The 142,185-nt window shown below is 48.0% G+C and overlaps 1 protein-coding gene across 1 annotated transcript; it reads right to left on the reverse strand.

The window, feature by feature from the left end:
• Positions 1-65,040: 65,040 nt before the first annotated feature.
• On the reverse strand, positions 65,041-121,686 carry PAPSS1 (3'-phosphoadenosine 5'-phosphosulfate synthase 1). Its single transcript, XM_055142755.1, has 12 exons — positions 121,510-121,686; positions 109,000-109,114; positions 105,234-105,469; positions 103,463-103,601; positions 101,399-101,517; positions 91,920-92,033; positions 89,654-89,765; positions 87,434-87,639; positions 86,734-86,869; positions 82,181-82,449; positions 74,317-74,546; positions 65,041-65,756 (listed from the first exon to the last, which is right to left on the reverse strand). The coding sequence occupies exons 1-12, from the start codon at positions 121,567-121,569 to the stop codon at positions 65,618-65,620; spliced, it is 1,875 nt and encodes a 624-aa protein (XP_054998730.1). The 5' UTR covers positions 121,570-121,686; the 3' UTR covers positions 65,041-65,617.
• Positions 121,687-142,185: the final 20,499 nt, after the last annotated feature.

Raw genomic sequence — 142,185 nt, forward strand, 5'->3', positions numbered from 1 at the left:
TATTATTTTTTGGTACTAATCTCTAAGAACAACAGGTAAGAGGGATAAACCAGGGGCAGAGCTTGTCACGCCTGAATAGAATGGCCAAGCTTAGAGCTTCAGTAGACAAAACTAAAAGCAACTCCAATTTCTAAAGGAAAATAAATCTATGAAACGTCTTTTGACTAGATGGAAATCCTTATATTTATGTAAATTAATAACACATCTAATGTGTTTTCATACTTAGCATACAGCTTCAAAAATAAAGTAAAAGTACATTTGGTCAAATATATTTTGAACATTATTGCGTTTAAACCTTCCTAAAATGGTTGAAGTTTACAATCATAATGATCATAGCAATGAAATGTACCATTGCTTACTTAAGCTTACTTTTCTTCTTCAAACTCTTCACACACACTGAGTCAACTTTTTTCTTCAACTTCTACAGAACCAATTTGGAAATCCATGAGTTGGAATGCAACGTAAGGAGTCATTGCTTAATCCCAAATTGGGTATTAATAACAAGTACTACTGTGATTTGGACTGGAGTGATAGCACAGCGGGTAAGGTGTTTGCCTTGCACTTGGCCGACCTGTGTTCAATTCCTCTGTTCCTCTCAGAGAGCCTGGCAAGCTACCGAGAGTATCCCATCCACACGGCAGAGCCTGGCAAGCTTCCCCGTGGCGTATTCAATATGCCAAAAACAGTAACAACAAGTCTCACAATGGAAGTTGTTACTGGTGCCCGCTTGAGCCAATCGATGAACAATGGGATGACAGTGCTACAGGGCTACTACGATTTGATGTGAAAAAGATTTTCCAGGAGCCTTGCTCCGTACAAAACCTCACTTGATCTAATTTTTTTTTGGCTTTTTGGGTCACACCCAACGATGCTCAGGGGTTATCCTGGCTCTGCACTCAAGAAATACTCCTGGCAGTGCTGGGGGGCCATATGGGATGCCAGGGATCGAACCCCTTGGCCAGACACATGCAAGGGAAACACCCTATCTGCTGTACTATCGCTCTGGCCCCTTGATCTGTTTTTTTAAGTAAATAGAAACCCCCCTAAAAATTACAGATACCCTATTTTCTGTGAAGTCAGCTAAGAGTCTACATTTCTAAAAGCCTCCTGCCCTTCTCAGATAAGCTACCACAGACTGGGAAATGTTTGCCAGTGTCCCCACACCCCCCACACCCCCCACACCCCCACCACTTCCGTGCTTTTATCCTGGCTGGCTCATGGCAGAAGAGTGTCAAAAGGAACCAACTGTCAAATTAGCACAGATTTTGCAGGTTTTCTTACTGACCCACGGTGAAATCTAAATAAAAAACATGTTCTCTGTGGTTAGACTGTGCTCAGGTGACCAGACAGCGTTGCTAGGAAGGCAGCTGCTCGTTCTTGCCCTGCAGCCTGAACAGCTCGAGAGCAGACTGAACTCTGGGGATCCAGCTAAGATTCCCCATTCCCAGCAAGTTTCTCCTGACATGACATGCAAACCAACTTCCAGTAAGGAGTAATTATGGTATTGGTTGAAAAAACTTGCTGAAAGGGCAAGGAAAGAGAAAAAAAGACCCAAGATAAGCGCTAAACCATATGAGAACTCTATAAAGTAAAAATAATGCTGGATTTGAGCACCAAAAAATAGAGTTTTGTGTTGAACTCCACCACTCATTCAACCAAGATCCATTTATAAGTACCCACCGTCACCAAAATTGAACTAGATTCTGGGGAAACAGCATCTTAGCATGACCTAAGATGCTCATAAGGCAGGCAATAAATAAATAAATGAACATATTAGCACTGTGGCACTGTATACACTGTTGTCCCATTGTTCATCGATTTGCTCAAGCAAATCCAGTCAGTAATGTCTCCATTGTGAGACTTCTTGTTATTGGTTTTGGCATATCAAATACGCCATGGGTAGCTTGCCAGGCTCTGCTGTGCAGGCGGGATACTCTCGGTAGCTTGCCAGGCTCTCTGAGAGGGACAGAGGAATAGAACCCGGGTCAGCCCGTGCAAGGCAAACGCCCTACCTGCTGTGCTATTGCTCCAGAACATAACTATTCATGTATATATTATATATTCTATTCATGTATATATTTATATATACATAATTATATATACTTGTGTATATATTATGTGAATATAGTTTATTTATATATTAATCATCATCACTGTCATCCCACTGCTCATCGATTTGCTCAAGTGGGCACTAGTAACATCTCCATTATGAGACTTGTTGTTACTGCTTTTGGTATATCGAATATGCCACGGTAGCTTGCTGGGCTCTGCCATGCAGGCAAGATACTCTAGGTAGCTTACAGGGCTCTCCGAGAGGGGTGGAGGAATCGAATCCGGTTGGTCTCGTGCAAGGCAAAAGCCCTACCCGCTTTGCTTTCACTCCAGCCCATATTATTAATATACATAAGGTCTCTCAGAAAAAGCAGAGATAAAGATAAATAAATAATGATCAGTGAAGGAAAAGAGGAGTAAACCCTGTGAGACTCTAAGACATGTGGCAGCCCATGGAAAACTGCAGTGAGGCTGTCTTATACACAAGGACCAGGGAAGTCGTCTGGGACGAGTGACTGAATATGTTTCAGCATGTTGCAACGGCTCCTACTCTCTATGTGCCACAAGCTTTATTTCTTCAACATCCATTTGTAGATGAAACTTAATTTCCTGTGCTCTGCAGAGTAGATTTGGTCTGTGAAGTTCTGATTCAATTTATAAATACAAGAGTGACTTGAGAAGGTTCCAAGTTTTTGCTGAAATGAATCAAGTAACATCAACATGGAATTAAGAACCATCCTACCATCTCTCCCAAGCAAATCTCCCTGTTGAAGAATACAGACAGGTAAGGCTGCTGTGTCTCCACAGCCATCGCCGGTAGCTTCTTCTCTTGATGTGCAGAGAGAACCCTGGAATCCTAGACATGGACATATGTTTAACTCTATTGATGAAATTAGTGAGGAACCAATAAGTTGGATGCCTCCTCGTGCATAGAACAATTGAGAGACGGAGTTGAAGGTGAGATGCTACAATGAAACATAGCGAAAAGAGCCTGAGATGTATTCACAAGATTCCCACCAATTCAGTCCCAAGCAGCTCCAGAGACAGCAGAGATAGGATGAGGGCAGCAAGCAGAACCACCTACAAATAGCAGATCCCATATGATTGATGAGACGCTCTTGAGTGGTCCTCACGATAAAAAAATAAAAAGAAGAAAATTCAAAAGTAACGTTCTCTTTTCTTCATGTTTCAAGCTGATAGCAATCCCCCAATGGATAATTTTACTAAAGATTAAATAAATCCCATTTCCAACTGGTGTTAGTGAATCTTTCTGGCACTCCATTCAGCTTCCTCTTAGATCACTAGTGTGTGTGTGTGTGTGTGTGTGTGTGTGTGTGTGTGTGTCTCTCTGTCTGTCTGTCTCTCTCTCTCTCTCTCTCTCTCTCTCTTTCTCTCCTCTTCAATGTTTTCACAGATCCACTATTCACTAATCTAACACCTTAACAAACACAGCTGGCTTCAGATTTTATTTGTATCAATTACTTTTAGACCATATATTTTTAATTGGAGGAGAAAAAAAGGCAACTCTCAGAAAGAATGCTGATTGGAGGCAATCTTGGTTTTAAAATGCAGTCAAAACAACAATGAAGGGTAATAAGAATAGATATAGGTATAATACTAAATAAAATCATTATTTTTCTAAAAGGAGATAACACTTCTGGGTATCATTCAAAGAAATATATGCAGACCATTATTCATTGTAGCACATAGTATAATAGCTAAGATATGGAATCAACTGACATGTCAATGACATGTCAAGTGGATCGCGAAGATGTGGTATATATACACAATGGAATACTATGGAGCTGTAAGAAATGATGAAGTCATACAATTCACTGCAACATGGATGGAACTGGGAGATAGCATGTTAAATAAAGTAAGCAAGAAGAATAAGGATAAACACAAGATGTTGTCACTTATGTGTGGGATCCAGAATAATTGAAGAAGGAAATGCAATGTTTTAAAGGGTGGGGGAGGATGCCTTGGCCCAAGAGTAATAGGGAGGGAAAGGACAGAGAATGAAAGAAATCAAGTGAGGGGAAAAGAGCTAGAGAGAAAGTAACAGGGAGCAGGACTCAAGGGGGTTCTGAACTTCTAGATCACATTCTATGAGCCACTCGTTCCAAATTTGGGTTTAACAATAGGGACACTTTTATAAATGACAATAAATGACATAAACTAAATGACAATGATAATAAGTGACAATAAACTAAATGACAATAAATGACAATAAACTACATGACAATAATAAGTCATTTCGTTGCCCTTGTCTTAGTACCGCTACAAAATAATTATCTCAAAGTTATGTCACTACTGGACTAGCTGAGTAATAATCCACCATTTTCACTAATTTTTGCACAACTATTAGAGTTTTTCTGAAGCCAAATTCTAAACATCCACTGCTTCATCAATCTGAAGTATGTAGTTAAAAATAGAGGACAATTATTTTTATTTCTTTCAGGAGACAGCAATTGTATTTAGAGCTCTGTGTCCGGGGGTCATTCCTGGTCCTGCAGTGCCTGGGATCCAACTAGGGCCTGCCCTAGACCAAACATGTGCTCACAGCCTGCTAGCCCAAAGCTCCATGGCCCCAAGCAACATATTTTAATCATTCCGCAGTCCTCTTTCCTTTTGATAATGATTTGCTCCAGAGTTCAGTCCTGTGATTCCTCTTTTTTTAACTATAGATTTCTTTGTGCCATTTCATCCATTTCCATCGCTGAAATCCCCATCTGAATGTTGATTATTCACAGGCCTATTTCCTGCCCAGACTCCTAAGTCTGGTGCCTACTACAAATATTCCACAAAGGACATAAACAGGAAAATAATGAACTTACATTCGTGGAACAGCTCGGAATTGGCTCACTCTCTCATCCACTGCCCCCTCCCCAAGCTCACCTCTTCTTAAATTCTTCGTGGCTGCCCAGTTCTGCCCTCTACCAACCTCAAAAAACAGAAACGGGAGACTTAACATAGCGTCCTTGCATGGACACACATTTAGGCAGCTACAAGACACCTTAGATTCTTCTCAAAAGCATTTTGGAATCTGGGCCTAAGGAGGTAGCTCTGGGGGGTAGGGCACCTGCCGAGGACCTAAGCTTGACCCCGGCCTGGCACAGTCTGGAAACAGCACTGAGCCCCAGCAGCAAAACCAGGGGTCCCCAGTCGTGCCATATCAGGCCCACACTGCCCGGCCGTGAGTGGGGAAGCCTTTATTTTAAATATCTGCATTTTGGACCCGATCCTTTCTCTGGATCTTCCTTTCCACACCATAGCTCAGGCCTGCCGCCTCCTGTGGGCCTCTGCGAAGACCGTCCACCTCCATCTCCCCTGCATTTGCCTTCAGCAAGGTTATCTAGATGGAGGCGGGAGAACACACAATTATGTCCCAATATTTAGAATATTTCAATGACTACAATCACCCTCAGGAATATTCCAACCCTGGTCCTTCTTGACACTTGACAGCACCAATACTAGCCTGTGTATTTTTCCATGCGTGTAATACTCAGAAGGCAGGGCCTGGGGACCTGTTTCTCTCCAGAACATTCTACCTTTCTTCCTCACCTCAGCCTGGCGACAGGCAGCAGCATCACACGGTGTAGCTTGACATGACCTGGAGTCGTCTCTGCCGACCTTTCAGACGCCAACTCCCTGAAACCAGCAACCAGGACTTTTGCCCCCATAGCTCCAGCACGGAAATGCCGGGAATATAACACATTCTCAGAAGAGTTTGGTCAAATGCCCCCCCAAAAAAGTCAAATTAGTGCCCCCCTCCCCAAGTATCTTTAACGCCCCCCGCAAGTCTATGGTGTGGGTGCCTTGACCTGACTAAGGAAGCAGCGGTGTGCGATTGCTGCTCAGTTCCTGCATCTTCCTCCCCGCGGTCGCCAGTCACTCATTTACACCTGAAGAATTTCCCCCATTTCTCCTTCCTACAAGCACGTTTCTGACTGAAAGACGAATCAAGCTAACTAGAATAGAGACTATGTACAAGAGGTGTCTTTTTTTTTTTTTTTTTTTTTTTTTTTTTACTAGAATAGCCAAAGGAGACTGAAATTAGAAGTACCTTTGGAAGGAATTCCACGCAACCAGCAGCAAAGCCAGACGAGCGCTTTATACTCTAGACCACACTGCCGCCCTGTGGGCGCTTTTCTAAGGCAAAGAAGGGCCTTAAAAATAAATTCAATAATGCACAATTACAGAGTAGTGGTATCTGGATTTTATGTCCTTTACACTGAAGTCCATTCCCCAGTTACAATTATGATAGGATCAGTGTGGTGATTTCCTAAAACTGATTTCTTTTATGATGCCCACTTTTGTGGATTTCAAGAGGTCTTTTTTCCATTTACAAGTAAACAGTCTAAGGACGGGAGACTAGGCTGAGTGCATGCCTTCATGCAGGAGACCCCAGGGTCAATTCCTACCACCACACGGTCCCCACAAAGCACTGCCAGAGAGAGAACCCCAAGCAAGCACCAAGAGTGACCCCATAAAGGAAAGTCCCCCAAAACTGGAGAGCAGAAATAAACAGACACTTCTTCAAAGACATACCAAAAATCAATATGTATATGAAAAAAGTGTTCATCATCACTTATTATCACAAAAATGAAATCAAAATGACAATGAGATCATGTCTCTGACGCACCGGAACGGTATGTAGCAAGAAGTCCAAAATCAGTGTTGGCTGGGAAGTGGTTAAAAAAGAACCCTCATCCACTGTTGAATGGACTGTAGTTTCATTTGGCTTTTGTAAAAAACAGTACAGAGACATCTCAAAAACACAATAATAGAACTATTGTATGACCCCATGATCTGACTCCTAGGTATCTACCCCAAGAATACAAAAATACTCTTTTATAAATGTCTGCACACCTATCACAATGGCCGTGACCTGGGAAAAATACAAGTGCCCAGCAACAGATGAGTGGATTTTTAAAAAATCATGGAATATACACACAATGTAATACTCCTCAGCTACGAGAAAAGGCAAAATCTTGCAATTTGTTTCAACTTGGATATATGAAGAATGGCAGAAAAATAGTGATACCCTGATGTGGGGGAGCAGCGTTATAAGTATTTAACAATATTACCATAATACCTCAAAAACGATAAAAAGAAATATAAGAAACAGAGTCCCCATTTTTGCCTAATAACCTTTTCATTTGTTATTTTATTAACTTATTTCAATGTTCAAATTATGTATAATTATGTATAATTGTCATCAAATTTTATAGAGACCTATTATGTACATGTCTCACATAATAAATATTTTTAGAGAGTTGGAGGTAATTCCTAAATAAGTAACCCAGGAAAGGTTATGGCTGGAATGGTAGCACAGTGGGTAGGGCGTTTGCCTTGCACGCAGCTGACCGGGGTTTGATTCCTCCACCCCTCTCAGAGTATCCCGCCTGCATGGCAGAGCCTGGCAAGCTACCTGTGGTGTATTCGATATGCCAAAAACAGTAACAAGTCTCATGATGGAGACGTTACTGGTGCCCGCTGGAGCAAATCGATGAGCAGTGATGACAATGATCAGTAATACAGAAAAGGTCACGCCATCTCAGGGGTCAAACATATGGCTTGAATGGCAGAGCATCTGCCTTGCCTGTTTGAAGTCTTGGATCCTATTCCTGGCACCCCATGAGCTCCAACCACCCGTACACTGGGTGTGTCCCCCACAATAATACATTCTTCTGAACTTTTGTTCTGTCTTGGGGCCACGCCTGGTGGTGTTCAGGGATAACTCCTGGATCAGCACTCAGAGATAATCCCGTTAAATTTGAGATAATCTCGGTAAGCTTTGGGGACCATAGAGGAAGCCTGGGATTGAACCCACGTAGGCCAGGGGCAAGACAAGCACCCCATTGCTTGTCCTATCCCTCCAACTCCTCTTTTAATTTTTCTTTAAAGTAAATATCCTGAAATGATTTTTTCAAATGACTGTACTATAGCACCGTATCACTGTCGTCCTATTGTTCATTGATTTGCTCAAGCGGGCACCAGTAGTGTCTCCATAGTGAGACTTGTTGTGCATTGAATAACTATAGAATAACTGATTTTTAGTTAGAATAACTATAAATAACTAGGCTTTACAGACTTGAATTATTTAATTTCCTTATGATGAAATTATGATAATAAGAGAAAATTGTAATCTTTCAAAAATTACAAAGGAGTGCAGTTTCATTCACTATTTGCCAAGCTTAGGATTTAATTACAATTATTAAAAATTCAATACAAATGAATGACTGTTTTCTGCCCATATAGTTCTCCTGAAATATATTTTGAAAGAATAAAAATACATGGCATAGGCACTATACATTTTTTATTTCAGGATTTATTTAAACATGTGCTATATTTCTGACAGTGTCCAGGCATCATCGGGTGGCAGGAAGTGGTCTTAGCCTTCCATTTCTACAAAAGATTTTGTGCAATAACTGCTCCCCATCTACCATAATGCAAGTATCTGAAAGCTCTGCTTTTGAAATTCTGGAATCTCAGAAGTATTCAGATTTGTATGTTCTCTATTTCCTGACTAGTTCCCTTTGAAGTGGTTTGGGGATCCATGGTATTATTTGAGATGCCTGATTGTCTATAAATAGTTGCTATTTCCTTGATGTCTGTGAAGCTGCTTTCTTCCTCCCGACCTTCACCTAGGAACCTCTCCACAAAGTCACATACGTGTGTACGTTTCTGAGCATGCTGGTCCATGCACACAGTCCTTGTTTACTGATTTATCATACTCACAATATCAATGCAGCTAAATATTCTATATTCTCCTAGGTCAAGTTGCTGTATTTTCTGCACCCGCACAAATAAAAGTTGGAGTAGCATTTCATTTTTAATGATGGGCAGTGGAAGTACATGTACCAGCCACATGAGAAGTACATGACTTCCACATTTCTGTACTAGAATTATAAAGTTAATGCCTTGGTGATGATAAAAATAATAGAGTGCATTAAAAGGAGAAGTGAGCCATGGACACCTGCCAGCACCTTTTCCAATAAGAAAGACATATGTCACAAATTTAAGCCCGGGGCGGGGTGGGTGCGGGGGGGGGGGGACAAATTGCTAGCATGAGGAAAACTTTGGAACAAGAAGTAAATCAAGAATACTTTCTATTTTCTCCCTTGTCCATCTGAAAAGATACAGATGAAAGATCATGCTATGAGTCAAAAAAACTGGACTTCGGGGCTGGAGTGATAGCACAGCGGGTAGGGCGTTTGCCTTGCACGCGGCCGACCCGGGTTCAAATCCCAGCATCCCATATGGTCCCCTGAGCACCGCCAGGGGTGATTCCTGAGTGCATGAGCCAGGAGTGACCCCTGTGCATCGCCAGGTGTGACCCAAAAAGCAAAAAAAAAAAAACTGGACTTCAACTAGAATTTGTCACTAATTATACAACTTCAGCCAAGTCAACACTCCTCATACTGTTTCTTCTGCTGAAAATAAATGTAGTACAATTTTGTATGCCTAAAACTCTCCACCTTAGATAATTCAAAGCATTGTCCAGTTTTCAGTTTTCATAAATCAGAAACATATTTGAGTACAGCTAAAAAAAAAAAAAAAAGACCACTAAGGATGATTCATGGGGACTGGGTTGAGTTGGAATCATAGCCAATATCCTTATTCGTCAGGTACTAAACACAATCTTCTCTCAGTGGTGTGATGAGGCACTGGGCCATGCCAGGCTGTGCTCAGCACTTACCCCTGGCTCGGTGCTCAGGGATCACTCCTGACAATGACTATCGACGCTGGGCTTGAAACGAAAGTCATCAACATGCAAGGCAAGTACTTGAACCCCTTGACTATAACTCCAGCATGATATTTATTTTTTAAGGGGAACACCAGACATTTCTGAAATAATTGGCCACTGTTTTTCATCAAGAATGGAGAAAAGGGGGGATAGAGAGATGCGCATGGGCAACCTGGATTGACCCCTAGTACCACATATGGTCCCACAGCACTGCTGTGAGTGATCCCTGAGCACAGAACCAGGAGTAAATCCTGAGCAAAGTCTGGTGTGCTCCCCCCCAACTATCAAAAAAAAAAAAAAAAAGGAATTGAGAAGAAAAGTGAATAAGGAAAAAAAAAGAAAGTAAAAGAATTAGCCCAGGATAGGAATAATTTGAGAAAGGTGTGAAATGAGAGGGCTGGAGCTTGGAGAGTGAAGATTAAGAAGCACTTACATCTCAATTTTCATGGTATATGAAGGTAGCAATAAGCTAAGTGTACTAAGATTAAAATACGACATGTACAGATCGACATGTACAGGGCAAAATCTTCTGCCCCCGTGCCAGGCTGTCTTCACCGGGGCCCCTTGGAGGGAGGCAAGTTGAGTTTCCCTCCCCGCCCCAAGCAGAACCCTGGCAGCCAAAAACCTCTGGAACCAAGCCACAGCCGTGCTCAAGGTCACTCTCCACATACTTGGACAAGCCTCATCCATGAAGGAACCTGCAAAGAAATCCAGGTGTGCAGGACCCGGGGCTGAGATCTCCAAGCCTGCTCGGATCGGAACTGGGCCTCCACCACCCAGACCCCCAGTTTTCCAGTAGCTTGGCAGTCACACCCACAAACTGCCCCTGGTGCCATGTAATCTCATCAATGGCCAAGATCCAGAGACTATAAAACAAAGCACCTGGAAGAGAGCGATGCAGAATCTCACACGGCAGAGCCTGGCAAGCTACCCATCATGGTGTATTCGGTATGCCAAAAACAGTAACAATAATGAGCCTCATTCCCCTGACCCTGAACGCGACAGGGACTAATGGAGATATTACTGGCGCCCACCCGAGCAAATCCATGAGCAACAGGATGACAGTGATACAGTGATGTACAGATCGAGAGATAAATGTGTTTTGTGCTTATGCACAGTAGCAAAGCACGTGTGTTGCATGTGTGGGGTGCTGGGTTGATCCCCAGCACAGTAACAACATAATATGAAGTTTGTAAAATCAGAATCAAATGGGGTGGGGGGCCTAGCACTGGGAGAAATGTTAAGGGCACAAACTTACGTTAGTTGTGGTCCAATGACAACAGAGTGATTAGAGCCAACAGAGCACCTCATAAACTTCAGAGTTGTGTAGGCGCGCGTGTGTGGTCTGGAGAGAGAAGCTCCACTCTCCTTCCTTCCGCTTCCCCTGTCGCTTCTCACCCTGGATCAGAACAGTCTCGCTTATATCCCACCCCTCACAGAGAATCGTGTCAGAGAACAAGATCCAAAAATAAAGAAAGAAAAAGAAGAAAAAGAAAACAAGATCCAGTTCTGTTACTGCTTCCAAATAATAAAGAAAATATTTGCATGATTAGCTATTGTCCTGACAGAATAACTGATTTTTTTCCTTCCAACAAACAACTGCATTATATAACATAAGAATTATTCCATCACATAGGAACCTGAATGTTGAGTGAAACACGGGCACACAGTAAGTCCCAGAGAAACCAGCAAGAGTCCACACCAACCTTTCCTTTCCCCATCCTCTCAAGGTTTCAGTAGCATAAGGCAACAGATTCCTTCCATTAATTAATCTAGATCAAGTTACTCTTTGTGGGCTGGAGTGATAGCACAGAGGTAGGGCGTTCGCCTTGCACGCACCCAACCCGGGTTCGATTCCTTCGCCCCTCTCAGAGAGCCCAACAAGCTACGGAGACCATCTCGCCCACACGAAGTCTCACAATGAGAGACGTTACTGGTTCCCGCTCGCGAAAATAGATGGAGCAACGGGACAACAGTGACAGTGACAGTGACCAGTTATTCTTTGTAATACTGTTCTGTTTGGGGGTCCCACCTGGCAGTGTTTAGGGATCACCCCTAGTTCTGTGCTTAGAGACCAATGCAGAGCCTGGGCTTGAACCGAAAGAGGCACCTTCACAGCAAGCGCTTTACACACTGGACCATCTCTCCAGTCCCTAATTCAGTTTATCCCTAATATACAATCCCTACCTTTGCTTCTTCCTTACTGAAAACACTCAATACAGACAGATATGAATTTCTTTCTCTCTTTCTTCTTTTTATCAAGAAAAGCCATCTAATAATCTCTAGGAATTAAAAAAAGAAGAAGGTGAAATCTAAAAGGCTACAAGAAATTACTCATGCCTGGGCCAAGAAGACCTTGAGAGCTTTGTGAGTGAATGGGGAGACGACAGGCCGATGTAACTCTGCAGCAGTGAACCCCCGCAGACACATTCCTGGGAGAAGAGCAGGGGTGAGGGTCCCAAGGCTCCCGCTATCCACAGTGCCAACAGATCAGGAATGGACTTCCCATTTTCTCTCATACGTATTATTTCTGTGTATTATTTCACCCAGTCTAAAAATGCTGAGGGCCAAGAATAGAACTCAGTGGTAAAGCATTTTCTTGCATATATAAAGTCCTGGGTTCAATCCCCAGCACCACAAAAATAAAGTGGAAACCCTTTAGCTTAATCCTGAAAACAGGCTTCCAGTTCACGTTCTTTCCATTACACCACAAAACACAGATGGGTGCCTTTCCCATTGGACAAAATTCATGAAATATGTCTCAATTTGAGGAATTAAAACAAAAGGAAAATACATGTTAAACCAAGAAGAATGTAAGGGGAAAAAAGGCAATCCTCAAACTCAACAAATAAGTTTCCCTTGCAACATTCTGGAGAGCATTACAGTAATCTTCTCAACTCAACATTCCCTTTAATCATACTTTGTCTAATGTGAGGTTCTCTGCTCATGTGAAAGTTGTTAAGTACATTCAAGGTAGAATCAGTCCAGGGTCCCAATGCTTCTCAATAGTCCAATTAGCATACACATAAGGCCATTCCAACATGAAATAAAACATAATGATGCCCTCCCTGTGAAGACAAAATTACTTCAAAGAATCGCTACCAGGGGATTGCACGCGCGCTCGCATGCACGCACACACACACACACACATACACACACACACACACAATACTGAACAGGATGTTTTAATCTGGCATCAGGATAATAGCACCTTATATAAAGACAAAGGATATAGAGAAGTTACGGAAACTGTGTTTAGCACATATATTAAAACCCAGAGGAAATTCTACTATTAAATCTGTTCTTGTTACTGAGAAATTACATTCTCTAGCTCTCAGAAACTATTGATTGTAAGGCAGATTCTTGAAGGATCACCCAGAAGAAAAATTTAAAGGGGTAAAAGTTTAAGAATATTTAGGGCTTTTTGTTCAAAAACACAAAAATGAGGGGCTGAAGCTATAGTACGGCAGATAGGGCATTAGATTCCTGGGACTGCACACGGTCCACCAAGCACTGCTATAGTACAGTGGGTAGGGCATTTGCCTTGCACGCAGCCAACTGGGGTTTGATCCCTGGCACCCCTTATACTCAGTAGTGCCAGGAGTAATTTATTAGTGAGGAGCCAGGAGTAACTCCTGAGCATCTCTGAGTGCAACCCAAAAACGAAGAAATAAGAAAATAATTAAACATTTCATACTTCAACATCACTTTTTAGATCACAAAATAACTGAGTATTAGTACTTTTACTCTTTATCATAAAATACACTTTTAACTATTTGACTGTTTGACTACTACTGTCTTACTTTGGGAAAGGTGCACTCCTATATTATACCTTGGGTGGGATATAAATCAGATTTATTTCTTTTAGGGTGTGATGCTACACCTGTAATCAAATTATGCTGAATGTATAAATTGGTTCACCGTAACAGGGTCTGCCATGTGGGCACAATACTCTCAGTAGCTTGCCAGGCTCTCCGAGAGGAGTGGAGGAATCGAACATGGGTCGGCCGCATGAAAGGCGAACGCCCTACCACTGCTATCGCTCCAGCCTGATACTTAATTTTTTTAATTTACAAATATGTCTCTGGGTCAAGACCAAACTATTTAAAAGGATTATTATTTTACATAGTTGTGATTACCCAGAGACTCACAAAAGACTCACTTTTCTAATATCAATAGCCAAAAATAGACTAGAAACAAACACTTTAGGGGGGAAAAAACTGTTACAAACCTGATTAAGAGTTGATGAGGAAACATTCTTCACTATCCATTAAATTTAACATTAGATGTTGCTTCATTTTTGTAGAACTTTCATTATACAAAACCTATGCACTCAAAATCATGTGACTTAAACATAAAGTTCTACACATTTACACCAGACAGATTTTCTAACCCTTGATACCCAGGAAAACACTTCTGGTAACCTTACTTTTAAGAACCAATAATCTCTAAAATATTAAGTAACTTGCTATCTTGGAAAGAAACAACTTTCCTGCATCTATATGGCCTTGTAGGGAGTCCCCAGACTTATGCAGAGGCACGGAAATCACCTAATATCAACCCCAGTGGCCTACAGAGGGAACCTTGGGAAGCTAGACTACTCCAGATTATAGTCTGAATAGATGATGTGTTCTCCCGAACTGATGAATCCACTAAAACCAGTATGTTTTTTTTCCTGACTGGCAGTGACCAACTTTACTAACCTCTGCAAAAGAACCTGTGTGTCTCACAAGAAGGTGACACGTGGAGGAGGGTGGAGGTGTGACTCAGTGGTAGCACATATGCCTCACATCTCTGAGGTCCTGGGCTTGATGCTCTGCACCAACTGTTTAAAAAAGATAGAGACAAAGGAATTATCAATTTCTAAAACTATCAACCCACAATTATGGTGGTATTTGCTGACTTAGTTGACCTTACTTGTAGAAAAGCCTAGATAGTTCCAAAAAATATTATCAAAATGTCTTGTCCCATATTATCAAAATGTCTTGTCCCATGGAAATAGCTTTTCTAGGAAACCTAAAATATAAAAATTTGGATTCTTCCTTTAGATCTAATAAGAGAAGCAATAGACTGATTAGTAAAGTCCTCAGAGAGAAAGAAAGAAAGAAAGAAAGAAAGAAAGAAAGAAAGAAAGAAAGAAAGAAAGAAAGAAAGAGAGAGAGAGAGAGAGAGAGAAAGGAAGGAAGGAAGGAAGGAAGGAAGGAAGAAAGAAAGAAAGAAAGAAAGAAAGAAAGAAAGAAAGAAAGAAAGAAAGAAAGAAAGAAAGAAAGAAAGAAAGAAAGAAAGAAAGAAAGAAAGAGGAGAGTGTGTTGTGTGTGTAGTCTAAGCTGCTAAACCAGTATAACTTAAATATATTCACATTCTAAGCCTATGATAACAAGGGGAAAAAGATGCTGTCTGATAAAGAAAAAGCATTAAAGAATTTATCCGATTTTCACAATCCTTCAGGAAGAAAGTTGGAAAAGCAGGGCTGGAACAACAGTATAGCAAGTAAGGCATTTGCCTTGCATGTGATCAACCCAAGTTCAATCCCCGGTTTCCCGTATGGTCCCCCAAGAACCGCCAGGAGTAATTCCTGACTGCAGAGCCACGAGTAACCCCTGAGAATTGTCAGGTGTGGCCCCAAAGGGGAAAAGAAGTTTGGAAAAATGTATCCCAAGGTCATTCATTGCTGTGTTGCTTGCAACAGAAAGCCTGTATTTGTTAAGGAAAAATACTGGTTATTGGAGCACATACTTTTTCACCCTTGATTTGTATTGTAAATCGCATCTGTAATTTTTTTAATGAAATAGTAACATTATAGAAATTAGCTAGAGTCTTTTGGTTTTGTTCTACATAGGCAAGAAGTATTTATTTTCTTCAAATGGAAGTAACTTCTATTTCCTATTCTTTTCCACTGTCCCACCACCGACCCAGAAAGGAGTGTAAAAAGGCTTGGCGCCTGGCTGAAGACCATGGCTTTCGGGGGACTGTTAGGCACTGATTATCACTCCGCAAAAGCAGCCCAGCAGATGTCACATTCTTCCTTGCCACTATGCTGAATATGTAGAGCAATGACAAGACCAGGTACTGCACAGGACAGGGGCTAGGACAAACCCCCAACTCTTGAAACCACCAAAGTTCTAGGTCCAATTCATGGGCCCCAGCCTTCCTTTCACTTGTCTGGGGGAGGGTCTCCCTCTTCTGACCTCTTCTCAGAGACTTTCTCTACCGCATCTCCATCCATGAAGACCCTTAATCTATCTCCTCGACAGACCCTGGATTTTAGAAGTCAGTCCTGGACAAAGGACCATCTCCTGTAAACAACTTTCCGTATTGCTACAACTTCCCAAGACAAAGAACTTCAGAGCTGCCAGTGCTCTAATAAAATGAGGATGGGAAGGAAAATTACATTTAAAAATAAGTCAAAAATATGAAAAGTCACAATATTTTGATAGGCTATTGCAGATTTTTCATAAAGGAGACTTATGTATAGTAGCATTTCATGCACCATCTTTGCACAGTTCTGATACTTTCACCACTTTAAAAAATATAGACCCATGACTATTTCTCTGCACTCAGTATAATTTAAATATAGTTATAACTCTAAATTTCTTTAGAGTATGCTAAAATGGGCAGGAGAGACGGCACAGTGGGTAGAGCACTTGTCTTGCATGCAGTCAGCCTGGGGTCAAAATCCTAAGCCACATGGTCTCTATGGCACCTGCAGGAGTGACCCCTGAGTACAGAGGCAGGAGTAAACCCAGAGCATCGCCAAGTATGAGCCCCCCAAACAACCAACAACAACAAATACGCTAAAATCAACCCACGAAATCATCTGAGCTAGGGGATGTTGAGTTCTGAGAACTTATCAGTATCCATGATAAATGTATTCATGACTGCTTTATCTCTTTCTGAACATTTTGACATATTTTCTTTTCCTTGAGATGTTCATGAATGCATATTTTTAAAACATATAAACAAACTCAAATAAATTGTCTTAATATTTTAATTTTTCTTTAGTTATCTTCCCCTTATACTGCTAATTTTACAAATTTATGCAAGGGAGTATTTTAAATAAAATTTAAAATAGTTTTTTAACTTTTAATACAGTTTTTTAAGCAAGGTAAATTTTATTGAAATTTATTTGGAAAGCTATGAGGGGAAAGTAAGGGAGAAGTGTGTGTTGGGAGAGAACTCGGGGAGCCAGAACGATAGTACAGTGGGTAGGGCACTTGCCTTGCACATGATCCTCGGCATCCCATAAGGCTCCCTGAGCACCACCAGGAGTGACTCTAAGGCCACACCTAGTGGTGCTGAGGGAATCATATGGTGTCAGGAAGCAAACCCAGGTCAGTACATGCTAGGTATGTGCCATAACTGCTGACTATCTCCTGGCCCCATATATCAGTTTCTTTTGTTTTTGTTTGTTTGTTTGTTTGTTTTGCTCTTGGGGGCCACACCCACACCCACTGGTACCCAGGGATCACTCCTGGTAGGGCTCCTGAGACCATATGCAGTCCTGGGAACAGAACCTGGTTGGCTGCAAGGCAAACGCCTTACCCGCTCACACTATCCCTCTGGCCCTAGCCCATATATCAGATTTTTATACCTTATACTTTCAAGAATGCACCATAAAATATTCATAGCTATGTAATTGTGGATAAATGGAATACAAAAAATGAATTTTCCCAAAACATTTAGAAAAAATATGTGTGTGCATGACATTTCTGACAAGGCTATTGTGACACAACGGTATGATGATGCAGCTGTTCCCATGTAGAGATTTTTAAATACAGTCTCAGAAACTATTAAATTTTCATCTGTTTCTGTTAACAAGTAATGTGTGAAACAGACATATTCTTCCCATTCTGACATCTTTCCGAAGCCTTGAACCCCACCCTGTTATAGATCCTCAACCCCTGGGGTAATGAGCAGGGATTAAGTGCGGGCCTGGATTGAGGCGGGGTCGAGAATGGGTTGAGGATGAGGGATGGAGGGAGGTTAGGCATCTTCTGGCAGACAAATTAGATGTGACCAGAAGTTCTATGTTTATCACACTTTTCATCTCACCGAGTTCCATCCGTCACTTGAGCAAAGTACTTGCTCATTCTCTGAGAATTCACTTATATCTTGAACAGTCTGCAAAATTTACAGTAGACAAACGCCTTTAAAATAATGAATAGAACTGTCTGAATAAAAATGCTGCTTCATCTGTTTTACATTTGAACATCCAAGGAACTCAACTTTGGATACCTTTAATTTTTAGAAATTTGCTAATTAAGTGCTTGATTAATTGGATATATATTACATATATATTGAAATGAGACATGTGGAATGCTTGAAGCCAAATATGAGTATTCATGGGAAATATTCTATTTCCCAGTGGTTACATTAATTACCAGTGATTTTTTTTCTACTTTCAAAGTAATTCTTACCTAAAATATTCTACAAAGAAGTTCCAATTACTAAGAAAATTCAGCCAGTAATCAAATTCCCAACACAAAAATTTCTGAAGTCAGAAAGTCTCAGAAGAGGATTCTACAAAACATTTTAAAAATGATTATTACCAATATTCAAACTCCCCAAAACGAAAGAAAGAATACTTTCAAATTCATTCCAAGAAGCTAGTATTACCCTGATACCATAATCAATCACTCCTGGTGGTTCTTGGGGGACCATATGGGAAGCCACGGATTGAACCCAGGTCGGCAGTGTGCAAGGCAAACTCCCTCCCTGCTGTGCTATCACACTGGCCCCCTGTGCTATCACTCAAGGGCTGGAGTGATAGCACAGCAGGTAGGGCGTTTGCCTTGCACGCAGCCGACCCGGGTTCGATCCCCAGCATCCCATATGGTCCCCTGAGCACTGCCAGGAGTAACTCCTGAGTGCAAAGCCAGGAGTAACCCCTGTGCATCGCCGGGTGAGACCCAAAAAGCAAAAAAAAAAAAAAAAGGTAACAAGTAACAATGGAGACGTTACTGGTGCCTGCTCGAGCAAATGGATGAGCAACAAGATGACAGTGATACAGTGATACTACAATCAAATATGGATGTCACAAGAAAAAGATAAATGCAAACCAGTAATCCTGATGAATATATATACAAAAATTATCAACAATATACTAACAAACCAAAATCCAGAATGCATCAAAATAATTATACACCATTATCAAGCTGGATTTACCTTAGGATACAGAAATAGTTCACTATATAGAAACCAATAAATTTAATAAACCACATCAATAAAAAATGAAAATCATATGATAATTTCAATAAATGCAGAAAAATCTTTTGAAAATATCATTTAATGATTTAAAAATGTCTTCAAGACTCTGGGGCTGGAGCGAAAGCACAGCGGGTAGGGTGTTTGCCTTGCATGCGGCCGACCTGGGTTCAATTCCCAGCATCCCATATGGTCCCCTGAGCAAAACCAGGGGTGATTCCTGAGTGCAGAGCCAGCTGTGACCCAAAAAGGAAAAAAAATCTTTAAGACTGAACAATCAAGGAGCATACATTAAGACTGAGTTATCAAGACAATATACAACAAAACCATTAGTATTTTCAAATGGAGATAAACCGAAAGTAATACTTCTAAGATCTGAAGGAGATCTTAGAACTGAAAGCAATACTTCTGGTATAACTCACGGTTTCCCATTCTTACCCCTATTCAATACAATCCTGGAAGTCTATAGCCAGAACAACTAGAGAAGACAATAAAATAAAGTACATCCAAATAGAAACACAAAACAAGGAAACAGCCAGTATAAAATTATGGCAAACCATTGGCCTTAGGTTATAGAACTCAAATTGCCAAGTCGTGTGAGGAAGGGGTTGGGAGAAATGAAGAGACAGACTACAGATGACAAAGGGACAGTGGTGGAGGGTCTTGGGCACTTCGATAGTGGTTGCATGCAGTAACTTTGTACATTGCAACCATAAATATTAACATTACTATATTACCTAAACTGCATTTTAGATTTTATTTTTTTTCTATCCAGATATGAATTTATTTGAAGCAAGTTTTATTAATAACCTTCTCAGGCAGTATTATAAATCTTACCTGGAGACTTAGAAAAGAAACAATAAGAACTATCTAGATAAACCATAGTGAAGATAATTAGAGTAAACACATCTTTTTAGTTTATTAATCTTGGATAGTATTTGAAGCTAACTGCATTTTAGATTTTAAAACAAAAATAAAATTTAATTTAAATAAATAAAAGGTATCCAAGTCAAGAAGGAAAACGCAAAGCTGTCATTATTTGCTAACGATATAATGTTATTTGTAGAAATCTCATTGACTAAATTATTGTAATTAATCAGTATTCACAAAAGTGACTGTCACTGTCGTCCCATCCTGTTGTTCATCAATTTGCTCGAGCGGGCACTAGTAACGTCTCCATTGTGTGACTTGTTGTTACTGTTTTTGGCATATCTAATACGCCACAGGGAGCTCGCAAAGCTCTGCCGTGCGGGCGGGATACTCTCGGTAGCTTGCCGGGCTCTCCGAGAGGGGCGGAGGGATTGAACCCAGGTCAGCCGAGTGCAAGGCAAATGCCCTACCCACTGTGCTACCGCTCCAGTGACAGGTTACAAAACCATGTACAGAAATCAGTGATATTCCTGTGCAATAATGACAGAAAATTAGGAAAAAGGTAAAAGTAATCCACTCACAATAGCTTTAAAAATAAATATTAGAGGGGCTGGAGTAATAGCACGGTGGGTAGGGCATTTGCCTTGCATGCAGCCAACCTGGATTCGATTCCCAGAATCCCATATGGTCCCCCGAGCACTGCCAGGAGTAATTCCTGAGTGCATGAGCCAGGAGTAAACCCTGTGCATCATTGGGTGTGATCCAAAAAGAAAAAAAAAAAAAGGTATTAGCTCTCTGCTCTCTGGGTGAAGAGAACTTCACTAGGGAGCAGGGGGTGGATTGAGTTTCCCTCCCCACCCCAAGCAGAGCCCTGAGAGCCAAAAACCTCTGGAACCCAGGCACAGCCATGCTCAAGGCCACTCTCCACATGCTCGGAAAAGCCTCACCCATGAAAGAACCGGCAGAGGAACCCAGTTGTGTGGCACCCATGGCTGAGCTCTCCAAGCCTGCTTGGATCAGGATTTGATTTCGGGATTGAGCCTCCTCCACCCAGCGCCCAGTTTTCCAGTAGCTTGGCAGTCACACCCACAAACTCCCTCTACCCCCTTGGCCATGTAATCTCATCAACGGCCAAGATCCAGAGACTATAAAACAAAGCTCCCAGAAAAGAGCGATGCAATTTTTCCTGGAGCTTTATTTTTTCTTTATTCTTATTTTATTTTATTTTTTAAATATTTTTATTTTTTTCTTTTATTTTTTTCTTTATTTATTTTTATTTTCTTTTTTCTTTTTTTTCTTTTTTTTTATTTCCTGCATGGCAGAGCCTGGCAAGCTACCCTTAACGTATTTGATATGTCAAAAACAGTAACAACAATGTGCTCTTCATGTTCCTGAAGTGAGCAGATGCCATTGAGCTACACTAGCACGTGACAGGGACAAATGAAGACATTAGTGGTGCCCGCTTGAGCAAATCAATGAACAATAGGATGACAGTGATACAGTGATACAGCTCTCTGGGAAGTGTCGAATTATTTAAATCAATTTGCATGTGGTCTATAAAATATATAAGGTAAAATTTAAACGAAGGAAGTCAAAATTCTGTAATTAAAAAATAGGAAAAAAATGCTGAAAATCATCAATGATATAAACAGATATAAAACCATCCATATTCATGTACCCAAACAATTTTGTTAAAATGGCATAAAGCCATCTACAGAGTCAACCCAATTCCCATCAAATACCACAGGAGTTCTTCAGAAAAATAAACAACCTTGAAATGTATGTGGAACCACAAAAGACCCTAAGTAGCACAAACAAACCGGAGAGGAAAGAGAGTCAAAAGTGTCACACTTACTGAATTTAAAACATATTACAAAACTGCCATAGTAAAACACTATGATATCTGCAAAAAATAAAAATAAAATGAAATAAAAATAGAACAATGAAACAGAAAAGAAAGCCCGCCCCACCCACTGCCCGGCAAAAAATAAAATAAAAACCTGTATATGGGTCAACTTATATTCAACAAGGGAGCCAAGAACATCCAATGAGAAAATGACAATTTTTTTCAACAAACAGAGCTAGGAAAATACATGCAAAATAATGAAAGTGGATCCCTATCTCATACCTGTCACAAAAATCAACTGTGAAATGAATGAAACATAAAAGACATGATTCTGCAAAATTCCTGGGGAGAAACCTAAGGAGATTGCTTGTTAATATGGTCTCAGCAGTCACCAGGTGTGACCCTGGGTGCCCCCGAGCACAGCAGGTCTGAGGATCACAGTATCCTGGGGCTCTAGTATTGAACTAGAGATAGTATTGAACTAAGAACTCCAGTTGGCCGGGAGTCGTCCCCAGACCTCCAGAACCCTGCTTAGAAAGCACCCCTCGCCCAGATTTTTCTTATCAGAAGGAAAAAAAATGTAACTATGTCTGGCGATGGGATTAACTATTTTTATTGTGGTTATCATTTCACAGTATGTACAAATATTTAATAGTTTGCATACCTAAAGCTGTACTCATACCTGAATTTTCTTTGTTGTTGTTGTTAGGTTTTGTTTTCATTTTTGGGCTACAGCAGCAATGGTTAGGACTTAGTCCGAGCTGGTTCAGGAGCCATATGGGAAACGGGATGAAGCCTGGATCAGCTGCATGCAAGGCAAGCACCCTACCCGCTGGCCTCGGATATCTGAATTTTCTTTTTTTCCAAATTTTATTTTATTAAAGTACCATGAGTTAAAAAGTTATTCATAGTTAGGTTTTGACAGACAGTGTTTCATCATTTTGGTTTTAAAGTTTGGGCCTTGTGATTTCAGTGCTGTTGACTCTGTGGTTTGGATATTTAGCTCCATCATTCTTTAACACCACTGACGGACCTGAGTCCCCTTGGCCCCTGCCCCCACTGCTTCTCTTCTATCTCTTCTCTCCTCCCCTTCACTCTATTTTTTTCCTTCTCCCTATACTCTGGGGCTAAGGATGATCTAGGCATCCCTCCTTTAAACCATTGCATTTCCTCATCCACTTACTCTACATATAAGTGATATCATTCTTGTTTGACAGCAAGTAAATCTCTTAGTGATATATATCACTAGGTTGATAAATATTGCTAAATCACTGTATTACTGTCACTGTCATCCCATTGCTCATTGATTTACTTGAGCGGGCACCAGTAACATCTCCATTGTGAGATTTGTTCTTACTGTGTTTGGCATATTGGATACGCCACAGGTAGCTTGCCAGGCTTTGCTGTGCGGGCGAGATACTCTTGGTAGCTTGCCGGGCTCTCCGAGAAGGGTGGAGGAATTGAACCTGCGTTGGCTGCATGCAAGGCAAATGCCCTACCGCTGTGCTATTGCTCCAGCCCATGTAGAGGTGAGTCTAATATTAATATTAGTTAATATTAATATATAATAATTAGAGATTAATATTTAGAAGCTACGTTAAAACCTGATAGGTTTACTTCATTTTGAGGGAAATTTTGCAGAGGAAACTCACAGAGATTTATGTAGCTGAGGAAAATCAGCAAACACCCTACCCGCTGTGCTATCACTCCACCCATCACTAGATATATATCAGAAAATACATCCATAAAAAGTTTTGGATCACTCCAGGGATGTTAAAACTTTTATGGATGTATTTTCTGATGTATATTTAGTGATGGGTGGAGTGATAGCACAGCGGGTTGGGCATTTGCCTTGCACGAGGCCAGCCCAGGTTCAATTCCTCCATCCCTCTTGGAGAACCTGGAAAGCTACCAAGAGTATCCCACCCATACGGCAGAGCCTGACAAGCCACCCATGGCGTATTTGATATGCCAAAAACAGTAACAGCAAGTCCCACAATGGAGACGTTACTGGTGCTCGCTCGAGCAAATCGATGAGCAATCGGATGACAGTGATACAGTGACAGTGAAATACATATACAGGCAATGTTTTTCTAACACAGTGCCAAAAACACAAACAAAAACCAAACAAAAAAGTGGAATTTCATCAAATTTGAAAGCTTCTGCACAGCAAATTACACAAGGTGAGTGATATTGTATCAGAGAAAACTTTTGCAAACTACACATCAGGTGAGATTTTATATGGAAGCTGAAGAGATAGTACAGCAGGTAAGGTGCTTGCTGCATGAAGCTGACTCAAGTTCCTCCCCCAGCATCCCATATGGTCCTGAGCCCCACCAGGAGAGATCCTAAGCATAACTCCTGAGCATTGCCAGGTGTGAAGCAAAAGTAAAACAAAAACAACCACAAAAAGATTTTATATACCTCCAAAACAAGTAACACTACAAAAATTTAAAATACAATCCAATGGGGAAAATTGAGCAGAAGATTGCAATAAAATATGCAGACAGTTTTTCCAAAGAAGTCATCAAAAGACCCAGGGCAAAAGAAAAGATGTTCATCACAATAATCGGGAAAGTACAAATTAAAAACCACAGACACAGGTGATAGTGAGGATATAATACAATGGGACACTTACTCCACTGTGCACTCTTGGTGGCAATATAAATTAATTCAACCATTATGGATGACTATATAAAATTATTTTTTAAAACCACATTAACAGATTTACCATATGATTCAAAAATTCCACCTCAGGTTATTAAATTTAAAATAGGAAATTAAAATAGGAGATTGATGAAATATATATACATATATATACGCATATATATATATATATATATATATATATATATATATACATACGGCAGAGAATCTCTTGCCCGAACGCCTGGCTGCCTTCCCCGGGGCTTCTCTCCCCACCCTGAGCAGAGCTCCTGGCGGCTGAAGACCACCCAAACCTGGCTACAGCCATGCCCGAGGCCCTTCTCCACACATTCGGACAGGCCTCACGCATGAAGGTATCGACAGAGGAACCCAGGTGTGTGTAATTCCATCAACAGCCAACATCCAGAGATTTAAAAGCAAGCTCCCAGAAGAGAGAGGCCACAAAGCGGCTCGCGGTATCTTTAGCCTTCTTCTCCCTCTGGGAGAAACTGGCAAGCTTCTGAGAGTTTCCTGCCCACATGGGACAGCCTTGCAAGCTTCCCATGGTGTATTCATATGCAAAATCCAGTAACAAGCTGGATCTCATTCCCCTGACCCTGAAAGAGTCTCCAGTGCAACATCCTTTGGAGGGCCAAGTCGAGAGAGACTTCTAAAATCTCAGAGAAAGGACAAATGGAGAGGTTACTGAGCCTGCTCAAGAAATCGACGATTAACGGGGATTTCATGATTCATGACATACATACATGCAAAACATTAGTTTCGACAGACAAAATTTTTAAATAGCCTAACAACATCTAAATAAAAAGGCATACAAAAACAATGGAGTACTTATTAGAAAGGATGAAATTTTGCACTGTGCTGCAATTGAATAGAGAACATTCTGCTAAGTGAAACAAGTTAGAATATAAAAGAAATACCAGATGATCTCACACACGAAATATAATGAAACAAGGAAAGGGATTATTCAATCCCCTATGCAAACAGCCCAGAGACAGGATCACTGAAACTGAGAACTGAGGAAGCTGAGGTGGTAAAGTGGCAATGTAAGATAGAATTCTGCATCATTATAAACTCAATACCTCAAACAAAACAATTTTAAGTAGCCCAAAAGTCCATCAATAGATTAACAGGTTACAAATATGTCCCACATATATTCACATTAGTCATGAGAAAGGAGGAAATTCTGCCATGTGCAGCAACATGGATAGACCTTGAGCACTTTACATCAAGTGATAGAAGTCAAAGATAAACACTGTGTCTGCTCATGTATGGAATCAAAAATGTTGACCTGTCACACTCCACAGTATCAGGGAGTAAAATAATGATTAACAGAGTATCGAGTTGGAAGGTAAGACAGAGTTTTTAAAGATAGAAACTTAACAAATAGTAAATAATCATAGAGATTTAATGCACAGTACAATGATTATCTTAATATGTGATAAAATTCCAGTGACAACCATTACAATACACAAATGCATAAACAGCTAACATTTACAAAAGGTAAAATTTATCAAGTCAAAATAAAAAAGACTTACATGTGGAAAAATAAACCAGTTTGGTTGACACATGAGTAGATGCAGAAAATCACTAAGAAAAACATCATGATTACGTGTGTTATTAGGTATCCATATTTGTGTATATTGCATATTTTAAATGATACCTTTCTTAAAGTGGGCTCCTAGTTCTTTAGAACAGAACTTCTTAAACATTTTTCATTTTCATTCCCTTTTCATGCATAAATGTTGACACAACTTACAGGTATACAGGGATATTAAATAGGTATACAAATCAAACAATTACTGATAATCATAAAGACATTTACCTTAAAACAAATTTTTAAGATTTTCCACAAGCCCCACATTTAGACTCCCATATGAGGTTGCAACCGTCTGTTTAAGAAGCTAGGATTTAAAACAACAGCAAAATCTACCTTTGAGCTACTATAAAAGTCAGTAAGTATATCCATAGTTCTGTATGGAAACTATTTCTCCTGAATGAAGGATTTGGTGATTTGCCTTCAGGGAGTTCTTTGTATATCATCTGTTTTCAATTTCTTCTTGGGTTTCATGCCCCAGTGAGTATATGTACGTGCTTGTGCTTGGGTAAAACACATTCCGAACTAACCCAAACATATCATTGCAAATTCATTTGAATATGAATATGCATCCACATTATTTCCAAATAAAACTGTTATATGGAAAAAAAGTAAAAGAATACTGAAAACTAAAGAGACCATCATAAAATATAGCTTAAATTTACAATTCAACATATTGGGTTTAAATTCATCACCGTAGAACTAAAAGAACTGAAATGCAAAAGTGTGTCCAATCTGTATAGAATTAGCATGAATCACTGGCATTTAACTTGGAGTACTTAGCATTACTTTACAAAACATCACTAAGTCTTCCTAAATGCCTGGCTCTATTCTGGCTGGTCGGTTCGGGAGAGAGTGATGTACAAAAGGGGCCAAGTGTTGGCCCTGAAGATTCTTGGCCCCGGAGCAAATAGACAAAGTGGGTCAATGAGTACATAAATTTAGATGATGATAATTTCCTTAAAGAAAAATAAATCTGGGGCTGGAGCAAGACAAATGTACAGTGTACCATTGTACAGTGGGTAGGGCATTTGCCTTGCATGTAGCCAACCCAGGTTCAATCCTCATTATCCCATATGGTCACCTAAGCACCTCCAGGAGTGATCCCTCAGCACAGAGCCAAGTGTAAGCCCTAAACACCACCCTGTGTGGGCTCCCTGACCCCCAAATAAAGGAGTCTGAGTGAGTAATTCCAATGAGATGGCACAGTAACAATACGTGAGCTGAGATCTGACTGAAGTGAAAGCTAGCCAGAGGGGGAAAGTATGCCAAATAGTAGAGGGGAACAAATAGACAGGTTCTGAAGGAGGAAAGCATACATGTCCAAGGGTCCACTAGGCCAATGTGGTTAGTGGAGAGAGAGAGGGGGTAAATAATGGTATCAGAGAATGAAGCAAGAACAGAATGATGCCTTCCTTAGAAAGAGGAAGAAGCAGCAAAGAAGCAGGAGTCAGAAAAATAGTTAAGCACCATGGAAGCCAAGAGAAGAATACCCAGAAGGAAGAATTGTTGCTAAGAGACTTACTAAACTGATGACCAGGTATTAGCCTGAAGATCTGTCAAGCCGGGAGCCAGAGAGTACAGTGAGCAGAGGGTTTGCCTTGCTGCAGCCAACCCAGGTGATTTCCTGGACCCCACCAGGAGTGATCTCTGAGCACAGAGCCAGGAGGAAGCCCTGAGAATCAAAATAGACTCTATTAAGTTTATTTCACTCAGCGCAATGCCCTCCAAACCACTGGCTAGACTCATGAGGAAAAAACAAAAGCGCTCAAATAAATCGGATCAGAAACAAAATGGGTGAAATTACAACAGAACCCCATGAAATCCAAATATCATGAGAACTTACTATGATCAACCAGAGAACCTAGTAAAAATGGACAGATTACTAGAAATATGGAATCTCCCAAAACTGAATGAGGAGGAAGATGTAGTAGACAGTCTGAACAGGCCAATCACAACTGAAACCAAGTAAGAATTTCTTTTTTTTTTTTTTTGCTTTTTTTGGGTCACACCCAGCGATGCTCAGGGGTTACTTCTGGCTTTGCACTCAGGAACTACTCCTGGCGGTGCTTGGGGGACCATATGGGATGCCGGGGATCGAACCCGGGTCAGCCGCGTGCAAGGCAAATGCCCTACCCGCTGTGCTATCGCTCCGGCCCCTTTTTTTTAATTTTTTTTCTTATTTTTTTTAATAATTTCTTATTCAACATTATATTAGAAGTTTTGACAAGGACAATAAGGTAAGAAAGGAATATCAAAGGGATACAAATTGGAAAAGAATAAGTCAAATTATCTCTAATTACAGATGACATGATGACATACATTGAAAACTCTAATGAGTCTACACAAAAGCCCCCAGAAACAATAAATTAATGCAGCAAAGTGGCCATCTACAAAGTCAGTACAAAAAAATGGTAGCACTCCTATGTAAAAAATAAATCAGAGGAGAGATCAAAGACCCTCGCCCATTTAAAATAGTGCTCAAAAACACCAAGTACCTAGGAATCAACTTAACAGAAGAGGTAAAGGATCTATAGCATGGACACTTTAAAACACTTCAAAAGACCTTAGGAAATGGAAAAACATTCCATGCTCATGGATTGGAAGAATCAACATTATCAAAATGACCATCTTACCTAAAATACTGTCAATTCAATGTAATTCCTATCCAAACTTAGACAACATTCTTCAAGGACTTAGAACAGTCAACTACCAAGCTTGTGTAAAATCATAAACAATCCCACATAGCCAAAACCATACTGAAAAACAAGAAACTCGGAGGCATCTCACTAATTGGAATCTATACTATAAAGCCACGGTAATCAAAACATCATGGTACTGGAATAAATAAAGACCCTCTGACAGATAGGTCACAATAGAATATCCACGGATAAGCCCCTATATCCATGCTCAGCTGATTTTTGACAACAGAGCCAAGAGCATGACACGGGATAAAGACAGCCTTTACAACTAATGGTATTGGAATTAGAATTAGAGAACCACATGCAAGAAATTAAAGCTGGATCCATATCTCACACAATATACAAATGTCAACTCAAAGTGGATCAAAGACCTTGAGATCAGACCTGAATCTATAAAGCACACTGAGGAAAAATTAGGCAGAATTCTACAACACCCAGACCTCAAAGGAGTCTTCAACAATATGCCATTGGCAAAGGCTGAGAATCAAAACTAAACAGATGGTATTACATCAAACATCAAAAAGTTTCTGTATGGCAAAAGAACTGGGCTAAAATTAAACAACAAAAAATAACTGAACAGGAGGAAATACTCACACTCAGCACATCAGATAAGGGTGGATGTCTAGGATCTATAAAGTACTCACAAAGATCAAGAAAAAAAAATATCTGAAAGCCCCATCAAAAAATGGGGAGAGGAGGGGCTGGAGGAATAGCACAGCGGGTAGGGCGTTTGCCTTGCATGCGGCCAACCCGGGGTTCGATTCCCAGCATCCCATATGGTCCCCTGAGCATCGCCAGGGATGATTCCTGAGTGCAGAGCCAGGAGTAACCCCTGTGCATCGCCGGGTGTGACCCAAAAAGCAAAAAAAAAAAAAAAAAAAAAAAAAAATGGGGAGAGGAAATGAACAGTCACTTCTCTGAGGAAGGCCAATGGATGGCCAAGAGGCATACGAAAATAAATACTCATCATCACTTATTATTAGGGAAATCCAAATCAAAACAATGAGATGTCATCTTACACCAATAAGAATGGCACATATCAAAAACAATGGGAACAGTTTCTGTTAGTGGGGATATGGTGAAAAAGGAACCCTCATCCACAGTTGATGAGAATGTTTTCTAGTACAACCCTTATGGAAAACAGTAGGGATATTATTCAGTAAATTCAAAATTCATCTCACAAATGAACCAGAAATCCCACTTTTGAGTATCTAATCCCCAAGAGAGAAAAACATTCATTCAGAAGAACATATGTAAACATTATTCACTGCAACGCAGTACAATAGCTAAGATTATGGATCAGAAAAATGTGGTATAAATACACAATAGAATACTCACAGCTATAAAAAATAACGAAATCATGCACTTTGCTTCAACATGGATGGAACTGGAAGAGACTATGTTAAATTAAATAAGCCAGAAGAAGAAGGATAAACACTGCATGACATGTCTTACATGTGGCATTTAGAATTACCAGATAAAGGAGTACAATGGCTTAAGGTGGGATACTCAGATTAACCTTGGTCCTAGAATATAAGGAAAGGAAGGAAAGAAAGAGTGGAGGGAACAGGGAGGATAGATGAGAGGCTATGGGGTCAGGTCAGGGAAGCCAGGTATAATGGTGATGTTTAAGAATGACACAGCAAAGTATCCAAAGAGATGTGCCAAGGGAAGATGACCAAAGGCTCCCAGTGAAAATAGACTCAACTAGAAAAACCCCAAGATACATTAGTCCTCAAAATGATGAAAGTTAAAGATAGAGGGGTCAGAGCAATAGTACAGCAGGTAGGGTCCTTACCCTGCTTGTGGCCCACCTGGATTGGGTCCCTGGTGATCCCCTGAGCACCTCTGGGTGTGGCCCCAAATAAATATCAAAAACAAAAGTCAAAGAGAGAGACAGAATATTGAAAGTAGCAAGGTCACAAGAACTTATATACAAAGGAAAGCCCCTAATATTTGCAACAGATTTAGCAAATGAGACTTTGTAAGCCTGAAGAGACTGCCTCCATAGCACAAAATCTCAACAAAATGGATACCTCACAAAGAAAATACTATCCAGCTCAATTTTCATTCATATTCAAAGGAATGGTACAGAGATCCATGAACAGCCAACAGCTTAGGGAATTAATAATCTTGAAGTCAGTTTTGTAAGAAACACTAGTAGAGTTCCTTTAAGGGACAGGACAAACTTCCCAACATGTGGCATTGAGAACGGCACTCACTAATGGTGCATATGGCTGCCCCCACTAAATTAAGGAAAGCTATGTTTACTCCTAGCTTGCTAAGGGGTTTTATACATTCTTAATAATAAATTAACATCTCATTTACATTGATTGTTCTATGTCTGATCAGTTCTTTTTTACACCCAGAGATTTTTATTGCAATCTTTTACTTATTGGTGGAGACACTTACACAGTATCTATAATATATTCTTGTATCAAACCAATTATTCCTTTCTCTTGATGAAACACTTTATACTTTTACAAGTCATATTTCCCATCTAAATTTTGTTAATTCTCTTTACTCTTACTAAATTTTACATTTTTATGTTTTTGACTGTTTCATAGAAACTGATACATTTGCATAGAATTTTTAAAAAGCTTTATTTATGAAAATATTATAACTACTGCAATAAGATACAAGTACAAAATAAAATTTAACACAACATATTTTGAAATAAAGATAACAATAATATTTATCAATTGTAGTCCTGTTGATCTTCGATTTGCTCGAGTGGGCGCCAGTAACATCTCCATTTGTCCCTGTCGTGAGCTAGTACAGCCCAGTGATATCTGCTTGCTCCAGGAACAGGAAGTGCCTCAAATCATTCATTCAGGGATTTGATGAAGAAATCTGACCATTTAGTTAGTGGGCGGCCACGAGGTCTTCTGACATCCCGTGGAATCCAGTCGGTAACAGCTCTAGTCCAGTGGCCGTTTCTGAATCGCATTACATGACTGGCCCATCTGATTTTTGATACCTTGGCAAATGAGACAGCATCCCTGATTTTTGACCGTCGACGGAGGTCAGAACTCCGGATTCCTTTTCTCACTTGAGTGAGACATGATATTCCTAGCATAGCTCTTTCAATTCCTCTTTGGGATACCCTAATAGCATTCTCATCCTTTTTGCGTCGGGCCCAGGTCTCTGAGGCATATGTTAGTGCAAGAAGAATGGTGGAATCGAAAAGATGTGCCTGGAGCCGGAGGTTCTTCGTTCTCTTAACCACCTCTTCGACGCTCTTGAATGCATTCCACGCTGCTCTCTTCCTCCTGCGCAGTTCTGGCACCAAGTCGTTCCTCATGTTGATTTCTCAACCCAGGTACACATAGCTGCTGCATTCGGAGATGTTCATTCCATTGAGAGCAAATGGAGCTTCAGGGACCATTTCGTTTTTCATGAACATCGTCTTGTTAAGATTCAGCTGCAATCCGACCTTTCCACACTCGTGGTTGAAGTCATCCAACATTTGTGCCGCTTGGCTAATGTTTGGTGTTATGAGAATGATGTCATCAGCGAAGCAGAGGTGGTGTAATTGCCAACCATCTATCTTCACTCCCATTCCTTCCCATTCCAGTAGGCGCATGATGTTCTCAAGGGCGGCACTGAAGAGTTTCGGTGAAATGGTATCACCCTGCTGCACCCCTCTCTTTACATCAATGATCACTTCCTTGTAGAATGGTGAGATCCTGGACAACTATTCGAGCAAGCCAGGTTCCAAAGGGGATTCAGCATGACAGACCATATCCACACAGTGACCAAACTCATTGAAGTTTCAAGAGAGTTCAGATGCCACTCTGTCTAATGTTCATCAACTTAAAGAAGGCCTTCGATTCTGTTGAGACTGAGGTGGTCATTGAAGCCCTAGCCAAACAGGGTGTTCAAACTCACTATATCAAAATCCTCCGAGGACTGTATTGTGGATTCACCACCAGGATCTCACCATTCTACAAGGAAGTGATCATTGATGTAATCTTTATTTTATAGTAAAAATATTTGGATGTGCTTAACACAACACCTTGGACATAGAGCATATAATAATTAAGTACTACCATTTTATAGGTGATACAATTGAGCTTAAAAAACTAACTTGCTCAAGATTAATTAGATGGTGACATGAGACATCAGACATGAGACATTAGTCATAATTTTCTCTCTAATGTACATTATATACTTGTTGGCTTATTTCTAATACCTGATCCTCCTTTCAATATTCCTATCATCCTGGGACATTAAAGGGACACCAGCCCAGTCAATGCAGTACACAGCAATAACACCCCAATCACATGCTATTTTCCACAGTCACTGGGAGAGGACTCTGCTTAGCCATGTGAATCCATTTCAGGAAACACACTACATCCAGGCCTGTCCCCTATAGTTCCTGATTTTCCTTAGCTACATAAATCTCTGTGAGTTTCCTCTGCAAAATTTTTCTCAAAATGAAGTAAACCTACCAGGTTTTAACATCATTTCTAAGTTAATCTCTGGATTAATATTAGACTTACCTCTACATGGGCTGGAGTGATAGCACAGCGGTAGGACATTTACCTTGCATGCAGCCAACCTAGTTTTGATTCCTTCGCCCCTCTCCTTGGAGAGCCCGGCAAGCTACCGAGAGTATCTCACCCACACGATGGAGCCTGGCAAGCTCCCCATGACATATCTGATATGCCAAACACAGTAACAACAAATCTCCCAGTGGAGAAGTTACTGGTGCCCGCTAGAACAAATTGATGAGCAACGGGATGACAGTGACAGCGACAATGACCTCTACATATGATTCACAGAAGGAAAATATCCTCTTACCGAGAAGGCTCAAAGTAGTTCAGGAACAGAGAAGTCTGAAGAAATCCAGAGCCTCTTGAATCCCAAGTATCTATTCACCTCATTCCTAGGGTACAAGTACTCAGAAATAGGGCAGTAGAATCTTTCCACTATACACTGACAATATTTATCTTATCACAAGAGACTTTACTTTTAATTTCCAGAACAACAGACTTTATTATTATTAACTGAAGTGCGACTTGAAACATGGAAGTAAAATTAAGAAGTTATTGTCTTTCATAAGACTTAACATATCCAGTGTGATTTAAAGTCCTTAAGTTCTAGCCCTATTTTAATATACCCTTATTATTATTATTATTTTAAGATAATAGAGTGGTATGACAGGGTTTGCAATATTAAACAAAGTGTGTTGTTCTATTTTTGAAAATACATGCTGGTGTTTTGAAAATAGACTTCTAAGTTTTCTAAATTTTCTAAATGAACTTAGCATTTCTAAATGAATTTCTAAATGAATCTGACATTTCTAAATGAATCTTCTAAATGAATTCAGTATCTGAAAACTTCTGAGTTGAGTATTACAGAGATGGTCCCAAAGCTCAATGAAGGTCTCAATGGCAGTGAACTTTAGCACATGTGCATGACACAAAAACTAAACTTTGCTCTCAAGATCTCAAAGATGATCACAATTGCTTTCTTCTGCATACCTCTAGAAATTAAATACTTTGTTTTCTAGATAGTCCTTCTCAAAGTCATACAAAGATTCAAATTTGAGACTTCATCTCAAGAAAACTTGCACGTTATTCCAGAGTGCCCTTATTTTTTCAGAATATTAAATGCTTCTGGTCAGTGCCAAAAGTTTACCACTTTGTGCCTCCATTAGAGAAAATTGTGGCTTAATAATAGGAAGTCCTCACTTAACCTCAATAGGTTCATGGAAACAGCAGCTTCAAGTGAAATTAAGTATAATGAAACCAATTTCACACTAATTGATATAAACAGGAGAGGTAAATTCCTGTGGCAGGTTTCCAGTTGCAAAAACATCACCAAACTTAAGTGAAGACCCAAATAATTCTAATATTCAATGGCCACTTGTATTCACTCATTTTCTGACTCACTGATTCCAGCTCAAGGTCACAGATAGAGAAGTGGAGAGAGTCACTGTGTGCACTGGGAGATGTGCAGGGTGGAAATCAGAATCCACGGAGAAAAATCAAAATGTGGGAAGAATACGTATGACCGCGCACATGCATGTACACACACACACACTCCACAGCCAGGAATTAATTCCTTTTTTTTTTTTTTTTTTTTTTTTTTTGCTTTTTGGGTCACACACGGCGATGCTCAGGTAATTCCTGAGTGCAGTAATTCCTCTGCACTCAGGAATTACTCCTGGTGGTGCTTGGGGGACCATATGGGATGCTGGGAATTGAACCCAGGTCGGCCATGTGTAAGGCAAATGCCCTACCCACGGTGCTATCACTCCAGCCCCAGGAATTAATTATTTATCAACATGATAACAACGAGATTGAACAAAATGGCTTGGTTCTAATACCTGATGTAAAAGTGAAATGGGTAGGCATGTCCTCAGCAAATAATAAATGTTGAACAAAGAGTTCGGTCTTCATTACTACCAACATTGTCAATATAGTCTTTTAAAAAATTAAAATTAAATTTCCATTAGAAACACACAAACCCCGTTGGCCAAATCTGAAAGTCAAAACTGGTACAAAGAAAATTTTCCAAGTTTTTGGAAGGTCATTATTAACAAAAGGACTTAACTATTTTTGGCACTATCCCTTGAAACAACTTGAAAGACAAAATAAGCAAAAATGTGACGCCTATAACTAAGGGTGCCCAGTCAGTCAGTTCATTGCCAAAATAATTCTGTTGCCTTTCATGTTTGAAGAATTTTCCTTTGATTAAACTCTCTTGAAGTATAGGGCTCTGTAGTGCTCTAAAGCCAAGACAGAACATGGGAGAACAAAAGGGTAGGGGGTTTCCACGGTCAGGGCTTCAGGAAGTGGTGGACAGACTTGCTCAATATAGAATTCATTTCTCAAGAAGCCCTAGAATCTAACAACCAAAATAAGTGGGCAATAACATAGTGAAAAGATCAATCTGGAAGACACCAATCAGATATTTCTTTTTCCTAGCACAAACAAGTGCATTACTTTATATTTTAATTCTCTGATTAACTCTCTGAATTTTCTGCTTGCTTATACACACAGTAAATTTTATCAACCTAAACAACTGACAAGTCAATCTCTTATCATTAATACTATGATAATAACTATTGGGGAGTTTAAAATTTACCTCCATCCACTAACACCCAAGAACTGTAGAAATAAGTACCAGGAGGTTGACTCCATGGCTTCGAGGCTGGCCTCACGTTCCGGGGAAAGGTCAACTCAGAGAAGCGATCACCAACTACATTGTAGTCAAAGGCCATGTGGGGGAAGGGAGTTGCGGGCTGAATGAGGGCTAGAGACTGAGCACAGCGGCCACTCAACACCTTTATTGCAAACCACAACAGCTAATTAGAGAGAGAAAACAGAAGGGAATGCCTTGCCACAGTGGCAGGGTGGGGTGGGGGGGAGATGGGATTGGGGAGGGTGGGAGGGACACTGGGTTTACGGGTGGTGGAGAATGGGCACTGGTGAAGGGATGGGTTCCCAAACTTTGTATGAGGGAAGTATAAGCACAAAAGTGTATAAATCTGTAACTGTACCCTCACGGTGATTCTCTAATTAAAAATAAATAAATTAAAAAAATAAAAAATAAAAAAAATAAAAATAAAAATAAAAAAATTTACCTCCATCCAGCAGGAACCACAGAGCTGAGAAAGCTTATGGGATATCTGTTTTTTAAAAAGTCAAAGAAAGAAAATTCTTTCATAAACTCATAGTTAAATAATCAAACTCTCAGGCAGCTTACATTGTAAACACACACTAAAGTCAGTCAGTGGGCCTGCCAGCTCATGATTCCAGTTCTTGAAGGGCAGGGGTAAGAAAGTGAGGAAGAAGAATATGAGATGGGGCCGGAGTGATAGTTCAGCAGGTAGGGCATTTGCCTTGCACACGGCCAACCGGGGTTGGATCCCCAGCATCCCATACGGTCCCCCAAGCACTGTCTGGAGTAATTCCTGAGTGCAGAGCCAGGAGTGAACATTGCCAGTGTGGCTGAAAAAAAAAATTGTGTGTATATATATATGTATACATATGAAAGTAAGATTTATTTCTGGAACCATACTAGCATCATTAATTTACAGAAAATTAAAATACATACCATGGACTGGAGTGATGGCACAGCGGGTAGGGCATTTGCCTTGCACGCGGCCGACATGGTTCGTGTCCTCCGTCCCTCTCGGAGAAACCAGCAAGCTACCAAGAGTATCATGCCTGCATGACAGAGCCTGGCAAGCTACAATGGCATATCGATATGCCAAAAACAGTAACAAGTCTCACAATGGAGGCATTACTGATGACCACGTGAACAAACTGATGAAAAATGGGATGACAGTGCTACAGTTCAGTGCTACGATGGCCTAAAGGAAGTTGGTGATGAGCAAAATACCTTCCTGATAAGCCTCTTTCTAAATAAAACCCTGTTTCTCTTTTTAAAGTACTGAAAATTCTCTCTCTCTTTCTCTCAACCTCACTCTCTCTCTAACACACACACACACACACACACACACACACACACACACACACACACACACACACACACCATTTTCTCAGTTAGCTGCAATCCTATTTAATAAAAAATAATCACTATCATCTATTGGTACCAGACTAAATTTTTCCCAAACTTTAATTCATTTCAGTCTCACAATATCCTCAAGAAGATAAATATTATTTCCTTCCTCCACAGATGACTTGAAAACTGAATTTAAAGAGGTTAAACAACTTACTCAGATTTGCCAGTAATTTGCAAAGGTGAGATTTAGATGCAGGTGTTTCTGGTCTCAAAGCCACTCCTAACTCTAAGTTAACATAAGGAACTATGCTCTCACAAACCGATGCTCTCTCATGTCTTATGCTTCTTTCTTTCATAATTTCTCATCATCCTAATTCCAAGTGGCCGAGTTTCAGAGGAAATAAAAAGATTATATCCATTTTAAAAAAAAAATTCTAAAGATTTGGGGCCGGAGCGATAGCACAGCGGGTAGGGTGTTTGCCTTGCACGCGGCCGACCCGGGTTCGATCCCCGGCATCCCATATGGTCCCCCAAGCACTGCCAGGAGTAATTTCTGAGTGCAAAGCCAGGAGTAACCCCTGAGCATTGCTGGGTGTGACCCAAAAAAAAAGCAAAAAAAAAAAAAATTCTAAAGATTTATCATGATACCTGAAATTTATTTAATACCTAATATAACTGCAATACAGATAACAAATGTAAACCAAAATGCAAATAACAGAACTCCTAGCCAGTCTAAAAACAAATCCTTAGAAAGTGGAAATCAGGTTCTTGGTCCTCAAATGGTCCTCAAACTTGAGTGCCTATCAGAATCGCTTTAAAAGGTTGCCAAACTCACTGCTGGATAATGCCCTGTTATAAAGTCAACATCTCTGCCATGGAGCTTTTACAGAAGGTTCCTAGATGTTGCTGATACAGCTGTCTTGGGTACACAGTTTAAGAATCACTACAGAGGGCCAGGAAGATAGCTCAGAGAGCTAGAGCATATGCTTTGCATGCAGGAGGCCCCAGTTCCATCCTTGGCACTTCAAGATCTCTGGAGTACTGAGAATTTTTGGCTCTGCCAAAAAAACAACAGCTAAAAGAACCACAGCTATAGAATATCGGAGGTAAACTCAAACAGGATATCTTTCCAGAAGCTGCTCATATAGTAGCTAAATACACTTTTAAGTACTAATTTGAAAAATAATAATCCTCATCTCAAAACATGTCATGCTCCACCAGGAGTTAAAGGGAGATAGGGGATGGTTCATTTAGTCAAGAATAAAAAGAACTAAAATCCAGAAGCTTGGATTTCTTTGGGCATGAGTGTGTTTTTGGTTGTACTGTGTTTACTCTTGGAAAAATGTGGCATCCCATTTTTACTCTCAAAGGGTTTTAAATGCTTATTAAAAGTGTCGTTTGAAATCAAATAGCTCTTTAAAGGCTGTATTTTCATGATTTGATTGTAAATGAATGAAAAGCATATGCATGAAGTCACACATGGTTTTAAAGAATTACAGGCAAAAGTGTCTAACAAGACACTCGAAGAGTTTACCAAATTCAATTGTTCGAAAGAAAAACTCACAAGAAAATGAAAAAACTGATGCTTTATTCTAGAGGGTCAACATACCTATATGCAAATAAATACATTAAAATTTATATTATGTATCTACTTTTGTCATTTCTGAGAGTTAATATATATATAATCCTTAGCAGTTTTCAAGTTTAAGCTAACCACTTCAATTCACGATTATAAAACAGAAATTGGATTCTGAAATAGCTTTAGACAAGATAAACAGTCATTTGTCTCCAACCATGGTTGAAATTCAGCCCCTAAGATAGCTATTGTATTACATTCGTGGCTTATTTACATATACAAATCACAGGTGGTGAAGAGTTATTCTAGATCTGAGCCAGTTATTTTTCTTCTGAGATTTGTTTTCCCCTGCCCGTAACCCACCCAAGCAGTATTCTAGAATACTTCCCTAAGTTTGGCATAGACGGCACTCAAAGGCATGATCCACTTGGCATTGTATTTCAAAAAAAAATAAAATTAAACACAAGAGAAAGAAAAAAGTTTAAGGCTAGCAGTTTCCAAAGGCATGGGAGGCAAATAGGAGGAAATGTAAATAGTAAAGAGAGTAACCACGCTTGACTTTCGAAGGAAAAGACCAGGACGGAAATGCAGACTGCTAGGAAGCAGCGCCAGCTTCTGGGCTACACCGGAATGGGAGACACACCCGCTCCATAACCAGGTCCTCGGCCTCCCATGCGGCAGGGAGGGAGGAACCTCTGCTGCCATTCTTCCACTACTCATCTATTCCTTCTGCTTATCCTTCATGTTGACTCTTTCCAAAAACCTGTCTGTTATTAAGGTTACTATCTTGTTAAAGTTTTCAAAAGAGCCCAATTTTACTGATAATCATGTCTTTAAGGTTTTGTTTGCTTTTACTTTTCTCTTATTTCCTATCATTTTTCCTTCTGTATTATTTTCCAGGCTTTATGATTTGAGTAACTAATACATTGTTAATTTTTTGTAATTTATGTTAATTTATTGATACATACTTGACCTAAATCTGCATTACTATTGCTTATATTCCAGCAGTCACATACATGGAATTTTATTAATTCTTTAACGAATGCATCTTGGGTTGGAGCGATAGCACAAAGGGTAAGGTGTTTGCCTTGCACGCGGCCGACCAAGTTTCGATTCCTCCGCCCCTCCCGGAGAGACCGGCAAGCTACTGAGAGTATCTCGCCCACACAGAAGAGCCTGGCAAGCTACCCATGGCGAATTCAATATGCCAAAAACAAGACGTTACTGGTGCATGATCAAGCAAATCGATGAGAAACAGGATGACAGTGATACAGTGAAGGAATGCATCTTAAACTATAAATCTGTCTCTGATCACTGCTATAACTGCATATCACTAATTTTCAAATGCACTAGTTTAATTATCATTTATCATTATTCCAATTTACATTTTTAACTTTTGTTTACTTAGAATTATTTCATAGGTTCCAAATGTTGTTCATTTCTTGATTATTAAAAATATTAATTTCAGGATTTGGGTTGAGTTTTTTTTTTATTTTTTTTGTTCTTTTTTTTTTTTTTTTTGAGCCATACCCGTTGCAACCATACCATTGAAGCGCAAAGATTACTCCTGTCTGTCCCTCTCCACTCAGGAATTACTCAGCCCTATGGGGTGCTGGGAATAGAACCAGGATCAGCCATGTGCAAGGCAAACACCCTACCTTCTGTACTATTGCTCCAGCCCTGATTTGCTAACAGAATTTTTAAAAAACATTTTACTGTACCGAATTGGAGCCCACACTTTGCACGGAGGTGCAGAAAGTGCTGGCTCAATCCCCAGCTCTGCATGTTCCTTTAGTCACCTGCAGGAGCAAGCCCCAAGCACTGAGCCAAAAGAATCCCCTGAGCATCACTGACAGCTAAAAGAGAAAAATTCTTAATCACTTTAATGTGTTACTCATATACTCTAAGCACATCATGGATAAGGAATATCTTGATTAAATCTTTATTAAACCAGCTGAACAATTTTTATATATGCTCCATGTTGTTTTTCTTGGATTAAAAAAAAAAATGTGATGCAGACAAAAGCTACAATATGTCAAAGACTGCCGATAACAGAGGCCTAACAACTGATCTCACATTTGTGGCCTCCGAACTATTGAACAATCAGTTATTAGTATTTTAGTATTAGTATTTTAATTTCAGTAATAGTATGAGCATTTAGGCACCAAGTTTGCAATGATTAGGTGGGAGGAGGCTAATCAAGCAGCACTCAGGGTACAAGAAGGCTGCTTCTAGTGGCATTTGTTTTGGTGAGTCTGTTGATATAGTACTGCTTGGACAGTACTGCTGGTGGTACTTGGGGCCAGCAGAACCACACCCGGTGGCCCCATGGGGAGGGCATGAAGTGGCAGGAATCAAACTTAGGTCCTTGCATATGGAAGGTATGTGCTGCTGACACCTCTCTAGCCCTTGCAGTAATTTGTGGCTTTTTAAAGAAATTTTATTAAATCACCATGAGATAAACAGTTACAAAGCTGCCCATGATTGGGTTTCAGTCATACAGTGTTCCAACGCCCTTCCCTTCACTGGTGTACATTTCCCACCACCAATGTCCCCAGTTTCCCTCCTTCCACACCCCACACCATCCCTAGTCCACCTCTATACCATTCTCTCCTCTCTCTCCTCTCTCTCCTCTCTCCTCTCTCCTCTCTCTCTCTCTCTCTCTCTCTCTCTCTCTCTCTCTCTCTCTCTCTCTCTCTCTCTCTCTTTTCTTGGTCATTATAGTTCAGAAAACAGTATGAGAATTCCCCAAAAAACTAGAAGTTGAGCTTCCATATGACCCAACAATATCAATTTTGGGAATATATTTCCGCTCCCCCCCCAAAAAAAAATACAGCAGAAAGGCCATCTGCACTTCTATGTTAATTGCAGCTTTATTCACAACAGGCAGAATCTGGAAACAACACGAGTGCCGAGAACAGACAACCAGATAAAGAAACTGGCATATCTACACAATGAATACCATATCTTTTTTTAATGCAGCACTCAAAATATAATTTGTCTAGAAAATAATCCTATATTATTTCCTTGAGTTTCTTGAAAATGTTGCCCAATTATACCTTGATTTAGTTTGACAAATCTGATGCATTTTAATTTTCCTGTGCTTTAAAATAGTTGAGAACCTGTAACTTTTTAAATTTTTTATTAGTGAATCACAGTGATGTAGTTACAGACTTACAAACTTTCATGCTTGTGCTTCAGTCATACAATGCTTGAGTAGCCATCCCTCCACCAGTGCCTATTCTCCACCACCGATGACCCCAGTATCTCTCCCGCCCTCCACCCCCCACCATGAGAACCTGTAGCTTTTTAAACTGAATCTAGAGCTAGTGATTTTACTTGAATAGGTCACAGGGTTTATCGCTTCAAATCAATTTTTACAGATTCATGGTGGTCTCTTTTAATATTCAGTTGTATCTCATTTCATTTTTCTTGAGTTAAAATTCTAAATATTAGTACTGCATTATTGTTATATTTCTTCCATTGTGTTTTAAACAGCTTTTACTATTTAAAAGCAATCTTGGCTGTTCTTTAAAATGCCTCTTGTTAAAATGTTATCTAAATCTCAGGAGAGAGAGAGGAGAGGAGGGAGCGGCTGAGTGTTTTTATTCAGGAGGCCTGCGTTTTGATCCCCTGAACCACATGGTCACCCAAAAGAAAATTCAAAAGAAATCTACTCTACATTAGGCACTGGTTAATCTTCATTCTTGAGATTGCATTAGTAAGGAAATTTGAAGGAAAAACAATCACCTCTCATTACATTTCCCACATTTTCACCATTTCAGATTGGACTTATTCTTACAGTTTTAAAAGCTTCAAACGCCTGATTTAAATTTAGTGTGGAGTACTTACTGCATTACAGTTACTGCTTATTGATTGCTTATTAAAGTATTGATTGGGGGATTTTCATCAGTTGATCATTCATATTGATCATATTCATCAACTGGAATATTTTGATTTTCATCTTTTCTTTACAGTGAAGCTAATTTTTCTGGTCATATTCTAGGATTTCTTGATCAAGATTGCCCTCTTCTGACAATGAAATGCAGTTTCTTTAAACAGATGACATTTCTTTTTTCATTTCTGTATTCAGTCCCCACTTCAGAATTGCTGACATGAACTAAGTCCTAGATCATCATTCAACATTTCAGTCTTCAGTATTGAGACTATTTCTGGTAAAAATTCAAAGTTGTGTATTTATACTCATCTGATTTTTGTTTTCCTCTCTCCCACCCTGGCCATATTCAGAGGGAATCCACTGGTAACGTGTTTAAATTTTCTATTAAAATGCTATAATTTCCATTTAAGGCAAATCTAAATTTGTGATATATCTCTTAGTATAGTGTACGTAAGGGTTATGTATTGTTTTTGTAGGTTACTTAGGTCAACTGGGTTTCAGCGGAGGTAGCAACCTGGTGAGACAGTGCTACTGACTTCCTGTTAACTCACCTCAGTCTCCTGAGGGAAGTGCCTGGGCATCAGGAAACAGTTTTTCCCCAACGTGCGCAGACACATTGCACACCAGGTCTGGGCAGACATGGGGCAAAGGATGACAGGCGAGTGGAGAAACCACTCTTGGAGACAGCTGATGGCTGCTCACTTTATTGCCAAGTACACACATATTTTGCAGAGGGTCTCTGCCTAAGAAGATGGTCCAATCACATAAAGTTTAGCACTACTGACCTATCTCACCTTTCCAACTCTGCTTTGCTCTGGCCCAATCCCAATTAGGGCTAGATGCTGCAGTTAGGAATGACTCACTAAGCACAGGTGACAATTCTTAGTAAAATGCCCATAGCTCCCTACTGGGTCACTATGCTTGTCAAATGCACCCAGACACTCCCTACTGGCTCACTATGCAGGGACAGGTCTATCTGCTCTGGCGTCTGTTGCCACGCTCCATAGAGGGGGTTGGACATTACCCAAAGTGTGGCCCAAGGACCTGACCAGCCTGGATACTAACATTCCACTGTGACTACAGAGGGCGGCCTGAGCTGCTCCTGAGCTCCTCCTGACCTGTAGGGCATGGGAGCGGGTCCCCACCACTTGCCTTTGTCATGGACTTTTACCTCAGCTGGACCTTCTTTCAAGAGGTCCAGCCATCTGGGCCGATGCTGGCAGTCTTCATTTCTGTCTATCATGTCTTTCGACTGGTGAAAGATCATTCCTTTAATCCATATTGTTACCTGCCTTCTGCATGTCTTCTTCAGTGCCTTACTGTTCTTGGTTCATTTTATAGTTATCAGATTAGGAAAGGCTTGTAGAGAGGTTAAGATTTGAGTAGGAGGTTGTCCATATGCTTGATCTAACTCAAAATTTCTATTATTTCTTTAAGTATTTCCTCCTCTTATTTCTCTTATCTCTCAGAATACATATTTTATGTGCATTAGACTCTTGGGTTCTCCTTAATTTTGGGTGTGGAGAAGAAGTTTGAGCAACACCCAGCACTGCTCAGGGAATCATGTGATGGGGGGAGAGGATCCAACTGGGATAAGTTACATTGGAGGCAAGTGCCTTAAACCCTTCACTATCTCTGGCTCTGCTTACTTTTTTATAGGGCCCTAGGGGCAACTCTCAATAACAATTTTCAGGTCTGTGCCAAGGTGCTTATCAGGTAGTTCTTTGATGCCATGCTCATACCTGGCAATGCTCAAAAACCATGCTATGTGCCAGAATTAAATTTAAGACCTCATACATTTCCATGCATGTGCTCCACATATTTGAGTAATATTCCTGGCCCCAATTACATTTATATAATTTTTCATTTATATTTCTTTACTATTTCTTGCCTTGTGTAGAGCCAACCCAAGTTCCATGTCTGGCACCAAATATGATCTCTAAGCACTGCCAGAAGTGCTATAGAGAGCTTGAGAGATATTACAAAGATTAAGGTGCTTTCTTTGCAAGCAGCTGACCCAGGTACAATCCCAGCATTGCATATGGTCTCCTAAACACTACCAGAGGTGATCCATGAGCACAGAGCCAGGAATAATCCCTGAGCACTTCTGAGTATGGCTAAAAAACCAAACATGAGAACATAGAGCCAGATATGGTCCAAACACCACCACCCCAAATAAAAGAGAACATTTAAAAAAAAAACACCAAATCAGTAATTTGTCATTCAACAGAAAATCTGAAGAAATACAAATGGCCACGGATATTTCCTGCATCTTTCCCATCGAGAATTAGAATACAGGATAATTCCTCTCACCCTGACAAGTTTTATGACTGACCGCTCTGATGAATGGATCAGAAATGTGATGCTGGGCCAGTTTCCAGGCCCAAAGCAAACAGAAGCTCCTACTTCCTGTCTATTTGAACACTGTGGGAGTAGCAGCACCACGTTAGCTTCAACTTCCTGATACTGGCATGTTGTGAGAAATCCAGGCTGTCATTTGAACAGCTCCATGAAGAGAGATGCCTGACTAGTTCCCTGCTATTCCCAACACCTAACATGGACAGAAAGTCACTAAGGACACCTATCCTGGTGAGTCACCTAATGAGGTGACTCCAGCCATAAATGAGACCTTATTTAAATACGTGAGAAACCCCATGTCAGAACTGACTACACAGCCCACTGAATAATGAGAGATAATTACCTAACTTGAAACTATAGTATAAAACTATAGTGAACAAAACAGCATGATACTGGAATAAAGACAGATTCTGTGATTAATGGATTAGATTTGAGTACCCCAAAACAAATTCCCATCTACAGTAAACAAAATTTTACAAATGGATCTATCTACTTAAAGTGGAGTAAAGATATCCTCTTCAGGGACTGGAGATAGTACTGTGGGCAGGGTGTTTTACAAAGGGTTGGCCTGGGTTCTATCCCCGGCATTCCATATGGTTCCCTGAGCAATGCCAAAAGTAAATCCTGAATGCAGAGCCAGGAGTAACCCTTGAGCATCCCCAAAACCAAAACAAACAAAAAGGAAAAGATAGCCCCTTCAATAAATGGAAAAGATGGATAACTACATAAAGGGGGGAGGGGGAGCAGCAGGATCCTTATCTCACATCTTACACAAAAGACAATTCAAAGTGGACCAAAAATCTTGAGATCAAACGAGAATCTATAAAGTACAATGAGAAAAAGAACATTTCAAGATTTGACCCTCAACAATCGTTTCAATTATGATTCCAATGACATAAACAACAGCAACAAAACTAAACAAATGGGACTGCATCAAAGTGAGAGTTTCTGCATGACAAAAGAAACACAGGTTAACAGTAAAAGACACCCAGTCAAATGTGAGAAAATATTTTCACTCAACAATCAGATAAAAGTTAAATATCCAAGATATAAACAACACCCCCCAAAAAAAAAAATCCCTGAAAACCCTATCCAAAAATGAGGGGAGGAGTAAATAGCAGACACTTCTCTGAAGACAAGTGACTAATAGGCACATGAAAAATTGCTCATCATTTATCAGGGAAATCTAAATTAATGCAACAATGGGATAGCATCACCAGTGATAATGGATAAAAAAATACAGTGAGTAGAGCATTTGCTTGGCACACAGTCAATCCAGGCTCAATCCCCAGCACCCATATGGTCCCCTGAACTTGACAGGAGTGATCCCTGAGTTCTGCACAAAGCCAGAACTAAGCCCTGAGCACACTGGGTGTGGCCCCACAAAAAAAAAAGCTGGAAATAATTGCATTGGTGGGGTTGTGGTAAAAATAGGCCCCTTATCCATTGCTAGTGAGAATGTTGGGCCTTTCAACTCTTGTGTAAAATACTATAGAGATTTCTCAGAAAAGAAAGACCAGAGTTGCCATATGACCCAGCAATTCCACTTTTTGTAATCTACTCACAAGACACAAAACTGATTATTCAAAAGTACATATTCATTGCAACACCTAGCATAAGAACTGGGATATAGAATCAACCTAGTTGTCCAATAATGGGTGAGTTATTAATGAAGGTATGGTACAAATACAAAATGGAATCCTATGCACCTGCAAGGAAGAATGAAAGCATGCAAATCTGCTGCAATCTGGATAAAACTGGAGGGTCTTATGTTAAGCAAAGACAAGAGAAGAGCAAATATTGGATAATCTCACTTATTTATGGTATACAGAATAACAGAGAAGAGAATGCAAGGTGAAAAAGGGGAGATACACTGATAACCCTGATCCCTAGACTAGAAGAGAAAAATATAGCCAAGGAGAAAAATCAAGGGGGGAAGAAAAGACTTATAGGAGGTAATAGGGAGGGCCTCCAATGTCGCGCGCCGCTTCGTCCAGCGAAGAAACACGCAACTCGGAGATCCTTTTGGCTGCGATTTATTTAGGAACTTTCTCATGCGTTAGAGAAGAAATCAGGAAAGGGGACGTGGAGTAAGGCGGAAAAAGGGACGCATGAGGGAGAACCCACTAGCTAGGTGACCTCCCCCCTTATATACCTCTCGCTGCCTGCTTATGCCCACGTGTCCGCATCTGATAGGTTAGTCACAGCTTATGGGCGTGGCAAGACATCCTGTTTCCTTATTAGGAGTTGTTTTCGAAGCACACAGGTGTTGATTACAAAGAGCGCTACAAAGCATGGTCCCATGGTGGCTCTCCACACTCCAACATATTGGTTGTGTAGAGCTGTTGTGTATCTATATATATGAAACACAGAACTTAAAAATTCAAAAGCACAAAATCCAAACTAAAACAAACAAATTTAAAACTGTGCCTGTCAAGAAGGCAAGCTGGTGGTGAGGGGGGGTGTGGAAGCTGATACTGGTGATAGGATTATTCTTGGTATCCCTGAAACTCAACTATAAATAACTCCATAACTGCAGTGTCTTAATGATTTAAAATATTTTTAAAACGTTATGTTTGGGATGTTTATTATAGTAAGCAACACAAATAGCATTTTTCTACAGTCTCTATGTAATTTTCAAGTCAATTTCTATAGACCTGCATTGTAGGAGTAGCCTTCACCACAGGCAACCTTTAAATATGAATAAGTTAATATTTCAAATTCAGTTTCTCATTCACACTAGTCACATTTTCAAGGTCTAACAGTCACAATTAGTGGTTACCGCACTATAGAGAGATTGCAGAACATTTTTACTATCACAGAAGTTCTGTCAAAGAAAGAGTGCTACTATTGAGCAACACAAAGCTCTGCCCAGCTGCAAAAGCATGTGCTTGAGAGGAAATACTTTGAAAATGTAGTCTGTCTGCTCATACATAAAACCAACTCAAAGCATAATTCTAGGATCTACATCTAACATAACTGAGGAAAGAAAAGGAAAATTATGCAAATATAGTGCAAACAAGCAAATCGAGATTGGTTTGACTTCTCCACACTTAATTTTTGAAGCATGAGTCTTTAAAAAAGAAAACTTGGGGTCTAGAGAGATAGTACAGCAGATAGAGTGCTTGCCTTGCATATGGCCAACCTGGGTTCAATCTGTGACACCAAATATGGTTACCTGAGTTGTACCAAGAGTGATCCCTGAGCACAGAGCCAGGAGTAAGCTCTGAATACCACTGGGTGTAGCCCAAACAAACTTGTTTACCAAACATATTCCTCCATAAGTAACTGGTCTAATTTTGTCACTGAATATAGAAGAAATTTTTAGAAAGAATAATCTCAAGCTTAAAAGTCACAAAGCCCAGACACGTATGTTACTATAACTGAGTAGGACATTATGCAGAATTCATAAAAGCGTTTGCTTGACATAGGATCATTAAGATAAATCAACTGGAAAAGAACAAGGTTCTTGTACCTTGGCATCGAGCCATTAAAAATGTTGCTTTTCATTATGAGACTCCCTCTGTTCCTTGTGGAAAATTCTGAATTTACATGAATGTATATGTCTACATGCAAGAACTACAGAGAAAGAATTCACAGTAAGGCACACAAACTAGTTATGAACATACATAGACAAGGGTATGTCTTTAGACAGAGGAACTTAAAATCTCATCTTCCTAAATGCTTTTGGAGAAATTTGAATAAATGTTTAGTTTTCTAAGTACAGATCACAATTTCAAGAGGTGATATTAAAGTCAAACAAGAGTGTAAGGTAAAAGGTATATTTCATTTAACTTTGTGTGAATCCAAAAGGAACTCCTGCCTGTTCACCAATTTTCCCCCCCTCAGGAATGTGTTCTCCAAACTCTGACAACAGCATCAAGTACCAAGGGGTGGAAATGAATGATGGTGAAGGATGAAAGCTAACTACAAGTGACTTAAGGACAACAATCACTTTGTGCACCAAAAGCACAAATATTAACACTATCTCAATAATACTGATATTTAATACTTATCTCTATCTACTAATTATCCTCAGCCACCAAATGGTTTTATAAGGGACTTGTGCTTTTTATTTTTATTTTGGGGGTGGGACACGCACTTTTAACTACATTTTAAAATATCCAGATAAAAACAATATTGCAAAAAAGTTTCAAATTTGGCACTGTGACTACCAGAACTAAAACTAAGAAATATTTCTCAGTATTAAAAAATTATGATACTCTGATGAGAAGCCACTTTCATTTCATAATTTATTTACTACGTGGGGCAGAAATGGGGAAAGGATACAATGGAGGCCTCAATTCCTTCTCTAAAAAGGCTCAGAGAAAGTCTAAAACTAATCTCTGAGTATTTTCGGTGTGGGGAGAGTGGCTGGAGTCACATGAGACAGTGCTCAGCAGTTACAACTGCCTCAGGAATTAAGGGATCATGTGGTACCAGGAACTAAACCTGAGCCCATTATGCAAACATGTGCTCAGCCCTTGAGCTATCTCCCTGCACTGGAAGAAACTATTCTCATTTACAAGCAGAGGAACAGTTCCTGCAGTGACCAAGGCATACCAGGTTACTGCGAGGAAATGAGCTGTGAAGAATAATTCTGTGTCTGTCGCTATAGGTCTTTTATAATTCTAGCTGAACATCAGACTCAAATACTCAGACCTTTTCCCATGTTTCTCTCTTGCCTACTGAAATAAGTATATGTGACAGCCAACAGAATTACCCAGAACTAAAAAATTCTCTGTGCTTGAGCTGTACATGGAAAAATTTCAGCCTAAAGGACAGAATTTGAACTAGCTGACTAAGCTGATGAAAACTAAAATTTTAAAGAAAACCACACTGTAAACACTGAATTAAAAACAATGAATTAAATGTGTGCTTATTTATACACATACAAGTTTCTGTTGTGTACATGTATTACTGTATGTTACAAATTTACGTAGATCAGAGAGGTCCGTATCTTAAAATACATCTACCAATAGTTTACAAAGTATCCCACAAAAGTTACTATCCTTTCCTACAGAAGATGCTGGGTGCAAGTCCGTGACAGTGAATTCGGATTTCACTATTTCAGATTTTGTGCTGTCCTCAGCAGTGCTTGGGGGTGCAGTCAGGTGCTCGGGGGTCCGCCCAGGACTGAGCCAGGGGCTCCACCCTTTGAGCGAGTCTTCTGGCCCACGGTAGTTTTCCCTCTGGACAAAGAAAAGCTCTTTCAGGAGCAGGGACTTCGCGCAAAGGGCTCCGGCGGACCCCCGGGGGGCCAGGGCAGCCCCGGACAGCCCCAGGTTTCCCAAGGCCGCGGGGAGGGCCGGTGGTCGCCAGCAGGAAGGGGCAGGAAAGAGAGAGAACGCAGAGGCGGGGGGAGGGGAAGAAAGCGAACAGCCCTTCCTCACACCGCAGAGACGCGCGGGCGGGCGGGCGGTGAGCCTGGGAACCGTCCGTGCGTGAACCGGCAACGCACCTGCCGGCGCAGCCCGCGGGGGAGCCCCCAGCAGGGGAGCCCCCAGCCCGGGCTCCGAGCGGGGCGAGACCCCGGGGGTGGGAGCGCGGGGTGGGGGGGAGGGGGCGCCTGCGCGCCGGCCCAGCGCCATTTGCATCGAATTTAGCGCGTTAGCGGGAACCACAGCCGGGCTAATGCTCCGTGACGCGCCAGTGTCATGAGCGCGGATTCCTGCCCCGCCGCGCCCCGGCCGCGTGACGCCGCTGACGCGCGTGTAATCGGCGCCGCGCGTGGAGAAGCCGCCGGCTGCGGCCTTATCGCTTCCCGGGGCGCGGCGCTGGCGGCCGGGCCAGGCGGCCTCTCCTCGGGGGCCTGGGCCGCAGGCACCGAGCCGAACCCGAACCCGAACCCGAACCGAACCCGATTCTCCCCCCTGAACCTGAGCAGCCCCCGGGGCAAGCGCCTGGCGGTGCGCGAGCCTCGGGCCAGAGCCGGCCTGACTGGGGGCCACGTCGGGGGCCCCATTTCCCCTCAGGATCGGAAGCCGGGGCCCAAAGGGCGCGAGTTTATGTCACGGGCACCCGAACTAACCTTCGAGAAGCCCAGCGGGCACCCGCCCAAGTCGCCAACACGGTCCGACGACGCCCCGAAACGCTGTCAGCAGCCTCCGCACGCTGCGCGGGCCGCCTTTATAGGGAGAGGTCACGTGGCGCGGTCACGTGGTGGCGGGAAGCCAGCACGTGGCCAACACGTGGGCGCGCTGGAGAGTCGCGTGCTGCCCGCGAGGCGCGCTAAGGAAGAGCGCGGGGACCCGTGTTGGCGGCCGCGGAACGGAGGGGCCGCGCGGGTGCCAGAGCACGGGGCCCAGGCACGCTCGGCGGGTCCCCGTCCCCTCCTGAGGCGGCGCAGGACGCTGCTCCCCGGGCCGCGTCACGCTGTGCCCGCCGGCCAGAGGCTGGAGAGAGGTGACGGGCTGGCAGAGACGCCCCCGCTGTGGGTGACACGGCCCGCCTGGGGCCGCCGGCGTGGGGTCCCCGGGGTCCACCGGGAGTGCTCCCTGAGCACCGCCAGATGTGTCCCCACCACCCCACCCCCGAAAAACCTGGACCCGATTGTTTGACGAGGCGTTACTCGACCTTCCGACCCGATCGAATAACGACCCTCGCCCCTAGGAAGGCTGCGGCAGCGGGGCTTTCCCCCGCCACCCTGCCCTGTGCGGCCACGGGACAGAGGGGGAGGCCGCCCCACCCCCGCCACCCTGACACGAGGAACACAATCAACACGCGCTGTCCTCGCCTAGGGCAGGTGAGAGGAATCCAAGGACTAGCGAGGACAGAGACAGAGAAGCGACCGGTAGCAGTGACACCCACCTGTCTGCTGTGTACGGTGTCCCCACACACGCTGTCAACACCCATCAGCCAACAGGGAATCAATGGCTATGCAGTCGCAACGGCTCTGTACAGTCATGGGCTGGAGCGAAGCACAGCCGTAGGGCGTTTGCCTTTCACGCCACCCACCCGTGTTCGACTCCATCGCCCCTCTCGGAGAGCCTGGCAAGCTACCCGTGGCGTATTGGATGTGCCAAAAACAGGAACAAATAAGTCTCACAATGGAGAGATGTTACTGGTGCCCGCTCGAACAAATCGATGAGCAATGGGATGACAGTCATACCTGACAGAACAATCTCTCAATTATGCTTGTGGTCGAATATTCTTGAACTTTCAGTAACTTTCATGTCTTTCAGTGCAACTTATTTTGGGGCTGATGTTTACACAGAAAGAGTTCTGTGAATAGCCCTAAACTGTATCGTAGTGAGGGAGGAGGAGAGAGAAAGAAAGATGTGAGGCCGAAGTGGAGCCATGACAGGTTCCACTTTAAGACTGAAACTCAGCAGGCCTAAGTCTCGGTTTCCCCTATCAGAAAGTCCCGGCTTCTCAGAAAACAGTATCACTCTGGGAAGGTAAACCGCCCTGTAGGAGCAGCCTATCAGAGTAGGGGGTCTGGGCAGTGGCGCTCAGGCAAGCAGAGAGGGCGAGGGAGTCGAGGACTGACAAGTCCAAGCTGACAAGGACCAGAATTGGAAACATATTGCCAGTTCCTAGAAAAAATAGTGTTTTGTAACCAAACCCTATATAAGCTGCTTAGAATTCGGAGTTGGATCCTTGTCAAGACTCCACTGGCTTGGATGAGACTCGGACCCTAGCTCGAGTTAACAATAAAGGGGTCTTGCATTTACGCGCTCTTGGGTCTGGTGTGGTCAATGTGTGAGCAAAACTCCCGTCGGGGAATGAGAGAAAGAGAGAGAGAGATGAAAAGTGCCTGCCATAGAGGCAGGGGGAGGGGAGGCAAGAAAGAAACTGGGGACAGTGCTAGTGGGAAATGTACTCTGGAGAAGGGACAGGTGTTAGAATATTATATGACTGAAATCCAACCATGTACAATTTTGTAACTATGTATCTCACTATGATTCAATAGTAAATAAATAAATAAAAGCCTCCTTATGTTAGTCAGGATTCTCCAGAGAAACAGAACCAATAGATAATATGTTAGGGGAGGTTTATTTTTTCTGGAACTTGACTTTGTTATTATGAAAAGTGAAAAGCCCTAGGATCTGCTGTCTGCAAAGTGGAGACCCAAAAAAGTTGGTGGGGATTCACTGATGTCAGCCCTCTTTTTTGTCTACCAATCTAAATGCCAATATCTTCCAGAGACATCTGATGGATACATCCAGAAATGTTTTACCAGCTAGGTGGAAACCCCTAGGTCTGATCAGGCTAACACATAAAAGTAAGCATCACACTCATTATATCATGTTAAATGCAATGATGTATAAGGAAGTTCTGCAATCCTAAATGAAATCGTTAAGATGTCAGACCCAAGGGGCCAGAGCAGTGATACAGCAGGTAGGGTGTTAGCCTTGTAGGTGGCTGGCCTGGACTTGATCCCCAGCATCCCATACCATACGGTCCCAGAGCACAGCCAGGAGTGATTCTTGAGTGTAGTAATCCCTGAGCATCTCCAGGTGTGGCCCCAAAACCAAACAAAATAAATTAATAAAATGTCAGACCTCTACACAGATTTCTTAAAAGTGAAGCATGCTGACAGGGGAAGTGCAGTGTGTTGTCGCGTGCAAAGGAGCTGTTACTTGCTGTTTTAAATTTTTTGAGTGATTAGGAATTAGGGTCAATCTTAAACATTTACAATCTGTTACTGTATAACATATATAGCTATAGATTTCACATATGTATGAATAATGATTTGCATTATATCCTAGCTTATCTTATATCTTATCGTATCATATAGGACTAGAGCTATAGCACAGGGACTGGAGTGATAGCACAGCGGGTAGGGCGTTTGCTTGCATGTAGCCGGCCCAGGTTCAATTCCTCCGTCCCTCTCAGAGAAACCGGCAAGCTACTGAGAATATCCTGCCTGCATGGCAGAGCCTGGCAAGCTCCCCGTGGTGTATTCTATATGCCAAAAACAGTAACAACAAGTCTCACAATGGAGATGTTACTGGTGCCCGCTCGAGCAAATCAATGAACGGGACGACAGTGCTACAGTGCTTATCATATACTATAGATTCACACAGTGGTTCATATGGTTCATATATGCAGGTTCTGCATCCACAGATTCAACTAACCACAGATAGTTGCACAACTCTTTCTTGCCATTACTTGTCACCACTCCTGTAAATAACACAGGGTAACGACTATTTACATTATATTGAATAATAGAAGCAATTTAGAGATCATTTGTACAGAGGATGCACATAGGTTGTAAACAAATATTATGCCATTTCATATGAGATATAAGTATCTGCAGGTTTGGGTATCCACAAGAGTCCTGGGACCAAATTCCCAGATACTGTGGGACAACTGTATTTGTTCTCTATTAATATCTTGTCATACAAAGCACCTGAGTTCAGAACTAAATTTTGGGTATTAAGAAGGAGAGTGTAATTTCATTTCAGCAATTCAAAGTAGCAGCCAAGACTGACTGAGGACCAGTTTTAAGAGAAAATAAAACTCCCACTTCCTGTCTTACAACCAGGAAGCTGGTGAGATTTCACTGCTCCCTCATTTGAGTCTTGATTTCATTGGGATCATGAGACTCAATGGATAAAGAAAGCTAGAAACTGTTTTCCTCTGTATGTCTGCCAATACTTCGGTGGCAAGAAGACCTTTGTTGGTAGGTAGGCCTCTATAGAGTTGTCAGAACTTCTAGGACGATGTGGGGGATGTGACAAATGTTTACGGGACTCAGCAGCCTCAACACTTCCAGTGTTCATGAGGTACTGAGATTGTGTCCGTTGCTTAAGCACAGGTGACACAGCCCTGAAAAAGGAAGACAGAGCTCACCTTCCCTAAAATAAAAATAAATGATCACAGTTATTACAAAACTAAATAACTTGTGTTGGCCAGGATGTGGAGTTAGGACTTTGATGCAGCGCTGGTGGGCATGGAAAAAAACGGGTACAAAAAATGTGAAAGCTGGATCATATTCTGTGTCTGACTTTTTGTGAGCCACTATATGGTTTTTTCCGTGCCCACCAGCGCTGCACCAGAGTCCTAACTCCACATCCTGACCAACACAAGTTATTTAGCTTTGTAATAAGTATGACCATTTATTTTTATTTATTGGTTTCTGAATCACACCTAGTCATGCTCAGCAATCACTCCTGGCAGTCATAAGGGGACTGGGCATCAGTTGAGATTGTGAGTCAGATGTGAGCCAGGCTCAGAACCAGGCTGGCACGTGCAAGTCAAGCACCTTAACTCCTGTACTATCTCTCCAACTTATTTTTGAATCTTATCTGTTTTATTAGAAGTCTTTATATGAAATTTTTATGAAGTCTAATTATGAAACTTAAAAGTAGAAATTATAAAGGTAATACAATCTGGTTTAAATTTTATTTATTACTATGTCTCAAAATATTGTGTACACTAAAGATTTAGCATTAATATTAATGATGTTAAGGAATACAGTGACTAAATATGCCCTGCAATATTTTTACTTCAACATGCTGCAATGTCACTGAGTTCTAGTGACTGTCATCTGTTTTTGCTTTAGGTCCACACCTGGCAGTGCTTGGGGGTCACTCCCTGTGGTGCTCAGAGGATGAGGCGGGTACCAAAGCGAGGGCACAGTGCAAAGCCCGCACTCAGCCGACTGAGCCATCTTTCTGGCCCAAGTGATGATCTTTTGAAAAGTTCCTTGAACAGATCCATATGGAAAAAACTATTGCATTGACTATAAAATTCTAGGGTGCATCTTTAAATTTCATCTACCATTTTTCTATTAAAGCACATGAAGTATATTTTCATCTTTCTGATATCAGTCTGTTTCCTGGAAACTGAATCAGAAGGTACTACTTTTTCTTATTATTACCAAATAGTTTCAAAACTCACTAAAACTTCCTGCAAGCAAGCATGAGAGTCCACTCGGCTCCCTTCCCGTTAAGGCATTTCTTAGCATCTCTCACCGCCCCTGCCTCTTGCTCTGCCTCTCAGTCTTAAAGAAGTTCCTGAGCATTGTGCGCTTGAATCTGAACCAGGTCCAGTTATGGATGGAGCACGGAGATCCACTAACAGGCCCCCTGAGAAACCTCTTGAAGCTTATTGTGCCCAAAGACCCCTCTTGCCTCCGAAAAGGACCAACACTGGGCTCTGAAAAGCTTCCTGAAACTTGCCAGACTCCTTCCTCCTGCTGTCCCACTTCCCATCATTTCCTGCCAACTTATTTCCCTAATCAGCTCTGTGCAAACCACTGACCTCAGCCTCAGAGCAAGACAAGTTTGTTTCTTCATTTGTTGGCTTTGAGACAAGGCTGCCATCTCCTCAGTTAATAGCTGAATGAACCTGTTTTATCATACCAACTCATCTATTGACTAGATGGGGCACCCAAACTTGGGTTCAGTATCAAGAGGATACTAAAATAAAGTTTAGTTCCCAATTTTTTAACAGTTTAAGAAAACCTGTACCTGATATCCTTTCATTGTTTTTTACAATTAAAAATAATCACACAACAAGGAAAACATCTCCAAAAATCCATTTTCCAAAGGCTTTGTTCAGAGTGGGGGGCTCCTTTTGAAAAGAAATGACTTTCTCTTTCATTGTTAAATGTCACTTCAAGTTAGGGGATTCATTAAGTGTGTTTGATTTTTTTCTAAATATCTGCTGGGTAGCATACTACTGACAGCCACTTGTCATCATAGCTAAGGATAACAAATTTGGAACATTTGTCCTTTTTTACTTTAAGTTGAACAACTCATGGATATTTTGCTATAAGAAGTGCAGTGAAATGTTTATGGTTACAAAAGATTTCCACGGTCTCATGTCATACAAAATCTATTTATTTCTTTTGTTTCCATAAAACTAAGGACCTCAGTATATTCTGTATCCTGGAAAAGACAGTAGGATTGGACTCGGGATAGGATTAACGCAGGATTAAATTAGCATTGTCAAACTGGTGGGAGTCACAGGAGTACTAACGCACGAATGTGAGCAAGTGTTCCTGCCCTTCCATCCTTCGAGATGGAACCTGAGATGTGACTTTGTGCTTCTGTCTATCACAAGGAGACAGATGTTTCCTGCTCTTGAGTCTGGACAGCCTTGTACCATGTCGTGGCCAGTGGGTCAGGAACTGCAGATACATGCAGATGTGCACACATACAGCTCAAGCCTCAGCCTCTAGATGCTGCCTGCTTCTGAGCCGGCCTTTGCAACGGAGCCACCAGGATTTCATAATCATACACGCCCCTGGGTCCTTCCCTGCAGAGATGCTGAACCACTAGGTCCAGGTACATTTGTATCAAGTGACAGGAGCAGTGCTAATTTGGGAGGTCCTCAGCTAACAGTTGGGGAAACCCCAAGAGTCTAGATGATTGAGAAGTCTCAACTTCCAGCCTCAGATAAGAATGAATCAAAGGGGCCAGAGCGATAATACAGTGGGGAGGGCTGACCCGGGTTCAATCCATGGCATCCCATATGCCATGGATTGAACATGCATGGAATCCAAGCACCACCAGGTGCATGGAATCCAAGCACCACCAGGAGTAATTCCTGAATGAAGAGCCAGAAGTAACCCCTCAGCATCGCTGGATGTGACCCAAAAAGAAAAAAAAAATGAATGAATTAGAAATTACTGATTAGCTAGTGTTCATTTATAGCCTAAAATGTGTGCCTCCTTTCCTGACTTCCAGACTTCCTGGGGGCTCCCAAGCAGTGCTCAGGGGGCCCGTACCGTACTGGTAAGTAGTCAGCCAACTTGGAGAGATTCTGACTTCTAACTCCCACGTCCTAAAACTCCCTTCAGGACTAGCAGGTGGGGAATTTTCCAGAAGCCAGACTCTTTGGTCAAAGGCTTGACAGGCTAGTAGGAGGAGATGCCCAGGGACTTGCATGGGTGCAAGATGGTCAAGCCCAGAGTACAGCATGGCCCCACTATACATGAGCCAAAGAAGAGAGATGTGAGCATCCAGGAGCTGTGATGGAGTGGCCGCACGGCCTCAGAGTGTGAAGGGAAGGGGGAGCATGGGGTCCCTGAAATCACAGTACTCAAGATTCTCTTAACTTGGTTTTATCTGTCCCTATGCCCTACACTGGCCTTATCTGTCCCTGTACCCTACACTGGCTTTCTCTGTCCCCTTACTGTACACTGGCCTTATCTGTCCCTGTACCCTACACTGGCTTTATCTGTCCCTGTACCCTACACTGGTCTTATCTGTCTGTCCCTGTACCCTAACACAATTTTTTTTTAACAAAGCGATTCCAAAGACCCATCCACTCCAGCTTTTATGCCACCATTATCAATGCATAACAATAACAAAAAGCACATTTTCAAAATACATTTCCTTGGCTTTCAACCCAGGGCTGAGGCCCCAGGTGACCTGAATACGGATGGGTCAAAGCCAGGGTTTGAACATCCTCTTCTCTAAACGTTTTTCCAAGCTAAAAGCCATCGATCATGTGTTGTCACAGAGCTTCTCAGGGGAGAGTTCTTAAGTCTGCCTACCAGACGGATGACAAGGGAATAAGTACGGAGGGGCCAGCTGTGTCTGCTCTTTTCGGGAGAAGGCAACGTCCTCAGCCCAGCAGAATTCCTCTGGGGTCTCCTTGGCCAGAATTGGTCCCATGACCAATGGCAGCCACATGGGAGGCTGGAAAAGCTGGGACAAGGCTGTCGTATCCAGTCAACACGCAACTCTGAGGGCTGGCACAACAGCAGCTTCAAAGTCAGGATCCCGTCTAGGAAACAAGGGCAGATGCACAGCTGAACCATTCACAGTGTCTACCTAGGCGGGGAAGGAAGCCAGCCAGTGCTGAGTGTCACTGGGGGAAAGTTCTAGAACAAGCGTTTCCATGTTTTAACAAAATCTCATTCAACATAAAAGCCCAAACTCCCCCGTAAACAAAGTTCTTTGCTTTCATTGTCTGCTCTCTGTACTCTAGATTTTTCCAGGGAAAGTCATGCCTGACCCTATTCTAAAGCAACTGCTTTTTAAACGTTTCCATTCAGCGTCGTTTTAATTGCTCAAAACTGAAGTCTTCAAGATTGTCTCAGAATGTATTCTAGCTTCTTTTACTTTTCTGAGGTCCTTTGTTCTCTTTAGCTTATTTCTGGCAGTCAGAGAAAAACAATTATGTAAATTTTGAGCATAATATTTTAATGCATTAGAGATATGAATGAAAGGAGCCAAATCCCTTTCTTTTTATTCTAAAGACTTTAGGATATTTTTTTAAATAACAGAAACAACAAAAGCCCACTTAAGACCCCTCCCCCCACACACACAATGCAGCTGTTATGTGGTATTTGGTGATTAGCCCTAGAGACTGGGGCATTAAGATTCTTTTTGTTCTCATTTTTAAAGGAAATTAAATGTGAAGAGGAATGTTAATACCATGCACAAGAGACAGCCTAGAGCACAGAGCTGGGGAGCTACCCTGTGGGGTGGGGTTTGGGGGGAATATCCACTCCATGCTTGGGGGCTCTCAGCTGATAAGCCGGAAGTGGTGACCACCAACCTCTGAGAACTGCCGTGACAGTCCTTAGAATCTGAGAAAGGGAAAACAAGAAACCTGCTATTGGAACCAGCTTTTATTCAGATCCGTTTGGCTCACTTGGTTGGTGGCCTACCTGTGCAGTGTCCTCTCCAACACTGAGCATGTGCAGTGTCCTCTCCAACACTGAGCACGTGCAGTGTCCTCTCCAACACAGCACCAGCCTCCTAGTCACTCTCATTCTCTGTATCGCCCCTGCTTGAAAAATAACGTATTGTTCCTTAGAAACACAAATTCCTACATGCCGTCGCCAGGAGAAACATCACTGGCTCAACGTGATGCTGAGCCTTCTCAGGTGTTCAGGAGAGTCTGGCCGACCTGGCCCCCAAGGCAGTGAACCTGGGCATCCTAAATGAGAGTTACTTGGACCGTCACTACCAGGAACAGCCGCCTCACTCCCACCCCACCGGTGGCGACCCAGCAGCTGAATCTTCTCCGTCTGTGCAGAAGGGGGCAGCAGGTGAGGATGGCATCCCACTCCTGCTCTCCCTCCACTGGGAACTCAGGTAAGGGAGCCCAGGGGCAGAAGTCAGGGGCGGTGCAAAGCCAGCCAGTCCGCAGGGTCAGGGGCAGGGGACAGTGCCTTGCAGGCCTTATCAGTGCCCTCTCTCCCCAGGGTTTACCCAAATGCTTAACCCAACACACCCCATTGATAAAAACAGAGAGCCAGGTTGTAGCTGGCCCCGCTGGGCTAGAGAGCACTGCTTCTCTGTCACTGCTTCTCCGTCCTTTTTCTTATGTTATCAAGGACATGCCACCGACCCTTGTGATACACAGAGACACGAATTTAATTAACCTCACTGGGTCTGTCTGGGTTTTCTTGTGAACAGAATAAACTTAGGGTGTCAGTAGACAGAGGACAGAATTACCCGTGTACTCTTCCCTTTTTCTTTTCCCTTTTTTTACCGCAAACACGCAGTTTATCACACACTCCACAGAATACGTGTTCCTGTCCCGGGAGTGATGAGTTTCCGTCAGAGGGCTCTCGTGTTCGGGGGACTCGGAGGTTAGAGAGTTTGGACTGTGCAGGGGTCTATGTCCCTCACCCCATGTGGCTTAGGAGGCAACTCTACCCTTGATTTTATCACTCGGCAGCTCAGCACTGTTTTCTACACATTCGCTGTTGCCTAAATCTGCTTTACTTCCTGCCACTATGATTTAGTGAATTCTACCATTTATCCTTCCATCATAAAGCACCCAGCTTCTGTTGTAGATGCCTCAATGTTTCATCACCTTCCTCGGCTTCCCCAGCCATCATCTGTGGATGAGCTCAGCTGTCAGCCGCCCGGAGTCGGTCACTGTTATCCAGCCAAGCCCCTGATAACACCCCACCTTACACCGAGTCCCCATTTTTCATGAGTCTTCGAGTCAATACTTAATGCTGGCTTCACTTTTATTTTCTTGCCTGTTCTTGATATTATTCTAAAAAAAATTTTTTTGTTTGATTTTGGTTTGGGGGGCCTTACCTTCTAGTGCTCCAGGGCTCCTCCCGAGTCTCTCTGTGCGTGGGGGTCACTCCTAACAGTGCTCAGGGCACCAGGGACTCCTGAATGCAAAGCACACAGTGCTCAGGGCACCAGGGACTCCTGAATGCAAAGCACACAGTGCTCAGCTCACGAGCTTTCTCCATCTCCCCTGAACTGCAATGTATTTTATTCAACCTCCTCCCCTCAAAAAATGCATCAGAGCCTTAACTATCTCACATATGACTTTAGGAAGACATTGTCATGTGACTGTCCTTTCGCTTTGACCCACATTATTGTTTAACTCTCGTCTTGAAATATTACTCTACAACTAATTTATATTTCAATGATCATTCTAAAACTTTTTTCTTCTCCTTTTGCAAATATTTCTCACCATACAAGTTACTGTTATAAGCATGTAACAAAATGGCACATGGAAAGTTCAAAGCACAAAGCCTGGCACATTAAGCAGGAGGCGCACCGTGATTGTTAGGTTTGGGTTGCGTGTTCAAGACCAACCTCATTCCCTCCCCTTTGCTCCTTACAACCAGCAGGTGCCCTGCTTGCATATCTGCTCGCCAGGGTCACACTTCTTTAGCTGTGTCATCACACTGCTTGCAGGAGCACATGCACTAGGACCCTCTCATGGAACTCAAAGCGCACACTTGCCCCTTGCTGGGTGCAGGACAGCCCAGCGCAGGGGGCCCACGGGCGAGACAGAACCGGGCCGGGGCTTCCCTTGGAACGCACAGGCCGCCGTCTTGGCTTGAGTTGCTGCCGTTGGCTCTGCACTCTGCCTACCATCCCCTGGGTGAGACGGGCAGCCAGCGCGGTTGGAAGGCAGAGTGAGGTCAGCGTTCCCCAGCGTGTCTGTGGACACGTTGCTTCTCCTCACAGAGGCAGATTGTCCAACCCTCTCAGCGCTGGCGCAGGGCCGAAATCAAGGTCCATGGTAAAATTTTCCGTGTTTCCTTCTTGAGTTCCTCGAACCCTAAGGCGGCTTCTGTGTTAACGCAGCCCTGTCAACCACAGCCCTTAGGACTTGTCTATAGGGAGGCCACCTTTCACTGGGGTCCACGCCTGGGAGTTAGGGGGGCAGGAGATGCTATAAAAAAAACTTAGATCCCAGATTATCAGAGCAAGGCTGAGTGGAGGAGGGATTAAGATCTAGCAGGAATATAACCAGAGGTTTCTGGGTGCTCTAAGAAATACAGCCCACACGTGAAAGAGGCCCAGTGGGCAAATACTTCTCTACTTTTCGAGCCAACCTACTCCTGGATACATATGTGCTAATAAAAATATACCATATGTGGAAAGCATGACTTCCGAATTTTCCCTGATAAAGCACTTGAACGCTGACTTCCAGGAGATAGACATAATTGCTCCCCTCTTGGATGGCAACAAAACTCAAGTATGTGGTCTTGATTATCACAGTGGAAGAGAGAACTGACAGATTTGAAACCTCCTACTTCTGCCAAGAGGATTGCACTTTTTCTTTCCCTCCTTCCATTAAAAAAATATCATTTTTTCCATTTGCTTTTCCAGCTGATGAAGAGATAAAAGTGGCACTGAGATTTCCAAGACCGCTTGGCAGGAGCGGTCTGGTGAAAGGGTTGGATATTCTGAAGATTGGTTTGGGCACATTTTTATGAAACAGGAAGAGGAAAAATAAAAGGACTGTGTCTATCGATTCACAGATTAGAGACACGTCCAACCTGCGGGCGTGTGGTGATCCCTGGGCACTTTGCTTCCTTCTCCATCTCTCCAGATCGGCCAGTGGGTGGCCAGTCCCAAAGGCCCAGACCATCGGGTCTCAGCCTGTCCCTGGAGAGGGGGCCGGGGGTCTAGATTCAGAAAAGACAAACCCATGCCAGAACGCAAAGGAACTGCTTGGATCACATTTTCACCACAGTGGTGTTAATCTTGATTCTCATCTTCACAGCCTCATCTTGATGGTATGTTTTTATGGTTTTGAAAGGACATATGTTTTCTCAGTGCCAAGTATGTTCAAATGCTGCTTTTCCAGAATACTCTATGGACATTAAAAACATCCAAGGTTTTTATGTAAAATGCATTTTTTCCACATGCCATGTTTTACAGTGAGGTCTCCTAGTAGCTAACAATGGAAACTCCAAGTTAATTTACCATCAAGGGAATTCATGGGGAAAGCTGCAGAAGGAAGCTTAGAAAGTGGTCATGAACGGAAGGACGGTCACAGAGGACTCTGCCAAGGTCAGAGCACTTGAATATTCTAGAGAAAACACTTCCTCTGCCCGGGAGACCCCCAAGAGCTACCTCTCCAGATACACGCCACTCCTGTCACCTCACGTCCGTTCACCGAGCAAGTACACATGTTTCTCTTCGAAACTTTGCTTCTCTCCCCACACACTCAGCATCCCAGTGGGAGTTTCTGAGTTTGTCAAGCTGAGGTGCCACATCACACCTGAGTTCTTTGGGGGTCAGAGACGGATATTCCAGATATTCGTTTTTCTCTTTTCTTTTTGGTTTTTGGGCCACAGCAGGTGTTGCCCAGGGCTCACTCCTGGCAGGCCCAGGAGCCCAGTGGAGGGCTAAGGATCAAATCCAGGTCAGGTGCATGCAAGGCAAGTGCCCACCTGCTGAACTACCACTCCAACACTCTGCTGCAGAGACATATTCTACGGTGCACTTCAACCTCCGTAGATGTAACAGAAAGGAACTGTCCCTAAAGAAAAAGTCAGTTCATGAGAAGCCAGCAATTCATATATGAACTACAACCTCTACTTTTTCCTGCCAACATAGCTATCCAAGTACCCTCACACCACCTGCTAAAGACATGCGTGTGTGGGGGGGAGGGGTGTGGTGAGAGAGGGGTGCCTGGGGCCATGTCTGGCATGCTTCCCCAGGCTTGTCCTGGAGTGAGGCTGGGTTTAAGGGGCCAAGTGGTGCTCAGGATCGAATCCAGACCTCCTGTTTGCAAAGCACAGGCTCAGTTTATGAAGCTCTCTCCTGCCCCCTAGAGATTTTTTTAAATTTCGCATCCATTAGTGAGTAAGCTCCCCACAAGTAAAATGGTAACGCACTCTCCATTTTCTTTTTTTTTTTTTGTGAGAAGTGGTAAGTATTCTTTATTTAATGTTATACGTACATCACATTAAAATACTTTTCAGTAAGTGAAAGGCAACATTTTTAGATACAGGGAATTTTTAATTAAATCGGCATAATTAAGTAAAAGATATAAGGTCACTGCCAATGAATCTTATCAGGCTAAGAAACACAACCTAAGAAGACAGTGATACCCTCAATCTTTAGATATTAATATAGCCAATTCTATGAATCTGAATAGAAAACTATTCTCCCAGATATCACTCTCCATTTTCTTCTTCTTAACTTTTCCCCAGGGGCTGAAGAAACAGTACAGCCCACAGGATACCTGCTGGCACACAGCCGACCCAAACTTCAAACAGAGTTTTCCCCTGGTTAGTTCCATCATCTATTTTAACTATTTTTGTGTCGAGTTTCTTCTGCTGTATTTCCACTTGCCTGACTGGTAAGATCTATATTTATCATGTACCATCTCTTTACAGTGCTGGATTTTCAAGGCCAGATGATGCAAGATTATTCATCATGTGTAGCCTGACTGCAGATCCGAAGTGCTGACCTCACCTCCAGAATCGTCTCACACGTCTCCTCTCGAATGTTCCCCTCAGGGAGCCTTGAGAGGCTCGAGATGTTACCTTGCCTCCATCTCATCCTCCAAAATGAGTAACTGCAGCTTCTATCATGTCCCTGTGACCAGCACCACCATGGTTGGTGGTTAAGAATACTACAGAGGTACTAGGAAAGATTTGAGTTTATGGGTGGACTAAGGATGCATTATTTTCCCACTGAAAAACTCACTAAGAAACACAGTTTAAGAATTATTAGGGTTCAGTCAGGAAAAAGGCCAGTGTTTTCTCTCCTCCATCACAATCATTGGACTGGAAGGGAAGAGTACTGGAAAACAAACCAATTAAGGATAAAAAGTAACCATCAACGGCCTGGGCTCAATCCTTATCAAGACGACAAACACGCGTATACACGGTGACACATAAATACGAAGACCAAAAAATTATTTTTATTGAATAAAGTTCATTCAGGGCTTAAACAGACCATCAGGATATTTTAGATTATAACAGCTGAGCGATCAATAGCTGGCTGCAAGAAAGAAGAGAGTTTGTAGTTCCAATGTAAAAAAACAAAATCTAATTGCTACAGATGTCCAGTTCCTGCCATCTCGCTATGTTTCTTGGTTAGTGGATTTAAGCCCTTTTTTTTGTTACCAAGGGGCGATAGAGAGACTCACTGTTTATACTGTTGATTATACTATACTACGAAAAAAGTTTGAAAAAATTATGAGACAGAAGCATAAATACAATATAAAAAAGACAAGATTTTAAAAGTGTGTTGTAGGAATAGTAACTACAGTAAGTGGAAAAGATACATTAAAACCAACAGAGTGTTACACTAGCTCCAAACAATTCATAAGGCAGACCAAACTGTGCTAGTTAAGGAAACGGGTCTGTTTTTTTGGGATGAGTGTACAGATAAGAGGCCACCACAGAGAGATGCCAATGGCAGCCCGTGGTCCTTCCGGGTCTTCAGTGACGTGTCAGCCGCCGGGGGTCCCGGCTTAGGCCTTCTCCAGAGACTTGTAGTATTCCACCAGCACCGTCCAGGCCTTGGGTGCCATGAAACCTTCTGGAGGTTTCTGCCCTTCTCGGGCGAGCTTGCGCATCCGTGTTCCAGAAATAAACTCAAAGTCTTCATGGCTGAGTGAGAAAAAAAAAAAATTAAATTATGTCACGATTTGAGGAAGTCAGAGTAAAGGGTCGGAGAGACAGTAGAAGGGCTGAAGGCACTTGGCGTGGTTGTGGCTGACCCCGGTTTGATCCCTGGTACCGTGTATGGTTCCCTGACCACCAGCTGGGTGTGGCTCCAAAACCAACAAAATGAATTTTAAAAAGTCTACGTTCCTTCTCTCCAAGGAAGACAAGGTAGACAAGCTAAACAGAAAAAAAAAAATTTTAGCAAGAATCTGGTTTGGTGGGAGGACACAGATGTAAATATCAACTTGGTTTCCGATGGTCACTGAGCAAAAAAAAGAAAACGAAAGTAACCACACTTGGAGAACTCTAGCTTTTTAGAAATGAGCATCATTGTAGTGGACCCTTGTAACTGTAATCCACACAGATCTGCACGCGGCTGTAAGAAATACCATCGACCAACCTGCCGGTGCCTTCCCCCTTCCCCGACGGCGCTGCCAACAGAGGCCGGTCTCACGGGCCCTCAGAGGCTGGGATCCAAGCCAGAGCTACACTTGCAGGCTCGTACTCGCTCACCCAAATCCCCTCCCTACCCCCCAGTAATGATGGCCCAGCACCCCCGATGGGGGCAGCCGGAGCGCACAGCACTGCCGCTCCACGGTTGGATCCACCGTTGAACACGCTGGTCCAGTTGGCCGAGCATCCCCAGGAGCTGCCCCTCAGGATGGGGCTCCCTCCCAGAACACGCGGCCCCCCGCCACACAGGGCCGAGGGCCAGCGCTGTGCCCTGAGGCCGGCACCGGGCCCGGCTGGCCAGAATGCCCAGGCCCGGCCCCCGAGGAATATTTAAAAGATGATGAGCCGCTCCTGGCAGTGTGCAGGGCCGACTGACTGCGCTGAGTCACTCCCGCCGGTGCTGAGGCTTGGGGGGACATCGGGGTGCAGGGGATGGACCCCCCAATGCTGCATACAAGGCAAGTATTATTGCTGGTATTATTGCTGTGCCCCTCCCCCCTCTCCATTTTTTTTAGAAGTAAAAGAAGCTCTGGACTCTACTTGCGAGCCCACGGGAAGCCGCCAGACGAGGGAAAGATCACTGCAGAGAGGATCTTGGGTTTCTACCTGCAAAGCAACGTGGAGGGGGTCGGCCAGTCACACCCAGCACACCCCAGTCTCCGCACACCTGAGGGAGACAGACATGTGTCTGCTGCCTTCCCTGCGTCCCCAAACAGTCATGGCTGATGGAGGCAGTGTCTGTTCTTCACACAGGGCAAGGTGGAGGGGGGTGGGGGGCAGCAACACAGCATGTGGCCGACTCTGGGGTCCTGTGAGGCCAGCACGCCACCCCGGCGGGCACGCGGACCCCATGTGGCTGCACTGACTCGCCGCAGAGGGCCGGGACACTTGGCCCCGTGCTGAGGCCGTTCCTTCTCCCCGCCCATCTGCCGAGTCAGGCCACACGTGGCCGTCAGAGGCCTGGCAGCAGCTGCCCAGGCGCGGAGCTGGGTCAGAGGGCCCTGCCCGCTGCCTTTTGAAGATTCGGATGCAATTAGACCCATTTCCAAAGAATGCTAGCAGGACGATAAGCAGAAACGCAAATGGTTTCTTCCCCCACGGCACTAAAAATAGTGGCAATTTAGAGGCAAGGCTAAGAAAACTATTTTGGGTCTAAATTAACTTGAGAAAGCTTATGTACTGCATAGCTTCACCAAAACGCAGAGTCCTTCGGAATGAGATTTAAAATCGTCTCTTCAAAATCAGTCACTTGTAGCTTTCTGCCAGCAGTAAAAAAAAAAAAAAAAAAAACCCGAACTGGCATATGTGAGAAAAGTTAACAATCATTTTGTTGAAACTAGTGCTCGACTGAAATACATGGAAAACCTCATTATCTAGCATCTGATGAACCCCAACCTGGATTCCTACTGTGTTCCTTCCCGCGCCCTGCTCTGATCAATACAAACGGCGGGAAAGCGACTAGCAGACACAGAAAGAATAAAGTTCCAGGGCTGCCCTTCAATGTCTTTTTAAAACAATTCTAAAGTTGTTTGATTGATTCCGTCCAGCATCTGAACCAACCCCACCACCATTAGCCCTGAAGGCTCTTTACAGACAGTCCCGTTGTCTTCACCCAGGAGGGTCTCGGAACGTATCACCTAGCTCAGGTGGGAAGATGGGTCCCTGCCGCGCGCAAGGGCCAGGCTTCAGATGCTCTATAAAGAACATGACACACAAAATTTGGGGTCTCCGACCTTGCCAGGGGCAGGGGGTCCCCGTGCCTCAGTGGGGGACAGCACATCACTGTCCATCTGCTTCTGGCGGAAGCCTCTTGCTAGCTAACTCCAGAGCAGACCCCGATTCTCAGGAAGCGAATCCCAGGAGCCCCGGGGCCCACCGTGCCTGGGACTCGCCCCCCACTCAGCCTAATACGAGGCGCACAGCAGGCTCCCGCCGCTCCATCCCTGTGGCCGGCCAGGGGTCCAGGGACGCAAGTGTGCGTTCCCGGGCGGGCAGGAAGCAGCAGCCCCCTGCGCCCTAGAACACGGCCAGGCAGAACCAGCGCCGGGAGCCACTGTCGCATCCCATGGGGCACCACTGCCGCAGGAAACGACTGCGTTCCGTGAGCCGCGAGCTCTCCGCTCCCGACTCTGCTCAAACACACGTGCCCTCATTTACCCAGAAACCAGGACTCTGGCGCCCCCACGCCCCAGCCCCAAACAGGAACGGAACAAGCTTCTGAAGTCATGTACAGAAAAAGAAAAACAGCCCGTTTTTGACTTTTTAATAATGAAATAATTTAAGGGACATCGATAAAAGTCTCCGAACAGGCCAGTGTTGCCACAAACCACTGAGGCTTCGCAGCAGAGGTGACTGTGCCCCCAGCGCGGGGACAAGCCCCAGGGGTCAAGGACAAGGTCAAGGGAAAAAAATGCTTGAATCAAGAAACTCTTGATCTTGTTATCGAAAGTCAATCTCCCTCCTACCCCCCACGGCCCCCAAGGGCAGGAGAAAGAAGCACAAGTGAAGAGCAAGACAGGGAGCAACACGCTCCTCACGGAAGCAGCTGCTGGAGGAAGAAGCCAAAAAACGAAACCAAAACAAATTCAGTGTTTTTCAGGAACAGGCGGGTGCCACCTGCCTCAGTTTACCGAAGAGACCGCATTGGGAGGGCAGGCTCTCCAGAACCAGAACCCACACAGGCGCTGTCAGAACCCAGTCACAGCCCAGACTGCCACACACAGAACCGACACGCACACAGCAGAAAGCGGAGAGCGATGGGACTCCAGTGCTCCCTCCATACTACTTCATATGTGTGCTCATACACACACTAGTCCATGCAGAGTTTTGAATGTTTGCTGAAACGAACGAGACAATGTGCCAGATGTTCAGTGAGGCCCTGGCAGACGGGAATACAGGAACTGCTCGAAGTGGCGCGGGTGCAGCCGGGCCCGGCCGGGGCGGAGAGGTGCCGGCCCTCGCTCCAGCGCCAGGGGCCCGCGTCACAAAACGGAACAACTCTCTAGCTTATTCGTCACAGTTTACATAACAGTCATGTTAACGTCCATGGGACACACACACACACACACACACACACACACACACACACACACACAGATCTTTTCTGTAGTCCTCACAAGATGCCTACACACCCCCCGTCCCCGCCACTGTCCCTCCGCCTCTCCCCGTCTGGTCTTCCTCCCCCCTCCCCACCCCCAACACTGTTTCATAGCTGGGGGTCTGTATTCCAATGCCAAGGGTTCGGACCCTCTTTTGAAAAACAATATGCAACGCCTAGAAACTAGAAGAGTCCTTGGGAATTTCAAACCCCTAACCAGGCTCATTAAGAAACCAACCAAAAGACACTTCTGCCGTCGAGCAACAGAAACACTTGTGCATTGCTCTGACCCTTAGAGAGGAAAACAAAGATTTTTTCCACAGAAATATTCTAGTGTGATGATGGGGCTTAGACGTCCTGGAAGAGAGCAGGAAAGTGATAAGAGACTTGAGTGTCGGCACAAAGGCAAAACAAGAAAAATCGGAATTCACGAGTCTTAGTACAGAAAGGGAACACTAGCTTCGGAACCTCAGGCGAGCGTTTCTTAACCTTTTCCTGCTTCTCTACGGCGCCTTTGTCTTACCAGCTTGCCCGCACGTTTCCTGCCCTGGTCGCCAATTGGCAATTTTCACGCGCTGCCCCCTGGAGTCTCCGGGCTCCTGGGTGGGTACGTCCCAGCCTAAACAGCCGTCGCACAAGGCTACTGACAGCAGAACCGTAAGATGCTCTCAAGACCTTTCTCCACGACTCCACACCATGATGCCGAAACAGGATGGCAGTTAATTCTTCAGGTATGACTGGGATTACTAATCAATGGCCCGGGATAGCGAACAACGATCTGAGTGGGCCTCATGTAAGCACCGGAGCCCTGATTTTATTCATTATTTGTCTGTTTGTTTGAGAGCTCTGGGGCCATATCCAAGAGTTGGCCAGACAGTACGAAACTTAAAGAAGCCTCGGGTAGGAGAGCGAGCACAGGGTGCCTTCTCTGGGTGACTCCCCCGATCACCAGCACCAGCTCCACCAGGGGAGGGGGGGGGTCCTGTTACCACTAGCTGGGGACAAAAGGGGGTAGGGAGGGAGGGAAAGAGAAGGAAGAGAGAGGGAGAGGGAGGAAGGGAAGAAGGGAGGGAGGGAGAGAGGAGAAAGAAAGGGAGGGAGGAAGGGAGGGAGAGAGAGAGGGAGGGAGGGATCGAGAGAGACAGAGAGGGGGGAAGAGGAAGGGAGGGGGAGGGAGGGAGGGAGGGAGGGAGAGGAAAGGAGGGAGGGAGAAAGGAGAAAGAAAGGGAGGGAGGAAGGGAGAGAGAGGGAGGGAGGGATAGAGAGAGACAGGGGGGAAGAGGAAGGGAGAGGGAGGGGAAGAGAGGGAGGGAGGAGAGGAAAGGAGGGAGGGAAGGAGAGAGGAGAAAGAGAGGGAGGAAGGGAGGGAGAGAGAGGGAGGGATGGAGAGGAGGGGAAGAGGAAGGGAGAGAGGGAGGGAGAGAGAGGGAGGGAGGGGGAGGAAAGGAGGGAGGGAGGGAGAGAGGAGAAAGAAAGGGAGGGAGGGAGGGAGAGAGAGGGAGGGAGGGAGGGAGGGAGGGAGAAAGAGGGAGGGAGGGATAGAGAGACGGGGGAAGAGGAAGGGAGAGGGAGGGGGAGAGAGGGAGGGAGGGAGAGAGAGGGAGGGATGGAGAGGAGGGGAAAAGGAAGGGAGAGAGGGAGGGAGAGAGGGAGGGAGGGAGAGGAAAGGAGGAAGGGAGGGAGAGAGGAAAAAGAAAGGGAGGGAGGGAGGGAGGGAGGGAGAGAGAGAGGGAGGGAGGGAGGGAGGGAGGGAGGGAGAAAGAGGGAGGGAGGGATAGAGAGACGGGGGAAGAGGAAGGGAGAGGGAGGGGGAGAGAGGGAGGGAGGGAGAGAGAGGGAGGGAGGAAGGGAGGGAGAGAGAGAGGGAGGGAGGGATAGAGAGAGAGACAGGGGGGAAGAGGAAGGGAGAGGGAGGGGGAGAGAGGGAGGGAGGAGAGGAAAGGAGGGAGGAAGGGAGGGAGAGAGAGGGAGGGATGGAGAGGAGGGGAAGAGGAAGGGAGAGAGGGAGGGAGAGAGAGGGAGGGAGGGAGAGGAAAGGAGGGAGGGAGGGAGGGAGGGAGGGAGGGAGGGAGGGAGGGAGGGAGGGAGGGAGGGAGGGAGGGAGGGAGAGAGGAGAAAGAGAGGGAGGGAGGAAGGGAGGAAGAGAGAGACAGAGAGACGGGTGTCTCCATCATCCAATGACAGGAGGCCGCACTCTGGGGGACGGCAGTGCCGCACGCACGCAGGCGCCAGGCAGCCTCCCTCCACCGGCTCCTGCACTATGTCCTCCGGTCAAGTGCTCTTTCAACCATCTGGATCTTAACGTGTATTTTTCTACTCAACTACAGAAGATCTACTGCAGGAAGAAAAATAAAATTACTAAGAGGATCACTGAGTTATCTCTCAAAGTTTGTAACATCTGAGGGAAAGGGCTTTAATCTTTTGGTTTTAGCTCTAAAACTAAATCTCCTTGAGTCACTATTATAGCTAAAATAAACTTAGCTTCCTAAGTGTAAGCAGATGATTTTTAATCATAATTCCTATCAATGATATCTTGCCTGAATCTTCCTGAAGTTTTCTTTTTCTCCCCAAGCCTTGTCTTACACTGGTATTTAATCAAATCAAAAGCTACAGAATCATTAATTACATAAAAGTTGGCATTGAGTAACGTCCATTAATCAAACACAAGACAGCCTCATGTGTACATAATTAATAACTGTGTTTTCTCACTACATCAAAGGCTATCGCCTTTCCACAAAATTTTAATCACCTTCCAACATACTCCCATCAACTTAATTGTATTTGAACAGAAATATGAAAAATTAAAAAAAAAAAAACGAGGCAGTTTTAAAGCTTCCCAAGTTACAATTTATTAAGATTTGGTAACTCAAAAAAAATTCCAAGAAAATGAGCTAGTCATGCAACTAATTCATCGTTGGAAAATCTTATGAGAACTGATGTAATTATTTAGCTTTGGAATGATTAAAAGAGAAACTCAGAGCAATACCGCGCAGATTTAACAAAACATGAAAGTTATCAAGGGCTCCCCAGCCCGTCCGTCAACTACATGCAGATGGGCCAGTCCTGCGTGACTCGGTCAGAGGGGCCTGCACACGGCCCTCGGGAACGGGGCAGATCGACACAGGAAGCAGGGCAGATCCATCAGCGTGGAAGGGCGCCCTGGGCTCGGGGCTCGGCCCAGGCTCTGAGGGACGCGCTGCCCCCCTCTCTGCCCGGTCAGGCCCGAGCGGCCCGTCCAGCGGAAAAGCAGAGAGGCTGATGGGGGGGTGGGAGGCCGAGGCAGCGGGCCAGCCTCCAGCTCTGCGGCTGCCGTTTCCAGGGGTGCGACGCGGGCAAGCCTCAGACCCCCACAGCAGGCCGACCTCTCGTCAACCCCAGGAGGACAGGTCTGAATCAGACGCCCTTTTACTCCCCTTACTACTGAATTTACGTTCTGGGTTTCCATGGCCTTTGGTGGCGTCCGAGTTCAAAGTACGCTGTAACTGCGTGTCTTTGCCCTCAAACTCTTTGATGCCTCTAAGGCAGCCCTTCGGTGGGACAGCGCCCACGACGGCACCCAGGGCTTGCTGGCATCGACACGACACTGCAACATGCGTAGGACTCTAAAGATGCACACACACTCGTGTTCACAAGCACACACGGATGTGCGTATACGCAGCGAGTTGGCCGCCTCAGACCCGGACTTGATACAAGGGTGAAAGGTCCTAGTCTGTCGCAAATTCTCCCCTTGATGTTTTTCAGAATCCACTGGAATCTGGGTCACATTTTGGATTTTCAAAAGAAAATAGAATTCTGGAAAATCCCTGTATTGAATCCATAGCTGGGCCCGGGGAACTGACTGCCTGTGAGGTCTGTCAGTCCGTCTGCTCCCCTCAGTTCTCCCTGGGTTTTAGCGACCATGACACACTCAGAAAAGCTATTGGCACCATCCTCCAAAACTCGTGCTTTCCCCAAAACCGTTTACGCCGGTGGGCTAGAGGACAACTACCCCTTGACTCTACCCTCAATAACGGTCGTTCTTCACACAGCGTCAGCCTGCATCGATGACCTGAGATGACCCTAAGCTTGATATTCCGTTTTCGGATGGGGAGGAGTCGGGAAAGGGTGTTGGGTCGCGCCACAGTGCTCAAGGTCTACTCAGAAATGTCCCACAGTGCTCTGGGGAGCACATGTGGTGCCCGGGACTCCAGCTGGGGTCAGCTGGGTGCACAGCAAGAGCTTTAACCCGACCCGTGAACTATCTCTCTGGCGCCAAATATTCTTTATTTTATTTACTTATTTGGGGGCCTGGGGGTCCTACGGAGTTGTGCTCAGAGATCGCTCCTGGCAAGGCTCGGGACCACCTGGGGACTGAACCAAGGCAAGCTGAGCACCCTACCCGGATGCTCTGATGGGTGGAGAGTTTCTCTTAGCTCTTGTCCTCGGCATCACAGAATGACACAGGACCAGGGTCACGGTCTTCCACAGAGACAAGAGCCCACGGGCATTTAAGTAAAGTCAGAACACAGGGGTCGCCGCCCGCCCTGCTGCCCTTCGGGGCTCTGCCAGTGTGTGCCCTGCTGGCTACTCCTCAATAAACCAAGACGGGGACAGTGCCCGCTGCGGACGGCTGCTGAGGGCAACCGTGATTGGACACCTGCAAGGCAGCAGCGCCTGACACGGCTCCATGGAGACTCAGCGGTCACTAAGCTCGCTCCAGGCCCCTGGGCTTCCACAGGCAACACCAACCGTCCTCGAACCCTTGGCCCCGGAGTTCCTCAAACCCCCAAACTCCATCCTCATCCCGCTCACTCTTGGCATGGCTGGGGAACTCAGCCCCTTGGCCGTAAAGCCTTCCTCTGAAGTGGGTGTCGCAAACCCCGCGCCACCCCTCTGGAGAAGCTCTCCCAGGAGGCCTAGGGGCAGAGCACGGGGCGGGGTGGCCCGGGACGTGGTGGAGAATGTCCCACTTACTGTTCCGAGTCATAGTAGTCCATGCGCTTCTTCTTCTTGTTGTAAGCCGCCACTCGGAAGGGAACGATCTCCAGCGTGATGAGGCCAGGGGCCATGGTCAGCACTTTGGCGCCGTGAGTGGGCTCATAGAGGTCCTTCCCGGTTTCCGGGTGAGGCACGCCAGCCGGATCCCGTCCAACTATGTAAAAATTGGCTCCTGCAACCATCCGCGCCCTACAGTGCCACTGGACCTAGAAGGGAAGCCGGCATGTTAGCGGGCCATGCTCCGGGGAGCCGTCCTGGCCAGCACTGACCGGCGGATACGGACGGCCAGTTCCCAGCAGCAGGAAATGTCCACGAGACGTGCGGCATCCTAGGGAAGCCAGAGCGGGAAAATGCAACCCCTCCCACGACTGCAGAAAACAGAACCAGTCGAAACCAGCAGATGCGGGTGCACGGCAACTTATGGTTTTCACTTCAAAAACGGTGTACACATGATCTGACACAATGATCAGAGATCACTTATGTACCGTTCAAAAATCTCGTCGATGCGAAGTGAAGCTAGTGACTGGTCCTTCGGGGTAAGCAGATGGGCGGGCTCCCAGGGGCTTCCACGGAAAGGGTGAAGCCTGTTTCCTTCAGTCCTGCCGAGTACGGCCAACAAAAGGAATCGCATAGACTTAAATCAATGGCTCTCTACGCGATACAGTGAAATGTCACCCACAATCCAGTTAACTAACACGTCCATCAACCCGGTGGGGTGTGACGACAGATCCCCGCTCCTGGCACACGTCAAGCACACAAGAAGTATTTGGGGGCTGGGGGAGGAGCAGAAGGGGGACAAGAGAGGCTGAGGCCGCCCCAGCTGTGCAGGGACTGACCACACGCAAGGCTGCCCTCTGTACCGCCCCTCTCTGGCCCGGAAGGATTCCTTTCCTTTCCTGGAGTCTGAGGCCACGGGCAGCTGTGTGACGCGTCTTCCCTGACGCACTCCCGTGTATGCTGAGTCCCGGGGGCGTTTCTGCTCCAGACCCACTTGTGATCACCCTCCGTGAACTCTGCAGAGCTGGATGGACACGTCGGCTCTATGTTCTTCCTGGGGTTATTCCTCAACGGGTCCAACAAAACTAGTGGGTGAAAATAATTTAACCCATGTGACTGCTTCAACCCGCTGGCACAGGAAACCCAGATGCCAGGCACCAACCAGCCACAGTGGCTGGTGAGAGAGAGGCAAGGTACTGGTTAGGACCAAACCCTGGTGCATCCAAGCAGTGACAACTGGTGAACACAAACATCAGTCTCACGACAATGCCAGGGTTCCCGGGAGCTCTGCAGGCACCTGGGACAGCACCTGGTCCTCAACCGCGGGCTGCCACCGGCGCCGCTGGCTTCCTCTGGGGAACAGCCCCTGACCGCCCAGCTGCAGCCATGGCGGCGCGGTCAAGGGTTCCGAAGGAGAATCTGTACACCCTGACAAGCAGGCGCGCTGCCGGGAGGAGGGGCGGCTTCCTACCCGGCAGGCTGAGGACAAGAGTGTTTTTACATCTTTATGCCAGTGGCTAGCACATCTGGAACACTCGCGCACACGGAAGACATACAGGAGGACACCTGCACATTTGTCACAGGCCTCTAAGAAACCTGTAAACGGCCGACCTTGCAACCAATGACTTACTTTCTGCTTTATTTAAATCTATGCGACAAGCAACAAATGGCCGTAGTGCTTCTTTTCTGACTATATCATTTGGGGCTGGAGCGACAGCACAGCGGGTAGGGCGTTTGCCTTGCACGCAGCCATCCCGGGTTCGATTCCCAGCATCCCATAGGGTCCCCCGAGCACCGCCAGGAGTCATTCCTGAGTGTAGAGCCAGGAGTAACTGGCTGGATCATGACTGTGCATCGCTGCATGTGACCCAAAAATTAAAAACAACAAACAAACAAAAACTGACTATATCATTTAATTCGTACTTGTCAGACACTGCTTTTGGCCTAACAACTCTTGGCCCCATCTCGGTAAGCATGGAAGACAGAAACCTCCTTCCAGGGGACGAAGATGCCCTTGTGTCCTTTGTCACAGACAGATAATACAGGCCTTGAGAAAAAGGCTGGCACTTTGTTCTGAGAGTGACTGCTGCTGGAAAACGGACTCCAGCAGAATTCTCACTTTGATTTCTCTAACACAGAATTCTTGCATTTTTCTGTTCCTGGGGAGGGGGGGAATGGTGCTGTGGGGAGAGCTAGCACCCGGCTTCAGGGCTAGAGCAATAGTCCTGCAGGGAGGGCATCTGCCTTGCACATGGCCTACCCAGGTCCAATCCCCAGCACCACATATGGTCCCCCGAGCACCATCAGGCGTGATCCCTGAGTGCAGAGCCAGGAGTAAGCCCTCAGCACCGCTGGGTGTGACCCCCATACTCCCCCCGCCCCCAAAAAAGGTGTATGTCCTGCACATGGTCAACCCTGGCTCAAATCCTGGCACCACACACCCTGCGCATCACTGGTACCCGAGGCCCCGAGCACTGCGGGGAGCACTGTAGCAGGGGCCGGCTGGGCAGCTCTGCATGTCCGCCCCAGTCCTGGCACTGAGCCTGCATCCACGATGACCAAGAACAACCCAGTGGGGCCCTCAAGCCCCCTGGTTATGGTTTAGGAGCCCCAGATCAATCAATAAAAGTTGTTGCTGCTGCGTTTTTCTCTTAAATATTAAGCCGCGGGGCCTGGGCAGCTGTACAACAGGCCGGGTACTTGCCTTTCAGGCAGCAGACCCAGGTTCGATCCCCAGCACCCCATACGGCCCCCCGAGACTGCCAAGAGTGACCCTGAGCCAGGACTCAGGCCTGAGCACCACGAGGTGTGGCCCAAAAACAAAACAAGGAACGTTCAGCCATTGCTGCGAGTTCGCACTGCTCTTGGGGAGTGATCTGCACACCCTCTGGATCCCTCGTGCTCCCTCCCCCTCCTCCCCGCCCCTCTGCTTCTAAGGTTCCTGCCCATCACCGAGTTCCAGCACACTGACCCCTTAATGTGCCTGAGGAACTGTCTTCGCCCCCACCCTCCGACGTCACTAGCTGGTAGGTTGATGGATTTCACCAATTTCAGAACATTTTCAACCATCATTTAAAAAATTTTTTTTGCTGTCTTTACTCTTCATACTTTCCCATTCCTTTCCCCTTGAATAACTCCAACTGTGTGTATGCTAGATGACTTGAACATCATCCATAAGTTACTGAGGTTTGGCTCATTTTTTCACCTCTACTTTTGTTCAAATAAATTCTATTGATCTTTTATTCAATTCACTGATCTTTTCTGCCAGCTCTAGTCAGCTTTTAAGTTAATCCAGTACATGTTTTCATTTCACATGTTTATTTTTTTGGTCCTTGGGTTTCCAGTTAACTCTTTAATTTCCAGTTTTTGAGATTTCCCCGTCCAAAAGAACCATACTGGGGGCGGAGAGGCAGTACAGTACTTAGGACGTTTGCCCTGCACATGGCTGACCCGGGTTCAATCCCCCGAACTCCATATAGTCCCAGGAGCACCACCAAGAGTGATCCCTGACCATACGTGGCTGTGACCCAACACAAAAAGCAGAAGAACCGTATTTTTTTATCAGGTAGCTTTAACTCACACCGGCATCATCTCATAACATCGGTTATGCTTCTAAGGATAATCTGTTTTTTTTTTTCCTTTTTCATTTTCTTTTTTTTGGGCCACACCCAGCAATGCTCAGGGGTTACTCTTGGCTCTGCACTCAGGAATTACTCCTGGCGGTGCTCAGGGGACCCTATGGGATGCCGGGATTCAAACCCGGATCGGTCAAGTGTGATGCAAACGCCCAATCCGATGTGTTCCAGCCCCTCTAAGGACAATCTTCCTTTTGGATTATAACTCACATTTTCCCGCCTCTCCAGTCTCCCCTCCATGATCCAGCCGGGCCACCGGAGGGAGCTGTCCCTGTGCGTGTCCCAGCCGGAGTCCTGTCTGCCGGGTCACCTGGCCGCCAGCAGAGAACCCGGCTGAGCGCGGGGCACCCCTGTGTTTCCCGTCTCCCCGGGGCTGTGGCCTGTTTGCCAAAGCTTCTGAACCGGTGTTTCACAGACTCGGTCAACTGCTTTCAACATGAGCGTCGCCCGGGTAGACCAATAAGGTTCCAGGAGCAGAGGGAAGCGCCCAGAGACGGAGGCGCATCACAGGGGCCTTTCCCCGCCTGGCCCCAGGAAGGGGCATCAGAGCAGAAAAGAAAGCGCCGGCTCCCGCTAAACTCGGGGGAAAGGGCACGGATCACCTAACTGTGGAGAAACCGGACACAAACAACGTCTGGCCTGACGCTGCTCCGTCCAAACCAGCGAGTAGGGTGAGCCGGAGCCTACGTGGAAGTCAGCGGGGAAAGGACGTCGCCTGAGACAGCATCCTGAGCACACACCAGGTCTGATCGATCAACCGTGTCTCAACTAGGGAGTCCAGTTCCCGAGACACGCAGAGCCAAGCCATAAGGAGCCCAGAAACTCCTTTCCAAATATATCAGTAGATTCTGAATGTTTGTGTGGTACAGTCGCACAACTGTGTATTGGAAATTTTAAAGCCAGGAGTACAAGGAAAGGAAAAAGGGGAGGGGAGGGGAGGGGAGGGGAGGGGAGGGGAGGGTTAGTTATTGCGTGATAAGAGTACACTGTTTAAGATGTACAATACCCTGCAAAATGACTAGCGCAGTAAGTTCAGTTAAAACACTCATCTGAGTTCCAAAAACCAGTTATCTTTGCTCATTTTTTGGCAATGACTGGTCAAAACTGGCACAAAATTATTTTGGCTTTTATTGATGCCATTTTGTGTGAAAAATCATTCATTATCTATAAAAATACCAACGAAGGTCCTTCATGTCTCAGGTCCTCCAGAAGAAAACAACCCCCAGAGAGTCTGGATGAGACTGTGACCCGAGGCCACAGCACCTCAGCACAACGGGGGGTGGGGGGGAGGGGAATATGACATCAGCTATGGGGCGACGCCTCATGGACGGAGCCATGGAAAAGAAAGGAGAAAGAGGGAAAGAGGGAGGGAGGGAAGGAAAGGGGAGGGGAATAAAGACAACACTTTTGAAGACTGCAAAGAAAGTCAGAGTTACAGGTAAGACCCGCTCAGGAGAGACGGCTGACCAAGTGGGGGGAGGGGCGCTTTGCCTCACACCTGGCTGACTCAGGGTTGGTCTGTGGCACCGAATACAGTCTCTAGCCTGCCAAGAGTGACCCCTGAGCACAGAGTGAGGGGTAAGCCCTGAGCACTGTTGGGTGAGACCCAAAATCAAAAAAGAAAAAAAAGACTCTGGAGTCAGTGCTCTATGAATCCTGAAATTCAACTCAGTCTCAACCTGAGAGGTTTCTCGGTGCGCTCTCTCCTCTCTCCTCTCCTCTCTCTCCTCTCCCCTCTCTTCTCCCCTTCCTCCCCTCTCGCCTCTCCTCTCAACTATCGTCTCTCCTCCTCTCTCTTCTCTCCTCACCTTACCTCTCTCCTCTTCTCTGCTCCTCTCTTCTCACCTCTCCTCTCTACTCACCTCTCCCCTCCTCACCTCACCTCTCCTCTCTCTTCTCTTCTCTCCTCACCTCACTTCTCTCATCTCTCACCTCTTTTCTCTCCTCTGAACTTCCCTCTCTCCCCTCTCCCTCTCTACTCCCCTCCCCTCCCCTCTCCATCCTCTCCTCTCCTCTCCTCCCATTTCTCTCCTTTCTCTCCTCACTCCTCTCTCTCCTCTCCCAATAAAATTATTTTACTTCAAAATATTCTTTAAAAAAAACCCCAAAACCCTTTTGCCTACACAGCCCGTGGGCACAGGCAACCCCCTGCGGGCAGGGGGCGAGTGACCTGCCTCCCGTGAGTCCACCCACGGCCCCCCCATTCCGAAAACGGAACTGAAGCATCAACCCCTGATGTCCTTAAGGCCGGGACATCGGGGCCCTCCTGCCGGTAACCAGCAGGCCCGACAGCTGCTCCCTGCTCTGAAGGGATCTGTCTGGGCCGAATCTGGTCCTAATGCCTTCTAAATGACCCACAGAAAATGATTAAAGGAAGGCTCACTGTTTTGGTTTTATTATTATTAGTTGGCACATAAGCCTCGCTGGCAGCCGTTCTCCTGATGTCACTGGAAAAGCTACAACCACAAGTGCCTTTTTAATCACAGAAAGATCCTTCACTTCAGGCCGTGGACAGCCAGGTCCGTCGCGCACAGGCGAGGCGCGGGGGCAGGAGAAACGGGTGGGCATCCCGAGCTGCGCCTGCAACGGTTCCCACCCGGCCCACTCACCGCCACCGCCACGGAGGCCGGCTAGCCCTGACCTGTGAGCCAGACAGAAGACGGGACGGCCGAGGAGGGCGGGTTCGCCAGCCCCGTGAAGATGTGCCGGCTCCACCCCAGGGGAGAGTCGAACGCTTGGATTTCTTCTGAAACTGTTTTCCCTCAAAAGAGGCCTCATGTGGTTGGAGGGATGGTTCGGGATGGGGGATGTGTGCTGACAGCAGGTAAAGGACCAGACGTGAGGGCCTCGCAGGATCTGTATTGCAGACCATAATCCCCAAAGGAGAGAGAGAGTGTGGGGGAAACTGTCTGCCATGGGGGCAGGGGGAGGGCTGGAAACGGGGGAGGGGACTGGGGACACTGGTGGTGGGGAATGGGCACTGGTGGAGGGATGGGTGTTCGGTCATTGTATGACTGAAACTCAAACATGAAAGTTTTGTAACTGTGTCTCACAGTGATTCAATTAAAAAAAAAAGAGAGACACTGTAGCTAAATTATTTAGATCCCTTGGAAAAGGGTTTGTCTCCCAGGGAAATCCAAGTCAATTCAAACGGGGATGAAAAAGAGCAAAAAGAGCAGAGTCGGAGCCCACGTTCTGTCCTTTATCTTCCAAAGGACACAAGAAGCTGCCTGGGAACTTCCCACACCCCCAGTTTCAGGCCCCTCACGGACTGACTCCCTCACCCGACAAAACAGCTTTTAAAGCCCACCCGCCTCCAAGCGGAAAGCCTAGCGGAGCCCTTTCCTTTTTACGGGGTCATAAATTTGGCCGCTAGACCGAGCTCCAGCGCAGCGCCATCTGCAGCAGAGAGAGATTCTCCTCCAGCACTGCACGCCAGCCGTCACCGTCACCGTCACCGCGCAGAGAAGCCTCCCGGTGCTGCCTTTCCGCCACCCACACACCCGTGGCCAACGCAAGCTCCAGCAGGAGCAAAGTCCAGACTCCTCTGGGCCTTGGGAAGAGAGCGGGGGGGCGTGGCAGGGGACGAGCGGCCCTTAGGGGGGTGGGGGAGGGGGAGCGGAGGGGGCTTCTCCTGCCCAGCCGTGTCCCAACCGACCTGCAGGGACAGTCCCTCCCTTCCCAGGACCAAGAAGCACAGGAAGAGCGTCAGAGCGGACGGCGCAGACGGGCTCGGGCCAAGCCCAGCCGGGGACAGAGACACAACCCCACCCAGGTAAGGGGGCGGCTCAGACAGAACCCCAACGAGAGAGGCTGGGGTGCACAGGGTGTGGGCCCCACCCCTCACGGCCCTGCAGGCGCAAGAAAAGCTTTGAGCTTCCCCGCCCCAGCAAGCAAGGACACCGGGGCAGGCGTCTGCGGGGGGCCGGCTCCAGAGTGACCTTCCCACAGCGACCGGAGCCCAGCCCGTCCCGTTCCGGAGCCTCCGGGCTCTGCTCTCGCCCCCTCCCTGCACCGGGGGCCCCTCCCCACCGCACACCCACGACATGCTTCTCTCCTGCCCCGCTGCCCCGTGAAGCCTGGCCTCGGCCCACCAGCCCAGAAGGAGCCTAGAGCACGTGGGGGGCCACGGGGGGCCGGTTTCCCTGCCGTCCCCACCACGAAACCTCTCCCACGCCCCCCGAACACGAGCCCGCGCGGGGGCCTACCTCGGTGGGCCCGGCGTACATCATGGGGGACGGGAAGATGGCCACCACGGTCGAGTCGGGGTCCAGGACGCCCTCGTCCAGCACGGCCGCGTGCTGCTTCATGCGCCACAGCAAGGGGACGTCGTCGTCCTTGGTCCAGCCCCCGAGCGGGTGCAGCAGCAGCACGGGCCGCCGGTAGCCGCGCTCCAGGAGCCGCCGCTGCGTGTCCTGCATGAGCAGCGCGTGCCCGTTGTGCACCGGGTTGCGGAGCTGGAAGGCGAACACGGCGTCTGCGAAGAGAAGGCCTCGGTCGGGCTCAGGGCCGAGGGCGCCCCCCGCAAGAGCGAGCCCGGAGCTGAGCCGACTAGGAAGCAAGGCACCTGCCTTGCACTGCCATCCCGGGTTCAGGCCCCAGCACCCCACCCCGTCTCCCGAGCGTCACCAGGGTGACCCCTGAGCACAGAGCCAGGAGTAAGCGCTGAGCACCACCCCGTGTGGCCCAAAATCCAAGAGGGGGAAAAAAAAGAAATTTCCCACCATGACAACTATGTTTCTGTGTGGGTGTTCTTGGGGGGGGCCCGGGTGGGGGCGGGGGGGACTCCTCCTCTCAGTGACACCGGGTCAACCAGGCAAGACGGGTCAACGCTGGAGGCCGACACCGGGGGAGACTCAGGCCCGGCAGGCTGAGCCCGGCCCAGGAGCCCCCCCTCCAGGGCCCATGGCTCGCTCAGAGCCCCCCCGCTCCAGGGCCCACGGCTCTCGCAGCTCTTCAGGTCACAGACCAGCCTCGGCGCGCCCACCCCCTCCCAGGCTCATGCCCACCGAATGGAGGCAACGGGGGCAGGCAGAGCAGCCAGAGTGAAGCTGTCGGGCCTCGCCGGGGCACGGGCAGCTGAGCAGACACACCCCGGGCCCGCCGCTGTTGCCCAGCAAGAGCCTGCGGCAAGGTCAGGCCGCAGACGGCGGCTCACGCACCTTCGACAGGCGCAAGCACGTGGCCAGGGGCACTGCAGGGGCGGACACGGCGGCAGAGAGCGCCGGTCTGGCCGACACAGGCTCCTGAGGGTCAGGGCCCGGGCGAGGCTCCGACGAGGGGGCTCGGGGGAGCCTGAACGCCGTGTTCAGAGGGTCCGAACGAGCTCCCAGGAAACCAGCCTGGACGCGGGGACCAGGGGACAAGAAGATGACAGAGAGGAGCCGCCGGACTCCTACAGGAAGGAGAACCAGCACCCGGCACCCACACCCCGCCGAGCGGGGCCCGCTGGGAGACAGGCCACCGAGCGAGGTCCCCGAGGGTGACGCACAGACCTGCCCCTTCGGACCGCAGAGCCCCCTGCGCCCCCCTCCTGGGCAACCAGCCTCCCCCAGCCTCTCACGCTCCTCGGCCCCCGGCCCCTTCCTTGGCAAAGCCACGCCCAGGAAACGCTGCTGAGCTGGGCCGGGGACACCCCACACTGCCCGGGACGGCTCCTGCCGGGTCTGTTTTCACTGACTCTCACCCGTTCTCCCCGGGCGTGTCTGTGTGTGAGGGAGGCTGGTGTCTGGCTCCCAGACACGTTAAACAACGCTGAGGTCCTCACTGCTTTAGGTAAGCCGGGGAAGTCAGAAACTGGGCGACACCCTGGCTCATAGAGGAGTATAAAGGAAACGTACTGTTGAAGTCTCGAGTGAGGAAGGAGCGTTCCCCTGACAAGACCCCTCTCCACGGTGCCAATTTCCCAATGTGAATTCCAGCTATGAATTCAAATCTTGGCAAAAAATGAAAGTAAGCGAAGTGGTCTCCACAAGTGCTCCAGTCCACGTGCTTGCTCCAAGAAAAAGGTAAATCCACACACCTTCAGATGCCGTCAAATGGTTCTGGATTCAAACTAAAGATCGAACCAAAGTGTCTTTGATAATTTAAGCCCTGAATAAGAAATCTCAATACGAAGGACTCCAGGGCTGGGTCAGAAACTCAAGCACGATAAGCTCCTCTGGGCGCCCAAGGACACAGGCAAACGTCGGGGCTTTGGGTTCAGGCAACGTGGATGCAGAGATGGTGCCCAGCCCAGATGTCACTGACGATGGTGTCACAGCCAGTTGTTCCTTTACAAACAGTGACGTGGGGCAGGGAGACTTTGAAAGGGCTGGAGCACACCTCTACACACAGTGGCCCTGGGCTCAGTGCCGCAACCTCAGGGTCCCTGAGAACCAAGGGGAGCACTCCTGAGCAGGCTGGGAGCAGCCCCAAGCACCAAAGGAAGTGGCACCGGGATAAACATAACAGCCTTCACAGGCGCCCAACTCTTCTCAGCCACAGAGCAACTTTGGACACAGAAAAGCTGAAAAAAGCAAAAAGGCAACACCGTATCTCAGGGCATACTTGGTGCTGTAAAGGGTGAATTTAATGTCCAACATGATTATGAATTCCTGGGCTGTTCACAAAGCCCTGCCAGACGCCAGGAACGGGTTCGACAGGATACTTTGAATCCGAGAGTGAGAAAAAGTGCTGAGGACACCGTGTAACCACATCACCTGTCATACCCACATGTGGAACAGTCCTGCTGAGAGACCCCCGTGACAGTCCCGCTGACTGACCCTGTGATAGTCCCGCTGAGAGACCCCTGTGACAGTCCCGCTGACTGACCCCCGTGACAGTCCCGCTGACTGACCCCCGTGACAGTCCCGCTGACTGACCCCCGTGACAGTCCCGCTGACTGACCCCGTGACAGTCCCGCTGACTGACCCGTGACAGTCCCGCTGAGCGACCCCTGTGACAGTCCCGCTGACTGACCCCTGACAGTCCCGCTGACTGACCCCTGTGACAGTCCCGCTGAGCGACCCCTGTGACAGTCCCGCTGACTGACCCCTGTGACAGTCCCGCTGACTGACCCCTGTGACAGTCCCGCTGAGCGACCCCTGTGACAGTCCCGCTGACTGACCCCTGTGACAGTCTCGCTGACTGACCCCTGTGACAGTCCCGCTGACTGACCCCTGTGACAGTCCCGCTGAATGACCCCCGGGACAGTCCCGCTGACTGACCCCTGTGACAGTCCCGCTGACTGACCCTGTGATTGCCCCACTGACTGACCCTGTGACACAGCCCCACTGACTGACCCTGTGACACAGCCCCACTGACTGACCCTAGGAGTCCCGCTGACTGACCCTAGGAGTCCCGCTGAAAGCCTCCCACCCTGGCGTACTGTAGACTTAGGGTTACAAACAGCACCTGTGCCCTCTCTCCCCACTGCCCCAGTCACCTGAGTCCTGGAACCGGGAATCACGCTGGACGCCTGCTGGCCACCCTCTGCTACTACTGAGTGCTCTCCCTCTGACACCGCCAGCGCCAGCTCCTGTCTCTGGCCCGGGGACCCTTGGCACGGGCACAGTCTAGACAAAGGAAGCGCAGGATGCACCTGGGGAGCGAATATCAAACCGCGACTACCCTGCGCTCTGGCACTACCTGCAGTGAATACTCCCTTCAGACGAGCCATCCTGGGGCACGAAGGAGAAAGCGGGTGTGAAGGGACTTGTCACGCGTGCAGCTAACCCGGTCCTGGCACCCCATAGAGTACCCTGAGCACAAAGCTAGGGGTGATCCCTGAGTACCAAGCCGGGAGTGATCTCTGAGCACTATGGGGTGTGGCCCCAAAACCCAAATCCCCCGATTAAAAGACATCCTGAGATCAAATGCACACAGAGGTGCGCGCACTCTTCAAATAACTTCTTTCCGAGTTCCATTCACTTTTCACATCTAAGCTTTAAAATAGACACAAGGAGGGGGCTGGAGCAATAGCACAGTGGGGAGGGCGTTTGCCTTGCACGCGGCCAACCCGGGTTCAAATCCCAGCATCCCATATGGTCCCCTGAGCACCGCCAGGAGTGATTCCTGAGTGCAGAGCCAGGAATGACCCTTGTGCATCGCCGGGTGTGACCCAAAAAGCAAAAAAAAATAAAATAAAATAAAATAGACACAAGGAAAGATCAATCTATTAAAGAGTCATCGTCCACAGTGCTCAGAGTAACGCTGGATCCAATCACACCGACAGCGGGCGGAAGGACGGTCAGTGGAGCAAGTGAAGGCAGGATGGCCAGGGCTGACCCCGGGAACATGTGTCCCCAGGCACCTCCAGGACAGGCATCGCGCACGGAGCCAGCAGCGGACCCCGGCAACCCCCAGCTGTGGCCCCAAATCAGAGCAAACAAAAACAAACGGCCTCCACATAACCCAACTACACAGGTTGCCTTAGAGCGACTTTCCCCTCAGAGGCCCCGGCTACACACCTCCCTCGGCATTCTCTGCGCCATCTTAGTCGAGGCAGAGGCGGGTGGGGAGGGGGGAGCAGAGCAGCGGTACTTTCCCGCCAAGCAGAGCTTCACGTCACTCCCAATTACAGAGGCCGGTCAGCATCTGGGTCGGAGCAACAGCACGGTGGGGAGGGCGTCTGCCTTTGCGTGGCCAACCCAGGGTTTGATCCCCAGGACCATGCACAGGCCCCCAGGCACTGCCAGGTGTAATTCCCAAGTGCAGAGCCCCGAGCAACCCCTGAGCACTGCCGGGCGTGGCCCCCAAACACGCAAAGCCCACATCTTACCAGCATTCATGTCCTTAAACTTCTGCTTCAGCTCCGTGGGGGTGAGGCGGTACTGGTCCAGACCGTCGTTCCAGTAAATCCGGTCCAAGACCTGAAGGTCTCCCCCAATCAGCCAGTCGCCTTGCTCCATGACCATCTAGGGGGGGAGAAGAAAACATCGCGAGCCCCGCCCCGGAGGACCGCGGGCCTCCCTTTCCTGCGGGCTCAGGACAGCGGGACACGACTTTCACCCACGGGTGGAGCAGCCCTCGACTCGGCTTCTCCTTCTCCACGCAGCGACACGCCTCTCCCATTCACACACACACACACACACACACACACACATACGCACGCACGCACGCACGCACGCACACACGCACGCACGCACGCACAACGCCAGCGTCAACTCGTGAAGCAACACACACATTCTCTCATTCCTTGGACGTGAGTTACCCAAAAAAATGTGTCGCCCCGGGCACGGTCCCTGCCCCGAGCACCCGTCGGACACGGGCACTTCCCGAACGCCTCCCGGCCCCTCCAGCTCCTGTCCCGTATCTGGGGGACCCTCCTTCCGGGCGCTCACACTGGCCTGGATGCTGCAGCCCCTCGCTAGCAGATCTGCCCCCACCCCGCCCCGGAGACGACATGCTTCGGACTGATCATCACACGGCTGCACACCGCCCCACGTCCCCGCGCCAAGACCGGCCCAGCCCGAGGAGACCTTGATGTAGGGGTGACTCTTGCAGGTGGTGCCCCACTGCCGGGCGCAGCGCTCCTCCTTCCGGTGCTCGAAGAACTCTGGGTTGCGGAGAATGGCCACACGGCGGCCTTCGTAGACCAGCGCGAAGGCCGTGCAGCCGTCCAGACGCTCTTTGTCTTCACAGGTGGCCGTGAGGACGATGGGCACCGACAGGTTAATGACGCCCCCTGCGAGGCACGGAGGGAAGCATGGCATGGCCGGAGCACTCTCCACCGAGCACCTCCCTGCAGAGGGCAGGCAGGCAGGCCCGCACCACGCACACAGGGGCCGCCGGGTGGGTACCCCGCTGGGAAAATCTCGGGGACAGCCCCAGGGGAGAACGGCACGATTACAGGGGGTCAACACTCGGCTGTCAGACTTGTCACCGAATCTCTTTGAGTAGGAAAAGAGGAATGAAGGAAGCCGTTTGACAAGAAATAGTCAGCTGGTTAAAACCTAGCAGCCCCCAAACAGACGCACCCCTCCACCAGATGAGGGCGGCGAGAGAGACGCCCAGGGACGGGGGGCGGAAACTGAAACCCTTACTGGAAACTGGATTTCCATTTCTGGAGGACAGATGGCAGAGAAAGCTCCGGTACAGTCAATCCTACAGATACAGAGGGTCCGACCAGCCCCCAAAGTGCTACGAAGTCGTGCTGGAAATGAAGGAATCTTTGGCTCTCCTCAAATCTGGGAAACAAAAACCCCAGAAAGGTCTTTTGTTCCTTAATGTCGTCTTGGTTCTTCCTCAGATGGGACCAAGGTCGAGACCACAGGGGGAGCAAACAGCCCCCACTTACCAAGACCCAGGGGTCCTTTCTCAGTTTTTATCTTTTGGGCTCAAAGTTCTCAGGTTTTTGTAAGCTGTGAACTCAGTGTTCACAGGTTGCAAAAACAAAATGCAGGGATTAAGGTGCCTGGAGCTCATCTGATCCTGGCACCAAATTTGGTCCTGTGAGTGCCACCAGGAGTGATCCCTGAATAGTCACAAGCAACGCTGAGCACTGCTGGGTGTGGCCCCCCCAGCCCCCGAAAGACTAACTAAAAATGCTAATTCCTGTGTGGGTCTTAGTTATATATCAAATAAAAAGATGTGTTGTCTTTTTTAAAATGAGATTGTAGTATGTCTTTACCGGACCTAACATGCCGATAGAAATCGATGGTGTTTGGCTGCTTTAACTATCGGGTCTAGTTTAAGAGCAAAAGTTAATGGGAAGATTGGCACCAAACCCAACCAAATCATTTTGAAGCAGGAAATCCAAGGAGCAATGACTAACAGTTCCAAGGAAGAAAGTAAAAAAAGCAGTATCTAACCCTGATGCTCCTGTGATAAAAATTTCCAGAGGAGAAAGATGAGAGATTCACTCTGCATGTGAAAGTCATCGCCTCTCAGCCAGTTGGCTAAGACCAAGGGCAGCATCTGGGAACACCAGGGCATCTGTAGGAGGAGGTGACTTTAAAAAGGAGAGAAGGAGAGAAAGAGAGAGAGAGAGAGAGAGAGAGAGAGAGAGAGAGAGAGAGAGAGAGAGAGAGAGCAGAAAAGCACCTGCCACAGAGGCAGGCAGGGGTTCGGAGGCGGGGGGGTGGGAGGGAAACTGGGGTCACTGCAGCTGGGAAATGTGCACTGGTGGAGGGACGGGTATTGGAACTGGATGACTGAAACCCAATCACGAACAGCCTTGTAATGGTCTCTCTCATGGTGATTCCATTACAAAAATGATTCCTTAAGCATGTTTTAACGTAGCAAACTAAACTCTCCAGCAAGCACACAGAATTCGAGGGAGCGGAAAGCCTTCACATCATCCTGAACACCATCTGAGTCGGCAATTAGGTTTGTTTCTCAGAAGCCACGGAAGAGCACCCTCAGGCCCGGCTGTCAGGCTCCTCGACACGGGCCACACCCCCAGGCGGGACGGCGAGTGCAGAGCAAACCTGGACTTTTCTAGAGGCTTCCAAGGAGACGAGACGAATGTGGCCTCAGGGAACTATTTGTTTTTTAAACCCATTTTCAACCCTGATCCCTAGATTCTCCTTCCCTGCCCCCCCTTGCCATGAACCACAACCCAGGAAACAAAGAAATGGGGAAAAGATCTCACGGTTCGCTCCCCATGCACAGGACGGGGTTTCGTTCCTGCACGGGACACCCTCAGGACAGGGGTTCTAGCCCACACACCACGAGTTACCGCAAGCAGCAGGTCTTACCGTCCAGGAGACAATCGAAATGAAGGCACTGCAAGTACTCCCGCTCCCTCATGAAGCCACTCAGCGGGGTGGCCCAACCTTCGGCCAGGACCTGGACCCACTGCATGTCCACCTGGGGCACGGGCGAGAAAGGGCGACACTCCACACCTGCCCTCCCCGGGGAAGGGCGACACCCCACACCTGCCCTCCCCAGGGAAGGGCGACACCCCACACCTGCCCTCCCCGGGGAAAGCAGCAATGCAGCAATGCGAAAACATGGAAACAAAAACCTCCCAGAATGCCCAGGGCTCAGGGGCCTCGAGTGAGGCGTGGGGTTACTGGACAAACGCACTGTCCTCCTCCCGTACTGGAGCAGGGTTCGAAGCAGCTCTCAGAAAGGGCTGCTCTGACAGTGGTTCTGACTTCAAAACCTGAGACCTGAAAACCTTCCTGAAATGAAGATCGTGCCACAACCGCAAGCTGAGGTGGTGATGGGTTTGTGTTTCCAGCAGAGACAATACACCGCGGTGACGGATGCCCTCAATCAAAGCAACGGGTACGTGGGAATATTTACGGGAAAAGTCATCGATGACACAGGTACACTCCCTTCAACTAAGGTGATGTGCCTTAGTTATTGTCTTTTGGGGTCACACCCAGGGGTGCTCAGGGCTTACTCCTGGCTCGGAGCCCAGGGATCCCTCCTGGGGGCTCAGGGACCACGAGGGTCAGCCCTGTGCAAAGCAAGTACACGAGTGCTGTACTATAGCTCCAGGACCCCTGAGTTCCTTCTCGTACCTTTGATGTGGATCAATGTGGATCAAGGCACAGAGAAATTATAGATCCAAACAATTATCATTCTCTGGTGAGAAAAGGCGGGGTACCCGGTCACGGGTAAGCAGGCACTTTTACCTCCCCTCTTACTCCCAAAGTTTGTGGCCAGTGTACCCGGAGAAAGCCAGCAGCCTCGGAATCCCCTCCTTAAAGTCACGGGGAAAATTATGTTCACACACCACATTCATTTCAAACTATCCTCTTATTTATTCTTTCTAGATTTTTTAAAAATTTTTTCTCGTGGTGCTGAGGCTAGAACCTGGGGCCTCATACACGTGAGGCGAATGCTCTGCCCGTGAGCTACTCACAGCTCATTCAATCCTTCCAACCCGAGACCTGTCTCCACTGGGATCTGTTAGGTCTGCGGTGGACAGAACGTGTGCGCCCCCTCAGATTCTGATCGTGCTTGGCTGTGCTGACGGGGTTTGTCGGGAGGTGAGGAAGGCTGGGAGAGGTCACGAGAGTGAGCATCCTCAGAGGAGGCCCCAGCACTCTGGATACACCCTGGGAGGACACAGTGATCAGATCACAGTGACCAGACCACCAGCTCCGCCATCTCGAGCAGAACTGTGAGGAAGGTTAGGGCACATTTATGTTATATATGTCTGTGTGTGCATATATATATGTATATATGTGTGTGTGTATATATAAGTATATATATGGATATATATGGGCTGGAACAATAGCACAATGGGTAGGGCATTTGCCTTGCATGTGACCAACCCGGGTTTGATTCCTCCGCCCCTCTCAGAGAGCCCAGCAAGCTACTGAGAGTATCTCGCTCGCACATCAGAGCCTGGCAAGCTCCTTGTGGCATATTCAATACGCCAAAAACAGTAACAAGTCTCACAATGGACACGTTACTGGTGCCTGCTTGAGCAAAATCGATGAATGACAACGCTACAGTGCTATATGCATGCAATTTTTTTTAATGTCATGGAAGGGACAAATAACTGCACTGAAAATGTCCGCATCTTTCTGCAATGTAGGATCTGACCACCGTGGATCCCAAACATTGGTTCGTGTGTGTGCGCGCACGCATGTGTACATGAGTATATTGTATGTATACGTGTGATGTGTATGTGACATGCACACAAATGAATGTGACATATGTGTATATACGTGCAGTACGCCTACAGGCACACAGTATGCAGTAACTGAGTGGCACATACGTGGTCTGTGGTTTGTGTGTTGCAATATGCGTATATGCGGTACGTATCCATGACACGTGCAGCTGTGTTCTTAGCTGGACTCTTTCCAACCCCCCCTTTCCCAGGGACGCCCACGTCTTGGCTCTGATCAAAGACCATCGCACCAAGTGCATCGGCTAATCTCTCCTTACGGGGGTCTGGACAGCTCTGCCTCTAAACCGGGAGCCTGGGGCGCGCTGTCTGTCCCTCTCCTTCCCCCCGGGGTGGCGCTGACCCCCTGGGAGGAGGAGCCGGGAAGCACTTACTTTATTAATGTTCAGCGCCGGTAAGGTCTCTGCGTCTGTCTTTGCCAAGTGAAGTTTGTTTTCTGGCACATACAGTTCCTTGACTTCGTAAGAGGCATCCACGGGCACAATATCCTAGACAACAAGAACAACTGGGGGTGAGCTCAGCCTACAGTGCTCCACCACCGTGAGACACTAATAAGGAAACCCACGCGGGTCCTGAGGGGCCAGAGAAACAGAGCGTGCAGCAGAGGACGAGGCCCCTGAGCACCACCAGACGGGGCCCCCGAGCAGTGATGGGACCATCCCCAGGGACGCCAGGTGGGAAGCAGAAACAGTGGGAGAAGCGGGGCGCAGGGAGCACGGAGCACCAGGCCGCCCCAACCAGCTCTCCCGCCGTCTGCAGGCTGGGAGGCAGCACACGTCCAAGGCCCCGCCAGCAAAACACCCCACTCTCTAGAGGAAAGGAGACGTTCCCGGGTGGCTGTCCGTGTGAACATCGGCCAACGGAGGGGGCAGGGCGACGGGAAGGGTGAGGGCAGGGCCAGGGTCAGCCCTCAACCCCAAGATAGTCCCCGGAGCCTGCTGGAATTATTCCTGAGCACAGAACCCCAAGTCTGAGTCCTCTGGGTGTGACCCCCCCAAAAAAAATTATCATGGACCCCAATATCCCTCCCAACCCCCATCCCATCCCCTCCACCCTGCCTCTGTGGTGGAGAATGGGCACTGGTGGAGGGCTGGGCACTCGAGCATTTTCTGAATGAAACACAAGCACAAAAGTCTGTAAGTCTGTAGCTGTACCTCATGGTGACTCACTAATAAAACATTTTTTAAAAAAAATTATCATGGGGCCTTTTCCACTCTGGAGAAGCCCATGCTTTCTCTTGAACACATACTTCCTTACTTCCTTTCTCTCCCTTCACGTCTTTCAAATTAAGTTACGTTCAATAAAACCATCTAGCGTCACTGAAAACTTAACACATACATTAAATCAGGCAACTGAGAAGAGGTGACCTCGAGGGAGTGGTAACGACGTGAGACTCCAAATACGCTCACTGCCGTCTCTAACGTGTCACAAAGCCGCTTTATTCCAGCCGCTACCTGCATGGTTATCATTCGTGTCACCCAAGCCACTGTCGGCTTTGTTGTTGCTGTTTTGTTTTTTAGGTACCCATGTTCACAACACAGTTAATAACCTGTCTTTCTGCAGAGAATGTTCCAGCGTCACCCAACTTTTTCGTTTCGCCACACAGGACACAGAACCACACCCGATTCCCTCTCACCTGCCGGGCCACGTAAAGGCACCTGTGGCCCCCCTAATAGGCACGTGTGGGAAGGGAGAGACCACTTGCCAATGCATAGGTGGAAAATGACTGGCACCTGAAATACGGGAGGCCTGGGAGGGCCGGGGGAGGGGAGCGTGAGGCATGAGGAGATTCCTGAAGGTCAGAGCGCGTCTCCTTCGAAGTTGTTGACGATACGTGTGTTTACATGCAGGCTTATTTATACACCCACACAGGTTGCAACTCAGTGCACAATCACCACAGATTTCATGTTATCATCACAGATTTATGCTGTTTTACACTTTTGCAAAAATGTGAGGCCTTTTCACTATGTGAAGCCTTTTTAACTCTGCTGAATTTACTTTAAAACAAGACGCAATGAAGATGTGGTGAAATACAGTTCACTACAGAGTTGCGGTGAAATTATGTAAGTTAGAATCCCTGAACTGCAAGGGTTAATGTTAACTGCACAGCGATTCCAGTATCTGCACGCTTCTAAGGGCTCTGGACGAGTCTGCTCATCGGCTCGTCATGCAATCCTGCCCATTTCCAGAGCGGGACAGTAAGACTCAGGAGAAGTCAGTCACAGGCCCTAAAGTCCCAGCTCTACGGCCTTTGATGCATTCACCATACAGTAAATAAACAATAAATCCCACTTAAGCGCGTTGCATTCTTTGCCCGGACTGCGCTAAGCACTCCACGTACATTAATTCGTAGGCCCCTCAGTACAGGCTGGAGGCAGGTCCTACTATTAAGTCCCATTTCACAGATGACGGGACTGAGGTCAGGAGACAGATGGCTTTCACGAGTGGGAGCGGCGCCCCCACGGGGCCCTCGTGCACTCCAAGCTGGCCAGCCTCGCTCCGAGTCTGGTTTTATGGCCCCGCTTCAAGATGAGCGTGCTTCAGTGTGGTGCACTGTTTATGCTTAAACTCAGAGGCTTTAGCAACTGTCTTTTCGGGAAAGAAGGAATTTTTTTTTCTTACTTTGAGTCAAAATACTTTTTCCATTATAAGCGCTTTATAAAACCCTTTCATAGTCAGCAATATTTTAAAATAAATGTAAAGTCTCCCGACTTGAGACAGATTTGCTCTGTCACCTAACCAGAGCCTGAGGAAAAGCCCAAGAGGTGGCTGCTGTTTTTCTCTTCTACACTGGCACCGACAGGGAGCACTGTGGGAGTGAGCACAGACATGACAGCATGCACCCAGGGGAACACGGACCCTTCTAAGCAGACTCCATGTGCAAAGAGAAGACGGCACAGATCAGGAACAAAAAGGATTTCAGAAATGCAGACACAGCCCATTTCTAGTATATTCTGGTGACAAATCCTTTCAGCTTCCAAAACCACCACGGAACAGCTGAAAGGAGCAAAACCACCTCAAAGTGAGGCAAGGCCTCTGGACAACAGACCGCCAAGGCCTGCCACATGGGTTCTCTATTCCGCTGGGGAGTCGAGAGGGTTTCCAGAGTCTGCGGGGAGAAAACAGTCTGTTCTTCTGTAACTTGCACACATAAAACCCTTGGTTGCAGGAAATTTCCTTTAAAACAAAAATAGATCCCAAGCCAGGCCAGGAGGGGCAGTCCCAGAGCTAAACCTCTCAGTCTTCCCCGCCCCAAAGTCACCCGCACTGAGCTAACGATGCACCTGACAGCGTGGGGATACACAAGTCGCATGTCACCACCAATGACACACACCGAGATACTTAACTCTGAGAAACGCTTAGGGGCAGGAGACACAGTACAGCAGGGAAGGTGCCCGCTCGCCTGGTTCAGTCCCTGGTACCTCCCATGGTCCCTCAGGCACCTCCGAGACTGATCCCTGAGCACAGTGTCAGGAGTGATCCCTGAGCACAGCTGGATGTGGCTCCCAGGACATAAACCGATCATTTTAAAGTAACTTGGGTACTCGAGACTTGTTATCTTGGGGCCGGAACGATGGTACAGCGGGGAGGGCATTTACTCTGCATGCAGCCGACCTGGGTTCAATCCCCGGCATCCCATATGGTCCCCCAAGCACCGCCAGGACTGATTCCTGAGTGCAAAGCCAGGGGTAACCCCTGAGCATCGCTGGGTGTGACCCAAAAAGCAGAAAAGAAAATAAAAGAGTTAAAATAAAGACTTTTTATCTTTTGCTTAACTGGAAGCATAATCTAAGACAGCAAACGTTCTCGCCATCCCTTTGCTCCAAGAAACTATATTCTCTGTGTTTCTCTGGACGCTGGCAGGAGAGCAGACGGCAGCTCTCTCTACCCGGCACAGTCCGCGCCTTCGCTATTCCGTCTCCCCGAAGAACTCTGCACATGTTAATACACAAAGGGATTCCACGTCTCACAGGCTTCCCTTTCAGTATTTTCTGCATTTTTTTCTGGAGCCAAATCTGCCCGACAGATTGGAACCCTCGCGCTTGTTCGTGTCCTCGTGTGACGGTTCCCCTCGTATCACCTAAACCCCTCGCGCCCGGCGAGGGCCACCGACAGGCGCGGCTCTGCGGGGCCCGCCCCGGCCCACCGTCAGATCCGCTCTGAACACGGAACCCCGTCTCCTAAGAAAGACAGACCCTGACTCATGTGCAGGACGAGTAAATCTGGAGTTCCCAAGGAGACTCAAAAACAGCCCTGGCAAGACCACGTGAGGTCGGAAGCCGCAGCCGGCGCGCACAGCCTGGCTCTGCCAGCTCGGCCGACGGCGGCGCCAGCAGGCCCTCTAGTGCCCGTTCGGGCGAGCAGGAAGGCGCGTGGGAAAAAGCCGCCCGCATTCTTCGCTGCCCTGGGCTCAAACACGGCAGCTGCAGCACATTAAGGAAGGAATGACGCTCTGACAGAATACGTGAGAAACACAGTGTTTCCACTCCGGACCCCCTCGCCTCCCCCCTCACCTATCCTGCCCGCGTCCAGGGGCCCGCTGGGAGGGGGGAGGGGGCTGCCACAGCCACCACGCTTCCCCGACACGGGGCATCCTGAACAGCCCCCGCCCAGCGCACGCCAAGCCGGTTCTTCTCACACAGGCAAGGCCGGTGCTGGGTAAAGAGCACTGCAGAGGAGACGAGGCAACTCCGAACACACACGTCACACCCAAACACACAATTCCAGCCACAAGATGAACGACAAAGTCAAAGGAGCCCCGCTGGTCACTTGCTGCCTACAAGCTGGGCGAGAGGAGGGGCGAGCGTCCAGCTGAAGCTGGGGAGCAACTGCAGGGGCCTTACGACGGCCACAGACATCCTCATTTTAGGGGAAACTGGCGCGAACGCAGCCTGCAGACGCAGATTCTAATCGGGCCGCTGGCCTGTGTGGCATTTCTGCCGACAGAGACGAGGAAGAAAGTCCAAACCACCACGGAAGGGGCCGCAACGTGCACCCAGCAAGGCGGTGGGCGTTCAAGGCAACCCCACAGTCCGCACCCAGCTCCCGGGGGTCTCCACACACCAGGGCCTCCCTGACGATTCACCAGAACCGTCTACAGATGCTGCTCCCTGCGGTTTCACACTCGCCCTGGTCTCAACGGAAACCAGCTGGTACCTGGCACGGGCACTTCCTTTTCTGGGACCGAACCACACTGTCCCAAGTCACCAAGAAGTAACACACAGGACAGTTGTCTTTCGAGTCCTCGAGCACAGGCGTGGCTGGTGGGCCTCTGGGCGCCGTCACGGGCCCCTCAGGGGCCCCCAGCACAGGGAGTGGCCCCCGAGCATCCCCTGATACAAACCTAGAACACAACCGCCAAAGAAGCAGGTGGAGAAGGAAGTCGGGAGCTGGGAGCCACCTGCTGTGTCTGCCCTGGGGTCACTCCATCAGTGTGATCTGACCCTGGGGTGCTGGGGGAGATGAGGAAGATGGGGAGCCAGGGCCTCTGTTAACACCACAGCCCAGGCCCTGGGGCGCATCAACAGTTAGGACAGGGGGAAAATGAAGAGTGACTTTGGTGAAATGACCTATTCTCTCTTAGGCCTTAGTGACTGACAACTACAAAGGCCTTAATGTTTTTTTTTTTCTTTTTGGGTCACACCTGGTGATGCACAGGGGTTACTCCTGGCTCTGCACTCAGGAATTAGCCCTGGCCGTGCTCAGGGGACCATGTGGAATGCTGGGAATAGAACCCGGGTTGGCCACGTGCAAGGCAAACGCCCTACCCGCTGCACTATGGCTCCAGCCCCCAAAGGCCTTAATTTTTTAAGTTTTATTCTTCAGGCCTTCTCCTCGAAGTCAGGAAAGGCGACCTCCCTGATTTCCTTTTTGTATGTTGTGTGTGTGTGTGGGGGGGGTGTGTTTCACACACGGCGATTCTCAGGGGTTACTCCTGGCTCTGCACTCAGGAACTACTCCTGGCAGTGCTCGGAGTCCCTATGGGATGCCGGGGATCAAACCGGGTAAGCAGTGCGCAAGGCAAACTCCCTCCCTGCTGTGCTGTTGCTCCGGCCCTGCTCCCTGTGTTCTGGGAGTGGGATGAGGGAATGAGGGACGAGCGTTTGGGAGAGGCGGGGCCTGGCCGGCCTCCCCCACCCCCCGTACTCCCAAAGCCCTGACTACCGCACAGCGGCCCGGCGCCGCAGCCACGCCTCTGCCGGAGGACTTTCCCGTTACAGACTCAAGATTCTCTGCTCACCTCCGAACTCCGGAACACTGGCCTCGGTGGGAGCACAGCGCACTGGAGGGGCCGACGGCAGGGGACAGCCAACCTCCACAGACACGCGCGCACAGAGGGCTGCCCGCGGCAGCTCCCCGAACCCTCGGGCAAGGACTTCCTGTCCCCATGGCGACACACAACACTTTTCGACACACAACACTTTTCAGAAATTTTCCTTGACGGAAATATTTTCATCATTCCATTAGCCATTTAGTGGTAACAAGCAATAGAAAATAAATGACTGTGGGCTGCTACGGGGTGGCTGGAAAAACGGGCACGACAGTGGAGGGACGGGGACAGGGGTGGTGGGGTTGGGGGGCGGAGCAGCGAATGCCTGGAACCCAGGACCTGCCGCCATCCAGGCAGAAGAGGCGCCTGCTTCTGTCCAGCAGAGCGGCGGGAGCAGCGGCCCAGGGCGCGTGGGGACGGCCACAGGGTGTCAGCAAGCAGGCGGGACCCTCCCAGGTCTAACGGAGTCTGAAGGAGCGGGAGCTGGCATCGCTTCTGAAGTACTGCTGAGACACGGGGTGATGACACACGTTGCCTGTTTACCGCTTACGTCAGGTTTGAGCACCGAGCAGAGCATAACTCACCCGGCAACAAGGTGCATGGATCACCTAGAAAGTTTCGGACATAACGGCAGCCCTGGGAGACGCCTCGGGCTGCCTCCAGACCATCTCGAGAGAGCAACAGGAAGATTCCCGAGGAGGTTCTGGCTCCCAGGGAAAACACATTCTAGCACATTCTAGCGAGGGCGCAAGGGGGCTGCGAAATGTACACACCTGGGTCCAAAAGGCTCTTTACAATCGCTAACCAGCACCTAAGCCGTTATCTCAGACAAGGCCGTGTCTGGAGCCGGAGCGATAGTCGGGGGGAGGGTGCTCGCCTGGCACGCCCCTGACCCAGGTCTGATCCCCGGCATCCCATATGGTCCCCCCAAGCACCGCTGGAGTTGACTCCTGGGTGCAGAGCCAGGAGGAACCCTGAGCCTCCTCAGGTGTGGCCTGTAAGCAAAACACGAAACAGGCGTGGCAAGCCGCCCGCCAGCACTCACTGTTCGCCAGGCTCGACCCATCACAATCACAAGTTGATAAAAGACACAAAACCTGCCTCCTCGTAACCGACTCTCCAGACGGCTTCCCACTGACCCTTTTTCAAACACTGCAATGGTGCAGCCTCAGATTTCCTCTCTCAGGCATAACACAGACCAGTATCGGTATCACACAAAAATAATTCACATCGTCACTGTCAGGAACAAATAAAACCGGAGCAAGGCATCCACTGAGGTCAAAGAGACGGAGGCAAACGGAGCAAAGCAAAGAGGCAAGAGCTCCAATGGGGTCCCCAAGGCCTCTGGAAAGAAAACAGGCCACGGGGAAGCAAACTGGGGAGCCCCTGGAACAAAAATCACCTTCATTCTCTAAAGCTAGGGCAAAATTAAGTGTTTTAGAGCAAAAAATCGGGAAAGAATTCAATCCACGGCAGAAACTTCCTCTGGTCTGTGAAAAAGTTGTTACTGCTGAATATATAATACACTGGTACCAGCCCGCTGCGGAGACGGGGATATAAATGCGGCTATGCAAATGCCCTTGGGATAAATGACAGCTTGTTTTTATTTCTGTCCACACCAAATTTCTATTTTCACTGGTCTACAGATATTTTAAAAAAGAAAAAAAAAACAAGGTTGAAAGCCACTGGACTCGAGTCCCTTTTGCATCTTTCTAAGCAACTTGAGAAAGACGCTTCTGTGGCAGTGGGGTGGAGTAATGGGACATAGATCGGGGTTTCTTAAACCTTTCAGCACTCGCGACCCGCTTCCGCCAGTGAGCTCTGCCAGGAGCGCCTCGGACTCAGTATTCATTTCTGCTTGTTGCATACTCAGAAATCTTTCCCGGCTGCCGAGTCTGTGCAGCCATGCGTGGGTGACGGAGCAGAAGCTCGGGCTAGCGGGTGTGAGGAAAGCCGGAAAGCAACAGCGGCCGTTTGCCCGAGACGTTTCGCCACCCCACCACGGGGGAGGGGGAGGGACGCAGAGCCCCGAGCACCACAGAGCAGGGGCGCAGCCGTCTTCCTGTCACGGAATCCCGCTTAGAACCCAGCTTAGGCCTGGACGCAGCGAGGAGTCCAGAACGGAACCCGAGAAGACCAAGAGCCGGAGCATGAGTGATCGGAATCCCGTCCCTGTCACCCGGCGGGCGGGTGGCGTGGCAGGAAAGCGGCCGTCTGCGCTCGGCGAGGCATCAGCCACGAGGAGGCCGGGCCGGCGGCTCTGTGCCGTTTCCAGCCTCACACAAGAGCTGCAGCTCCGATTCAGATTTTTACAGTCATCTGGCCCAATGCAGAATAGGAAGGTTCTGGAGGGAAAGTGTCAAACCCAAAGGACACTGCATCGGCAGGACCCCAAAGAGGCTCAGAAACAAAGGGGAGCAGAAGGGGTGCAGGGAGGCGGCTCAGTGCTACTGGGGGGAGCGGGGGCTTCACATCCCTCTCAGGCTCCACTGCAGGAATCACCCACAGCCCCACGATGGCTCCAGGGAGCCCCAAGCCCCAGCCTGAAGTCGGGGTGCATCTGTGTGCTTTTTCCCTCAGGTGCTGTCAAGTACCTAAGAATCAACCATGAAAAAAATAGGTAATACCCGCAGTTGGAAGCCCGTCTCATGAGCCGGGGAGAAGGCAGCTGGGATGGAGAAGGGATCACTAAGTCAATGACGGTTGGAGGGATTACTCGGGATGGGAGATGTGTGCTGAGAGTAGATAAAGGACCAAACGTGATAACCTCCCAGTATCTGTATTGCAAACCATAAAGCCCAAGAGTAGAGAGAGAGTATGGGGGAAATTGTCTGCCATGGGGGCAAGGGAAGGGTTGGAAAGGGGGGGATACTGGGGACACTGGTGGTGGAGAATGTGCACTGGTGGAGGGATGGGTGTTCGATCACTCTGTTACTAAAACCCAAACGTGAAAGTCTGTAACTTTAGCTCACGGTGCTTCAACAAAAATAAAAATAAAAAAAGAAAAGAGAGGGGAGGAAGGAAAAGTGATTTCTAAACTGAGACTGCAGTGTCGCATACGACACCAGGACACCGTCTGCCTGGAACTTTCTCGCAACAGCACAGCAACTCACAGTGCCTAGAAGCCAACCGGGCAGAGTCTGAGCCGGGAGCCGACGCCGAGGGGGGCTGCAGTGCCCGGCTCTGGACAGCGTCCAGTTACCGGACCCCAGGAAGCCCTTTCCTCCCCCAGGGCCGAGCGGAGAGAAACCAGCCGTCAGCCCGGGGGAGTCCAGGCCTGCTGACGTGCAGGAAAGCGGGTCACACACCACACGTGATGAAACCAGGCTCTGCCTCCGAGCCCAGACGACTCCTCTCCGGAAGGCAGACGGGAAAGTGACTGTGGGGACACGGGTCCCTTGGCGCCCGGCCCCAGCCGCTCACCCTCCGGCTCCTCGCACTCCCCACAGACACGGCGCCCCCCCCCCCCACCCGCACCCCCGAGTCTCCTGAAGGACACAGGACGCGTCACTGCGTCACTGCATCCTCGCCGCGCGCTGCCGGAGCCCGCCCCCCACGGGGTGCCTGACCCTCGGCGCTCACCCGCTCCTGCAGGAGCTCCACGACCTGCTGCACGCAGTCGTTCACGTCGCAGGAGTCGGTCTTCAGCACCAGCTCCGGGGCCTCGGGCTTCTCGTACTCAGAATCGATCCCGGTGAAGCCTAAGAGGGGCGCCAGGGAGAGAGGGGGCGCGGGTCAGAGCTAAGCTCCGTTCCCAGGGCCGGGAGGACGCGCCCATGGCGGGAAGCTACAGGACAGGGCGGCGGGCAGCGGGGGCGGAGGAGGGACCACCAGGACACTGGCAGTGAGGGCTGAGCGCTGGGGGGAGGAAAGGGTACACACGGCCTCTCAGCACCTGGAGCGGAAGCCTCGGGGCCCTAAAGGAGAGAGAGAGGAGGAAGAGAAGCGCTGGCCACGGGGCAGGAGGGAAACCCGGGCGGTGGGAAATGTGCACTGGTGAGGGGGCGGGTGTTGGAACATGACATGGCCGAAACCCGATCATGAGCAACTTTATAACTATGTATCTCACATCACTCAATAGAAAATCAATCAACGAGCTCTTAAAAATTGAAACAAAAACAAATACCCGCCCGGAGTGCGTTTCCTGGGTGCAAAGGCCAGCTGCTCGAAGCTCTGCCCTGCACTGCCCCTCCCCTCCCCCCCCCCCGGGGCCGCAGTGTGGGATGTCCTCCCTGGTGTCCCTAAACTCTGGTCTCCAAACGGGCAGGGCGGACCCCCGTTCTGCCCAGCAAGCGTTCGGTCGAGCTGGCCCACCGCTGAAGGAGCGGGACGGAGCCTCTGCCCCCACAGGAAACACGGGCCGAGCGTCACAGCAGTCTCCAGACGCAAGGCTTCTCCCTCCCCACCAGTTTTTGGGTTTTGTTTTGGGGTCACGCTCAGGGCTTACTCCTGGCTCTGCACTCAGGGCTCACCCTTGGCGGGGCTGGGGGACCACAGGGGGTGCCAGGACTGAACCCAGCTGAGTGCTAGTCAAGTGTCCACCCACTGTGCTACTGGGAAAAGGTCATTTCCAATGAATAAATGCGTAACTCTGCTTCCCGTGTCTCAATTTACGCACTCAACACAGCGTCAGCGCCGCGCTCGCACCCTTTCCCTTCCGCCTCTCCCTTCCTGGGCCGGGAGCAGAGTGCCCGAGGCTGTGAGTCACAGCGCCCTGGGGAGCCCTAGCCCAGCCCCCTGCCCCCGCCTCCGCCCTACCAGGATGACACAGCCGAGTCACGGACCCCAAGACAGCCCAACTGCGCCCCGTACCTACAGGTCGGTGCCCGCGTGGCCTCTGTGTCAACAGAGCAGGCCAAGCCAAAGGATGTTCAGAGGGGAGGAACGTGGCTGGCGTTAGGGCCCCTGGGGAGGAGCCCTAAGTGTCGACCTCTGCCCAAACGCGCCCCACGGGGGAGCAGGGAGCAGAGCTGGTGCCTTCTGCTGCGGCGGGCACGCTAACTCAGCAAGCACGCCCGGACGGAGAGGCCACCGTCCCAACCCCGCACAGTGACCCACGGGCACCCGGCAGGGCTCTGAGACTCGCCACCCCAGCACGCCCGCCCCCAGGACTCACTGCCCTGGCCCTGGGCGAGAAGAGGCAGCAGCCAACGCCCAGTTCCTGCCAGCCGCTTACGTGCAGGAAGTAGGGTCCTACCGAGCCCCGAAGTCCCAGCCCCCTAGGGGTCTGTCTGGCGAGAGGAGACCCCCAGCGGGGTGACAGTCGCTGAGCAGGAGGAGTCGGCACTGCCCAAGGCCCACTCTGAGGCCCGGCCGAGGGACAGACAGGGCAGTGAGCACTGCCCGAGGCCCACTCTGAGGCCCGGCCGAGGGACAGACAGGGCAGTGAGCACTGCCCGAGGCCCACTCTGAGGCCTGGCCGAGGGACCGACAGGGCAGTGAGCGCTTCCGGCCTCTCCGGAGGGTCTCACGGCAGGAGTGACAGCACTGCAGGTGGGGTGCTGGCCCGGCACACAGCCGACCCGAACCCCGTCACTGGCCCCAACAGGGCCCCTGCGCCCCCCAGGAGTGATCCCTGGGCACAGAACCAGAGGGAAAGGTGAAATATCTCCGCAAAGAGGGCCGGGAGAAACGGAGCGCCCTTACCTTTGATCTCCCCGGCCCGCGCCTTCTTGTAGAGCCCTTTGACGTCCCGCTGCTCACACACGTGCAGGGGGGCGTCCACAAACACTTCAAAAAAGGGCAAGCTTGCGCCCTCGTGGGTCTGCCGCGCGTTGTTGCGATCCTTCCAAGAGAAAGACGGGGACGGGAGCATCAGGACCGTGCGGCCAGGGCTGCTGCGTTACTATCAGGAACAGGGAGGGGCGTTTACGGGGGCCAGAGAGCAGCTCAGCAGGCTGGGCGCAAACGTCACGTGCAGGGGGCCGGGGTGACCCCCAGGAACGTGCGAGCCAAGCACGGCCAGGAGCGGCCCCCAAGCCCTCAGGACAAGCAGACACACAAAAAAGGGATTTTTAACAGAGTAAAAAAATCACGGATGAAATTCAATTTTTGCTTTTAAAATATAAGCAAAAGAAAGAAAGAGTCCGGGGGTTGAGGCACCTGTGCAGTGCCTGCGGTGGCCGCTCCAGCGGGGATTCCTAAGCACAGAGCCAGGAGCGAGCCCCGAGCACTTCTGGATACGGCCCCAAACAAAGCCACATCAAGCTGAACTTTCCAGCTGAGAAAGCTGCATGTTTCCACGGTCTGTGGAGGGGCCGGAAGAGGCCACAGAGACGGAGGCACAGCAGGGACGATTCCTGCTTTGCACTGCTGACCCGGGTCGGTCCCTGGCACCACGCAAGGGCCCCTGAGCTCACGCACAGGGGGACCACCTGAGGAGCTGAGCTCTGGGTACCACCGGGTAAGGTCCCAGAACCAAAAACATATGAATAATGATAAAATAAAGGCAAGTGCTTGTCCAGAGAAAATAAGTGGCAGGAAGTATGTGATGAAGCTGCAGGGGAAAAGCCTGCAGGGACACGAGTCTGTTAACGACTCGAACACTGGGCAAGAGAGATGGCGGGGGGGGTGAGAGCACAGGTCTCACGGGGGAACCTGGTTCAATGCCGCCACTTGTCCCCACGAACACAGCCAAGAATAACCCCTGAGCGCTGACAGGTATGGCCCAGAACCAAAACCAAAAAAAAAAAAAAGAACCCGAGAGTTTTCCTTACTATCTACTATACAGTGATAGCACAGCGGGTAGGGCGTTTGCCTTGCACGTGGCCGACCCGGGTTCGATTCCTCTGTCCCTCTTGGAGAGTCCAGCAAGCTACCAAGAGTATCTCGCCCGCACGGCAGAGCCTGGCAAGCTCCCCGTGGTGTATTCAATATGCCAAAAATAGTAACAACAAATCTCACAATGGAGACGTTACTGGTGCCCGCTCGAGCAAATCGATGAACAACGGGATGACAGTGACAGTGACAGTGATCTATTATATACTAAGTGTTCCCGATCAGCTACTTATTGAAAAGTCCGGGCTAAATGGGTTGGCCTCTGGCCTGAGAATGACTGTCAGGTGAGGCAGGAGGCAGGTCGTATACAAGCTGGATTTCCTCGGAGAGGCAGAGCACAGGACGCTGAGGCTGACCAGTGAACCTGGGCTTGTCCTTGGGGCACGTGTCTGAGCCCGGCTCTGCCTGTGGGCGCTGGCAGGAAGGGCGAGTGTGAATGAAAGCATCAGATCAAAAGCTACGGACCAGAGGGTGGGAAGGGGCGGGGCGGTGGGAGGGGTCCTGGGAACCCTGGCGGTGGAGAAAGGGCACGGGTGGAGGGGCGGGTACTCGATCAGGGTATGACTGGTTTCAGCATGCAAGTTTGTAAGTCTCTAACTGTATCTCACGGTGATGAAATAAGATAAGGGGAAGTGCCGACCTGCGCGTAGGGAGAAATGAAGCTCGTGATGCACACCAGGCCCGCGTCCGCAAACAGCTTGGCCACCTCGGCGATGCGGCGCACGTTCTCCTCCCTGTCCTCGGGACTGAAGCCGAGGTTCTTGTTGAGGCCCTGGCGGATGTTGTCGCCATCCAGGGTGTAGCAGGGGATGCCGTGGCACACCAGGTACTCCTCCAGGGCCATGCTCACCGTGGTCTTCCCCGCGCCAGACAGGCCTGCAACGGGACCGACCCAACAGAACCCAGGTCAGAGCCAGCAGGACGGCTGTCTAGCAACAAACCGTTTCCATCACGGGTGCACACGCATCCGAGATCGAAGAACACTCAGTAACATGCTTAAGCAACAGCCTAAGGTTCCCCTTTCAGCTAGAAAACACTCCGTAGTTTAAGCGTCTACGTATTAGTGACACTCGCCTATGCCCAAAGCTGTCCTTGAGGCCACTGAGCTCGGGAGCGTCCCATAGTGCCATCAGCCACACTGAGCCTCAGTCACCAATATTCTAACGCTGCAGACCGACTTCCAAAGTGCTCAGACCCAAATTAATTCTGCTGAGGGTAAAGAAAGGTTGCGTGGGGCTGGAGTGATGGCACAGCAGATAGGGTGTTTGCCTTGCACACGGCCGACCCGGGTTCGATTCCCAGCATCCCATATGGTCCCCTGAGCAACACCAGGGGTGATTCCTGAGTGCAAAGCCAGGAGTAACCCCATGCATCACCGGGTGTGACCCAAAAAAAAAAAAAAAAGAAAGGACGCGTATAAGTCAAATAAACACTAGGAAGTTACCTCTATGTATCAGGATCAACCGCCTCATAGAAACCACAATAAAAATATCTGGGGTTCATTTCTTACTGCCACTAACCTGGGAAGATTATCCCCAGCCGGACTCACCTTCTCCCACCAACACTGGTAATTCCCTCAACAATGAGAAATCGGGGAAAAAGAAAGGATCTATTTCTGCACTGATATCTGCCACCTTGGTACGTGCAAGATTACGAAACTCACAGCATAGGTAGTTATGTGGCAAAAGTTATGATTGGTCCTAGGGAGAGATTTGAAAAACTGAAGTCTAATGTACTCACAGTCTTGGTAGCGATCATATTAGTAGTAAGGTTAAGTGAAGGGGGGGAAAAAAACCAGCAAAGACGATGTGCTGTGAGGTTAGATACAATGGTTAAAATTAAACCTGTACTGGGAGTCAGGGAGACGGCTCAAACGGGCGGTGTGTCTGCCCTGAAAGCCGGGGGCCCGGGTTCCTGGCACCCCCTGGGCCCAGCACTCCCGTGGGATGACCTCCAACCAGGACGCAGGCAGTAATCCCTGAGCACCACCGGGCGTGGCCCCCAAACCAAAATCTAGTAATAAAACAAACAGCGGAAAGGATTTTCCACAGCTATCACGAGAACTTCCAGCCAGCGGGGGCTGCCCCGGCGGGCACGGCCGGGGGGAGGAGGAGGGTGAGTCACCTGCGCCTTGACTCAGGCTGCCCGGAGGCCCGGCCTGTGGCCAGAAGGGGGTGACACTGGGGGGGAGGGCTGCCAGGGCCGCTCAGGAAGGCTACGTGGCTCTCTCTGGACACGGCCGGGAGGAGCCAGCTAGCGAACAGCCACAGCCCACGGTCCCATGGGCAGCACGTCCATCACTCGGCCCCCGGATGACAAGCTGTGTCGAATGAGGGACCCGTCTCGGGCACCAAGATCGGCCCCCAGCAGCCGAGAGGGACCCAGGGGACGGGGCCCTGCCAAGCGCCCCGCAGCCCTGACCCACAAACGCCAAGTGAATTACAATGTGGTTTGACACCCCTGGGCTTTGGGGCCGGTCACAAGGCGACCAGAAGCAGAACAAAGCCGGCAACCGGGAGCCGGGGGCCGTGCGTGGGGGGGCGGCTGACCCGCTGCCAAGCCCTCGGTGACCGGGAACCCTGGGACCCGGACAGTTCCTATTCAACCGACACTCTGACTGTTTGGTGCCACGGCCGAGTGAGGAGTGGGGTGGTGGGGGACGCTCATGGTGGGGCTCAGGGGACCGTGTGGTGCTGGGGACGGAACACGAGACTCCAGTGTGTACACAGGTGCTCAGTCCTCAAGCAAAACCTGTCCCCAAAAAAGAGCGGAAAAAGCAAGTTGAGACTGCGGGAGATGGTGGTGCGGGGGTCTGAGTGCGCTGATCTCCAAACTTCTGAGGAAGAGAGCAGAGTGCGGGGAGCAGACGGACACCCGCGGGATCCCCTGGGGAGGGTCCCTGGCTCTGAAACACCCTGGGCGGGGCCTGAAGGAGAAAGGCAAGACTCTGAAAGAACAAATCAGTACTCAGGCGCTCAGGGGAAATACCAGATCTGCCTCACGTTTCTTCACAACATTTCAAACCTGAGGACCATGAAGTCATGATTTTAGATTCCAAGACAAGAGAAAGGAATCAGGGGGAGGAGAGAGAGTGAGAGAGCGAGACAGCAAGCGAGCTGAGAGGACGTCTCACAGGCAGGAAGCCCGGGCCTGATGGCCGGCACCTCTCAGTCCCCCGAACACTGAGCTGGGAAACAGCCCTGGGCACCCCCCAAGAACCAACCAACAGACTTCCAGGACTAGTGACCCCTGGGCAGAGCCAAGAGCTGTAAGCCCTGAGCACGCCCGCTGTGGTCTCAAACAGATGAACGAACGAAACAAGAATTCCAAGACAGCAAAGTCTAAATCAAGGGTCTCTCCTACACAACCAAGTTGTCATAAGAAAGTTAAAACAAGACAGGGCAGGAGTGACAGCACAAGGGGTCGGGCCAGCCCCCGTGTGGTCCCCTAAGGACCGCCTGGAGTAACCCTGAGCACAGGGCCGGGAGTAAGTTCTGAGCACCACTGGGTGTGACCCCTGCCCCAAAATGGGTAGACTTTCTCAAATAAGACCGAGGCAGTTCAGAAGCCAAGGAAAGACCAGCCAACAGAAGACTTAGCAATACATTTTATAGCAACAAAATAGACAATGAAAGCTGAGACGGGGAGAGTTCTGGGTGGTGCGCCGTGACGGGCAGACTGAACGGCAAGCTGGGTGGGCTTCTTCATGGGCCCCAAATCACACAATCACGGAAATTTAAAGATTTGAGAACAGAAGGAGTGTTATGCCCTGGGCAACAGTGCAGATTTAAGAACAAGGCAAGTGGAAAAATGCGGGAGTTCTGTTTCACACAGAAACACATAAACCTGCCTACGAATGGAACATAGCACTGTAGCACTGTCGTCCCATTGTTCATCGATTTACTGGAGCAGGCACCAGTAACGTCTCCACTGTGAGACTTGTTGAATACGCCATGGGGAGCCTGCCAGGCTCTGCCATGTGGGCGGGATACTCTCGGGAGCTTGCCAGTTCTCCAAGAGGGACCGAGGAATAGAACCTGGGTCGGGGTCATGCAGGCAAATGCGCTACCCACTGTCTATCGCTCCAGCCCAGTGGAACATAATCTTAAAAAAAAAAAAAAAAAGGCAGAAAATGGGAATTTGGGGGCCATTTTTTTTCCGCCCAAGAGGAATAACTGTGAGGGTCAGTAGTAATACTGACGTTGGCAAAGGCAAGATTTTAATTGTTGTGGCAGAAGCTTAAACCAAATATAAACTGTTAGTGGGTAATTTGGGGTGATGCCTCTGATTTTTAACACAATTTCTACATTTACAGCCTTCACGGTCCCCTTTCCGCAAGCTTCCCTCCGAGCCCGCGGCTATCCACGCGGTGACTTCTGGACGAGCCGGCTTCTCCCGTACCGTACCTGTCAGCCAGACGGTGCAGCCGCGGAAGCCGCCCCTCGTGCCCACCACCTGGCCGCGCTTGTTCCTGCTGACGTGGTGGGCCTGGTAGGTGACATTCGTGGCTCGCTGCATGCCCTGGGGAGAGAGAGAGCTGTGGTTCATGGGGGCCTCGCACAGGGAGCGCAGGTGCCCACTAGGACTCCGTCACACTGCCCAGCCCAACGCCCGAGGCCGGGGGAAGGAGTCAGGTGACAGCGTGTCCTCGACCTCAGAGCTACTGGCCTGGGGGCCAGCACATCACATACAAAATTAATCACCGCAGCCGCCCACGGATGCAGAAACGGTATCACCGTGCTGAGGTCGCGAGGACAAGCCTGAGGAGGGTCAGCAGCTCTCCCGAGCTGAGCAGGAACGAGGCCCCGGTCACTTACTCGCCCGTCCCTTCAGCCTGGACTTGCAGAGACCCTTTGGGGTGCATCAAACTCACAACCCGGGGGGCCACAGAGAGAGTGCAGGGTAAGGCACTTGCCTCGCATGCAGCTGACCAGGCCACTCTGACCCCCAAGACTGCAAATGGTCCCCCCCGAGCACCGCCAGGAGGGACTCCTGGGTGCAGGGAGCACCGCCAGCTGCGGCTCCAAACCAGAACCCCAAGTGACACCGCAGCTCCGGCCTCCCTGGAGCGCCAACGCCAGAGGGGCTCCGGCCAGGCCAGCTCAGGGCCGGCCCAGAGGGTGTCTGTCCACTGGGCTGCAGTCGCCCGGGCAGGCCAGAGTCCTGTGCAGTGACACGGCAGTGACCCCAGGCAGAGGTGGGGACGCTGGAGAGAAGGACGGAAGACATCCAGGGAGGGACGAACAGTGGGGTGGCGTGAGGGGAGCGGCCAGGTCATCCTGGTAAGACCCTCCGAGGTAGCGAAGACCCCCTGGACGTGGCTCCAGCTGGGCCTGGTCTGAGATGCTCTCTCCACTCCACGCCCACGGCCTCACGCCTCTCCCGGGAGACTCTGGGACCCTCGCAGGGGGAAGAGACCCTTCCCCTCGGGAACCCAACAGCTGTAAAAGAATTCCCCGGACCACAGCTACTGAATAAATGCCGGTGATGCTGTGTGTCGGACTCCCCCTCACGGCTTGGTTCCACTCTGGGTCACAGGTCAAGAAGGCCGCAGGAGAGCACAGAGCGGAGGGCGCTGGCCTCCCGTGCAGCCAGCCCGGGTTCGACCTCCAGAAGCATTGCATGTGGTTCCCTGAGCCCCACCAGGGGTGATTCCGAAGCAGAGTCGGGAGTAACCCCGGGCAGCGCCAGATGTGGTCCCTGAGAGCTGCCCAGCGGCAAGAGGGCTGGCTCATGTCCCCAGAGCCACCGGAAGGGCCCCAAGAAGGGTCTCGACGGGGAAAGGACAGGCCAGAGGTGAGCTGCGACCTGTGGGCCCCAGAACGAACCTGGGATGTCCCTGTGGCGAATCAGGAGGCCAGGGCCTTATCTACAGACGGGACAAAGGCAGGGCCGGGGGCGGGGAAGCTCTGACGGCTGGGCTCCGGGCAGGCAGCGTCTTGCCGGCCTGACACTCGCCAGGCTGGTCCGGGCTGCGCTGCTCTGGCCGGGGCTCACCGGATCCAATCAAACTGCAACTGCCCGCAACAAGCTCGAGTCGCCAAATGAAACCTGCCACGTCCTGTGGAGGCCCCAGTCTCACCTCCCGCAGCGCAGAGAAAGGTGTCCTCCCCCGGGGCAATGCCCCGAGGAGGACTCACTGCCCAGTGCCCCTGTGGGCTGCTCTGGCCGCTTGCCCCTAGAACGGCCTCTTCTCCTCTCTCCCCGCTTGGTCTCTCTCGCCTGCTCGCCCCAGGTCTGGACTTAGCCTTTCCCGCCAGGGCGACACCAGCATCTGGATGCCCATCTCTCTCTCTCTCTCTCTCTTTCTCTCTCTCTCTCTCCTTTCTGCGCCTTTCTGAAACAGCTTTGTTTGATAAAAGCCATCTTGAGGGAGGGAGGGAAGGAAAGAGGGAGGGAGGAAGGAGGAAAGGCAGGGTGAGAGGGAGGGAGGGAGGAAGGGAGGAAAGAAGAAAGGACGAACCTATTAAAACTTTGCAAGAACAAAGGGCTTACACTCCATTTCTCGGGTCCTAACTTGAAGCATGTAATTCCTTTTACTTTACGTGGTTCTCTTCTCTCTCGGGAGAAACCTGAGTCGTCTCTTAAATGTCTTTTTTTAACCACCCCCCTCCTTTTTTTTTTTTTTTTGCGTCACACCTGGAGATGCACAGGGGTTACTCCTGGCTCTGCACTCAGGAATTACCCCTGGAAGTGCTCAGGGGACCATATGGGATGCTGGGATTCGAACCCAGGCCGGCTGCGTGCAAGGCAAACGTCCAGCCCCCCTCCCTCCTTTTTAAAATAAAATTTCTTTGCTTTAGGATTTATCCTTTCCTGCAATTCCTCTCCGCAAGGACAGGCCAGGAACCTGGGAAACCAGGGCAGGCGTGGGGGGGAGGGGGGCTCCTCACCCTGCAAGCCAGAGGGCAAACAAACGACACCTCACTGCGTCCGTCCGTCCGTCCGTCAGCTTGTTACACCTTCACAACACAGGGCCAAGCTCCTCTTGTTCACTCTTCATCGCCCAGAATGCTGGAAGCCCGAGACAACATGGACAACATGCTTCCGGGGAACAAGCAAAGGCCCTGCGCTCCCAGCAGCGACAGGAGCCCCTGGCCCAGCCTCCTAGAGGTGGTGGTTCTAGAACAATCAGGCCCCTTCCAAGGCTGCAGTCAGGGGAAAACTGAGATCCAGCCTCAACCTTTTCCTACAGAGCCTCACTCTCTTCCCTTCTCCCCTGCCCCTCATAATCCGACCCCTCCCCCCTCCCCCTGCCTCCAGTCCGACCCCTGTGCCTCTCTTGGCCCTTCCCAGCAGGCACCCTGGGGGAAGGGGGCAATCTGCACGCTCACACCCTCCAAGAGATTCTGTTAGACTGAGTCAGTAGAACCGTGGGGGGGAGGAGACACCGAGATAAATAAGTGACTTCAGGCTGAAATTAGGATCAAAGAGGGGTCAGGGGATGGCAGGAGCCTGGAAGAACCCTCAGGGCAGGAAGGGGTGACTGGGGAAGGGGTCAGGGGAGGCTTCGGGTGGCCTAGAACAAAGCACCCTCCGGAACACGGCAGAGGAGCGTGGGCAGGGCAGAGCGGCCGCAGTCCACCAGCCCAAGAAGAACCGACAAGTGACCAGAAGCCCGGGGACCTCGGGCCTGACCCACAGCAGGGGTGGGGGCGGAAGTCCGCGGGGGGGGGGGGGGAGCAGACACACGCTGGGTTCTCAGCATGGCCTTCCTGAGGGCACAGACACCCACAGACGCTCACGTCCAGGGTGCCTGGCAGGAAGGGCCACGGAGAGGCGCAGTGGTCCGACTGGAGTGGGGGGGGAGGGGCTGGATTATGAGGGGCAGGGGAGAGAGTGAGGAGCGATAGGAAAAGGTCGAGGCTGGATCTCAGCTTTCTCTCCCCCCAGCTCTCTCCCCCCAGCTGTCTTCTCCACTTAGCCATCTCTACTCTGGGCCTGAACCCTTTTCAAAGTTAAATTTAAAAAAAAAAACAACAACAGAAGAAAGAAAGAAAGAAAGAAAGAAAGAAAGAAAGAAAGAAAGAAAGAAAGAAAGAAAGAAAGAAAGAAAGAAAGAAAGAAGGAGAGAGAAAAAAGAGAAAAGAAAAGAAAAGAAAAGAAAAGAAAAGAAAAGAAAAGAAAAGAAAAGAAAAGAAAAGAAAAGAAAAAGATCTGCCATAACCGCTATCACCCATCTTTTTTCAGAATAGAGGCGCCACCAGAACTCAAAGGTGGTGAGCACACGCCTGGTACCGAGCATCTCAATCAATTCACCATCTCCTCTTGCTCTTCCTTCTTTTCCCTCCTCCCCCTCTGGCCAACTGTCTCTACGATCCCCAAACAAGACAGCAGTGACTCACGGGGCCAAGCGCGGGTCATTTCTCTCAGACTGCCCTCCGAATTCCAAGTGTCCAGCAGGCCGGTTTCTGCCCCCAGGACTGGGAATTAGGCTGTTTCTCGCCGGCACCGGGAGGTATGCAGAAATACCAGTCTGTCTGGGGGCAGCACGGAGGGTCCCCGTGACTCGCCCGCAGCCCCTTCTCCACACCCAGGCGTCTCTGTGCATGGACACGGCTGACCCTTAGGGACGGCGGGAAGTTACAGGGTTCTGCTCCCCCAGGACACCCAGATCTCTGCTCGTGCTCGTGCCTATGCGAAACTTACTCAAAGTCAGGGGAAAAGTCAGACACAGGCATGATTCTGTCAAACGCAAGACTGCTCGGGTGCTGACATTTCTGTCTCGGTAGCACAGCTCCCTCCCGTCACCACCCCCCAACCGGGCGAGTATTCTTAAGCGAGGTCTGTTCTCTGTAGAAAGGGCCGGTGGAAGGTTGGCATGGGAAAATTTTAAGTCGAGGCTGAAGACAGAGCACGAGGGGTAAGGCACTTGCCTTGCACCCCGGCTCAATGCCCGGTCCTCCAGGCAACGCCAGGGGTGACTCCTGAGCACAGAGCTAGGTACAGGCCCGGAGTCCTGACGGTGTGGCCCAAACAGCCCCAAATTGTAAAAAATTAAAGATCCTAAGTCTAGCAAAAGCTAGACCATGTTATTTCAGGAGAACGCGCCCCGTTTCCACAGCTGGGACTGGGCACCAGCACTCCTATCACCACTGGCATCACCCGCCCTGAGACGTGTAGCGTGTGTGCTAACACACTCCACAGACGCACCCGCCCACCCAGGGGCGTCGGGTCCTTCCTGGCCTCCTTGGATTTCACGTGGCTGCCTTGTTTCACCCACTTCCCTAGGGGGCAACATGACTTCTCCCAGAGTGCCACGGAGGTGCGGCACTACGAGTAAGAGGCCGAAGAGACATACAGGGTCACGTGCAGCTAACCGAGGCCCGATCCCAGCTGTACACGGCACTCGTCACCGCCCGCAGCCACCCCTGAGCACTGCCCGCAGAGGTGTCCCCAAAAGAAAACACTGATTTTATTTTTTGACTGATTTTATAAGTAAGTGCAGCACCCAGGGACAAACGTCAAATATCAAGTGTATTTCCCACCCCACAGCCCACCGGGGGCGTCTAAAGAGTCGCTCACACGGTGCCCAGCACATTTCTTCTATGTCCTCAAGACTCGGAAGGAGAGAGACAGTGCGGGCGGGTCGAAGGGACGGCTCTGCGCCGTGAGAAGAAATCCTTAGGTCTCAGCAGGACTGGAAACTTAGTTCAGCTGCTGAACAGTGAAACCGGGCTCCGGATCACCAACAAGCCAGGACACACCACGGAAGCGATTCAACTCCTAAACGGGAGCGTCAAGACAACCCACCCGAGTCTTGCTTATTATGCAGGGGGGCGGGGTGTGGGTGGGGGAGGGGGGACACGGCTCGAAAAGACACTTGGAAGCTCCGAGCAGCAAGCCTGTCGCAGCAAGCAGGAAAGGCCTGCGGGGTCAGGGGGCGCATCTCGGGCCCCCTCCTCAGGCCACAGGACCCGGCCTGCCTCCCTACGGCCACTCACTGTCCAGACCTCAGCTCGCCAGCTGCTCTGTCTTAAAGGTGAAAGACATTCAAGCACTGACGTCGTGAGTGAAGGCGCCTGGGGGACCCCCGGGGGGCAGCCCTGGGCCAAGTGACAAACGTCAGAACCGAGTGGGAGACTTCCTATTCACTCATGACGTTCGTGTTGATGGATCCTTCCAGAGCCTGGGATGAAACGGCAGAAAAGCCTTTCGGAGACAAACCCTAAACAGGGGAAGAAATCAACAGGCAGGGGACGAACCGGCCCCACCGTGGCTAAAATGGGGCGTTCCCTGCCCACATGAAGGGGACGCAGGGGGCTGCGCAGCTGGAGACGCCACCAGCTGCCCCAGAAGTTGAACTAATGATGGAGAAACTGAGACGACGGACACAAAAACCTGCACTGGAACGTTCACAGCAGCGCAGCCCGTAATAGTCAAAGCACTCGAACGTCCATCGGTTGATGAACAGATAGTCAAAATGTGGCGTGTGATCATAAAAATGGGAATGCCACTCGACTCCTTAAAGAAACGAAGACTGATAAATGCCCCAACATTTAAGACATTTACCTGACCTGAGAACACGCCAAGTTAAAGAAAACCGACAGGAACACTGTATGCCGCAGACCCTGTCTGTGAGCGAGCTGAAAGGTCAATCCGGACGCAGCCAGAGCTAGAGCTCGGTGGGGAGCACCTGCCTTGCACGGGGCCCGGGTTCGATCCCCAGCACCGCAAAGAAAGAACAAACGGAATAGGAAAACCCAGAACACAGTACTGGTTGTCGGGTCAGAGAGAAGGGAAGGGGGAACAGGAAATGACTGCAAGTGAGTACAGGGCTCACTTCTGGGGCGACGGAATTCTAAGATCCCAGGATTAGGGAGCGGAGTGACAGGACAGCGTCCAGGGCGCTTCCCTGGCACACAGCCGACCTGTGTTTGACTCCCATATGGTCCCCGACGCCCACCAGGAGTAAGCCCTAAGCAGTGCCGGGTGTGGTCCCCCAAAACCAGATCAGGTCATAGGGGCATCTTCCCAACTCAACACGTATGCAAGAAACGGTGAATAGTGCACTTAAAACACGCAAGACAGAGACGCGGGCAACCAGGAAGCTAGTGAGGAGAGTAAGAAAGAGGCATTCTAGCCGACTGGTTCGGCCTTTTTTGGAAAACAATATGGGCATTCCTCAAAAACTAAAAATTGAGCTTCTATTCAACACAGCAATGCCACTTCTGGGAATGTATCCCAGAGGTCCAAAAACACAGCAGAAAAGCCACCTGCACTTCTATGTTTATCACAGCACTATACAGCCAGAATCTGGAAACAATCGAGTGCCCAAGGACGGATAATTGGTTAAAGAAACTACAGTACATCTACACAATGGAATACTACACAGCTGTTAGGAAAAATGAAGTCATGAAATTCGCTTATAAGTGGGTGGACGCTGGAAGCTGCCTCCTGAGCTGGGGAGAAGGCAGCTGGGATAGAGAAGGGGCCACTGTGACAAAGAGAGAGGGAAATGATCACTCTGGATAAGAACGGCGTGCTGAAAACAGGTAAAGGAATGAACATGATCACCTCTCAGTGTCCATACTGCAACCATAATGCTCAAAGGTGAGGGAAGGGTGGGGGGGAGAGAGAGAGAGAGAGAGAGAGAGAGAGAGAGGGAGAGAGAGAGGGGAGGGAGAGAGAGAGAGAGAGAGAGAGAGAGAGAGAGAGAGAGAGAGAGAGAGAGAGAGAGAGAGAAAGAGAGAAGAGAGAGGAGAAAGAGAAGGAAAGTGCTTGACAAAGAGATAGGCCGGTGCGGGTAGGGGTGGGAGAAAACTGGGTACGTTGGTGGTGGGAAATGTACGGAAGAGGAAACCGTCTCCACGCCCCACTCCACGGGACCTGAACTGTCCAGCCCAACCTGCTGAAACGACACGAACGCTCCACACAGCACTGCCCAGTGGAATGTGGCCGGTGCAAGTACAGAGAGGATTTTCCGTTTTATTGGTGTAAATGCAGGGTCCCGGGTGGCCACGGGCTCCTGGAGTCGACGCCAGTATCTGACCCCAGCTGCCACTCGTCCTCCTTCCCGGCCACAAGTACCGAGACTGTTCCTGGTGGAGCAGGCAGGGGCGGTGCGGAGGGAAGCGGGGTCACTCTGTGAGGTGCAGGGCACCGTGCCACCGTGCCAGCTTCTCCCAGAACCTCACTCCGAGGACCACGCGGCCGGGGGCCACATGTCCTCTCGGCAGGCGGGTCAACAGCCGCCCCAGCAGTGGCCGCCTCGTGTGTGGCTTCTCGAGCTCATTCCCGTGTGACTTGTTCACTTCTGTGCCCGACCCGGCCAGAGGGGCCACAGCCTTCCACAGAGGCATCCACAGGGGCTGGAGACAGACAGTGGGGAGGGTGCCGGCGCAATCCCAGCACCCCGCGAGCTCTCTACAGCCCTCCCTGAGCACAGAGCCAGGAGTCAACCCTGAGCACCACCGAGTGTGGCCGAAAAACAAAATAAAACATCGTGATGATGCCCAGCTATCACTGTCCTACTGGCCTCTTCGCCATCTCACCCACCCTGAGCCCCACACACACTGGTGGTCAGCTGCAACCACTGACCAGCCCTCCTGGCCCCTGCTGTCCCGGGCCGTGGGTATCAGTCCTCCGAGAGCCGGGAAGGGTCATGATGGACAAGATCTGAGGGTTAAAAGTAGGTAAAGGAGGGGCTGGAGCAATAGCACAGCGGGGAGGGCATTTGCCTTGCATGCAGCATCCCAGGTTCAATTCCCAGCATCCCCTAGGGTTCCCTGAGCACCGCCAGGAGTAATTCCTGAGTTCAGAGCCAGAAGTAACCCCTGAGCATCGCCGGGTGAGAGAGAGAAGAGAGGAGAGGTGGCTGCCATCAAGACAAGCAGGGGGTGGGGGCGGGGTGATGGGAGGGACCTGGGGACTCTGTCTGGCACTGTGCACTGCTGGAGGGGGGGACGGGTGTTGGAACACTGTGTGACTGAGCTGCCACCATGAACAGCTTTGTAAGGGTCTATCTCACAGTGACTCGATTAAAAAGTTTTAAAAAATAAAGAAAATTTTAAAAATTGTTAAAAAAAAATTAAGGGCACCTAATAGTGTCAGGAAGTGGGACGGCAACACTCCGCTCATCTAGCCGTTCCTCCATGAACTGCCTCTCTCCTCGGCTGACCGGAACGGCCAGAACAGACTCGTCTTCTTTTTTACCACCTCCTGCCAGGCACCTGGACCAAAGACACCTACAAAGCAGGTGATAAGTATATGATGAATAAACAGTGACAAGAACCCTCAGGGGCATTCCTGGGCCAAGCACACAAGTGATTCAAACCTATTTCTTGGACTACAACCCGATCCAATGTGCAGTTATCCCCACGGTAAGGGAGCCTGTGGAGGCACCCTTATTCAAGACACCCTTATTCACCAACACCGAGACACAGAAGGGTCTGAGGACGTGCCCAGGGTCATAGAGACAGGGACACATCTGCAGTCGGAATCCTGCACCCAGGAAATGGGGTGGCTCAAGCTCAGCTCCCGGTGATCTGAAGCAATCCCGCTGATCTCACCTCCACTCCAGGCCCTGCTGCGGGGAGTCTGGGGTCCCCAGACCACGCCATCTGCACGGGCAGTATGATCACATGAGACTTGATAACACGGGGTACACATGCAGGTACACACCCACAAAAGGGCCACATGGCTGGGGGCGAGCAGCCCATCCGGTCCGCTGGAGCCAAAAAGCTCCACTTTCCTACTGTCTCCATCTCACACAAATTCCCCTCCTGCTCTGTTCCGTTCTGTTCTGTTTTCACGGGTTCCACCACAGGAGACATTACCCAAAGCTTAAAATTCAGGAATCTGGCTCTCATTTTTCTCTTGTAATATTCTCTCACTCAGACATAAACATCTTTTTCTTCCAGCCTCAACCTGACTCTTCCCTGCAGCTGCGCCGGCCACGTGTCTCGGGAGCAGGTCAAGTGCTGCCCATCTGAACTGCAGTGTGAGCGAAACGTAAACACGCATGTCCCTGGGTAAAGTAACGACGCTATACTGACTTTAATGGCTTTGAACAAATAGTTATTGTGAAACATGGTTGGTTGGTTTGTTTGTTTTTATTTGGCTTCTTGGGTCACCAGCAATTCTCAGAAGCTATTCCTGTCTCTGCCATCAGGAATTACTCCTGGGGGTACTCACGGGACCCTAGGGGATGCCGGTGATCGAACTCGGGTCAGCCGAGTGTTAGGCAAACATCCTACCCGCTGCACTATTACTCTGGCCCCTTATCAGCTTTTCTGGAGCTATCAAGCTGGGAATATTCTGGCTGGGCTGAGGCCATCAGGTTTGATCTCCTCAAGTCCACTCAAATGCTTTGACCCGTCCCACCCAAAATACCGAAAGTATATTTCGACCTGTGACCTGTTTAATGTGAACTCTAGAGAATTTTACGTTACGGCTGTGGCTCACGTTCGATGCCGTTTGGCCAGGCTGCTCTGTGGTCGATCCCCACTGGACGGTCCCTCCCTCGCAGCGTGCAGAGCAGAGGCCGCCACGAAGGAGTCTCGGGACATCTCTGGGCCACCACTTCCGGGAAAGGGGAGGCTGATTCTCTCTGGACAGGTGCAACCTGAGGCCACAGGGGCTGCACTCACGCCGCGCCACCCACTGAGCTGAGCATTTTCCTAGCTTCCGATTTCACGTTTCTCTGGGAGCAGTCCCATTTCACAGATGGAATAAGGGCAATAAGCAGAACTTCTTAAATGGCCATCATGCCCCCCAAAATGGGGCGTGAAGGGCTTGCCCTGTAGGCACTGAACCCAGTTCAGTCCCTGGCAACCCTCAGGTTCCCAAGCCCCACCACGAGTGAGTCCCGGAGTGCAGGGCCAGGAATAAGCCCTGAGCACCGCCGGGTGTAGCACAAAAACCAAAAGGCCCCCCAAATAAATAAATCTGTAAGAAGAAAATCAGACTTTTTCCCAGTAGCAGAAAATAGAGTCCACAAGATCAAATATTTTTAATCCTGTTTAATGCACTGTCGCACTGTCGTCCTGTTGCTCATCAATTTGCTTGAGCGGGCACCAATAACGTCTCTATTGTGAGACTTGTTGTTACTGTTTTTGGCATATTGAATATGCCACGAGGAGCTTGTCGGGCTCTGCCATGTGGGCGGGATATTCTCGGTAGCTTGTCAGGTTCTCCGAGAGGGACGGAGGAATCGAACCCAGGTCAGCCGCGTGCAAGGCAAATGCCCTACCCACTGTGCTATCTAGTCCATACTGTTTTTAAAAAAAAAAAAACCGAGGGCTAACAGAGCAGGCAAATGAACAAGCGCATAACTCAAACCTGTCCTGCTTAATTTTATCTCCACTCCTGAACCAAAAATGGTGAAACAGGCGTTCATTGTTCCTGGAGTGAAAATACTTCCTCAGTTCTGATTGCCAGCCGTTCCTCAAACAGCGACCCTCTGCTCGAAAACCCGAGCATCCCTCCTTCCTTCCGCCCTCCCGCACACAGGCCACCCTCTCTCCTCCAGGCTGCCAAAGCTCTTGCATCTCTCACCTCTCACTGTGGCTGTCAAGGCCATATTCATCGTGTGGCAAATGCCACCAACACCCCCAACTTGGCCATGAGCAAGTGGAGGCCCTCCCCTCCCTCCCTCTCCTCCGTGGGTGGCACAGGTCTCTACAGAGAATGTGTGCGAGTTTGGCAGATGGGATAAAAACGAGAAACTGAATGAGACGGAGTGAATGAAATTACCCATCAACAACATTCATCACTTGTTTTGCTTTGCTTTGGCCTTTGTTTTTTGAGCCACACCTGGCAGGGGTGCTCCAAGCCATGCTGGGAAGAAGCCGGGCACCCCTGCAAAAACAGCTGGCCAAGCTCCAGCCCCGGGGTGGCCCCAGGACCCTAGTTAGTCAATCCTGTCCTCCCCACCCGGCGAGTCCTCATGGTGGCAGGAAAATACAACAGGCTCATTGCACTTCGCAATTCATTCTCTGCTCAACTTCTCAAGACAACCGGGAGAAGTTACAGTGTTATCACAGCCTGGACTCGGCAAAGACGCGGAGAACACACACACAGCTACCGAGTGGCAAAGTCGGAACCAGAGAGGCGGGGAGCCGGGGGTGCTTCTCCCAGCGCCCTAACTCGCCTGGTCTTGCTGGCCCCTCTCCTGGCCCAAGGAGGAGTCCCATGCCAGCTGAGAGGCGGGAGGGGCTGGGGGTGGGGTTCTCGGTAGGACCAACCGGGCAAATGGGTGACGGCAGCTCTGCCTCTCCTTTGACTCGCCCAGGGAAATGACTTACAAGGCTGCATGCAAACCCCATCATGTTGCACTGAAATTAAAATAAAAGAAAAGTTCATCTACATTCAAACCCAGTGTCTCGGCTGACCCCGAACCAGAACATCCCCTCCCCCCCCAGCCCTGCGCTCTGCACCCGCAAACTGCCCTCTGGGGCTGCTGCTCGGCAAGGCAAGAGGGAGCAAGTCACCTTGTGACGGACCCCGGCGGCCTTCATGCCCACTCGCCTGCCCACACCTCTGCAGCCTCCAACTTCGCAGGGAGCCACAAAGGGCCTCAGTTCTGGGCGGTCTCGGCGCATGAATGGCCACATTGTTGGGGGCGCGGGGGGGGGGATGGGGGTCTCTCCCGTCAACCCTGAAGCGCAGGGGCAGCAAGGCCGGGTCCCCAGCCCGTGCCCACGGCGCTGACAGGGCCTGGGAAGGGCCGGGCACGTCCAGGGCCCCCGCCCCGCCCCCACCCGCCTCCGCCGCTTCCGCAACGCCGCGGGGGCCAGCGCGGGGATGCGCGCGGGCAGCCCCGCCTCGGGGTGCAGCTGTCCCGGGCTGGGCTCCCGGGGCGACCCCCGCACCCAGCCCGCAGCCCGCCCCAGCTGCAGGCGCCGCGGCCTCGGGGGGGACCCCCGCCCCCGAGCTGGGCGGAGGATGCGCGCAGCCGCTGCGCCCCGGCTCACCCAGTTCTGCGCGCTGTTGCCCAGCTTGACCTTCTTGCACAGGCTCCCCGGAACCTCCATGGTGCGGAGCGCGCGGCTGTCGGGGCCCGGAGCCCGCGGGGGCTGCAGCGGCGGCGGGAGCAGGAGCAGGAGCAGCAGCGGCAGCGGCAGCGGGAGGGGAGGTGGCAGGGGGGCGGGGCGGGGCGGCGGGGGCGGGGCCCGTCGCGTGACGTCAGCGCGCGCTCGTGCCCGCCGCTGCCGCCCCGCCCTCGAATCGGGGCCACGTGGGACGAGCCGCCGCCGCGGGCGCGCACGACGCCCCGCCCCCTCGGCGCGGAGGAAGGGGCGGGGCCGGAGCCTGTTGCCGTGGAAACCGCGCGTGCGCAGAGGAGGGGCGTGCGGACTAGGGAGCCCCGGTTCTGGCCGCTGCCCTTCCCCCCGCCCGTCCCCGAATGTGTCCGTTCTAAAACCGAATTGTGTGTCAGTTCCAAGCTTTCATGTCTGATCTGAGTTTCATCCCTTTATTATGCAGCTGTTAGGAGAGATGAAGTCACGGAATTTGCTCATGAGTGGGTGGACATGGAGAGTCTGATGCTAAGTGACGTCAGAGAGGGGCAGACAGAAGGTCTGCACTGTTTGTGCAACGTAACGTAACACGAGGCTGACACGCAAGGATGGTGTCGGGATTCTTAAGGTCCAGGAGCAACTGGAATTCTGACTGGAGAGGGCCCCGTGTGCCCGACAGGGTGCCGCGCCACACTCTCTGGGCCCCGGGAAAAGTGCTGTTTAGGGACTTGTATTAGGCTCCTAAGGGAACCTGATGTGGTGGGCACAGGGGGGAGACGGGCACGTCCCCTGTGCTGGGCTCTGCCCTCCCTATCATTGCTCAGGGGGGCATACGCTGCTGAGGACCTAACCCGGGCTCCTGCACGTAGGGCTCCAGCCCTTTGAGGGGCGCCGCCGCGCCCTGCGAGGCCGCAGCCTGGCCGTGGCTGGGCTTGTTCCTGGCTCTGCTCTCCAGGGTAACTCCTGGTGGGGCCTGGGGACCATTTGGAGTGCTGGGGTCAGACCTGGTCCGGCTTTGTGCAAGGCAGGCGCCCTACCCCCTGTACTATCTCTAGGGCCTGATGTTTTGGGGTGTGTGTGTGTGTGTGTGTGTGTGTGTGTGTGTGTGTGTGTGTGTGTGTGTGTGTGTGTGTGTGTGTGTGTGTGTGTGTGTGTGTGTGTGTGTGTGTGTGTGTGTGTGTGTGTGTGTGTGTGTGTGTGTGTGTGTGTGTGTCTGTGTGTGTGTGTGTCTGTGTGTGTGTGTGTCTGTGTGTGTCTGTGTGTGTCTGTGTCTGTGTGTCTGTGTCTGTGTGTGTGTGTGTGTTTGCCACACCTGGCAGTGTTCAGGGCTTGCCCCTGAATCTGAACTCAGGAATTACCCCTGGTGGGCTCTGGATGGACAATATGGGATGCACGGAATCAAACACAGGTGGCCTGCAAGGAAAGTGTCCTGCCCGCTGTACTATTTTTCAGGCCTCGGAAGATGGTTTTAAGGTAAAATATAAAAAGGGAGCTAAGGGAACTTCTCAGATGATAAAAATATATATATGCACATATATAATGGATGACCCTTGCAGAAGACCCTTGGAAGCATGTGTTTAGGCAGATGAAACTGACAAAGCAACTGATGGTAGTGACCACACTGAAAATGATTCAAACAACTGCACATAGATTTATGGGTTAAATAAGTGATATCTGCTCAGAAAACTAAACCATCACAAAGGACACAATGCAGCACCCTTTCTGTAATATTTCAAGGGTAATCAAATAGTTGACGAGGGAAAGTTCTTAATAATAGAATTTTTAGCTATTCATGAGATATTAACATTTTTTAAATAGCCACTTTAGGACCTGAAAAGATAGTGCAGGGGTTATGGCGCATGCCTTGCATGCACTTGACCTGGGTTAGATCTCTGGCACCACATGAACCCCAAGCATCACTAGATGCAACCCAGGAGGCCTCTGAGCACTGCCTACCAGGGTGACCAGGGAAATTCCTGACACTGCAGGGCCTGAACCACCAGCTGGTTGGCAGAGAATTGCTGAGAGTCACACTTAGGTTTCTCTGAGCACCCTTCTTCAAAAGAAAAAGAAAAAACCACCACTAAGTGTGCTTTGCTTTGCATGCCAGAGGTCTAGATTTGATCCCTGGCACTGTGTGGTCCCCTAAGCACCTCGTGGAATGATCCTTGAACACCAAATCAAGAGTAGTCCCTGAGCACAGTTGAATATGCCCAAGCCCCCTGCCAGTTAAGTAATATGCATTTTTAAAACCTGATGAGATAATTTACATAACTGACCGCTGAAAGTGTTAGATGAGAGGAGTATGGTGGTTAATTTTATCTGTCAGCTTGACAACCACAATATGCCCAGATATTAAACACTAGACTAGGTTTATCTGTGAAGATGTTTCTGAATGAGTATGAATTAAGATTTCCCTTTCTAATGTGGAAGAGTATGCAATCAGTTGAATGTCTTAATAGAACAAAAAAAGATGATTCTTCTGAAGGTAAGAGATAACTCCTTCTTATTTATTGATCTAAGACTTTGATCTTTTCTTTCATTCAGAACTGAACTGAAACACCAACTGAGTCCTGAGCCTGCTCTTTCAAACTGGAACCTACATCATAAGCTCTACTGATTCTCAGACTTTTGGGCTTTGACTCAAACTGTACCATCAACCGTCCTTGATGACTGCAGATCTTAGGACATCTCAGCCTCCAAAACCAGGTAAGCCAAATTTAAAACACTATATCTTTCTATGGTATTGGTTACTTCTTCGTAGAACCCTAATAGAGGTAAGAATGAGAATTTTATAATGAAGGAATCCGGCTGAAACCACCAGCATTCACCAATCAATCTTAGCATCTCTACAACTAGGACTCCTGGTATCATGTACTTTAAAATGTGCTAGAAGAAATGTTTAGCGCTGTCTTAAATGAGGTTGTTCAAGAAGCAGATGTGAAGAGAAGGATTCTAGTGTAAGTAATTTATTTGGGAGGTAATTTCTGGAAACACTGTTAGTGTTACAAGAAAGTGATACAGGTACAATCACTGTCATCCCGTTGCTCATCGATTTGTTCGAGCGGGCACCAGTAATGTCTCTCATTGTGAGACATGTTGTTACTGTTTTTGGCATATCCAATACACCATGGGTAGCTTGCCAGGCTCTGCAGTGCGGGCGGGATACTCTTGGTAGCTTGCCGGGCTCTCCGAGAGGGGCGGAGGAATTGAACACGGGTCAGCCGCGTGAAAGGCGAACGCCCTATCACTGTGCTATCGCTCCAGCCCGATACAGGTACAATAAGGAAATTAATAATTAGTGTGTTCTCCAGCAGCCAGTGTTCATAGCTGGAGATAACCCCCAATGGGGAACTCTGAGAAACTGTGTTGAACATTTACTGCCTCACAGAATATTACCAGGGGGAGAGAACTCACTTCAGTCATCACTTAAGTACTACTCTAGTACTTTTCCCCTTTCCCTTCACTTTTTTGTGGTGGTGGCAGTGGTGCACCGGGGTCACGTCTTGTCTGTGACATGCTTGATTGGAGGGTGCAAGGTTGTTGTGGGGCAATGAATTCTGCCACCTGTTCCATTTATATAACACCTGGTCTGCCTCAAGGAGTGAGTTGCATGTGAGTCAAACAACCCAAAGGAGGGCCCCCCCAAACACACGCCACTGGGGATTTGACTTTATTTCGGCAGCATTACATCCACTCTGTCTCAGTTGCTTTTAATTGGAATGCCAAAAAAAAGATGGAGCTAGAGATGGAAGTCACACACACACACACACACACACACACACACACACACACACACACACACACACACACACACCACCCTAGTATGGCTGAGGGGCTACTATCATTTAAGAAGACGTCAGCCTTCTCTTTCAGGGTATAGTTCTAATTTTTTTCTCTGTTATGTAAGGAAGTGCTTTTTTTTTTTTTCTTTTTGGGTCACACCTGGCAATGCACAGGGGTTACTCCTGGCTTTGCACTCAGGAGTTACTCCTGGCGGCGCTCAGGGGACCATATGGGATGCTGGGAATCGAACCTGGGTCGACCGCGTGCAAGGCAAACGCCCTACCCGCTGTGCTATTGCTCCAGCCCAGGAAGTGCTCTTTTAAAATTAATTTTTTGGACCATACCAGCAGTGCTCAGAGGCCGCCACCCTGGCTCTGTGCTCAAGGGCCACTCCAGGCTCTGTTCTCCTGACACCATGCAAAATGGTGTCACAGCCACAGCCCTATACCAAGCAAGTGCCTTGACCTTTGTACTAGCTCTCATTCGAAAGTACATCCTTTCTTTTGGGGTGGGTTTTTTGTTTTGTTTTGTTTTATTGGTAGGGGTGTGTGTGTGGGGGGGGGGTCACACCTGACAGTGCTCAGGGCTTGCTCCTGGATCTGCATTCAGGAATTACCCCCTGAGGCCTTGGGCGGACCGTATGGAATACTGGGAACTGAACCCAGGTCGGCAGCATGCAGGAGCACTCTTGGTGGGCTCTGGGGCTACATGAGTGCAGGGAATTAACCCCGGGTCAGCTGTGTGCGAAGCAAGTGCCTGCACACTCTGCTCTCTCCAGCCTCCAAAATACTTTAAAAAAAAAATTATTGAATCACCATGAGATACAGTTATGTTCCACCGCCCACCCCTCCACCAGTGTACGTTTCCCACCGCCAACGTCCCAGTATTCCTCCCGCCACCCACCCCCCTGCCCCACCCTCATCCCCAGCCTGCCTCTGAGGTGAGCACTCCAACAGCACTTTTCAAGAGGGGGGGAAAAAAAATAAAGAGAACCACATGTATAAAAAATCCTCAAAAGAAAACTAGCATGCCCTAAATAAATAAATAAACCAAGTGATTGAGCATGTGAGAACAACTTCTTAAGATATTTGCTTTTTCTGGATATGACTCCTAAATTTTTGAAAAATGATAGTGACCTGAAAAGTGTAAAATATTCAAAATGCAAAACTTCTTAAAAAATAGAAAAATTAGGGGCTGGAGTGATAGCACAGCGGGTAGGGCGTTTGCCTTGCACGCGGCCGACCCGGGTTCAAATCCCAGCATCCCATATGGTCCCCTGAGCACCGCCAGGGGTGATTCCTGAGTGCATGAGCCATGAGTGACCCCTGTGCATTTCTGGGTGTGACCCCAAAAGCAAAAAAAAAAAAAAAAGAAAGAAAAATTAGATAAAAACATTGTTGGTGGGGGGGAATGATACTTGGTTTAGGGCTACAGAGACCACTCTGGAGGCGAGAGCACAGGGAAGAGGCCCAGGTTGGACCCTTTAGTGTCACGTATGGTCCCCTGAGCATTGTCAGGAGCAAACCCTGAACCTCAAGCCAGGAGTAGCCCCGAGCAGTGCCAGGTGTGACCTCCAAAAACTAAATGTCCTTGCCTGAGAAGTTTATGATTTGGAAACAGGCAAGGACATTGGATTTCCACATGGAAATCATCTCTGTGTATTTAGGAAAATTGTCTTCCTCCCGTTCACTTCAAATCCAGGATTTGCCAGAAGCTTTCTTAATTAGCCTGTGTGAAATAGCTTTTAGTCAAGGCAACTGCATTTCCTTCCCATTTTGTATATGGAGAAGCTCTATGAAGAGATGAAAATACCTTGTCTCCTCACCAAGAGGTTACACTGAATAAGGAACAAACAGGAAATAAAGGACTAAAAGAATTCTTGAGGTATCACAGAGAAGTTTATCTGTAGCATTTTCTCGTGATTAACATTGCCATAGAAAAGAGCCCTGAATAAAAATGAAGGGAGGAAAATTGGAGTCAGCTTTCCCCCACAAAATGAAAACCCCTCAAATAGTGAGTTTCATAAAAACAGTTACTAAAAATATATATATTTTTATATTTGCTTTGGTGCCACACTAGTGATATTCATGGGTTTGTTGAGGGTGTTGCTTGTGGTAAAAGTGGTGCTTGGATTGAACCTGGACCTGACATGCAAAACTTGCATCCTAATCCTTTGAGCTGTCTCCCTGGCTTTAAAACATATGTTTGTAAGCTAAGGTTAATTCAGAGAAGATCTTTCATGAGTGGATATAACTTACTATAATTCTAAGATTGTACTAATTATATAGCAGCAAAATACTTTTGCACAATATGGAATTAAGAACAAATTGGATTAAATATGAAATATACATTAATTTATAAACAGGCAAACTAATTAAAAGCACATCTGCAAAAAAAGCACATCTGTTTATTTAGATTGCAGTGATTTTCAACAGCAATTAATAAATTATAAATTCCTAACATGAAAGCAAGCTCCTATTTCAGTGAGGGAACGCTATCCTGCTATTTACAAACACGGGGTTAGTAATTATCACCTCATACAAGTTCAACTTCTAGAGTAAAACATAAATTATGTTGTAAAGTGAGTAACTGTTCCCATTTTAAAAGTTTCTCCCCTTTGTGAGTTGAGCAGAATAGCCATTTAAGATGCGCTGAATGGATCCTAAACCACAGCATTTCTCTTTTTCTATAAAAGATGTATTCTTGGTAGTTTTATTAGTTAAACTTCCAAATAGTCACATGTAAATTAGACCATTTAGAATTTTTATCAATGAAATTTTCTAAAGCAAGTGCTATAGAGTAAGAATTTAAATATTTGGAATCACAATGTACAAATATACAAATGAAATTTATAGTATTAAGGGCCTAATAAAGATTAGGAAAATGGAAGAAAAGGGATATGACCTTTTAAAAGCAATGTAGATGTCCCTGGGAGGCAGTGTCTCCTTGAGTTAATCTCCCCGAGAGAATTTCCTCTGCCAGATGTTTATCTCTGTAAATGACCAATCACACCTATGTCCTTGCCTCAAGCTCCTCAGAGGTTCTGTAAGTCTGCTAGTAGCTCCTCATTAAATGGGCCATTTTCACCATCACCAAAAGGCTTTAGTCCCCTTTCTCCCTGTCTCTCTGTCTCTCTTCTGGGGAGGCCTGGGGGCCTGGGGAGGCGGCTCAGGGCCACCGAACGTGTCACAGCAGCAGCAGCAGCAGAACCCCTTCGTGTATTTTGTGAACTCACAACCTTTAATGAAAAAAGAATCAATACATAGATATGTAAACATAGATAATAGAATTAGCAAACAAGAACATTTAAACAGTTGTATTTATTCAGACAGGCAAGGGATAGATAGTACAGCAGGTAGGGCGCGTGCCTTGCACGTAGTGGACCCTGTTTGATCCCCAGCACCCCATCTGGTCACTTGAGCATCATGGCTAGGAGTTATTCATGAGTGCATAGCCCGGAGTAACCACTGAGCACTTCCAGGTGTGGCCCCAAAACAAACAAACAAAATAGGTAAGGGAAAGATTGCTTGTGTTAAATGGAGACATGGCAAATATATATTTTAAATATATATTTTGAGCTTTTAAAGTGTTTGGGATGGAATATAAATAGACTTACCAAGCCTCAGTAATTCAAGTAAATTTTAATTTTAGTATTATAGAAACACATGTCAAAATAATATGAAAAGACACAGTAGTAATTACATCAAGTAAAACACAAAGTTTTTTAAAAAAAAAATCTTAGAATAAAGACCTTGGGGACTGTCAAAGATAAAGCTTCTTTTTAATGATTTGTATTCTTGCTCTTGACTGCAAACAAAAAGCAATTATTTTACCAACAAAAAGGCCATTTGGAAAGTGCAGTGTCAGAATGAGATGCATGTGCACTTCCTCCCTCCGAGGCCAGCATCCCGTTAGATAGCTTTTGGAAGGAGTCTTGGATGCAGAAGCCTCCTTTTCCTCTCAGGTGGGGAAGCAACATCACTTCCTGTCTAAGATGCAAGTCATGGTCACTATTGTAATTTGCTGATTGCTCGTGGGAGGACACTCTCTTCTAGCATCCTTGTCTCGTTTAAGTAGTGTATGTGTATTAATTGGGCTGGAGCAATAGCACAGCGGGTAGGGCATTTGCCTTGCACGAGGCCAACCCGGGTTCAATTCCTCCGTCCCTCTTGGAGAGCCTGGCAAGCTACCCAGAGTATCCGGGACAACAGTGCTACAGTGCCACACTGCATGTATATTAATTAATCATATTGCTACGTACTAGAAGTTTGTGTCTGAGTTCTCCACTGACCTTTATCAATTCATATACTAACTCTTAACCCCTAGTGGTAATGTATTAGGAGGTATAGCCTCTGGAAGGCGACAAGATCATAAGGGTTAAAACCCTAATGAGTGGGGTTAATGCCTTACAAAAGACATCCCACAGAGTTTCCTAGCCCCTTCCACAGTGTGAGCACTGTAGGGACAGAATGGGCTGTGAATGAGAAAGAGCACCCTTATGGAATTCAACTGTGCTATACCTTAGTCTTCCTAGATTTGTGAGATATGGGGCTGGAGCAATAACACAGCGGGTAGGGCATTTGCCTTGCACGTGGGTGACCTGGGTTCAATCCCCGGCATCCCATATGTTTCCCCCAAGCATCACCAGGACTAATTCCTGAGTGCAGAGCCAGGAATAATCCCTGAGCATCACCAGGTGTGACCTAAAAAGAAAAGAAAAAGATTTGTAAGATATAAATGTCTATTGTCTATAAGCCATCCATCCAGTCTGCAATATTTTATTGCAGCAGCTTGTCAACAGTTTCTTCAGGAGACCCATTTATATTTCCTTTCGTAATATATGATGAAACACAACTCAAGACAACAATTCAAGAACTAAATCCCGGGTATATACTATTTCCTCTAAAATGCATTCAGATTTCATTGAGTTACAGTGATCTGTGTCCTTTGCTACAACCACAGCTGTTGGGAATTAGATTACTGGCATCAGCTTGTGATTGGACGACAAAAGACACTTAAAACTGGGCACTGCAAGCTACAGATGATAGAAATAAGGTAGGTACTATTATTTCTTGTTTAAACTCATAAATTCTTATTTTGTTTGTTTTGGGGGCACACACTGGCAATGCTCAGGGCTCCGAGCTCAGGGATAGCTCCTGGCAGACTCAGGAGAGTATATGGAGAACCGGGATGGAGCTTAAGTGAGCCTTGCCACAAGCAAGACAAACCCTACCTGCTGTACTATTACTCTGGTCCCTTACTAGATATTTTTTATTACTTAATTCCCTGCCCAGTACATTTCAATAACCAATTTCACTGTTTTTCTACTATTTCCGAGATTTGGCCAGCAACCTTCTCCCTGATTTTTGTTTTTTCTACAGGGTCCTACTGCAGTTGCCCTTCTCTTTGCCATGAATTTGTCTTTGTTCATTGCTGTCCCCATACGTATGTGCACAAAGATATGTGCAACCTCCACTGTTAATTTCTGAAAGCTTTTCAGTGATTTTTGGAATTTCTTCCTTGATTTCAGATTCCAATTTCAAAGTCATAACTTCAGTTTGAAATTATCTGCTAGGATTGCATTTATTTTGTGTTGCCAATTCTCAAGATGAACATTAGGTGGCAACACTTCTAAGTTGTGTTGTTTTCCTAAGATGGTTTCTGATATGGGAAATGCTGGAAATCTCAAACTGCAAAGGTATGATGCTTAATTTCCTTTTATGGGAGTTGTTTTCATCATATAAGCCTTTGGATGTCACCATACAGAAATACTGTATTTCTCATTCTTGGAAATAAAGTATTCTTTGTTATGACCTGCATGATAATTAATCTTATTCTTTCACAAATTAAAAAATAATGCTTTGGGCTGGAGATAGTACTGCAGATAAGGTACTTATCTTGCTTGCACCCGATCAGGGTTTGATCCCCAGCATCACATATAGTCCCCCTGAGCTTCCTGAACACAGAGCGAGGAGTAAGCCCTGAGCACTGCTGGATGTGGCCCCAACCCCCCCCCCGCCCCCGCCAACAACACCACCAGGTTTTAAAAATATTTTTTATTAAACTAATACAAGTAGAGCTGGAGCGATACTAAGGGGTTAATGCATTTGCCTGCCTCCCACAAACTTTGATACCAATCCCCAGGACCACCAGTGGTCCCCCTGAGACCACGAGCAGTCAGTCACTCCTAAGCAGAGTCAGGAGTACCCCTGAGCACTACCATATAGCGACCACCCCACTGGTTTTGATTCACAGCACTACGAAAAGTAACAATATTTTAAAAAAATATAATGGAGAGGCCAGAGGGTGAAGGTGCTTACACTATGTTCCACTGAACTGGGATCTCCTCCTGGTCAACAGTCCAAGAGTAATTCCTGAGTGCAAAGCTAGGAGGTAACCCCTGTGCATTGCTGGGTGTGACCCAAAAAGAAAAAAAAAAAACAACAACAAAAACCAAAACAAAACAAAACAAAATCAGAAAGCTCTAGGTTTGCTCTTCGAGCCTGTGTTCTCCCTTGAACATGTATCTTGCTTGCTTGTCTGTTTCTTTGCTCACCTACTTCCTCTCAGAGAAGTCTGTAATCTCTCTTAAACACATGCATCTCTCTTCCTCTCCCCTCACATCTTTCCAAATAAGTTTCAATAAAATCTATCTTGCTTCACCAAAATAAATAAAATAAAAATAGAAAGCCCTGATTTATAGATTTACTGGTCAAAATGAACAAATCTACAGCACGATGGAGGTCTTAGTAACCACACATTTTATTTAATAAATGTTTCTAAGTGCCTGCTTGTGACTCATTGATAACATAGCTTGTGAGAAAAATCTAAAACCCCTCAACCTTGTGACATCTACATTATAATGGGAGAGAGGAAAACAAACAAACAATACAGTAGATCCCTAGAATACACCAAGATACTATGAATTCTGGCACTCGAGGAGGAAATATTTGCTCCCCTTCATCAGCCATCACACAGAAGAAGCAGAAGGAGGAAGACAGACAGATTTCTTTCCTTCCTAGATCAGGGAGACCAAGGCCCAGAGAGAATGGGGAAGCCTTGCTCAGAAACCACGTAAAACCCAGAGAAGTTGCAGAGTTTGCATCCCAAAAGCTCCGTGAACTCCCAACTGGATGGTCCCAGAATGGGCCCCCAAAACTGGCGTCTCTTGCCAAGAACTTACTGCAACCTCATTTCCTGAGGCCTGCTGAGCTTCAGACCCTGGGGCTTCCCTCACTCGGTAAACTGGTGTCAGAAATCACCGCTAGGTGGTGCCAGATAGTCGCGGGCATCTGGCTGGGGTGACCCCACAGCCCCAGGACCTGCGGACGTCCTCATTTCACTAACCACGTACAGAAAGGCAAGAGAAAATAAATCCAAGACAGAAGTTTGGGGGGAAAGACAAGATATTACAAAGTATATGATAGTTTATATAAATAAAAATCAAAATGGAAGTAATGAAAATGTGCCATTAAGATCAATAGGCAAACTTCAACTGCACTCCTGTGAAATCTAACAAATATTCAGTAAATATTTCTAAAGCAGCATGCCCTAGGAAACGTTTAAAAGAAGGTTTTGAACCAGCCAACTCTAGTTCAAAAACCCAGGCTCTGCATATGGTTCCCTGATTACTATCAGGAGTGATCCCTGAGCAGAGGCAGGAGTAAGCCATGAGCATTACTGGGTGTGACCCCCCCCCCAACACACACACACACACACACACGCATACACACACAAAACCCCCAACAAATTAGAAAAATGAAACAAAAAGCAGAAAAGAATTCTCTTTCCACACTCTGTTCTCTCCTGAGTATCTATTAAAATAATAACAATAATAATTTAATATATAGGTATACAAGACCAAAACAAGTGGGCAAAGAGGCAGTGATGGGAGATATGAACATGTCAGGAAGGGTTAAAGGCAGATGACTCATGGGAGTAGAGGACGTGGAAAAGAAAGAAGGAAAGCCAGCTGCAAGGATGCAAGAACTAGTTTTGCAGAGAAGGGGTTTGAAGCAAAGATTGAAATTAAGAAAATCATTTGAAAATTATCATGAGAGGTGGTTTGACATGAAAGAGGCTTGTTGATTTCCCTGCCAAATTCTCAGGTTTGAGATTGATTCTTGGACTGGAGCAATAGCACAATAGGTAGGGCGCTTGCCTTGCATGCAGCTGACCCGGGTTCAATTCCTCCGTCCCTCTCAGAGAGCCTGGCAAGCTTCCGAGAGTATCCCGCCCGCACGGCAGAGCCTGGCAAGCTCCCTGTGGCTTATTTGATATGCCAAAAACAGTAACAACAAGTCTCACAATGGAGACTTTTACTGGTGCCCGCTCAAGCAAATCAGTGAGCAACGGAAGGACAGTGCTACAGTGAGGTTGATTCTATATGGAATCTGAGTCCAAGATTCTGGACTTTAAGGACAGCAGGTACCACAAGGCTCAAGGTGGGAGGGGAGACCTGAAGGAGAATGACGTGCTTATTTCCCAGAGCAACCCATGTGCATCCTCCATCCACCAACCCTTTACCCCTCTCCTAGGTCCCCGAGCGTCTGGAGCCAGGCTCTGTGCTGGCTCCATGGCCTCTGAGGACAGTCCCAGGTTCAGAACCATTTTCAGGCATGCAAAGTCTCAAGCAGGAGAAGACCAGGTAAGTCCAATTTGTGATTCTAGACTGAGGAATGCCACAGAGTCAACGGAGGTATTTTCCTGGAATAAGAATAGAAGAAAGTGACAGACAAATCATAAAAAGGGGCTAGTATAAGATAACATTGGCTTGTCCTTTCTGGCTTGCTAAAGGGAGCTTAGGTTTAGTGGGTTACTCCCATCACAGTGCTCCCATTCCTCTGTGTTTATTTTAATCTCTTTCTTTGTGCTCTGCTTCCCCAACTGGTCAATTACCTGTATCTCCTAATCAGATCTGTTAACTTGTAAATATTGCTTTTCTCTTCTCCTTAAGTCCTTTGCATATAGTTAATTCAGAGTAACGTTCTTTTTGTATAGACACAGGAAGAATGTTAATGCTATGCTTTTGTAACTTGGAAGTTCATTGACTCCTAATGATACTCACTCCTGGGCATCTGTTCTCTCGACTTAAGCCTCAATTACCCTTACTTCCTAGCACCCCAAAAGCAGGGTCCCAGCTGGATGGACCCAGGGCAAACTGTGAGCTACTCTGGCATCAAAATGGGCCAGGCCAAAGTGCCATAATACTTAACTATAAGTTACGAGCATGGTCATGGACAAATTCTCTCATGATCCAAAAAGTAACTGGATTAGGACCCTGCTAGGGTTAGGAAAGATTAATCTGGCCTGAGCACTGTAGTCTGAGATCTGTAGGGAGATGTCCCCAGGAGAGCCACCCTACAAGCTTAATGTATCTCTTACTGTGTCCATACAAAATAACTAATATTAAGAAGTAGAATTAAGATGTTGTTTACGATGTTAAGTTATTGGACTAAGGAAAGGGGAAAAAACCTAGGTGGCATTTTGCCCTTGAGTCTGATCAGAGATCAGGAAGGGCTTTCAATGTTGATTGTGCTACCGACCTGGGGGTGTGGTTGCTACCCCCAGTGCAGGAAATGGTGGCGAGAGACAGAGAGCTCGGAGAGATGAGCGGGAGAGACAGGAGGAGACGGGAATGAGGGGCAGCGTGAGACTAGAATGGGGAGCTTAGTGAGACAGGAACAGGTGTGCAGGGAGAATGGAACAAACGGCAGCTGATCACCAACCAGCCCGGCCTCCGTTTCCTCCTTCGTCCGTCCGCCCATGGCATTGCCATGACGGGTGGGGAAGCGGTTCGAGACCACCAAATGCAGGCAGGCAACGAGAGGGAGAACTGCTGGGTTTTTCCTAGTTGCATCTTGCTCACACAGGCTAGAATGAAATTGTTCACGATCGGAATAAGAGAGCTAAAGTTTCTTAAACTAAATTTTAAAATGGGATTCAGAACATCTCCTGATTATTGGGCCACATAAGCATTTATTTAAAAGACTTTTGAATGAATAACTGATATACAATTGTTGGCTCCAGTACATAAGAAAGGAAGCATAAGCACTGGCATATACACTAGGGTGAGCAGTGAAATCTATCTAGACAGTCAAATAGTGTAAATGCAGAAGGATATTTAGCTAAATCTATTGCCTGATTAATTTGAGGTGTTGGAGGAAGGGGGAGCAGATTGGTTTAAGACTCAGCAATAAGAAAAGCCAGTGATTATGCTCAAAATAGATATACCTGGGCTGAGGAGAGTTCTCAAAGGACTGGTGCAGTGCCCCGTGCTGCACAGCCTTGGGAGTACTGCTGAGTCTGGCACCCTGATTTCTTTCTTTTTTTTTTTTGTTTTTTTTTGGGGTCACACCCGACGATGCACAGGGGTTATACCTGGCTCTTCACTCAGGAATTACCCCTGGCGGTGCTCAGGGGACCATATGGGATCCTGGGATTAGAACCCGGGTCGGCCGCGTGCAAGGCAAACGCCCTACCCGCTGTGCTATCGCTCCAGCCCTGGCACCCTGATTTCTGAGGAGCCCCCCACCCGCACCCCACAGTGGACATAGAACATAAAAGCATAAATATATGACTTGCGTGCATAAAGAGAAATGCCAGAAGACATGGAGCAAGGACTGGAATCGGGGGTTAAAAGTGGGTGCAGGAACAGTGCCGCTCTAAAACGCTGTTGTTGCCCATTCTTTCAATTATAGAGTAATGCTACATGAGCGCTGGTCTGCACTTCTCTACAATACTGAACCCATGATTGCATTTGCTCAACAGTATTATTTAGGAAGGCAACAAACTTTGTAACTAGAAACAACTAACAGCAATTGTTATTTTGTTTTCAAACTGAACATTCCCCTACCCCAGAATTAAATAAGAACATGCCTATTATCCAGTAAAAATAGCAGCCGCTCCTTTTCGTTTCATTTCCTGGCTGGATCTTAGAGTGTCCTTATTTCAATCAATCTAATTTAACGTATTCAATCCAAACTCCTTTGTGTCTGGCTTTCAAAGCCTCCCTTATCTCCCTCGCCCTCTACCTCTCTAAACGTATTTCCATTACCTAACAATAGGCACCTTCTGTTCAGCTTCAGCGGCTCTCTCCCGGCCTTGCCTCGCTTCTGTTTTCCTTTTGGGTCAAGTTATTGATGGAATACGTGGGCTCCGCTCTCTGAACCTGGCCCAAGCTACCTCATTTTCCAAAACACCTGCTTCACCACTGGTAACTGTAGATATTTCATGTCAGACTCCTGCTGTGGGACATCGTCAGAACCTTGGCTTTTCTTATTACTGACTGTACAACCTCACGGGTCTCTTCTGAGCACCTCACAGTGTTTTACATCCTTAAAACGTGAAGAGCAAAACAAAACACTAAAAACAAAAACTTGACAACACAACTTATGCCAAGAACAGTAACAAGTCTCACAATGGAGACATTACTGGTGCCAGCTCAAGCAAACAATGGGAGGACAGTGCTACAGTGCTACAACTTATGCAAGAAAAATAGCCTCGGGCAAAAGGGAAATTAAAACAAATGATCCTTTGCTCAAGTTCAAGAGCTGACACTGAGGGAGGGAGGGACAATACAGCTATTTGCGCAACCAACCCATATAGATTAATAAATGAATCAATTAGTTGGCCCCAATCTGTAACACTTAAAATAAAATGATAAGAGATTTTCTTTGGAAAACGGCATTCACTATTAAAGAGCCATCTTTGTTTAGAATACTGATGGCATGAACACACATGTAATTTGTCATTGTCTATTTAAAGGAATAAATAGCAGGTAAGGATAGCCTTTGACATCAAACCTAATGAGAATTTGCTTATTTATTTATTTTACGTCGTGTCAGGAACTAATCCCATGTCTCATGCATGTGAGGCATGCACTTTACAACTGAGTCACATTCCTGGTCAAAAATTTAGTTTTATATTGGTCTTTTTTCTGTTCATTATTAGAAGGTTTCCTTATTTATTGTACAAGTAGTATTGTAATAATACCGAGGGGAGGAAGGGAGTGTGGAAAATTGCCCAAAGAAACTTTTTGGATTTTTAGTAACTTCCATTTTTAATTCATTATATATTTATATACTGTTTTATATGTAATGTATTCTAATTTTTGTCCTTAGTATTATAAACATTTTAATGTTGTACAAACTCCTTTATACATACTTAATATTTTAGAGAATATTAAGTTTCACAGGAAGGTTGTGTCTTTACTGTAATAACAAAAACACTGGGGCTTGTCAGAAAGTTTTTTTATTGTTTTGTTGTGGTGCTGGGGATTGAAACCAGGACTAATTTAGACGACAAATGATTTTACCACTGAACTGCATCCCTGGCCCATACTTTCATTTTATTTCATTTTTTGGTTTCTGGGCCATGCCTGGCTGCACTGAGGATTTACTTCTGGCTCTGTGCTCAGGGATCACTTCTGGTGATGCCTTAGAGACAGTCAGTGGTGCTGGGATTGAACTTGGTTCAGTGCATGGAAAACAAGAGCCGTACCCACTGCACTTCTCTCTAGCACTTACTCCATTTTAATTCTATAGTGGGTTTTTGGTGGTTGTTTTGGAGCCTCACCTAACAAGGCTCAGGGGTTACTCTTGGCTCTGCACTTAGGAGTTACTCCTGGTGGTGCTGGGGGACCCTATGGGATGCTGGGAATTGAACCCAGGTCGTCTGTGTGCAAGGCAAGTGCCCTACCTGCTGTACTGTCTCTCTGGCCCCAATTAAAGTTTCTTAGAGTATTGGTAATGGTTAGTTGCTTAAAAGCAATATCAACTACTGAAAGATAAAGTCATGAATTTAGAATTTTATATCCAGGGGAAAAGTTGTTGAAAACAAAGATAATATATGTCCTTATGCTGCCCCCATGCCTGGCCGTCTTCACCAGGGCCCCTCGGAGGGGGTGGGCTGAGTTTCCCTCCCTGCCCCAGACAGAGCCCCAGCAGCCGAAGACCTCCGGAACCCAGCCACAGCCATGCTCAAGGCCCCTCTCCACACGTTCGGATGAGCCTCACGCATGAAAGAACCTGCAGAGGATCCCAGGTGTGTGGGACCTAGGGCTGAGATCTCCAAGCCTGCTCAGATTGGGGATGGGCCTCTTCCGCCCAGATCCCCCATTTTCCAGTAGCTAGGCAGTCACAGCCAGAAGCTACCCTCGGTGCTGTGTAATCCCATCAATGGCCAACATCCAGAGACTATAAAACCAAGCTCCCGGAAGCATGAGGCCGAAAAGCAGCCATGCAACATCTTATAGCCGAGTTCTCCCTCTCGGAGAACCTGGCAAGCTACTGAGAGTTTCCTGCCCGCATGGGAGAGCCTGGCAAGCTCCCCGTGGCGTATTCATATGCCAAAACCAGTAACAATGATGGGTCTCATTCCCCTGACCCTGGAAGAGCCTCCAATGCACCATTGAGAGGACGAGTAAAGAGAGGCTGCTAAACACTCAGGGCTAGGATGAATGGAGACGTTACTGAGACCACTCGAGAAAACCGATCAATGGGATGATGATGCTGATGATGATGATGGATATTTTAGTATGTATTCAATAGTCCATTTATCCGTATCCTTATAATAATTCACCCGCTACATTACCAGAGTTATGTATGTTTCTGTCACTAGCCATTTGTTGTTTTCCCATATGTTTCACTAGGCTTTGGGCAAATAGACACTCTCATGCTCTGACAGCGGTTATCAACTGTAAGTGCACATGCCTTCTCACCTAGCAAATTCATTTCTTGGAATCTGTCCCTGCGAGGAAATTACAGAAGTTTTCAAACATGGGCAGTAGAGAGCTCAGAGGGCTGAGTGCATGCTTTGCAGGTGCAATTCCTGGCACTATACAGTCCCCTGAGGGTGACCCCGAGGGCACGGCTGAGAGTAGCTCCCGGCAGCACTGGGTGGGGCGCAGAAACAAAGCAAAAACCATGAAGTTTGCAAACATATCTTCGTCCTTTATTGCAGTAACCAATAGTAAAACTTAGACATGATCTAAATTTTAATATATAGGATAATAAGTAAAAATATTTTGCACATATATATAACATATGTAACCATTAAAAGCAATGAGTTTTCCCCCCAGCACTGCCAGGAGTGAACCCTGAACACAGAGCCAGGAATAAGCCTTGAGCACTGCCAGGTATGACTGAAAAATGCCACTTAAAAAAATTAGATATATCTCCTGGATCATATCCTGGCCAAATAGGTGATGGAAATAGGGAAATTAAGTTATAGATAAATAGAATTCACTGATATGGGAAAGTAACTCAATATTTGTATTTACAGTGATACTATATACTGACAATGGCAATGAGATTGTACCAATGTCTGACAAGGAAGAGAATAAATCTATAAGATTACATGCTTAACTTTTGTCTTAGTTTTGGGCCACACCTGACAGTGCTCAGGGCTTACTCCTGACTCTGTGCTCTGGGATCACTTCTGGTGGGCTTAGGGGACCGTGTCTGGTGCTGGGGATTGAACCTGAGTCAGCCACATGCAAGGCAAATACCTTCCCAGCACCCTGTGCTATCTCCCTGGCTACACAGTAAGCTATTAATAGGAATTATTCTTAGAAGGTTGCGCAATGAAGAAACTTCCTTTGGTTGTGTTTTTGGGCTCACACTCAGTGTTGCTCAGGGCTATCCCCGGCTCTGTGCTCTGGGTCATTCTCTGCCAGGCTCAGGGACTGCTCCTCGTGATGCGTGGGACCCTATGGCACTGGAAATCTAAAGAAACCTGGACCTAGCATGCAAAGCATACCCCAGCCCACTGGGCTTTCTCGCTGACCCTGGGATAATTTATTTTGACTTTATATTTTTTATTCTTATTCTTATTACTATTTGGGGAAAGGAGGCTGTGCCCAGGGGCCCAGGAGGTGCTGGCGGGGGCTGGCACTGGACCTCCTGCATGCCAGGCAGGAACCCCGGCCCTTTAATCATCTCTCTGGTCCTTCTAAAGGGCCAGACCCTTTAATCATCTCCCGCCCTAAACAAGAGCCGGGAGATGATAACTTTTTACAAAGAATACGTTTTTATTTGGGGAAAACATAGGAAATAGTTTTTACCTAAATAAAAAATTATTTACTTATCTTCACACACTCCAGCAGCTTTTAAAATGACGTCTGTGACAGAGAAATGGCTCTACAGACTGGAGTGCACGCAGGATGCCGAAGTTTGATCCCCACCATCAAACCTGAATGCTACCAGCCTCTACTCCTAACGGGAAAAAAAATGGCTCCAGTGATATGACCAGGCTCTTTAGATTTCTGTATTTAAAGGTAATGAGAAGAACCCAACAATTTCTGGAGTTGATCTCATCCTGGGTCACCAGAATGTTCACTTAGCAAGAGAAATCAGTTTTGTCTTTTGATGCATTCTCATACCAGGTAATGGAGGGCTTAACAAGATTTTTTTTTTAAAAAATGAATCTTCTAAATCATCTCAGATTGTCAATTTTAGATTTTTATTTTGTGACACCCAAAATAACGCAAGATAAAACAAAAATAAAGGTAAAAAATAATGTGCAAGCTTTTATATTAATATAATGAGCTTAGAATCAAGCTATGTCTTCCAAACTAACTGTTTGACATTGGTCAAGTTACTTAACCACTTTGTTCCTCTATTTTTTTCATTTCTAAAAAGTACTCAGAGATTTGGCACTTTGGTGGTGGTAGCAATCTTGTACATCAACCACAAACTTTACCATGATGGAACTGTCTAAACTATAACAAAATTTATTATTATTTTGGGTGAAGCAAAGTAGTTTTTATTGGAGGTTACTTAGAAAGACATAGGGGGAAGGAGAGAGAGAAGTACTTGCTCAAGAGCGGACACAGGCTTATTGATCGTGGAAATCAACAAGCAGCAAAACCTGGAGACAAGTACGTGAGACACGTGTTCAGGGAGAACCTGGCCTGAGGAGCACGCCGGGAGTAAGGTTGGGACAGTGCCAGCATTTTCACTTGCCATATAGGTAAGGTGAGGGTTAAATTTATGTAACATACTTAGTATCTGACATGCATATCATTTATAATTATCCTCACCGTCATTTGCTAATACATAGTGGTCAGAGACTTTCTCTGGAAAAAGAATTTTTTTTTGTTTGTCTTTTTGGGTCACACCCGGCAATGCACAGGGGTTACTCCTGGCTCTGCACTCAAGAAATACTCCTGGCGGTGCTCAGGGGACTGTATGGGATGTTGGGAATCAAACCCAGATTGGCCGCGTGCAAGGCAAATGCCCTACCCACTGTGCTATCACTCCAGCCCCTCTTTCTGGAAAAATATGTTAGAAAAATGTTTATAGGGATTTTCTCTCTGCAAAGATATGACTAGGGACTCAGGGGAAATATATTTCACACTGAACACTATTTAAGGATTTTTGAATCTTGCTATTATTTATTCAGACCTTAGAAAAGATAATTTAATTAAAAAAGGTTTTGTGGACATATATCATACTCTACTGTATGTATTATATGTAATGCTTATAAATTCAAAACATAGATGGAAACTTCTGAGTAGCTATTTTTCCTGTCACTAAATAATCAAAAATATACTTGTAGTTCCTAGTATATTACCAAGAAACATAACAAATTATATCTATTTTTTAAAAATATCTAAGGACAGAAAATCAGAAATGCTTCTTTCATTTCCAGTCACTCTTGGGGGGCTTTTGGACCACACCCAGCATTATTACTGCTAACTTCTGGATCTGCACTCAGGGATCACTCCTGGCAGTGCTCAGGGGAGCATTTGGGGTGCTGAGGATCGAACTTGGATTAGCCACATTTGCTATACTATTGTTCTGGATCCCCATTTCCAGTCACTTTTAGAATAATAATTCTATA

The sequence above is a fragment of the Sorex araneus genome, chromosome 6 (genome assembly GCF_027595985.1).
Source record: "Sorex araneus isolate mSorAra2 chromosome 6, mSorAra2.pri, whole genome shotgun sequence".
In the NCBI taxonomy this organism is placed as follows: Eukaryota; Metazoa; Chordata; class Mammalia; order Eulipotyphla; family Soricidae; genus Sorex; species Sorex araneus.

Coding starts and splice junctions, on each gene's coding strand:
- PAPSS1 (XM_055142755.1), bottom strand. CDS start 121,569: ATGGAGGTTCCGGGGAGCCTGTGCAAGAAGGTCAAGCTGGGCAACAGC. Junction 92,034..101,398: donor TGGAGCTCCTGCAGGAGCGG/GTGAGCGCCGAG, acceptor CTTGTTGTCTAG/GATATTGTGCCCGTGGATGC. Junction 65,757..74,316: donor GACTACTATGACTCGGAACA/GTAAGTGGGACA, acceptor TTTCTCACTCAG/CCATGAAGACTTTGAGTTTA.